Raw genomic sequence first — 141,606 nt, 5'->3', positions numbered from 1 at the left:
TTACTTACATAGATACATACATACATACTTACATACAGACATACATACTTATACATACATACTTACATACATACACACAGACATACATAGACATACATACACACATGCATAATTACATACATACATACATAAAAGTATACATACATAGACATACATACATACATACGTACTTACATACATACTTGCATACTTGCGTACTTACACACTTACCTACTTGCATACTTACATACTTACATACATACTTATATACATACATACTTACAAACACACACACATACATACATACATACACACAGACATTCATACTTATATACTTACATACATACACACATACATACATACATAGACATACTTACGTACTTGCATACTTACATACATACACATGTGCATACATATAGGCACACATACAGACTTACTTACATAGATACATAGATACATACTTACATTCATACATACATACATACATACACACAGACATACATACTTATACATACATACACACAGACATACATACTTACAAACATACACACATACATACATACATACATACACACAGACATACATAATTATACATACATACACACAGACATACATACTTATATACATACATACTTAGAAACACACACACATACTTACATACATAGACATACACACATGCATAATTACATACATACATACATAGACATACATACATACATATAGGCATACATACATACAGACATAGACATACTTACTTACATACATGACCTACATACGTATGTACTTACATACATACATATAGGCATACATACATACAGACTTACTTACATAGATACATACATAAATACTTACATTCATATATACATAGATACATACACACAGACACTTACATACATACACACAGACATACATACTTATGTACATACATACTTACATACATACATACATACATACATACTGGCATACATACATAGACATACATACATACACACGTGCATACATACATATAGGCACACATACATACAGACTTACTTACATAGATTCATACATACATTCTTACATACTTACATTCATATATACATACATACATACACACATTCTTACATACTTACATTCATATATACATACATACATACACACAGACATACATACATACTTACAAACACACACACATACATACATAGACATACTTACTTACATACATGACCTACATACGTACGTACTTACATACTTGCATACTTACATACATACACACAGACATGCATACTTATACATACATACACACAGACATACATACATACTTACAAACATACACACACACATAAATACATACATACATACACACAGACATGCATACTTATACATACATACATAGACATACTTAAATACATGACATACATACGTACGTACTTATTTACATACTTGCACACTTGCGTACTTACACACTTACCTACTTACACACTTACCTACTTGCATACTTACATACATACTTACATACATACATACTTACATACATACATACATACATAGACATACTTACGTACTTGCATACTTGCATACTTGCATACATACGTGCATACATACATATAGGCACACATACATACAGACTTACTTACATAGATTCATACATACATACTTACATACATACACACATACATACATAGACATACTTACTTACATACTTGCTCACTTGCATACTCGCGTACTTGCATACTTGCGTACTTACACACTTACCTTCATATATACATAGATACATACATACAGACATACATACATAGACATACATACATAAAAGCATACATACATAGACATACATACATACTTACATACATACATACATACCTACAAACACACACACATACTTACACACATACATGACATACATACTCTTTTTCTTATTATTTATCTAATTTTTACTCCATGCCCAATGGCTTTTTCTAAATTGTCATTTTATACTATCTTTAGTATCATCATTATTATGTGTATGTTGTATGTATGCATTGTATATGTGTGTACATACATATATTTGTACTTTCTACTCCTATTCTTCATAGTCTGTATTATGTGAAGCACTTTGAGCTGCATGCTTTGTATGAAAGGTGCTATATAAATAAAGCTTATTATTAAACATATATACATGCATACACAGACAGGCATATATACATGTAGACAGACAGACATATAACACTCTCACCACTATCTAATATTTAATAAAAGGCCCGTCAGACTAAAACCTGTACAAAAACTTCCACTCTGCTGTGGTCTGAATGTCGAGGGTGTTTGAGGTGAACTTTTCTAACAATGACCTCCTGCTGTGTGTTTCCTTGCAGCTGGTCCGGAGGATCTATAAGGGAATTCCCCTGCAGCTGCGAGGGGAGGTGTGGTGTCTGCTGCTCGATGTTCCCAAAATAAAGGAGGAGAAAAAAGACTTCTACGAGGTACAAAGCCAGGATCTCAGGATCTCACAGCCACTGCTCTCCCACATTGGCTAATAAAAATCACAGCAGCACGACAGATTTCATTAGAGCACCAGCCGAGCCGGCAAACACCTTGGTTTTATTTGATTTCGGGAAGCTCCAGAATTATTGGGGCTTAATTTTGTTTGTGTGAAGCTGCACAGCTTGTTTCTGCACGCTGTAAAAGTCCTTCTCTTTTTGTTCTGCAGCAAAAACAAAACTTTGGATCTCATTAGAAAGTTTAGCTGACAGGATCAATATATCTGCCTTCAGTTGCTGTGTGAAAGTATTCTAATTATGAGCCGAGAGTCGGTACAGTAAACAAACAAAGAGGAGAACAGAAACTGTGGGAAAGAAATTATCCAGTGAGAAAGAAGCTGTGTCCATAATAAACCATTTTATCTTCAGTGAGTGTGAAATGCTACTTAATCTGGTTGGAAACGATTAATGTGCGTGTCTTTATATCACATCAGGGTTTCCACATATCCTTAAATAATCTAAAATTTTGGGCCTTAAAGTGATGAAAAATGTCAATTTGGCAGCTTTTAAAAATTGTCTGGATTATGCAGTTAGCATCACTTTTATTAAGTTGCATTGACTTCAGTCTCACTTTTTTATGCACTTTTGGGAGAGATTTGTATTGATCAGGCTGTAAATGACTACAAAACAAAAACAAAACTTTGTGGCCTGGTCAGAATTTATCGGAGCACAGTCGATAGTTAGTGCATGTTTTCAGTTTCACTTCTTAAGAGAATTTCTTTGTTACATTTCTGTCTACTGATTGCACCCAACACTATATAGGACAGTATAAAAAGTTCAGTTGTTTTTTTCTTCGACTCTCCTCTCACTGACATCTGTTCTTATTTTTTTGTTTTTTGCGGTTCGTCTACAGAAACTAAAGGCCAGAGCCAGAGGACTCTCCCCCGACATCCGGCAGATTGATTTGGATGTGAATCGCACCTACAGGGACCACATCATGTTCATGCATCGCTACGATGTCAAGTGAGTATCTCCAGAAAACATTAACAGCCATCCTTTACTGTAGAACTAACACTCAGTAATGAGAATGTTCAACAGAAGCTGCTTCTCGTTGTTCAAGCTCTTTGGCCCTAGCATTTGAAAACCATTACTGCTGATAATTCAAAACTGTGCAGCCAGTGGGAGCTATTTAAAAGCCTGACAGATCCAGAATGTGTGCTGTGTACGCTCTGAATGTCCGTGTGCTCCTCCTGAGATTGTTTTTCAGCAGCTCATTGTGAGGTACATTAATGGCTTCCCTGAAACAAAACATTCAGGGGCTCTCCTGTGTAAAAAAAAAAAAAAAAAAAAAGCTCTCCCAACCTTTTCCAAGTCACGAACAAGAAGAGAAAGTAAAAGTAGCAGAAGACGCTTGATTGATCCTGAGGGAAATTTATTTATCCAGAAGCTTATTCAACCTAGAAAAAAAAACAGCAAAATACACAGGATGTAAAGAATTAGAAACTGAAACACAGAAGTCAGGTTGTGCAGATATAAAGACAAGTAAATATACAAAAGTACAAAATCAATACAACAAATTGTGCATGATGCTAACATCATCGGTAACTGACAGTCCAGACCAGCATTACTGGGAGGAGATGTATAGTATATGGTCTGGTGGACAAAAGACTTCCTGTCAGTAGAACAGGACTGAGACAGCAGTAAGTTAATATTTAAAATAAGACAAAATACAGAACATCTCTTATGACTCCTCCCTCAGTTAAATTTTACAGGATATTTATATACTACAGCCCACCTCATCTTCACACTGGCTTTTAGTATTGTATTTATCCTGTTTTACATCTGTAAGACTCGCAAAACCTGATCAGAATAGAAGAAAAAACAACAATTTTTAGGTTTTAACATCTCCAGATTCTGGAGAACTTGGACGAGATGATGTTGCTGGGCAGGTTTAATCACATGGCAACAATTCAGTTCTTGTTCTGTTTATTCTAGAAAAAATATACGCTTTACTCCAAGGAATATTACTTTACAGTAATTTGTGAAGTACAGCAGAAACAACACAGCAGCTGGCAGCAAAAATAGAAGCAAAGTCCTGTAGAAAACTGCTTTAAATGTACCTTCACAGTTAATAAAATAGGTATAATGTCAGACTGGAGCAAGATGTAATATTAACATTGTTCTCTGTGCATCTTCCAAAAAAAATGGGGATTATGTTTTAATTAATTACTTAAAGAAATCTGGTGGTGAACTCTAAACCTGCCTGGTCCGTCTAACTGATTCCTAACATCTGAAGCCCCAAAGAGTTCCCATTATGGAAGTGAGAGGACTCATGTCCCGTTTTTCTGTGTTTTGACTTCTGCTTCGTTACGTAAATTTGACAAAAGTCTCAGATTAATTTTCTCATTTGCTCGATACAGGAACAACGCCTGTTTTAACACCATCGTAACATGCTTTTTCACACTACTGGTCTGAAAACGTAATCGGCCTTTTAGTCTGTAATTTTCATGCTGATGTGCAGTTTCTGATCCGTACATGTGGATTTAAACTGGAAGTTAAAGATGTCCAGACTGTTTGAATACAGAACCAAAACCATGAATGATGGTCCTGGCTCCAAACTCTGGGTTATTTGCAGGGTTTTGTGGTAATTGTGGTTTCGTGTTTGTGTTTATTTCTCAGGCAGCAGGCTCTCTTCCACGTCCTCACAGCGTACTCCATGTACAACACGGTGAGTCATTTGCACTCTCTGTCTGCAGAAAACTGCCAAGGTTACTTTGCTTTTACTATCTTTGTGGGTTGCAGCATCTGTCAAGAGTGCCTTTTCTTGTAGATCTTGAGTAAGTCTGTTTTTAAAGTCTTGGATTTACAAGCTCTTACTTTAGGTTGTAGATGCATTCTCACAAGTGACAGACTGATCAACAACAACACAAATAATCTGAACAAATTTTAATGTTTCCCACTGAAAGCAGAGTTCAGAGGTGTTCGTATTACAAACATAAATGGTGCATTAAAGCTGCCACCTTTTCCAAAAATTAAATTCAGATGACTAAGAAGTAATGTGTTTTAATTAATCTGAATGCAATCAATGAATGCTAATTATCGAAGCCCACTTATGCTGCTGTGATGGAAACAAAAAAGATCCTTTAAGACATTATGAGAAACTTTCTCAAAATAATGTCTAAATTATTAAGATACTGACTCACTCTTCTGAGATATTACATCACCATTCTTGAGAAAATCATTTTTTTTCCTTATTAAAATGACTTACAGATCTTCATTTTACCTGACATAAGAAGACAACAGGGCTCAGGGATGCTAGTAAGAAACCAAATCATCCTTACTATGCTGACTGTGTGTGTGTGTTTGCAGGAGGTGGGCTACTGCCAGGGCATGAGTCAGATCACAGCTCTGCTGCTGATCTACATGAACGAAGAGGACGCCTTCTGGGCTCTGGTCAAACTACTGTCCGGGCAGAAGCACGCCATGCACGGTAACACATTAACACCCACTTTCATGGGGCATATTTTACTTTGACAGCCAATGTTCACTGGCTGCAGATCATCTGCTGCCATTCTAACCGATTTGTCAACACAACACTTGTTGCTCTTTGCTCTGCTCAGATATCTTAACACATTAGGTCTATTTTTGCTGCAGCAGCTCTCGTCCGTACTTAAATATCCATATCTTCTGACGACTGATTAAAACTGCTCTACCTGTGATTTGTTTTTGTCAAACTCAGATGAACAGTTCTGTCTTGACCTTGGAAACAGCAGCTGATAAAACAATCTCACCACAAGCTCTGTTTCTACACCCAGGCTTCCTCAGCAGATGGTGTTTGTCAGGCTGAAATAAGAAAGCAGACATTTAAATTTCTATGAAGATAATATGAATATCTACAATACAGAAATTCAATCAAAAACTCCAGCACAGCTAGCAGTGGGAAGATTGTTTTGACAGCTAAATTTTCTTGGTTACAAAGTAAGAAAGAAGAAGAGGGAGATCGCTATCTAGGAAATATAAATAGAAGACATTGTGGGCAGATATTAAACTATAACTACATTTAAAACAGTCTGAAAAGCTTTAGTTACTGAGCTTTAAAAATTCTAAACAAACCAGAAAAACAACTGAAAACAGTACTGAAAATGTGGCTGTTAAAGTGCTTCTGAAATGACGCACTGCAACCGAAACAGAACATCAGTGGTGTGGCGGTCAAAAACATTATAGTAGAGTGGTAGGCACAAATCTTCTGACGATTATTATCAAGTCTTTAATTTGACGTTTATTCAAAACAAGACCCTGACTTAAGGTATTAGACTGATGCCTGTTTTTTATAGAAACCTTGTAAGACTTATCCATGATAAAATTATCAATAAAAAGACATCAGGAATAAGTAACTCAGGACGAATTAGCCAGCAGGCATGCTGCAGCAAGCAATAAATATCAAGCAACTTGACACTAAAACCTCCGTAAGATCAAGATCACTACGCTCAGGAATAGACTATAAACAAACAGACATGAACATGTTTGAAGAGATTATCACCAGTTGGCCCTGACTGCCAGGAATATGTCCAGCTAAAAAGAAGAAAACATGGACTTACAGTTCAACTGTAGAGCTTTTACAGCTGCTGCCATCGTGAAGCTGAAATGGAGAACATGAACATTATCTCCAAAACAAACGCCCAATGCTTGAACTTGGGTTTTAACTTATCTGGCTTAACTATCACACTTATTTTAACCCAAATCCTTATATTTTCTAAATCTAGCCAAGGAGTTTTGGTGCCAATACCTTTTTTTAATTATTATTGTTGTCATGGTGACAACAAAGATAACCTGATGTTTGCACATCAAAATACACTGAGATATTATAGGATGATTTCAGCATTTTTTAATATTTCCCATGTTTTTGTGGCCAAGTGACTAATGGGGACAACAACATTGAAATTGGTCCAGTGTAGAGTGAGACATCAGATCAGACTGTTATTCTAAGTGTCTGACAACATTATGGAAAGGATCCCTACAGAGAGAGATGTTTTTAAGATATGTTTTGTTTAACCAGAAACACCTGTGTTGTTGCTCTTGCCAAACTAAATTTAAAATTTAATGTCATCTTCATTCAAACTTGACAAAAACAAAATAAAACTCACCACAAATGTCTCGGTTTGTCTTCCCACCGCTCCAACAGTCACCAACTCCGGTTTGGATGAAATAAACCCTTAATTCACAGAGTTAGATGTTAAAATATTGTGAGAGGAGCAGGAGGTAGGGTGGACATTAGAAAAACAGTAAGTGGAAAGAATGTGTAAGCCAGAATATTTTCACATCTAACTCTATGATTTATGGGCTCATTTTGACCAAACCAGAGTTGTTGACTATTGGAGCAGAAGAAAGACAAACCACCATGTTTTTGCCGAATTCAGTGAGTGACTTTCTGTTGAGTTTGAATGAAGATCAGTTTTGCAAAACGAGTCCGGTTAGTTTGGTCAGGTTTCTGCTTAAGTTATATATCTCACTCTTTTAAAAAAAGGTCTGTCTCTGTAGTGATTCTTTCTATAATGTTTTCAATGTGAGTCAGTCAGTGGCAAAAACAAGAACTTTTAGAGGACGAACGCTGACAGTGCACAGATTACAATGCAGCTTAGTTTTGCTTCAGACAGCTGCAGCGCTCTCCTTGACAAATTTCAAAAATAGTTGCTGTGATTTAGAACAAAAGAAACACTTCATACATCTATTAGATAAGACAGGTGCGTTGGAGAGGGGTGAGTAGGCCAAAAAGTTGCAAAAGGACTCCCACACACTGTCTAACTTGCAATATATCATTTATTTGCAAGTTTTTTGTTCATGAGATGTTTAAGATGGCTTCTCATGAACAAAAAATTGTTTGCCTGATGAAGGAACATTGCAAATAAATGATGAAGAGTCCTTGTGCAAAAGTTGTTGCCCCCATAAGTCACTTAAATACAAAAATATTGGAGAATTTATCCTTTAAGGACAATCAATTCCAAGGAGAGTGTGTATTTTGGGAACAACAGGCTTTCGCAGGTCTGGGTGTGTTTTCAGGATAACAGGCTGCTCTCAGTACAATGGGACATTTTTCAGATTATTAGGGTGTTCAGAATAATGGCTCATTAGAACAATGGACAGCCCCTGAATACTAATTGGAGGACAAGAGAATAATAGACATCTGAAAACATTGTGACATACTGCACATTAACACCTACCTCAGTTAACACGACCGTCCTTCCTGTCTTCACCTTCAGGGTTTTTTGTCCCCGGCTTCCCGAAGCTGATGCGTTTCCAGGAGCACCACGACCGCATCCTCAAAAAGATGATGCCGAAACTGAAACAACACCTGGTGAGACACGCAACACTGCTGGAGCAAATTAATAATGCAACAAGTGATGAATAATGCAACCAACTGCTCATAATACCAGAAATAAAACATCTGTCCACCTCACTCAGGGATTAAATAAGACAATTGTTGGATAGTGTTATGGTATTACAACTGTATTTGCAGTGGCAAATATATTAGATTTTGGCAAGTAATGAATTATCTAAATGACACAACATTATCACCATCACTAAAGCTGATGCTGCTTTTGTCACTGTCACAGTTAATTGTTGCACTAAATAAATTTTCTGCTGGTTTTGTTTGTGCTGCTGCAGGACAGCCAAGAGGTGTTTACCAGTCTCTACACCATGAAGTGGTTCTTCCAGTGTTTCCTGGACAGAGTGAGTACATTAACAGCAAGTTCAGCCCACAAAACCGCTGCTGTAGAGTTTTTTTAAAGCCAATGGGAAGATTGGTTTGGATTAGTTTCCTCATGGCCAGACATATTTAGTGTTTAGTGTTGGGTCATTCTTCCCATCATACTGGACTGACGTACTCTGGTGAGTTATTTGGCATGAAAATAAAAGCATATTGTCCAGCAGCGATCAGGAAGAGAACAAGTTCAAATCTGCACCAAGTAATGATAACATCAGATTTTTAAGAGATAAGTTTGGTGATATTTAGGCCTGGCACAATTACATAATCACCTGCTTACCAGTATTTGAGCTGCTGTTTTTTATTTAATTGTTTTGCATAATCCTTGCAATCATTTACCTGCATAAAACAGCTGGATAAAACATCATTTGAGGTTTAACTGGTGTACTTTTAATTATCTCATTTGAACTCCTTCTTCTGCTGTGGTTTAATGCCACTCAAATGTCATAAAATGAAGAGGACAAAGAGTTAATCTTCAATTAAAATTTCATGATTGTTACAGCTCTAGTGATATTCTATATTCTTAACTGTCATGAAATCCCATGAAAACACAAAAAAAAAACTCAACAATGACTTGATCCTGCTAACAAGTCCGCAACAAATTCACTATTTCCTCTTGTTTATTTGCTTTAGAGATTTATGTCTTCTGTGGAAATAATTGGCTTCAGTCTGAGAGCCACAGATGTTACTGACAGACGGACTAACTCATGTTTACTTTGGTCTTTTCATGGGCTTTGTTGACAATAACACAAATATAGATGTATATCCAGCCTTTATCCTTCATGGACAATGTGAGCCAAATCTTTATAATCAATCTACAAGAAGCGTCCAGAGGAAACAAGATGATCCTCTGACCTTCTGTTCTATTTGTGTCCAGACTCCCTTCACCCTCACCCTCAGGATCTGGGACATCTACATCTTGGAGGGTGAAAGATTGCTGCCCTCCATGTCCTACACCATCCTCAAACTGCACAAAAGTAAGACTGTCTGCACCACACGGACGTACCAGCTGCTGTCCAGCTCTGAAAACACTGAAAATGTCTTACCTGTGTGTGTGTGTGATTTACAGAGCACCTCATGAAGTTGAACATGGAGGATCTGGTGGAGTTTCTGCAGGCGACCTTGTCCAAAGAGTTCTTCTTCGAGGACGACTTTGTGATCGAGCAGCTACAGGCGTCCATGACGGAGCTCAGGAGGGCAAAGCTGGAACTGCCTGCACCAGGTACTGCAGCTACAGCGTGAAGCACACAAAATATAACCAGCGTTAATACATGGGGGACATTTTCGTGGCTGCAATGGAACAACAGACTTACAACTATAAAAACAAGATACTGCTCTGTTCCTACTCACACGTACCACAAATCTAATTCTAAAGTACAAACTTCTATTTTAAGTAGAATTGTACTACAGGCTAACTCTAATACACCCTGCTGTAAAGGTTTGCTTAAATTTCCTCAGTCACCATTATCATCATTTCTCGTTAAATTTATAATATATAGAGTAATGTACCAGTCACAATCCACAGCATGTTGTAGTCATTATTACCAGGTTTTCAGTAGCACTTATTAATTCATCATCTTGCAAAAAGCATGAATTTGCCGTTTTTTCTGTCATTGTAAACTATATCTCTAGATTTTTTCTTTTTTTACAGTTGGTCAGACAAAAGTTGTCATCGCCTTCTGCTTTATAAACTTGTGAAAGGCATTTTTCACAACTTCCTGAGATTTTATAAACTAAATGATTAGTCTCTTAATAGAAAAAATAAGTAATAAGTTTAAAATCATTGACATTGTTTTGTCTGGCAGAATCATGCGTTGGATAAGAAAACCTGAAATTCAACTTACAATGAGTGGGAAAAATGAAAAATGTGTTTTGTATCTTATAATTTATAAATGACTGTTAGTGTTTTTAAGTACTGGTTAAGGAAAACGGAATGCAAATGTAAAGATATTTGCATAATAGCTCCAAAAACCAGTGATGAAAAGTTGCAGTCAAACACTATCCAGAGACACCCTGAGTTGAAACAAATGGCCCTTCAGGTATTTTGGCTCTCACCTGGTGTTTCTGTGGCTTCCTGTCGTCGTTTAGCTCATAGTTGTATTAGCAGTTGTAGTTTGTGTTTTCTAATCTTGCTCTGTCTCCTCATTAATCTGCCTTCTCTCCCTCTTCTTTCAAACGATGTTAGCCAACAACAACAAAAGTGTGGCCGTGAGTGGGGGCCACATTCCCTCCTACAACAGTAACCGGTGGGCTATCCTGACTGGTCTTCCCTCTCCATGTCTCTCTGTCCATCTGTCCCTCAGTCAGTCCGTCTGTCCGTCTGTCCTGTCTGTCTCCTGTCTCTCCTTTCCTTCACAAACCAGTCTTCCAGCTGTTTCTACTTCCTACATAATAATTTTTAACTATGTTCAGATGCATTGCTTCAGTGCTCAGTGGAGCTACAGTGGCTGGCTCTCGTCTTTCTTTCTTCTTCAGTTTTTTTTTTTTTTATTTTTACTCTCATGTTTTGATTCCAGAGTGGCTGCAATGGTAGAATTTCACCTCTGTCCATTCAGGTCTTTCAGGTGACATAATGCGCCCTCTGGTGGGCTTATAAAGGCACTGCATTATGCTGTTTTTAACTGGGAACTTAAGTAGTTTTTCTTGTCAAAGTTAGTTTGCAAACAAAACACTAGCTATCAAACCATCACAGCTTTAACTTTTGTTACTGTTTGCTCGTTTCACTCTAACCAAAGTTAAAATTAATGCCGAATGAATAAGTGTCTGTTTTTGAGTTGTAAGAAATTATTAACAATCTTTTAGAAAGAGTGGATGTTTATAACGATTAAATTGAGCAATATGTTCATGAAGTTTGGCAGATGCTGTATTTTCAGACCTGTGGACTTTTGTTTTCAGGATTAAAGGCTTAACTTCACACTGACAGTTATGAACAGCTGATCAACTTACAGTGAAGGCTCATGCTTGCAATGTTGAACTCGTCTTGCACTCCTGCGGTGTTCCTGCAGCCTGCCTGAGCTTCCTCGGGTCTCTGGAAGAGTCAGCAAGGGGAAACAACTCACGTCAACCATAGGTCATATAAGTGTATTTCAGTCGCATTTAATAACTGCAGAAATTAAATTCTCAAAATAAAAATCTCCTCCTGCTTCTTCTTAATTGAATAACATACTACTCATTGTAAATTTATCTGTGAAAATGTAAACAGGCTTTTATCTGATTTCAAGGAGAATTTGACCCAGTGTCAGACATTAACTACACAGAAATAACCGATCTTCTTGCGGATGGTCTTGTTAATTTGTATCAGACATTTAGAGGCATCAGTAATAAACAGAGTGTTTCATAACCAGTTAAGTCCTTGTAGTAGTCTCAACTAAAAGAAAAACATAAACAAGTCATGAGGGAAAAAAACACTAACTGAAACAACACTTGTGTACTACTTCTGAAATCTTGCCGCAGATAGAAAACTAAACTAAAGAAACAAAAACTCATACTGAAACTAATAAAAAACTAAACATTTTCAAACACTAAACAAGCAAAAACAAGCAAACCCAATCTGGAAACTAATTGAAACAAAACTGAATTGAAACTGAATTACTCTAACAGAAATATACTTATAAATTTACTGAATGTTCTCAACAGTCCTTCTCAGGTTCTTAAATGCCGTCTTTCTCCTGTGTTTCGTCAACAACAGCAGCCACTTCTTTGGTCAGAGTTTTGACTTAAATACTGTAACTGAAGAAGGAACCAGAACTTTCCCTTTCCTTTCTTCCAGAGCCCACACAACTCTAACAGTAGCTGTCTGTTCGTCTCCCTGCCCGCTGACAAGATAATGAGCCACTTTTCCAACACTGGAGGCTTTTGTTTAACTTCTGTTTTAACAACCATCTGCTACTACCACATTTACTGGCATGCAGAGGGGATTGTTGTTTTTTTAAAATCTGCATTTTTGTAGTCGGAGTTGGCTGAACTATGAGAAATGACAGTGGTTTTATGGTTCTGTACTTTTGAACTTCACTGAGAAGAGTTTGAGTTAAGAGATGCTCTCCTCTTTTTCGCACCACCATCACTGCGGCAGTATAATTTACTCTGTGCAAACACCAGCTGGATGAATTTTTAATCGAGACCGGCTTGCTCTCCTACAATATGTCTTTACTTAAGCAAATAAGGAGTCAGCATCTGGATTCAGTTCTTTTCTGTCATTAACCTGCAAAAACTTGAGCTTAAACCAATTGCTTTAAGGGCTACCAACAGCTGATCATTTGTCCTGATATTTAGGATCAATGAATGTAATCATTTTGACTCTTGAGGACACAAGTTAATAAGAAAAGATGCTGCCTACTGTCCAAAACTTTAAACTACAACGTTGTAAAAAGAAACCAACAACTGTTTGGAAGGAAAAGTCTTGTCAAACCAACTTTTTATCTTTCATATTGATGGCTTGTTCAAGACACCTTCCCTTGAGACTTTCATAAAAAAGGAAGAATGACATCCCTTAAAATCCAAAAACTGTCACGATTTAATTTTCCTCAGACATTTGTAAGCGAGAGTCTACAGCAGCACTTATACTGCCAGGGTATAAATGCAGCTCCTTAAGGCAAGGTTACGCAGGTTTCTTTGTTTTAGAGACTGCACCCGTGATGCTGTAAAACTCCCTCGCTACGCTGAAATCACTTCCTCTTTCCAGCTGTGTGAAATAAAAACATTACTGATATTTGCCAGCGGCTACCAATATGGTGGCCTTCAATGGCTTCGTCGTGAAATAAGATGGAGGACAAAATAAAATCTGTCAGGCTGAAACAAAGCTCATAAACTTTAGAGGATATTCACCTAAATCAGCCAGAATGCACGCTGACATACCTGGATTAGTATTTCAATAAACTGAAAGAATTTGCACACAGCTCGAGTTTAATCATAATTATTCCTTTTTAGCCATTAAAATATGAAGAAAAACATGTCAGTAACATCTCAGAATTTTAATTTGGTGAATGTATCACATTACAAAGGTCTTTAAAGTTTTTAAATAATTTAATTGTTTTTAATCATTTAAGCTACAAACTAAATTTGAAATTACATTTTCTGTTACACAGTACAGCGCAGTTATTTGTGCATGTATTGTTGATCTAAATATCATGCTGCATATATTCAGTTTGTAGTACACTTTTTAAATATTAATTCAGACTAAAATTTGTTGTTCATCTGTCATTTCAGGCGAAGAAAATTACATCCAGTAAAATCTTTGTAGACTTGCTTGTGATGTTCACTCATGAATGGTTTTCAGAATTACATTTGCAAGATTCAGAACAGGAGTAAACTCTCACTCTGCCCAGAATCCATCTGAAAATATATTCAGGAAATGAGACTTGGTGTACTTACCTTTGTTGTGGATGGGATGGTCTTCGGTGAATAGGAATTCCTGAAAGAAGACACAAAAGTGTATTAATTTGATGCAAGAAAGACCACTTTGCAACACAGCACTTTCAATAAAAAAAGAAATAGACTTTTTATGTACCGAACTGAAGAACTTTTTTTTCTTTTTTTTTTTTTTTCTTTGCATAAATTGATCCAGTTCAGATCAACACTGATATGGGAGAACTTGGTTAGGAAGATGAGGCAGCTTAGGTTAGTATCCCTTGTTGATTTAGCCCATTTGTACGAGAGGGACAAAAAAAAAGGCGAAGGTCTTTAGTTTGTGGATTCAGTGCCAGTAAGTTCACTTCCTGGATCAGTTTCACAGCACTTCGTCCTCCTCCAGCTGCTGTCTCCTGCTTCTGGTGATCAAACTTTCCCTTACAGTCCCCAACAACACCCAGCATCACCATCACTGTGTCTGCACACTGTTCACGTTCCTGTCAACTGTATTTTTGTTTTTTGTCTTTTGATGTAAAGCAGTAAGTTAAAGTATTCATGCCATAACTTGTAACATGTACTGGTTGTAGAATAGTAACTTTGGTGCAAGTACAGGTGAAGAAATATTTACATAGCTTTAAGGGAATAGTTCAGATTATTTGATGTAGGGTTGTGCAAGGTACAAGCACAGATGTTGTACTGTACTGCTGTGGGCGGGATCAAAATGTATTTTAACCACATAAAAACATCAGTATCAGTTTAGTTTTATAAGTGTTTTATAAGTGTACACTATATTCCTGATATTTTCACTGCTTTATCTTGAGACAGCCTTTTCTGACAGGAAACCATCGTTATACGAGCAAAATATCGCTCTCTCCAAACGAACCAAACTCCATAGGGAAAAACCACTAATTTTACTTCCCAGAACAGGAGAGTTGCTGGTCAAACACCACCTCGCTCTGTTGGTTTGTTTGCTATTATTGTGAGACTTCTGTGTTTTAAAAGTTTAGTTCAGATTCATCAAGGTCTCCCAATAACAACAAAATTAACAGATCAAGGCAGCAGCAAACTGGCAACTCCCATGTTCTGCAAGGTAAAATTAGTGATTTCCCCTATGGAGTTTGGCTGGTTTGGAGAGAGTGACATTTGGCATTTTAAATGGCAGTTTCCTGTCAGAAAAGGCCATCTGATGGCAAAGGAAAGTGGTGAAAATGTTTTAAATATAGTGTACACTTAAACAGATTTTTCTTAAATGGCTAAAACACCTGTGGTTGCTGACTCTGTCCACAGCAGTACACCGCTTGACTACCGTGCTGGTACCTCTCTCTGCTCCTCCAAACAGAGGGAGGTACTGTAGGGTAATACACTGCCTATCAATAATTACCTCATACAAACCCACTTCAAATAATCCAAACTATCCCTTTAATACTTCTACTTACAAGTCTCTGAGTACATTTAAGAAGGTTCATTAATCAAGAACTATTTCTGTGTGACCTTTTCAAGTCTGGGGCTACTTCTGCAACGAAGTACAGTTTAATGAAATGGAGTGAAACTCATAATTTCAGAGACCACTCAATTGAGTGTCACTTCCTAATTGAGCCCCTCCAGCAAACTGGGAATTGATATCAAACTCTAGTTCTGATGTTTTTTTTTCTGTCCTTTGCTCTTTGCCTGTGGAGATGTGATTATGTGTTGTCATGAATGTAATTCTCCTTTATTTTTTACCTCTCTATGGCAGTGGTGTTGCATGTACCCATGTCCCTGTTGTGACTCCTCATCTGATGTGAATCAGCGCCACACCGTGTGTCAAACCATCACCGTTCAGTTTGGCTTTCTGATGGTGTTCTAATGTGCTTCCACTGTTTTCATCTTGCAGGTAAAGAGGAAGAGTTTCCCAAGAAGCCTCTGGGGCAGCTTCCTCCTGAGCTGGCAGCAGCAGCGGTGAACCATGTGGCTAATGGGCAAAGCCATGCCGAGCCAGCCGAGCCTCCCAGGGACCCGAGTCCTGTCCCAGACCGCCAGCGGGACAGTCGGCCCCCCAGCCGGACACGCCGGGACTCGCTGGAGAAACCGATCCGCCACCACAGGGCTGAGAGGAGGGACACCCGCTCCAGGGGATCAGGGGAGATCCCCAACGACCAGAGGCAGTCCACGTCCACTACGCCTGAAAGGCGAGCAATGCCACCCTCAGCCGCCACCCCTACACCACCACACCTCAGCTCAGCGGAAAGGAGGAAGCCTCAAAGCCATGCCACCGCCAACCACAACTCCAACGCAGCCTCCAGCTCTCACAGCACCATCACTCCCCGCTGGGTCAAACCCTCTGAGACGAAGCTGGAAGCAGCCAAAGCAGCAGCAGCACGGGAGGTCCAGCTGAGCAGGGGGCCCTCGCCGGCCCCTTCCAGCCCAGAGGATGGCGCTCTGCAGCAACCCCGCCGGCCACGCTCCAGGGGCTTCGTCCCTGGCTCCAACCGAGGCTCCAACGCCTCCCAATACGACAATGTTCCAGGGCTGCCGGAGCAGACCTTTGAGATCCTGGAGCTTGAGAGACCTCCGTCCAGAATGAGGACCCCTCGCAGTGAGACACCCTTCAGTGTGTCGTCCCTCCATCAGGGCAGCCCGAGCCGCGGACCCAGCCTGGCTGGGAGTGTCGTCTCCATCGCATCAGGGCCTAGAATGGCCAAACACCCCCTTCCTCCTCCGTTTTCCCACAACAGTCCAGCCGGAGTCCAGGCTAGATACCCTGGCAGCCAGAGCCAGTACCACACCCCTCCCCAGCAGCACTCCCCAGGCAGAACTATGACCGAGGTCCCCATTTTCCATCCCACCTACAGCGTAAGCCTGGACCACAGAGGAGAGGACAGACTCTATGCTCCGCCTTCAAGATTTACCCCACCCTCCAACGTGGCGTACGGGGAACGAGCATACGCCACCACCCAGCGGCAGCCCAATAGCCTCTCCCCAGAGAAGGCGCTCATGAACAACTCCTACACCACCTACCGCAGGCAGCCGCCACCTAGCTCCACCCACAACCCCCGGAACATCAGGCCTCCCCCGGAGCACTCCCTGCAGCTGGAAACCCAGGGCAGCTCCACCCCCATCTACCTGCAACAGCTCACCTCCACCGCACAGGTCTACGCTCCGGTGGACTACATGTTCGAGGGGCATCGGAGAGGCGAGGTGAACCCGCACTACATGCCAGAGGGCGGGCCTCGGCGGCCTGTAGACGGGCTCCCGTGGTCGCCGGAGGACGAGCTGCCCCCTCATTCCCCAGGTGGGATGCCCCGCTCGCCCAGCTTCCAGCGAGCCCAAATGTCTCCGGTTCAGGAGTTCACTTTCCCACCCAACCCAGACAGCCTGCATCACTACAGGACACAGTTCCAGGAGCAGCAGCCTGTCTTAAGGCAACAGCTCCCCCAGCTGTTTGGAGGACCACACTACAGGCACGCACAGGAGGCGTTTGCCATGCAGGAGTCCATGCTGCTGTGATTGGAAGATAAAGAAATGGCGAGACACTGTAAAAAAAAAAATAAATAAAAAACTGAGGTGTAGTCACTGACACTGTGGTAAAGAAGAGCAGTAGTCTTAGCTTTGTTAGGAAACTGGGGCCTCATTACAGAAGCTTTATATCGTAAGTCTGAAGTTAAGAATGGAAGAGTCTAAGATAGGATATTTCCCAATTTGGCATTACAGAAGAAAATCCTAACACACTTAAGATAGAAAAAGTTTATCACACAAGCATCCTAACTTCCCGAAATCTTAACAAAAAAAAAAAAAACTCTCCTAACATTAAGATAACCATTAAACTGTCCTTACTTTCACTTTCCCACCAGTGTTAGCATATTTGTTTAATAACATATGGTTGCTCGTTTATTGCTTTTACACAATGGATGCAGCTGAAACTGTTTGCTATCTTAGCCCTTTATCAGTTAACCTTTAACTTTTGTCTTTTCTTGTTCTTTTCGGTGCCTGTTGCTGTTTTTGCTCCATTTTTTTAAGTTTTGATGAACAGTGTGTCTCAGTATGTATCAATGATGAAAAACCAACAGTTGCAACGTTGTTAAGCTCGGCGAGATGAGAAAAGTAATTGCAAGTAAGGACGCAGCTATTGATTAATTTCATAATCAAGTATTCTACCAATTGTTCCATTGATTAATTTGATTAAAAAAATACTTTTGTCTCATTAAAGAGCAATAGTGTGTACAAAATAGAAATAAGTCAAGACAAGTCTCCTTTTTAGAAAAATCAACATTTTTATAATATATAGTGCATACTATAATACTTAGAATAGATGACTGATTAAACACTATGCCACTTTGTAGTCTCACTGAATTTCCCACCCACAGCACTATCTGATTGGTTACACTTCACAAGTAATAATAAATGGCTGTGTCACACACAGGCAGACACAGAGCTGCTCCAGTGAGCGAGGAGAGACGTGTTAAAGGAAAGTAGGAGATAGTAAATGTCGCAATCTCATGATCCATTTCTGTAATGACAAACGTGCTCAGTTTCCCAGTTACAGAAGTGAAAATGCCTGAAGTCAGTCTATGGGATTTCACTCAATGGAGGGAAAATCATCAGCTTTTAAATCATGCATCTGTCTTGTCTTTTTAGTCTGCAACGATTTCAGGAATTATTTTAAAAATTATGTTGGTTTGAACATTTAGGATAGGATTCCTACAGTTAGTTAGGATTTGCTTCTGTAATACCAAATTGGGATAAATCTTAAACTCTTCTCATCTTAACTTAAAGACAGGATGTTTCTGTAACGCGGCCTTGAACCTGGTTTTGTTTCTGCTCTGTTGTTCTTTATGTGTGAAGTACTGACCTTCTGACTGTCCCGCTGCATCGTAACGTTGCAGGACACACCAGCCTCTTGACGTTTTTACTGATCACTTTAAAAAGAGAAAAAAAAAAACTGACTGAAGATTTAATTTTATTTTTGGATGTAAATCATTAACGAGAGGTGACAGTATATATCTTTTAGAGTCTGATATGTACAGTGGAATTTTTTTGTTAATATGCTGAGTTGTTATCAGTAGCAGGGGAACATTCTCCTGAAAGAGCTGATTTATTTTCCATCTTTATTTTTTTATATGTTACTTCCAGATATTTACATTAGAGATCGATCTACTCTATATGCTTGTGAATGTTATTTTTCAAACAGACAAAATAATACTATGTCCAATGATAGAATTAGAGAGCAGTACTGTAAGTTTTGATTTCCATTTCAATTTTGAAGCGCCTCCACTGTAGAAAGACCAGGGTTTTGTTGTTTATTTTAATTATTTTTCAGTTTCAGCGATAATATTCCTTCCTGATTAACTGATGTGCAATTCATTTCTCTTTCACACGTGAAGTACAGTACATTGGGTATTTACACATACTTGAGGCCAGTGTAGTTATTGATTCAATTCCAACCCTGATTAGAGACTCCAAAAATAGAGCTGATTTGTGAGGGCTAATAATATATTATTTTGTTTGATGGCTTTAAACCATCTGATTTGCTATGTAACCATAGGTAACATGTTTTTTTCAATTGTTGTACTGTTGTTACCACATCTTGAGCACACGCAGCCAGAGACGGATGTGAACTAGTTTCAGTACAAGTTTGCTTTACTTCATTATGTCTTATTATTCTCAACACTGTCATATCAACTACTGTTCAGCTGCTGGCACTTCCACTGGCATACAGAGTCATCTGGCACACACACACACACACACACACACACTACATGTCACAAATGTGTGAGTCACACATTTCAACATTTAAAAATCAGTCACATTCCCTTTTATTATTGTTATTATTATTCCTCATACTCTGGTTTTGACACAGTTACTCTCAAACAGTATTAGCGTACTGTTCATTACATTCCCTAAGTTATCTTTGTTTTTTGTTAAACGACTAATTGCAGACCATTCTGATACTTTGCTTAATAAAATGAGGTTGGGTGAAAATGAATCTTTGGCTCTTTGGTCTTTGACTTGATGTAAATCAGAAGTGCATATCCTGATTTATTCCTGCAGGGTTTTTTGTTTTTGCTGCTTGCCTTTTTCAACTAATAATTAAACTTTGCCCTCTAGTGGGGCAGTGTGGCTTTTGAATAATGGTGCAGGATAAAGCCCATAAAAAGGTGGGGGTTTATTTTTTAAAAGGACATTAAAGTGTTTTTAAAGTGAGTTAAGATGTGATACATGCAGCCTACTGGATGATACATTCCTTTAAATTACATTTCAGCCCTTCATAATGAAACACTCGAGATGAAAAGTCAGTTAGTCAAGGACAAGAAAATTAATTGGCAACTATTTTGTAACCAACTGTTTCATTTTTCAAGCAAAAATGTCAAAACATTTGTTGGTTCGAGCTTCTTAAATGTGAGAATTTGCTGCTTTTCTTCATCATTTATAACAGTAAATGAAAAGTTTGTGGGTTTTGAACTGTTGGTTGGACAAAAGAAGCAACCTGAAGACGTCACTTTGGGCTCTGGGCTGAGCATTTTTCAACATTTCTTTGACATTTTATAGACAACATGATTAATCATGAAAATAATCTCTGATTTATTATTAAAGAAGATGATTGTTAGTCGCATAAATAATTATAATGAATAATTTATAATAATCCTAAAATGAAGTGTTTTTAGTTTAATAACCTTCACATCCAGATAACAAAAACAAGTTTAAAATGCCTTACTTTAGGACAGAAATAAGGAGTCAGTTGACAAAACACCATTAATTTATCAACAATTTGATATTTAAGTAATTTCTCAAGATAAAATGTCAAACATTCACTGGTTTAAGTTTTGGTTTCTGTCTGTTGGTCAGACAAAACATGCTATTTGAAATCTCTATTTTTTTTAAAGATGACTAATAAAAGATACTTTATAGTTTCAGCTTCCTGTGAGACAGTAAGTTGATCATTTTGAGGGTTTGGACTATTGTTTGGACACAAAAAGCTATTTGAAGAGTCAAAATCCCCTATTAGAAAACTGTAATGTGTATTTTTCTTCATTTTCTGACATTTTATAGACCAAATGATTCATTTGAAAAATAACTGGCAGACTTATCATTGATGTAAATAATTGATATTTGCAGCCCTGCAACAATCCCAAAAAAATCATACAGAAAAGAAATTTAAAAATAAGTGATTTATACTGAAATAAATGATTTGCTACTGATGTAATTATTATACAAGCATGCAGGAAGCCTGATAGCATCATTCAGCCAATTGCACCCATACTATTATTGCATCTTTCTGGATAAATAAATTGAAAACAGCTTCACAGGAATGTCACAAAAAGAGCTTTTGTAGGATGAACAAACTCTGGGGAACAACACAACCCTGTGTCTGATGCCTGCAAAGGACGTTTGTTGTCAGCGGCGTGGGAACGTGTGTAAACAAGATGACAAATCTGTGGTAAGAGGCGCTAAAAGAGATGCTCGTGATGCAGCGGGACGTTGCTTTCAACATAAAAATCTTAAGTTCAGTCATGTTATTTTTGTCCACAGTAGGAAACAATTTGCATACATGAGAGGATAAATATTAGAGGAAAGCTCAGAATAGCTCACTGGAATGAAGCGTTGATTGATCCAACAACACCTGAGACAGTGGGGAAGGTTTGTTAAGCAGCTGAACAGATACTATCAGATGCTAAATATATGCCGGCACTACTGCCCTACATTATGTTTTCTTAAACTGGATATTAGAGCTGAAAAGATTAAATTGACTAATCAAGTCAAACAAAATTAATTTGTTACAAATTTGATAGTCAATATAAATGTTTAAGTCATTTCTCCTGCAAAAATGCAAAACATTTACTCATTACATTTTCTCTTGCTTCAAAAAAAATTATAATTGTAAATTGAATGTTTTGTTGAATTTTGAACTAAGGTCACCTTCAGCTCTGGGAAAATGTGACATTTGGTGAAATTGTATAGTCTAAAGAGAACAAAATTATTGGTGGATTAATCAATAATTCAAACCATTACTGTAGCCCAACTGCTGGAAATTTAACTTACCTAAATACTTAAATAGTTTGAGTTATTGTTGGTAGAAAAGTAGATTATTTTTCTTAGCAATGATGCAACAATTTTAATCAAGTGATAATTCACCGCTTCCTTGTTCTGACTTTGCACATTAAATTCCTAAGGTTTTAAGACTATTTGTTGGACAAAAGGAGCAATTTTAAGACACGACCTCAGAGTCAAAACTGTCCCTTTTCACTATTTACTTGCCTTTTAATACATTAATGGAAAAAATAACCTATCAGATTGACAATAAGCATTAGTTGTAGACTGTTTACTCCAAAGAAAATGGATTTTAATTAGTTGAATATTAAGGACTGTGGGTTAATCATGAGATTCTGTTCCTGCAGCATACTCTAAAATAAATATTTTAGGATAGTACACCTTCAACAGCTTTTATACATCTGTGAGAAACTGTCTGACAGTGATCCACCGAGCTGCCCTGATCATCACTCTGCTTTTCCTCTGCAAGTCTTAAAAAATAACAACTTGTTCAGCCCATCTGCTGGGACAGCAATGAAAAGATCATATCTGTACCCAGACTATTTGTTTCTTGTGCGAGAATAAATCCATCCATATCATCTGCAGACAGTCTGTCTGTGCCCGCCAAACCAAATGTTTACACTGACACAGCATTCCATCACATTTAGGCTTTTATTTTGATAACAGAATTTGTTGTGTTCTAGTCTAGTGGTTTTCATCTCTCAGATTAACACAATCACACCATCATGTGGCCATTCAGTAAAACTACAACCTGATAAATCAGTGTTGTGCACTGAAGAATGTCAAATTCTTATTTCCTTCCCACCTCAAAGGTAAACAAGATGTCTCATCTACATTTAGGTGTCTAGAATTTTCACATTTAAAGCAGAAAATTAAAAATTAAAATAATCAAAACGATGAATCATTCACATATTTTGCACATGTATTAAAAGATGCATGCTCAAAATTAATCCCTAAACAGGTCCTGTTGAGAGGTAACACTTTCATTATTGATTCATCTGTGGAATATTTCCTTGATTAAATCACACTGCTCTATGGAACGCTGACTACAAATTGTGAAAAAATATGTCTTCATATTGATTGGTCCAACAGTCCAAAACCTAAAAATGTTAAATGTACTATGATGTGAGACAGAGAAACGCAGCTTCATACAAACTGGAGCCAACAAATGTTTGGCAATTATGTTTTTCTTGATAAGTCACAAATAATTAACAGATTGATAAAATTGTTATTTAAATTGGGACAAATTAACTAATGAACTAATGCAGATAAGTCCAAATGTTTAACAGACTCCTTCTTTGGAGATCTGTACAAAATAATAATGATATTTTAAAAAAGGAGGTTTCACTTAGGAGGAAAATTCCCCAGAACAGTTTCTTCTAACGCATTGTTTCCTATCAAGGAAAGGCCCCGCTGCCTTCCTACATCTGCAACAAACATGCCTCTATTTCCCTAAAATGCTGATGAAGCCCTTCACATCTGTGGCATAGCACAGAAAATATAGCCTAAAAAGGTCTATAGACACATTTACAAATTACTGTCATCATCAATTAAGCTGTCAAAAATGATCTTGATTAATCGTTTAAGTCTCTAAAATGTGAGAGAATACTGACAAATTCCCAAAACAATTTCCATAAGCCATAGGTGACATCTTCAAATAGCTTTTTTTGTCCATCCATCAGCCCAAAGTTAATAGAAAATAGGAAGTTATTCTATTTACAATCAAGCATCAGAGAGAGCACCAAAGTTAAACAGCTGATTAAGCTTCAAAATAAATGGCAATTTATTTTCCGTCAACTAATAAACTGACTAATCATTTCAGCTCTGGCGTTAAATATTACCATCAATAATTAACAGACCAGCTGCAGCAGCAAAAATATCCTGCTGAGAGGGAATGTGAGTAAAGCTGCTGGGCCTGATAACATCCATGGCCACAATGCTAATCAGATAGTTAATGTTATTACTGACATTTCTGATATTATCACGGTCACCATAGTGTTCCCACTTGTAGCACTTACCCCCATTTTGATGAAGTACTTTGAGAAAGTGATTCTCCGGCACATGAAGAACATTCAGAACCAACAGATCCACCATCATCACTGCCCTCCACTCACCTTGAAAAAAAAGACATCAAACTTTACATCAGAATGCTGTTTATTGGTTTCAGACGAGCATTCAAAACAATCTGCCCCATGAAACCAACTAACTTAACACAAGTATTATTCATATTCATTAACATAGATGTTGGGGTTTTTTTATAGCCTCACGGCTATATTACATTATTTAACAATTCATACCATTGCCAAAGGACAGTAAGTTAAAGTCTACAGATGCAGCCAGGAGCATTATGATGCAAACTTATTAACCAAAGACACTAATCAACCACTGGCAGGAGAATAACAGCAAGCCAACAACAGAGACCAATTAATATTTCACAAGAAAGAAAATATACTGTAAAACAGAAGCAAGACTTTAAATGCAAGTAACAGGTACTTTCAGCTTGGCTAGTTCAGCAGTGTGGCAGGTGAAAAACCGGTGAAAAGTGCGTTTCTAGAAGGGAACCCCAGACCTGTGAAAGATCTCGCGAGAGCGATGAATTAGCATAAACCATGGATTTCCCCTGGCTATCGCAAAGTGTTTTAACCCCAAACGCCCACAGTGATCTTGACCACTTTGTTAAAAAACATTACTTTGAAGAATATGCACACAGAAGAAACAAATACACACATATCTCGCGAGAATTCCACCGACTGAGGGTTACTTTCTAAGCACGACCGGCGCGGTCCATTAGCATCGACAGCGTTTGAGCTAACGGCTAATGTTTGCTAACTTTAGCACGACAAGATACGCGACTAGTTTATCAATTTTTCTGAAATATAAAGCACTGGCGGTCTTATATAAACCCAGAAACAACACTTACCGCTGTTTTGGGCGTATTTCCAGTGTCCTCGTTCACTCTAAAGTCTGTGGATTTAGTTTAAGTTGTACCGTCCGACAAGTACTTTTGAGCCGCTTTCCAAGTTATCACCAAACAAAGATGGCGACCGGATATGACATAGCTTATTTAAAAACGTTAAAAAATAAATTTTAAAACAATCGAAAATTAAATTAATCTGATAATGTACCTAATAACAAAATAATTAAAAAAAACAACTTTGCAGTCATGACAGGGTTCAACTTTTTTATCAGGTGCCCCAAGTGGAAGTGGAGTAAATTGTCAGTGTCCAGGGCTGGAAAGTCTATAAAATGTTAGAAAATTGCGAAAAATGTCCTCCCCAGTCTCTTGATGTGCAGAATGTCTTTAAATGTCTCACTGTGTCAGTTCAAAACCCAAAGATATTTTGTTTAATGTGATAACAAACAAAGACATTGAAATCTCCATATTTAAGAGGTAGAAAACAGCATTTTCTGCTAGTTTTGCATGAAAAATCAATTAGTTCAATCATTAATCTACTATCAAAATATTGTGTAATAGTGAGGTCATGGATTTACTAGCATGGCTTTTAACTTACAAGCAGGCAATCCTTATGGGTGAGCTCTGTATGATCCACCACAATTTCATGCACATTCATGGGGTGTCAGAATAATGTGACAAGTAAGTTCCCATCGTCCTGACTGAGAAAACTCACAAGAAGGCTCCCTCAAGTTGGAACAACTTGGAAAAATTCACACAGTGATTCATATTTTCAGGTGAATATACACTAATGAAAACATACTTAATCGTATATTACCTTTCTGCCATATTCTGCCAGTAAATCCCAGTTAACTTTAAAATGAAGAAAAAAGAAGCAATCAAGGGCACATATCAGGGTTGTATAACAAATTCTGGAAAAAAAAAAAAACAATGCGATAGATACAATTGTTGTAGTCAATGTCTCTTTTATACACTTTTTTATGTACATATTATATGATTGTACCTTTGATATTTTATCAAAGAACCAGATCATTTCTAACACAGTTGTTTCTCTTGTGTGCTGATGATTCATCCATGGGATTTTCACATCCATCCAAACCGTGGAACTTGTGGAAACCATGACTTAGGCTTTTACCTTCAGAACCTTGGACATTTTAAATAACTAATTAACTGATTTGTAACCCTATTTATTGCATTCAACATCATACAAAGACCGATAGCAGCATTCATTCTCCATTTACTCTGGGTGGTAATAGTGTATTTCCTTCTCTCTCGTCTCCACACTGCAGCTTTTAAAAGGCACATAATGGTTCAGCTTCTGGCTTCAGTGAAAACAAAGGAATCTTCAGGGAAGATGAAGTCTGCAATTCAAACTTCAATTATTGTGATCTTGCAAATTACACATCTACATTTTACTAGCAGCACAGTAAAATGTCCTAACATTGGCTCGGGTCTGGTGCTAATTATTCCACACCAGTGACTGAAAACCATGTGCACCAGTCAGGATAATCATTAGATAATTGCAGGGATCTCCAACAGTCCATCAGTCATGAGCTTTTTCTACTTTATGGCTCCACACCGGTTTGCGTTTCTCTATGAAGGCCCGGATCCCCTCCTGTCCGTCTCTTAGAGCCAGGTTGTCAACCATCACCTTGGAGGTGGTGGCATACGCAGCATCTCGACCTTGAGCCATTTGTCTTGGGAGGAAACAAAGGAGGAGACAACACAACACGTGAAGAGAGATATAGATGTATTAATCCTAAATCTTCCCAATCATAGAATCATTTGTTTGTTTGGACTTTAAAAAACACTACAAGGCACAGACTGTTTGCACTCTGAAAACTCTCACCTTTGGAAAGTGGCTTTGCCGAGAGCTACGACAGGTCGGCTGGCCTGACACACCCGCTGGGCGATGGCTAACGTCTCCTCCTCCAGTCGCTCTTCTGGCACCACCTTACTGACCAGACCGTGCAGCAAAGCATCATGGGCTGAGATGGGAGTTCCTGTGAACAGCATCTCCATGGCAACCTGGTAAAAAGAAAGAAGGTGTATCAATTAGGGCTGAATAAAAATTTTTTTAGGCTGTTGCCAATATCAATGTTAGGGGAAAAAACAAAAGAAAAGTATTACAAAATGTTGCCAGTGATTACACGAAGTTTGTTACTACATCAAATGTGTGTTTCTACCGAGGTCCTCCCTGCGCTCAGCCCTCACCTTCCTCGGCACAGCTCTGCCGATGGCTACCGCCGGCGTCGAGCAGAACAGACCCACGTTGACGCCTGGAGTGGCAAAGGTGGACTTCTCTGTCACCACGGCAACATCACAGCTGGCAACAAGCTGGCAACCAGCTGCTGTGGCAACACCATTCACCATGGCGATCACTGGAACGGGTATGTCTTGTATCAGAGTCATTACCTGAATGTAATAACAGTGTAGTAACATCACCTTATTAAAAATGATTATGACTTTTAAGAGGTGAAACATGTTTTTAAAGTTTGAATATTTATGCAATTTATGTATTCAGTAAAAATCAACAAATAGCTCTTGGTTCTGGCTTCTAAAATGTGAGAACTGACTTGTTGTTTTCATTTCCATATTATTTAAAACTGAATATATCTGGCTTTTTAACTGCTGGTCAAACTAAATAAACTATCTGAAAACATCACATTTGACCTTGTTGTTTTAATATGCAGTATATTTGTCATAAATCTTGAATGTATTACAGAACAATTAATAACTAAAATCTAGAATCATTATTCAAAAATCAAAATAATTATTTGCATGTGTAAATGGTGACTATTAGTGACACAAGACAGTGTGAAACTGATATAAATATGTAGTCTGAATCATATCAGAGGTGAACAACGCTGATCTTTAATGAATGGTAAATAAGAGGCTGATATTGTGATGGTGTGATCAGAAAGAGAAGGCAGAAAGAAAAAGACAGCAGGGGAGACAGAAAGGCACGAACCTCTGCACAGGTGTGAAACACCTTTGTGTGATGTTCTCTGCCCTGAGTTGACGTCAGCTCCTTCAGGTCGTGTCCAGAGGAAAACACTGGACCTTTGGCTAACACACACAAACACATACACATTAGACGGTTAAACCATATCTTTCCCTCTCTCTAATCATACACAGACATCTTAATAAATAGCTACCTGATATGATAATAACTCTGAGATCGTCACTGTCGACATCACTTAGGATGTTTTCTCTGAGAGATTCCAGCATGGACAGAGACAGAGCATTCCTCTTCTTGGGGTTGTTCAAAATTATTCTCCTGGAAGAAGAAAAGTGAGTTACATGAACATTTTACAGCGCTTTTTTGTGTATTTGAGCATATGTTTTACAATAGTTTATACATCTGCTATGCAACGCTGATTCTGTATCTTTATGAACCTGTGCACAACAAATGCAAACTGAGAGCTGAATACTACAGGCTCCAGTAAATCCTTACCAGAGGAATATTATGATCATTCCAGGTTTAATCAAAAGTTTTAACACAACTTTACAATCTAACTTGAATAACCTGTTTTACCAGGGAGATTATGTTTCACTTCCTTATATGTATCATACATTCAAACCAAACTCAATTTAAAATGAACAGAATACTTTCTTCATCTGCTTTTATTCAAGCTCTGCATTGATGAGTAATAATATTTTCATTCTGGGAGACTTTGACTTTTTACTCCCTTAAATGTAGGGCTGATAATATCTCAATATCATCTCAGTTTTGTAATATGAGACTAGATATTGTATTAAACTTTGTATATGATTATATCACGATTTTTTTTTCATGGAAAATGGAAGTACTGGACCTTTAAATCGTCTATATATTTTTCCCTAATATACGAACGCCGTAGCTTCTTAAACTGTCATTCAAAGAAAAAACGTTGATTTAACTGTACATTGACGCAGAGAACACTGAGATCCAAATTGTTGATATTTTACCACAAAACAGCAGTTATATATATATGCCGAATTTACCCTACGACCGTGGTATTTGCAATTAAGTACTGTATGTATCACTGTAACATTTTCTTGTTTTTTAAATTTATAATTTTCTCCATAAACACACTATCTTTACCTGAGAGCACCTGTCAGTACCGGTTCAAGGAAGAAGTCGGGCACATTTCTTTACTGCACCTGATTCCGTTGTTTTGTTGTGTCACAGTCAGCGGCTCCGCTTCAGTCTGAGAGTAAAACCGACTCCCTGTCAGCAGTGATGTTGACCTGCTGAGCTGAAACACACCGACAGCTCTGCACAGTAAACTACGAGCCATGTTTATCTTCCCAGCTTCACCTTCTCACTGACACTTCCGGGTGCGACGACGTCACAGCTACACGTAGAGTAACGTAAGAACAAACAAGAGCCAATCACAAATCCACAATTACTGAACATAAAAATAAAATAAAATAAAAATCCAAATGAAGTGACTTGAGCAGGAAAAAACACACGGAGTGTATCAGACAAATGTTGCACTAAATTTTACATAGATTATATCCTGTAAAGAAGATTAAAAGTGAGAGAAAAAGTCCAGAAAGCTTCGAAAAACAGGTCAAATGGTAATTCTTTATGGTAGTGACATATTAATTTATTTTGAAAATGACTATATTGTCAAAGATTTTAGCTTTGTAATCCAACTGTTTATTATTTTTTGGCAAATTCCAGATTCATAAAAAATGTCTGACATTTTTGCTCTATAGTACTATCTGTTTGATAATCTGCAGTGTGAATATTACACCTACATTATAAAATTAATAAAAATCCTTTTAATATCCATATTATGGTATATAAACATATGTACTTATATATATAATATATACATTTATTTATACAGAATTATTAACAAATAACAATTAGTAGTCGTATTTCTATATTTTATAAATTGAAAATGATCATATTTCTATTAGACGTTTTGTATCATCCACAACACAAGATGGCGTCAGTGACCATCAGGATGTTTTGGCGCAAAGCGGAAGTCGTCATAACTGTCCACCTTAAAAAAAAAGTTCAGTGCTGCTGCGGAGAGGTGCTGCCACAGGAGCTAAGATAGTAGTGTTATCAACAGAATTTGTTGTTAGTTTATAATTTTGATACATACAGTAATAATAAATTAACAAACTCAGATAGTCCTCGGCCGTTTAAAAGTGGACACGCGTGAAGAAATCTCACAGGAGGAATGTCTGCTGTCCTGTTGGCTAATGTTAGCAAGTGTAGCTAACAAGAGCACCAGCGTTGGATAGGCACGTTATTACATGAATTACTTTAAATAAATTTTCGTTTGGATATTTTATAAACTACTGACTAGTTTCTGGATTAACTTGTACTTTAAATGGATGAGCACAAGGAGAACATTCACGCCAAGGACGTCAATGTGAAGATGTCAAACACAAGAGAAGAAGAAAAGGTTGGTGTGAGCAGCGAGCTAACATTTAGCTTCATGTTATGTAGGGCTGCAACCAACGATTATTTACATGATCGAGTAATCTGTCGAATATTTTCTCGATTGATTGATTAGTTGTTTGGTCCATGAAATGTCCGAAAATAGTGAAACCGTGGATTGAAGGAGATATTGACCTGTGCACCCTTACAGATGATCAGAACAGACAGATTTCTGGACTTTACTCCGATATTATCTCTTTCTATAAACAAACCAGATCTGCAGCTTGCTGATTGCTCTGTGTGTTATGTTTCTGTGACACATAATGACTGAACTTATTTCTCTTCAGGCAAAGCCTTGCAGCAGGATTTGTCCTGCAGGAGAATCTGCTCCTCCGGTGTCTCCCTCTCAGTCAAACAGCGACTTCAGTCATCCAGTGTACAAAGAGATCGCTTTGGCTAATGGACACATCAACCGCATGTCAAAAGAGGAGCTTCGGATCAAGTTAGCAGAGCTGAAGCTTGACACAAGGTAAAGCTAACCACAACACAGTTTAAAAGGATCTGCAGCAGCATTTGGTACATGTATGAAGATAAAATGAAATTCATGCACAGAAATATGAAGCATTTCTCTTTGTGTGTAAAGAGGTGTGAAGGATGTGATGAAGAAGAGGTTGAAGAGCCACTATAAGAAGCAGAAGTTGATGCAGTCGGCTGCGGAGGGAGGGCCCACTGACACCTACTACGACTACATCTGTGTGGTGGACTTTGAAGCGACGTGTGAAGAGGACAACCCGTCAGACTACCATCATGAAATCATTGAGTTCCCCATGGTTCTTATCAACACACACACCTTACAAATTGTAAGTTGAGTTTACGATTAAGGCAAGACTGGTCACTTTTTAACCTGCAGAGTGACTTTTATGTCTATGAATGTGTTTTTTTTTTCCATTTATTTTACAGGTGGATACTTTTCAGGAATATGTAAAACCAGAGTTGAACCCAACACTTTCAGACTTTTGTGTGAAGTTAACGGGAATAACACAGGTTGGTTGAGTGTCTTCTCTGATATCAGTATCATATTAATACAATCAGGAGTTTTTATCTACGTTAAATGTTGTTGTGTTGAGCAGAAAATGGTCGATGAAGCAGATCCGTTTCCAGAAGTTCTTCAGCGGGTCGTAGCTTGGCTTCAGGAGAGGGAGCTCGGGACAAAGTATAAATACGCCATTCTAACTGATGGGTAAGTCTTACTTCAATAATGCTGCATTTAATTTGTGTCTTTTCTAATCAGCTTGAACTGATGGTTTCACTGCTGTTGATTTGCACCTTCTTCAGGGCCTGGGATATGAGCAAGTTCCTCAACATCCAGTGCCGGATTAGCCGGATCAGATATCCTCAGTTTGCAAAGAAGTGGATAAACATAAGGAAATCATATGGAAACTTCTACAAGGTTTGGAGTTTTAATTGTTAAAAAGTTTTATGATGGGAGACTGAATGTCATTCTATTGTTTTTTAAACGTTTCTTTATTCAGCAATGAGTCCTCAAGAATGTGTATGGACATAGTTACTAACAAAAAAAGTGGATAGAGACACTTGTTCCTTAATAAGAGGCAAATGTAAGTGGTCGGATGAATGTGATTGCGGTTCATGATCAGAACTAAGCGGCATTAGAAACACCAGCAAAACACCAACCAGCTGTTTTCCTCCTCCAGGTTCCCCGCACACAGACGAAGCTGAGCACCATGCTGGAGAAGCTGGGTCTGAAGTACGAAGGTCGTCCTCACTCCGGGCTCGACGACTCGCGCAACATCGCCAGGATAGCCCTGCGCATGCTGCAGGACGGCTGTCAGCTGCGCGTCAACGAACGCATGCACGCCGGGCAGCTGCTCTCCGTTCCCAGCTCCGCTCCCGTGGAAGGAGCTCCTCCACCACATAACCCCCGCAGCAGGGACTGAACCCACAAACTGAGGCTGAACCTGACATCTGTCTCAACTCTTGAGTTTCAGAAAGAAAAAAAGTTCCAAAGCACTTTTACAGTCTGGTTTTGTTGTACTGTACATTTTTTGGGGGGGTTTGGTGCTTAAAAGCTGTAGTTGGTTAAGAGTGTTTTAGTCTGACTAATAAATGGGGTTGATATGTGAGGGTTCCTCTCTGACCTCCATATATTTTTACACCTGAAATCATTCCAGTGTGTTCGGGGAAGATTTTCCTCAACAGTTTCAACGTTGTCAGTCTGTTAAACCTCCCTCGCCCTGCCTTACAGAGCTGCTAACATCCATCAAACAATTTGATTAAAATGCCTTTCAGTTGCCCCACGATGATTTGAAGTTTAGTTTTCATTTCAGATTTTGCTTCCAAGAATACAACTCTGGAAAAAAAAAAAAAAGAAAATCTTAAAGGATTAAAATTAAAAATACCGATCATCTTCACTGTCATGTCAACATCAGCGTGAGCTTTGGCCTTTAAAACCCCGTATCTGTCTAACCGGCTGGTGTTATAAACAAAAATCTACACAAATGTTGCTGCTGCTATTGCTGTGCTGTTTGAAGTGCTACATAATTAAGTATCACACTGTCTGCTGCCACTTTTCCAGAAGGTTTGGAAACAGTCCTGTGGACTGTAACTGAGAGAATAGATTGTCTTTCATCACACAGATACAGTACAGGTGTTCATTTCACAAAGGAATCGATGGAACCGTTGAATAAATTCATGTCCATCTGTTCTAAGTAAGCTACTGTATGAGTTAAGCTTGTGTTGTCTCTTGTATTGATGCTGAATTAATTTTTATTCCATGGAGGAAGCTCTATTTTAACAGGAACAAATATTCTTCTGATTGCCAAATGATAGAAATAAAATATGTTTCTGTTTTTGTAAAAAGGGTTTGTCATCTTTGTCCAAGCTTAACGTACATAAGTCCTCTCTCTATATATAATACAGTCAGATATTTTGATTTATAATAAGTTTTAAAAATGGTGCAGTTTCCTTGAGGGCTGGAGTCAGCTTAGTCAAACAACCAGGCAGACAAGTCAACAAGAAGTTTGTGACTTTATAGGAATTCCTGTGATATTATGGTCTTAAACCGAAATGTAGCAACATGGTTGATCAACTCTGACCATAATCTGACTTTTCAACACCTGTAAAAATTCAGGAGAAAAACATGCAAAAGTTTTTCTAGCTAGCCAAAGCTAGAGTCCACTTTGTTCCTGATTAGTGAAAAAAATCAGTTCTGATCATCCAACATCTTATTAGTGAGTCTGTTAAACCACAGAAATAAGGCAGAATCATAATTATATTGAGGGAAAAGTAACACCAGATAAGTTAGTCTTGTTTGAAGCTAACTAACGTAGCCTGGTGAAGTAACTTAACTGCCACAACTTCTTCTCCCTCTGACCCAAAATATTAATGTGATTTTATGTAGTTAAATCCCAAATTTGAATGCTAGTATATAATTTGAGGTTTTGTGTTGAGAGTGACCAAGTAAAAATAAGTCAAGAGGGTATAAAATGAAGGTTTTACATGTTTTATATCAGTTATACAGTTCGGCTAAAAAGCCTGAAATTCTCAGTTTCTGCAGTTAATGTGCTCTGGCTTTGTGAGGCAGTGTTTCCCGGGCTGTTAACTACTAACTAAACTGATGAAAGATGAAATGTGTAAGTATCTTGGTTGGAAAGCTGGTTTAAAGAGGCCAAAACACGTCTTAAATTAAATATTATATGCCACAGACGGCAGAAAATTAACCCTTTATTAGACCTTTATTACACTTAATTAGAGGGAAATCCAGGTACACATCAGTACAGAAGTGCACCGTAAACTAAAGTATATTATTCCCCAATGATAGATCCTTATTAGACTGTATTAGAGGGTAAATAGGAGCACATTAAAAAGGAAAAAAAGACCCTTTTGAAGCTTCAGTGTTAAATTTCCAATCAAAATTTATTTTTCTGTCAGTCACAGAACCAATCATATAGATTTTTTTGGTCCAGATAGTGTTTCATAGCTTTGGGCTTATTAAGTACATATAAAACTTTAATATTTCTATAAAAAATGTTCAGTCAGATATTTAAATACACAGATTGTAGTATCTCATACAGCTAAATAGTTGCCTATCCTCTACACATTCTTGTTTTCGAGCACTGAGGTCACATTGGCTTTTAGTGGTTTCCTTTGGAACTCGTTGCTTTAATACTTTAATGGTCTTTGGCAGCTTTAAGACGTGTTTCCATTGTTAAAATACTTTTCGGCACAGCTGTCCAGAACACTTGTGTGTTGAGTTGCTGGGCTCACACACAGTCGAGACTTCTGGCACTGACGGCGTCGAACATGTTACAGTGTTTGGTCCTAATAGCTATAAAATACTCAGGGAATCATGTGGGAGAAAACATTTGGCACCGTTAAAATCCCAGCCAGTACGCCTGAGAACAGTAAAGAGTTTAAGGCGCTGGAGCGTCCAGGTTGACCATCATCACAGACAGGTGCTGTACAGCGTCACTTTGTGGCTGATCTCCTCCAGGATTTGACGGACCGTCCGTTCCAGCTCAGCGAGCTCTGCGGCTTTGTCCTCCAGGATGCGCTGGTTTGACTCGTAGGACTTTTCCAGCTCTGAGAACACAGAAACACAGGAAGTGACACGACCGTTTGATCGAAAAGAAAGGGATTGTGTAGTATAGCTCTTATATTTTTTATATTTATCTGTATTTATTTATCTGTATTCTCATCTGATTGTATTTTTAGCACTTTTGTTTACTTTTCTTTTTCCAGTGTGACCTGACTTGTTGATTGGTTAAGATTAAATTTGAGCTGAAATGATCATAGAGTAACCTTTTAAAAATGTTGATAATTGATTAATTGCTAATGTCATTTTATTTAAATAAAATGCTTCTAAAACATGAATATTTGCAAGTTTTCTGTAGTTTGAATGCTTTATTTGGGCCTATGAACTATTTTAGGTCGTTTTCTGAAATTTCATTTTTATTTCCAGGGTGTATATGCAAATGTGTACATAAATAACTGTATTTATTGTTCTGTTTTATATTTATACTTTATCCTTTTCATTCTAAATTTAATTATCTTTATATGGTCTCTGTGTGTAACATGATCCTGTATTTTGTCATATGGGACACGGTATGTACACTTTCTTTAAACTTCTGATTTTCTTTGTTCCTTCTGTTTTCCCCCATGTACATGTGTAGAAATGTGAATTATACGTATATATTCTGCACAGGATACAGTCCATTTACCTCCGAGTCTCTGCAGCTTGCTGCTGCTCTGTGCGAGCAGCTCTTTGGCCTCCTGCTGCAGTTCGTCCGCTCTCCTCCTCGCCTTCAGGACCGTCTCTCCTTTATCCTCCACCAGGTCCTCCGCCTCCTCGAATTTATCTTTCACCTCCAGGTCAAACTCCTGCACACACGCAAACGAGCGTTACTGAGCTGACATGAGATGACGAGAGCATTTCATGTGCGTTTTTCTGATCGGGCCGATGGAAAATTGCCCCCTAAAATTCAAACGTAAGATATTTCAGAGGGTAAGAAGCGTGCGTGTTGATGTGAGATACCTGCTGGGCCTCATCTGCGTTCTGTTTGGCCTGTTCAGTGGTCCAGTCGGCCGTCTCCGCCAGCCGTTTGACCTCCATGTTGTTCTGTCTCAGCAGGCCGACCTCCCTCTCCAGCTGCACCAGACGACCCGTGGTGTTACTGAGCTTCAGCTCCGTGTTGGCCGTCTCCGCCTCCACCTGAAACACACACACACACAGAAATATATAGATTATTATTAAAGTATACGATGAAAAACTGTTGTATCATGAGTATTCTGCATCATTTTGACTGATACTTCAGTGGAGAATTTGAAAAAATCAGTAGGATAATATGGGGAGAATATGTGCACATCTGTGGCCAGATGTTACATCAAAACCAATAAAATTAAACACTGAAAGTCATTAAACTTTATTGGCTGAGCCTCCCAGTGAAGACAGGAGTTCATCAGACAGTGAAAAGACTAACAGAGACAGTTTTTCGATGATCTGCGGGTTCTTTATTTGTCAGCGGAGTTTGGTGAGCAGATGTGCCCGTCTGTTTTGGTCTGACAGTGCTGTAAAGTTGGAGGTCAGAGGTCAAACTCACGGTGAGCAGCAGGTCCAGGGTGCCCCTCGTGTTGTTCTGGGCCAGTTGGATGGCGTCCATGGCGACAGTCTGGGCACGCTCAGTCTCATCCAGGGCTGCCTTCACTACATCTGCTGTCTCCTTCATGTTGGACGCCTGCTCACTGAGGGACAGATGAACGTTTTTAACAGTCTGAATCATTAATATGTTCTGCGTTTTACAGACGAAGCGTTCATCGTGTTACCTGGCAGCTTTGGCCTGTTTCAGCAGCGCCTCGGCTGCCTGGATGTCCTCGGCGCTCTGACTGAGGATCGACTCCACGCTGGTCAGGGTGCCGACCTTCTCCCTGATCTCCCTCGTCAGCTCCTGCAGCTTCTCTGCCGAGGTCGGCATCTCCAGAGCCAACACCTCGTTGGCCACCGCCTCGATCACGGAAACATCTGCCTTGTCATCTGGATCATCAGAAACAAAACAGAGTTGATTCTTTTTCCTTTGAATTTATCAAACAAAATGTTCATCAACAGTGGATGCACTTTATTTTAGACCCTTTTACAAAGATTGAAATTCTAAAAAGCTATTAATAGGTTTAAAAACCTGGACTATAAATGTTTCTGTGCACAATTTTACCAAAATTCTGCCTGCAAAACTGAAATTAAGGGCAAACTTCACACTAAGGTGTTTTGCAATTAATCATCTGTAAGTCATAAAATTGTCTGTCATACTGTCATAAAATTTGATCCAAGCTGTCTTAATAAGTTAGTCTTCTTAAATAAAATCCAAACAGGGAGCAGCCAACTTTTTGGTTGAAAAAAACTAAAAAAAAACACATCACACATGACAGCTGGTTTATAATTCAGCGTGTGTCTGATCCACCAACCAGCTTGTATTTTTAGTAGGAAAATCTTCATTTTTTAAATGGTTCGCCCATCATTGTAATGTTGTTTTCAAGCCAACACTCACTGAAACAGTTGTGCAAAATGATTTTAGAGCTGCCATAAAGCTAAAACTGACTGAAAAGTAAGACTGTAGAACCAGTAAGACAAACGTTTTTCAGTGTGTGTTTGTATTTAACTCACTGGTGAGCAGGTCTCGTATCTCCTTGATGAGGTTGCGGAGCTGCTTGTTGCTCTGCTCCACTCTCTCTTTGCTCTGGTTGGATTTGATCAGCACCTCCATGGCGTTCATCTTCGCCTCGTTCGCGCGGTTGTTGGCCTCCCACACCTGACCACGAGCAAAATCAGTGACCGGCTCAGATCCATCTTGAATTTTTCTACATCCAAAAACTATTAATCGTGTTAATTCACCCACCATCCTGGAGAGCTTGTCCACCTCCTGCATCGCCTCCACGATCTCCTGGTCCAGGTCTTTCGCTGATTTGAGAGCACCCTGGGACATCGTGACGAAGCCTTCGCACCCTTCTCCGCCGCACCAAGGCGCTCCGTCCTCACCGACACACCCGAGACCACCACAGGGGGAGTCGGAGCAGCTGTCGCCTTCAGCTGCACCGTCACACGTCTGCAGAGAGACATGATCATCAACGGACGATGTAAAGGAATATTTCATAAAGAAAAAATTTGTCAACAATGTTCAGCATTTATCACATTAAAAAAAACACTGTTATTCTGAATTAATGAGATTTTTTTATAAGGAAAGGAAATTTCAATGCCGTTTTGGAGAATCAATGAGATAATTTGTCATGTTTTAAAAAATGTCTTTTTTTCTGAATTAATGAGATAATTTTACTTGTGAAAAGGTCAGATTCTATTTTTCTGAAATAGTAAGCTTTTTTTTAAAGAAAAAAAAAATTCAGCTGTTATTCAGAATTAATGAGATTTTTTAACATAAAAAAAGTCTCTTTTTCTGAATTAATTAAAAAATGTTTTATATGAAAAAGAAATTTCAGCTCTGTTTTTGTGAATTAATGAGATCATTTTTCATATAAAAAAGTTTTACACTGTTTCCTAACCAACTTTTAGAAAATAAAAATCTCATAAACGTGTGAATGCAATAAGCTTCTGTACAGACGAAACACTACTGAGGAAAATAAATCACTGCCCGTTTTGCCCGTGTTTTAGTTCTAATAACGATCTCTGTTCCTTCAGTGTTTCTCACCTTCTCGCTGAGTGGTGACAGGTCAAATTTGTCCAGCTCAGTGGACAGTTTGTCCAACTTCTGCGAGTTTCTCTTTTGCTTGCGTTCAAACTCCTTCTGACCGCTGCCCAGTTTGTCCTCAGTGGTTTTCCGTACTGCGGTCGACTGCTCCACCGTGTTTCTGGGGTTACTGGTGGAGGCATTGGCGCGCATCTCTGCCATCATAGACTGCGTGTGTGCAGCTGTGATGGTGTCCATGGCACCTGAAAAGACACACAACTTTTTTGTAAGATGAAAAACAACATAAAGATTTTCAGTTCATGAACAGGATGAATGTGAAGCGATATGCTGATGATCCGCTTGTTTCAGTGTCAGTTTAAGGTTTAAAAAACACGCTGTTTCTCTCCTGCGGCCCGGTTTCTCACCCTGGATGTTGGCGTTCTTGGCGTTGTAGACCTGCTGTCTCAGCTCCTGGACCCTCAGCTCCAGCTGGTTGGCCTCATCAGTCAGCGCATTCAAGTCTGCATCGGTGGCGTTGGCGTCACTGTGGAGAAGGTTCAAGCTCTCCTCCGTCGTGTTCAGCTTTCCGTTTAGGTACGACATCACGCCGCTGAAGAAAGAACGAAACCGTAATGAACTCAAGCTAAAAGGTGTTTGCTGCATCTTTGTTTAGATCTCTGTTTGTTTGTGTACATACGTGATCTGATGCATCAGCTCCTGAATCTGATCCAGCTTCACTGCTGCAGGGTGGCTCTCCACTATGTCTCTGACGGCCTTGGCGTTTCTCTCCAGGCTGCTGACGAGTTCTTTATACGGCGTCGTCACCCCGCTGGTCTGAAGCTCTGTCACCTGGGCCTCCAGGCGTCGGGTCTGATTGGTCAGCTCGCCGACCACGTTGTCCCAGATGAAGAAGCACTGGTCGCAGGGCTCGCAGTTGGGGAACTCACCCTGGTAGCCCCTGGCGCACTTGTCGCACCGCTGGCCGGACACACCCTCCACACAGGTGCACTGACCGGTCACACGATGGCACTGCTCGCTGGAGATTCCCCGAGGGTCGCAGTCACAAGCTGGGAACACAGAGAGAGAGAAAGTTCTTATTAGTAAAATAAATTTTATTTGAATAAACTTGAAACAACTTAAAACATGAGGTTGAGTTAAAGAATTTAGTTTTATGAATATAGAACTTCCCTAACTTTGATTTTGTGGCCATCAGTGCTGACAAGTACAATTGTCTTGTACATTTTCCTGATGTACTGAATTTAACTTCATGATGTAACTTGTTTTTAGTCTTAAGCTCATGTGAGGCCTAATGGAACAATAATAATCGACCATGGAACGGCTATACGAGACGTGAGGGCTCTAAAGTTATTCATTCTCCTCGGGGAAATAAACCATTTGAAAACAAAGTTTATTCAACCTCCAGCTCCTTCAGTAAATAAACTTGGACATGAACATGACCTTGAAGGTCAAACTGACCCCCCCATGCATCGAGACACTCAGAGCGGCTCTCCCTCCTCAGAGGAGGAGGAGAAGAAGAAAAGGAGGAGGAGGTCTGGTGTAAGTCAGAAAGAAGGAATGCAGAGTTTGAGATCAGTTTGCTGCATTTATTTGAGTGATTTATGGAGCAGAAGGTGAGGATTCTGTTTGAAGTTTTGTTTTTGTCAAGATGAAACACTACACCTTAGGGTTTTACGTTCCACACAACATCCAAATACTAATAACAGTCACCCAGTTCCCCTTAAATCACACCACACTTAGAAAGGTGCCGACAAAACAAACATTTTAAAGGGATAGTTCGGATTATTTGCCTGCCAGACTCCATTAACATATTGCTCAGTTTAACCGTTATAAACATCTTCTCCTTCTAAAGGTGTCTTAATGATTTCTCATAAACAGACACTAACTAATCTGGCAAACATTCTGCCTCTAATTAACGTCAAACAAGCGAACTAAAACGGTTATTTCAGGCCAGAATAGAAGGACACCACAGCTGCAGAATTGCTGTCAAAAAAGCCTTATTCTCTGATGAAATATCATGGTCATTTATGATAAATTACAATAAATATATTACAGATTTCTCCTTTAAAAAAAGTCCACCGAAAAAATCAATCATCAGTTATATTTTCACCACTGTCAGACAGTCTCTTCTGACAGGAAACCACTGTTACATGAGTCATATGTCACTCTCTCCGAACCAACCAAACTCCATAGGTGAAATTAGTAATTTTACCTTGCAGAGCACGTGTGTTACTGGTCTACCACTGCCTTCATTGGATAGTTTGTGAATGTTATCACGTGACTTTGGTGAAGCCGAACTGTCGTTTCATGACTCTAAAGTCACACAATAACACAAACAAACTATCAGAGGGAGCAAGTGGTAGCTCAGCAACTCCCAAGTTAAATGACTGATTTTGCCTATGGAGTTTGGTTGGTTTGGAAAGAGTGATATTTGGTTTGACAGCAGGCGATTTCCCACTGTCCCGCAGCAAAAACATTTTAACTACAACATACATTTAAACTCATTCTGCATTTTTTTAGGTGTCTTAAATACATTCACTGACCCCGTGCACAACAGTTCTTTGCCCAGCCTCCATGTTGGTACTACTCTCTGTTTCCCCAAACTGAAGACATGCCGACTGCCATCTACTGTATCTAATACACTGACTATTGATAAGTATGCTATTCAAATAATCCAAACTATCTCTTTAACCTCTGACACCAAAATCTGGACCACCTCTCAGCTGTGGCAACGTCTTTAAGAGACTTCAACTCCACATTACGCCCACATGTTTCTCAGTAACGTGGCCACAGTGCTCAGATTTCCCACATTAGTGTATCATCTGTGCAGATAGACAGCGAGGTCCAGCTGGTTTAAACGCTCAAGAGACCCCTGGGGAATACAACGGGAATAATTCAGGATTCCTGAGTCCTCAGGGCGTTGGTGCATGACGAAAACGGGATGCCTGGGAGTTCTGGAGAACATCTGGTTCTCATGAGCGAAGGGAATGAAAGGTCATTCCCAGATCCCCTCCTCCTTCTTCTTCTCTTCATTCTCCTTCTCCTCCTCCTTCCCTACTCCCTCTGTCTTTCTCTGAGGGAGAGCCAGCTACTGTGAGATGCACATTTCTGCAGAAGGACTCTCCAGCAGTTTGTTCAGCAGGAAATAAAACATTCTGGCATCAGAGGCCATCGCTGCTGCTGACATGTAATCACTGTCTTACAAAACCAACTCATTCCAAAGCCAAATCAAACAGTAACCGCTACTAAGTTACCTCATACATAATGAGCTGCACACAAAAACAAAAGACAAAAACAGCCAAAAAAAGAGCAGAAAACAATGGAAAAACAATATAAAGCTTAAATCCTCAAACATGATGACTCATACAGAATCAAATCCCATGAGAACTTCAAATGTTTGCAGGGAGAAAAAAGATCTAATGAGTGTGAAACAAGAGTACAGTACAGTCTGGATGTTTTTCCTCGTTTGGGCTCGACCACACTGAATTTGACACGAAACAGTGACCGTGAGATTTATTGCTGTTTCAGAGTGTTCACATCCTTATTAGGTGAACGGCGCAGGACTCACTGCCTTTTTTATCCATCGTCGCAAAACGTACAAACAAGACAACCAAGGAGGTTTTTATTGGCCTATCAGTGGCATGTCCTTGGCCGGCCAACTCTTCGAGTCAAGTCATCATAACAGAAGTTATCTCAGAGCACTTTTCAAACAGAGTGGTTTGAAATTGTACTTTGCAGCGTTTTTCTCTTTCTCTCGTTTGTCTTCTCCCTCTATCCATCCCTCTCTGAACGAGGGGGAAAATCACAGATCGTCTTTAGTAAACTTCAAACTCTTCTGCAAACTCTATGTAGAAAGACACGGCTTTCAGCAGTCGCCTCGCAGCAGAAACGCAACCTGTGTGGACATTCTACATCCATGGCGATGAAAACCTACCGTGACATTTGACCTCTGGATCCCCCCAGAAGAGCTCTCTGCACTCCCGACACGTCCTGCCACCAAAACCAGGTTTGCACGAACACTGTCCTGTGACCTACAGCATCAACAAAAACACAAAGAACATCAGGTCAACAAAATATCATCGAACAGTGAGTGTACAGGTTGGAAAACTATGGTGCATTTTGTGTATAAAACAGCTGAACTTTTGGACGGAAGCAGAACGTCTCATGTCTTTCATGTCCACTCGCAGACACAATGGACCTTTGTAGTTTGATTCATCTCACTCCTCTTACAGAAGATGTGTATTCAGTTATTCCACAGTGTATTCTGAAACTTCCTTCCTCCGATGGAGAGCAGCCAATAAACACAGAAACCCAAATGTTTGTGTGTAACTGAGTGTGCGTGTGCAGATTTGAGTGCATGAGTAAAACAGAGCTGCAGAAAAACAGAGAGAGAAGAAATTCCCAAACAGCTGGAGTCGTATATAAAAAACAAATTACACAAACAGGCCTCAGTGATTAGGTGGGTTGGTCACAGTGACTTACTGCCGCCCTGCAGCTTCACTCTCAGTGAGGATTGTTTGGAAAATGTCCCCGCATTATGAAAGGAAAAAGTCAACAGTAGTTCATTGAAAGACGAGATTTTGCGTTTCAGCGCTGGGATTTCAGAGAGTAAATCGGAGCAGCTGCTGCGATGCTGATGCAGGAAACGATGCAGAGACTCACTTCATTGCAGGAGGATCCGAAGGAGTGGATGGAGTCGCAGTCGCAGCGCTGGCAGCCCGTCCCGCTGACGATGTTCCACGTATCGGGAGCGCAGCGGTCGCAGTTCTGACCGACCACGTTGGGCTGGCAGGGACACTGACCGCTGAGCTGATCACACTGACACTCGTCAGGTGACGAACAGGCCTGAGGTACCACACCCAAAGAGTAACACATACACTCTGCAAACACGAAGGAAAGACACCAGTCAGGGTTCAACAAGTGCTGGATTTTTTACTTATACTCTTTAGGTTAAAACTGCTGAGTATTTATTATATTTAAAGGGATAGTTCACCCAAATACATGTATAATATGCTGTAAATACAAACGATATATATACAATAAGTTAATGGTGTCATATTAACAGCTGTACTCACTCCTGCAGCTCTGAGTCCCAGCGTTGCCGTAGTAACCCAGCTTGCAGTGCTGACAGGTGTAGCCCTCGGTGTGGTGCAGGCACTTGAGACAGGCGCCTGTCCGAGCGTCACAGGACCCTGGGTCGTTCATGTCGATGTTGTTGTTACACTGGCAGGGCAGGCAGCGCCCGCCGGGGATCAGGGGGTTCCCGAAATAACCTGGAGCACACTGGTCACACCTGTCACCTGGAAGAGGACAGGAAACAGGAAGTAAATTGATGTTTTTAGCGCTTTTTAAGTTCAGAGGGTGAACTGAAGTGTTTGGGTTTGTAACATGCGATGGTGATGACATGAGGTGCAAAATGTGAAGCTTTGAGCGGTTAAAAAAGATGTTTACATAAAAACAAATCTGTTCCTCTGCCTGTGTGTGTGTACCTTTGTATCCAGGGCTGCACACACACACCAGCTGGTTGGAATTAGGCAGGACATAACAGCTGTCAGAAAACTGGCGTCCACTGCGCGGACCATCGGGACACATGCAGGGACGACAGTGGCCACCTGAACCCAGCTCTGGGTTGCCATGGTAACCGTCTAGACACCTGGAGGGAAAGAAAAAGGTAAAGTAGAGAGACGCCAGGATCAGGTGACTATGATTCCTTCGATTTAGCTTTCTTGGCCACATCAAAGATTAAAATTAAAAAAACAGATTCCTGCCATCAGCAGAGACGATGAAAACAGGAAACTACGGGAATCTGTCGCTAAATATTTGAACGTCTGTGGCAAAAACTTTGTCACAGGTCAGTTAATGATGTTACTGAGTAAATGAGATGTAAGCCGAATGTTCCTGCAGATCAAAGTGAATCAGAAAAGAGTTGTAGTGATGGTGTAGCTTAAGTTTTTACTGTGAAAAAATATGACCCAACTATAAAACACCTGGTTTTAGAATGGAGTTTGGTTTGATAATGTAATGAGATCTTTGCCCTTGACATCATCAGCTTACCTCTCACAGTTGTGTCCAGTGGTGAAGTCTCTGCAGCCCTGACACTCTCCAGTCTGAGGGTGGCAGTACTCGCTGTGGCCGTTACAGTGACACGGTCTGCACTGAGGGAAGCCCCAGAAGCCCGGCAGGCAGTGGGAACACTGGCGCCCAGTAGCCCCCGTGACGCACTCACACTGGCCCGTCGCCTCGTGGCAGAAGGCGCTGACTGAGCCCCGAGGGTCACACTCGCAAGCTGAGGGCAAAATGTGAATCATTACACTCGTCGTTACTGATTTAATAAGCATCGAGGCATCAAACCAGCCAACACTCACGTCTGCAGCCAGAGGGGCTGAACAGGAACGTAGCCGGGGCACAGTGGTCACAGTTCCTGCCCACGACGCTGGGTCGACAGCGGCACTGACCGCCGCTGGGCTCACACACAGCGCTGAGTGAACCCTGAGGGTCACACTGGCATGCTGGGAGAGAAAAGTGGAGAATTATTCAGAGTCTTATAGGAAATACTACTGAAAACTTCTCATCTTCTCTTATGATTTTCCAGATTTTAGTTTACATGAGTGATTGCCTCAATGATTATGTTGAAAATTAAGCATTTTTTTATCATATTCCTAAACAGCTAAAATGAAACTTTCAAGACTTTGTGCGAAATCCTGATTATATACAAAGATGCATAAAACTACGTACCCATGGCTCCTTTGTGCAGCAGGGCGGAGACGCTGAAGATGTAGTCTTTACAGATGTCGGTCATGGGGCTTTTGACGACGCTCTGGCTGCTCTCCAGACACCGGTAGCGCTGGAACGTATCCCACGCTCCCTCACCTTCGACGCCCTGGAACATGTCCATCTCACTGACCCGGGGTATCAGCACCAGCTATATAAAGAGAGAAAGAGGAGGAGGAGGAGAATGGAAGCCATAATAAAAACACAGTTTAGAGGGAATGGAGCAGCAGAGTGAAGGGAGTTATTTCAGATCTTTTGGGCTGCCAAATTTAAAGTCCTGTTCATTTTGAAACTGAGAATTTAAGATAAGTTGGGGATGAATAAATTAATAAAACGTACAGAGTCGATGAGCGTGTACGGGCTATGGACGTGTCTGACAGACGAGTAGACCGGCAGCCTGAGGTGGACAGTGTAGTTCAGCCCCTGCTCTAAGCAGACCGGGCTCACCAGCAGCATGTGTCTGAAACACAACAGAGAGTCAGCGTGTGCGCAGTGAACGTGTTTATACACAGACAAACGGTGAACTAAACTGCAGTTTTACCTGGATCCAGGTGGCAGAGAGATGGACTGCTCGCTTCCAGTATGGATGGTGTTGCTGCAGTGACCCGTGTAGTTTGGAGGGATGAAGATGGGACGCTGCACTTCAACATTCACCCGCTCCCACTGCTCAGGCAGCTGCCAACATATACACACACATTATTTATTCTTAAAACTTTAATAAAAGTATGTCAGCATCAACTTAAAATTAGAACCACCAATATTTGTTTCGTGTAGCTCACATCTGTTCTGCTAGTGAGAGGTTTTTTTTTTATCAGCATTAGTCTTTTTAGAAAGCTAAAACATGCTCCTCTGTCCATATTTTAAGGAACTATTATACTGGACAATAAAATATTAAAAATGTAATATTTTAACCAAGATAAAGCAACAATTATTTCTTAGCATCCTGAGCTATTAGCACATTCTTACAGCCTTACAAAGGAACTGTAGCTAACAAAATTAAAATGGCGAAATGCTCAAATTTTAGGCTACTATCCAGAACTGTAGCAGAGGAAAAATAACTACAGTATTTCAGTTTTTAAGAGAAACTCTTCATTAAGGCCTCCCTAATTGGGACTCCACCATCAAAACTTTGAGAACTCCTGATCTATGATTTAAAAATTATTTAAAATACTACTAATTTTAGATTTTTTGGACAGGACTGTTATGTTAAATATTACTTTTATGTCTGTGTGTATGTGTGTTACCTGTGGCTCATAGCGAACAAGGAAGTCATAATCCATGGACTCTGGGATGTTGTTGATCTCAAACTCTAAGTAGGCTCCTTCCGGCACATTAACAAAGCCCATACCGGTCCACGTAGGACTGCGGTCCAGAGGATACGGCCTCGGTACCACTGTCACACCCTGACACAGAGACAGAGATCAACAAAGCTGCACATATCTGAGTAACACCTCCACTGAACAGGCGGGATGGTGCTGTCAACACACTCACAGGTCCGTGCTTGGCGTCCTCCGCCTCATAGGTGTAGTGATCCAGAGCGATGAAGTAGAAGCCGGACTCGACCTGATCACAGCGCCGTCCAAACATGTGCTCCCTGCACACACACTGTCCTGTGTGAGGGTCACAGCTGTGGACACACACAGATATATAGATATTAGATGTATCTCAGAAATATATTTTTCAGGCATTTATCCTTTAACTGAAGTTTTCTGTTGCTCTTTATTTGCAGGCTTCTCTCACATTTTTACCAATGAATTTTCAAAACTTTTCCATGATATTTATCCCATTTCCATGATGTAGAGGCCTATATCATGATCAAAGGGCACAATAATGGACAGGAAGCGTGCTATTTTCTGAACTATATTCAAAACTTCTCCTCCTTTGTTAATTACAAACCATTTCCTGGCCTGGAAAACAGTTTATCAGCCTTTTCTGATAGGAAACCACTGCTAAATAAGCCAAATATCACTGTCTCCAAACCAACCAAACTCCATAGAGAAAATCAGTAATTTTACCTCACAGAACATGGGGGTTGATGGTCTAACGTTGCCTTGATCTGTTAGTTTGTTTGTGTTATTGTGTGACTTTGGTGAATCCAAATGAACCGTTTACAACTTTGAAGTCACACAATAACACAAACAAACTGAGCAATCAAGGCAGAGTAACTCTCGTCTTCTGCAATGTAAAATGTCTGATTTCGCCTATGGAGTTTGGTTGGTTTTAGAGAGTGATATTTAGCTTCTGTAAAAGCAAACTGATGTAAAAACACATTGCATTCTGTGATCTTTAAACTTAAAGTGGTGTTTAAACATACTTATTGTTGACAGCCCCGCCCTGGTCACATTCACATGGTCTGCAGCCGTCCATGTCATTGGACAGACCCCAGTGTTGCGGCTGCAGAGAGAGCAGACATCTGTTTGAACACACTGCATGACACACACATTGAGGCAAAACATTCAAACTGAGGCTGACAGTGAAGGCTGGATCCTCACCAGACACTGATCGCAGTTGTGTCCGTCAACGAGACGCTTGCAGAAGCAGCTTCCTGTGCGTGAATCACAGTTGTTTCCTCCAGGCAGAGTTCCCAGCGGGTTACAGGTACAAGCTGCCAAAATACACAACGACACAATGAAGAACAGATCTGACTGCAGCAGTCAGACTGTCTGTCTGACTGACTGTCGTATATCTTCACTGTATATGACACTATTTCTGATTTTACAGGCAACAAAAATCTGTGTTTTCAATTTTCCTTGAAGTCACTTTGAGACCAAATCCCACAAGTTCTTCCATCCTTAAAATTCCAATAATTTACCTGTTACTAATGATAAAAAATATGTCACTCTTACTGGGATTTTAAGGGAATAACTAATGAATTGTAATATATATGGATTATAATACATATGGGGTATTTCCGATGTATTCTAAGCACAGTTAAAGGAGTTTTAAGGGGTAAAAACCCAACATGGAGACCAAAGGGACTGTCTTGTACCCCTTAAATTGTTGATGAATGGCTTTTCTAATTAATGCACTGTAATACATTTGGATTTGTAACACATACGTGGTATTCTTAATGGATTATATGCATGATTTAATGTGTTTTAAGGAGTAAAAACCACCAACCAAACCAAACCAAAAAAACAAATTAGATTACAACATATGGTATCTTTAATGGATAATACTTTGGTTTTCGTCATAAAAAAAGAAGACAAAAATATAAAAGATATTTAACAGAGGGTACAATTTAGAAACTTTGAGAATAATATGGTCCCCAACAGTTGTATAACTACTCACACAGGCAGCCGTCAGGTCCCTGTCCCAGTCCGAAGTGTCCATGTCTGCAGGTGTCACAGCGCTCGCCCTCCACGTTAGCTTTGCACCGACACTGGCCTGAGATCAGCCCGAGGGCCACGTCGGTCCGTGCGTCACAAAGTCCACCCTGCAGAGACCCGGACGGGTCGCAGTTGCACGCTGCAGACACAAGAAAAATGACCTGCACATGAACGCTAATCATGATCGCGCGAAAACATACATTAAATGGCAGTTCATGTCCTGAGATCAGAGAAGGACAAAAACATGATCTTTGATGACAGGACAAAGTACGAACAAACGAATGTGTATCTCTGCAAAGTTTACTGATTGTCTGGAAAAGGCAAGAGCAAAGAATTTTAATATTTGAAATATTTATGATGAAAAATGACAATTTTCCTGATGATATAAGCAACGACCTTCCTCCAAAAAATGGGAGAAACTGTCACTGCCAGAATGCCAGAATATCTGATCTGATTTTGGACAAATCCGAGGGCAATATGGACATTAAAAAAAAAGTAGAGTGAAAAGTAAAGAATACCCCAGATGGTTGGTTTTCACTTTTTGTAAAGCACCTCTAATTATTTCCAAATGAAAAAATACTTTGAACCTCAGTGAGGGAACAATGACAAATCAGGTTCACAGCCTTGAAATTATGAGTTTCTTCAACATTTTTACAGTGTAACAACAAATTTCAGTGTTATCTGGTCAGTAACAGTCTGTGACAAAGTGATTAATGAGGGGGTCAGAAAGAAAACAAAATCCTGGTCATTTTTCTTTTTGAGTTCATAAAAATTTATTCATCTGTCTTCAAAAGTTCCATCTACTCTGTAGATAGGATTTCCTCACACGATGTTAAAAATTAAAGCTTATCTTGTAATAAAATTACGGGTCCAGTGAGATATTTATGTGTGAGAATGAGACAAGATAACAAAAAGCTAAGACCTGGAAAAGCAGCGTGTAATTTAAAAGAAGAGGAAAAAAGAGGGGGAGGTTGTGTTTCATTTTACTGCACTATTTCCACTTGTACCCAGCAGTTAGTGGGTAATTACAATCATGAAGTAACAACAGCTACTTTCTGCTTCTCACTTCAAAGCCTTCATCACAGTCGGTGAGTTCAGCTCCAGGTGGTGCCTGTCAGAGGAGGAAAATGTCCCGGAGGAGGACGCCGACCTGCATTTTAACCCGTAATGAGCAGAGCGGCCCGTGAGCAGGGACGGCGGGGAAACGGTCGGTCAGTCAGGGGGTCAGAGGTGACGTGGAGGTGACTTACGCTCACAGACGTTGGGGTCCCTCAGGTCTCGGTTGGGGTGCTGGTAGTAGAAGGGCGCGCACTGCTCGCACTGTCGGCCCACCGTGTTGTGTTGACAGTCGTCGCACACGCCTCCGCTCATGTTGCCGGTCGTTATGTACACGGCCATGTCGAAGTGGCACGAGGTGGAGTGATGGTTACACTCACACTCTGAGGAAGAAGAGCACAAAGAGAGATTTATTGGTGGTTTATCCTTTGAAAATCTTTTCACTGAACTCTCAGCAAAAAAGCAAATAAACATATTTCTCAAAATGTGAAAAGGCGCAGAGCAAAAGACACAAAAACAGAGAGAAAAGATGAACTGGTCGTGCATTTTATGTTTGTGTTCTTACTCTTGCAGGCGTTGGTGTTTCGTCCCTCTGCAGGCCTCCAAGGCAAATCGTGATAAAAGTCTTGACAGCGCTCACAGTTTAGTCCCTCAGTGTTGTGATTACAAACACAGCGGCCATGGACCTACACACGCCAAAAAATAAATTAACATACTGTCTAGTTTTTCTCCATATTTCTTTTTTTTTTTTTTTAATAATTTGACTGTGAGTGTGTGTTTGATGTACCATGCCCTCAACTCCAGTCGGTGCTCCATCGATCGGGGCGCACTCGGAGGCGTGGCCGTAGCAGAAGCAGTTGCCGCGGACGACCATGTCGTAGAGGGAGTAGTAGTACTTCTCCGTCACCTCGTCGCGGGAGTCGAGCAGGTTGTCACCCAACGTGTGGAGCTTGATGAACTTCACCCGGAGATTTGTGATCTTCAGCATGTCTGCACACACACACACACACACACACACACACACACACACACACAGGAGATTAGAGCATCGTCACACACATCTTTTTACAACTTTATTCAAACAGGAAAAGCTGTGAGTTCGCTGCCTTGCTAAGCTTTTCCAAGTTTCTCGTCAAATTTCACCCGCCCACAGCGTTCACCAAATATCTGGGCCTCTGCATGTGTGTGTGAGTGTGTCTCAGTCTGGATGTCGGTGAGTGTACAGAGACCGAGTCACTTCCACATGTGAAATTCCATGTGGCGGTCTTGTCCTGTCTGACCTTTGACCCCTGCAGCTCCGCTCCAGGCAGCTCTGACCTACTCGACTACAGACGAGCAAAAGTTACTGGATATCATCTCAATACTTGTGTAAGAGTGTCATAAAAAATAATAAATATGTAAAAGTATTTTTAAAAAATGGAAATATTAAATAAAATATAAAATAATAATTATAGGCATTTTAATTAATTTTCACATTTATTTGCTGATTTATTTCTGTATAAATTCATATATTTAAAATAAACAGAATTAGCTTTTGTATAAAAAATACTTATTTCTATATGTTTAAAAAAATATGTATTTATTTTATATAATGACATTTAGTTATTTTTTTTTTTTTTATTATTATTCCATATTACTTTTTGCTTTTCCCCTTTACCTAAAGAAAAAGGAAAAATAATGGGATAAAAATAAATAAATTCAATATATACAAATTTTTTTTCAATTCAATTCAAATTGTTTTCTTTTTTCTCATGAATTATTGGATTTGACCTCCTCAGAATTCAACTAAATTATCAAATTATTCATATAAATTTATCTGAGAAGGAAAGTTTACTCTTCTGCCATCTGTTCATAACTCATACATTATATACAACCTGTGATGATGAGAGACCACCTACAAATGTTGCTTCATTTTAAGAGATTCATGAGCCAAAAATGTTGGGAGTCTGTTTTTAAAGCTGCTGAAGAAAAGCTTATTTTTGGCAGCTCACTCTGTATTCTCAGGCTGTAGGGGTCCTCGATCTCGAAGGCAGGGTCCAGCACCCGAAATATCACCTGGAAGAGAAAGAAAACAGAGAAAATCAGGGGAAAGTTTGCATTGGAGGAGACTATTTTTAGATTTATGAATTTATATCCAAACACACAACCTTTAAAAAAAATGGAAATTAAAAAATAATACATAAGAACTGAAGACAGACTCACCTCTCCCTCTGTGGACGGTTCGATGTCTGAGTAATGAGAGTCGCAGAGGATTTCGTCCACTCTGACCATCGGCCTGGCCGACACGCCGGGGAAGGACGACTCGCAGTCGTAGGCGAAGTACCGATAAACCTGCCACGTCTTCCCAAAGTCCATCGATCGCTCGATCACCATGGCAGCCGGTCGAAATGTCTGTCAACAGAGAAGGACAGAAAAATCATTAGCCTTGTGTACAGTACAGTTTTTGATGCTAATCAGCAAATGTTAGCATCATGCTAACATGCTTAATTAATAGTGCCTTGAAGTGGGGTCCTGCTTACCCTGTTTATGAGATCAGTCTATCTGGCCCCCCTATTATTAGCATCACTGTGAACCTGTTAGCATGCTCATGTTAGCATTGAATAAATTCACATACAGCTGCTAGCATAGCTGTGGGAATATTAAGCTAACCTAACCAACATTGTTTAGTCATGAAAGTCATTAAGTTTTGTCATTTGAGGTTTATATCAGGCCAGATATTCTGACCTATCATAAAAATTCATCTCTATGTACATTGTATATATATTTTTTGTGTTTTTGTAAAACAAAAAATGATAGTGTTCTCACTTTAAATAATTATTAAACAGCATTTTGATCAAGTGCAAGATATGTCAGCCATATCCAAGCTAACGTGTCAGTTAGCTAGTTCAGTTAGCTGTCTTCTTTTCATGTACTCTTGAATGAAATTATGTAAAGTTATGAGAAGTATACGCTGGATAAAGTACATTTTCCTGCAACTTTTCATCTCGATGTCGACATTATTTTTCATCTATACAGTTTGGAACCAAACTTGAATATAGAGTAATGATATTTTGAAAAGGGTGGAGGTGTTGATCTTTCCTGCCATCTCATCCTAAAACAGGATGTGACAGGAAACACATGGAAAATGTGACTGTAGTGTGTACAGTTACAGTATCTGTGAGAGGCTAAATGCAGCTGGCCGCCGTCATAGCCGGTCATGTGACAGAGAGATTTTTACTGCACAGTTCGTCTCCCTCTTTCTTCTGTTCCCACCGTTCTCCAGAGACCACAATGATTTTCCACATTCCTCCACCACAGCTGTCCGATGCTGTTTATCTCTGTGCCGTGAGTACGGGAGTGTGTGTATGTGATATATGTGTCGGTCTGTCTCTGTGTGTGTGAGAGAGAGAGAGAGAGAGAACAGGCACCTTGAAGGTCATGATAAGATGTGTGAAATGGAACTCGGCCTCCAGGTCCAGCTGGATGGTCACGTTCTCCACACCTGCAAGTAGAAAAGAAATGCACAGGAAATTAACAATCAATTCTCTTTTCTTTTACTGATTTACACTTTCACTATTAAACCTGCCAACACATCACAGACACTCTGTCTCATAAACTTTCTGTTGAATATTTACAGGCTCTTTCTGCACATGTTTATGCAGCTGATGGAGCTCGTTTCTACTGATGCCCACATATGAATTTAATCAGTTCTGGATAGTTTCTTTAATTCTTCACTACCTTTATGTGCAAAATACTGCAGTATCAAATATCCTACCTAATGTGTTAACTGGTTGCCAGAAAACATTTGGGTGATAACTTTATATTAGTCTTTTTAAATGTTAATAACAGCATAATAAACATGGTTATTGCTTGATTATAAGACATTTATAAGCACTTATAAGAAACTTTCTCACAGTTTAGAAGAATGTTAATTAAAAAGTATAATTCTATAGTATTTTTGTTTATAATAGTATCGCAAACTCATTTTTTGAGTTTACTTACCTAATATAAGCTTTTGTAGTTGATTAAGTGTAGCAATGTCATTCTGTTGGTCAGGTCACCATTTTGGTTCAGACACAAATAGCTCAGCAACTTCTGGATGACTGCCATGAAAATTTGGTAGAGACATGCACGCAACCCTCAGGATGAATTGAAGGTCATCATCTGATCATCTGATCACTGAGAGGGAAACTTTATTACTTTATTATTTATTTACTTCATCACTTTATTTAAACAAGAAGCTTCCTCTCTGTTTCTGTCTCAGACTGCGGCCACATGATTTGTGTGCATCCCATGATTTATGCATTATTTGATTTACGCTATTATACATCATTTCTGACATTTAATTTCCAGTCTAATACGCTGATAATTTAATTATCTCTTTGCAGAGCCTAAAACACACATTAATAACACATAAGAATCGCATCGACCAATAAATGTAAGCAAATAAGTGCTTTGCATTGCAATCTTGGAGTCTGAAAGTCATCTACAGGACAGTTTTTGGTGTCAATCAACAAATGTTAGCATGCTAACATACTAAACTAATAGTGCATTCAAATGGGGTCGTGTTTACCCCGTTTACCAGATGAGTTTATTTGAATGTCTGGACAACAACTCTTTAAACTGGTCATACATAAGCTAACATGTCAATTACTGTAGCTAGTTCAGTTAGCTGTGTTCTCTGAATGTACTCTTTAAATGGATCATACATTAACAAGCTAACATGCCAGTTAGCTAGCTGTATTGTAGGAACTGTGGGCGCTAATGTAATTTGGTCATTGAGGTTACTAGCATAAAGTTAGCTAGTTCAGCAAGTAAGTAGCACCTAGCTATAACTAGGTGCACATATTTGGTAGGCCAAACAACTGTGAGAAAGTCTGAGTGGTGCGACTTGTTTTAATTTAGTAATCCCAATTTATGAAACACTTTTAACTGGTCTGAATTTGAACTTAAATGGACAGGGAATATGTTTTATTGCTGATTCTGTCCACAACAGTACATTGTTTAGCTTCCCACATCGTTCCTCCATGTCGACCACCATCTGCTATAGCTAATACACTGACTATGGAAGCACCTCATTCAACCCCACTTTAGATAATCCAAACTATCCCTCTGACTTAACAACAGCTGGTGCAAATGGCTCAGAAAGCCAAGATGGAACAGGAGAACTACAGCGAGGGAATCAGGAAGTCCCAAGCAGAGCCATTGTGTGTCTGCTGCAGCTTCCTGCTGTTTCAAAGCCATCTGCACTGCTGGCCGCCGCTCCCTCCATGACTCACACCTCTGACAGATTCCCACCACTCGGAGGGGAAAGTGAGTGCATGTGCAGCATGAATGTGGGACCAAGTCTGTTAGTCTTGGGAACCTGCAGTAATGTGCTTGTTTTTAAGGGCTGAAATTGAAGATATTATGACGGTTATTAACTCCACATATGCTGTACATTCAAACAAGCCAAAAGTCATGTAACTGAGATGTGTGCTACTAATCAGACAGTTCAGTCAGCTGTGTTCTTTGAATGTACCCTTCAATCTGGTCATACATTAGCTAGCGTGTCAGTTTGCTAGTTCAGTTAGCAGTGTTAGCTAGTTCAGATAAACATTTCTAGCATCAGTTAGTGATTACTGCCGGACAGTCACAGATTCTGCCTTTCCTTTTGATTTGATTATTGAAAATGAAAGCTAATTTCGATCGATTTCCAAAATTGAACAAAAAATGGTTCAATCCACAAGAAGAGACACGACAATTTTTTGAGTTTATCCTTCTTTGTGAACTTGTTTGTGTATCTGTCCCTCTGTATTTTTATCAATAAACAGATGTTAAAAAAACACTCTGGCAGTTTGGCTTTCAACTTACATTTGAATTAACTTCAAAATAAACAAACATGGTATGAAAAGCGCTGATCTGCAAACAAGTGCAGGTGAATTTTTCTTGTGGATCAGAGAAATCAAAGGAAAAGGGTGAGTGTCGTGCAAACTAAGGTGGCACAAAAAGGGAAATGGCATTTATTTAACCAAACACACCTCCTTAATAAGATATGTTGCAGTGACATCCACATGGAAAGAATTCTGCAGTCTTTTATTTATTATCCAGATGCTTCAAGGTGAATTTTTCCTGTGAGAGTAAAAACCGTTTCTCTTTCTCACTGCGCGGCCCTCTGAACTCCCGCTGTCTCATTACACACACTTCCTTCTTCCCACTTTAAAGGCCTGAGTGTGTTCAAGTGGTGACACACATCTGTTTCATATCTGCACACCTGTTCTCCTCAGCACACCTGTAAGCCCCGCCCCCTGTGCCTGCTGTGATTGGCTGCAGTGAGAGGCTCTGTGATCTCCTGTCTAGTCATTACTGAGCTCAGTGGTTCTCATGAGAACGGAGACAGCAGGGGCTCACACGCTGCTCTTCAAACCAGCAGTGAGCAGGAACTCTTTCATTCGACAAGAACAAACACTTTTTTTCTTTTCCTCCACATTCTCACATCACATTCTCTGGTTCTCACCGTTCTCTGACTGCCACCAGGTCTTCAGGCGGTTGTGGGCGAAGGTGGTGACCACGTTCTCGATGGTGTGGCTGATGGGGTTGACGTCCTCGTCGTACATCTCCCTGGAGTCGCACACGAAACATTTCTTCTCTTCCTGATGGACAGAGGGGGTAAAGGGTCAGTTCACCCAAATGATAAAGAATAAACAAATCAAAAATAGTAAAGAACCCAACAATATTCAGTTTTTTATCATGGAAGACAAAGAAAAGCAGCAAAGCCTCACATTTGAGTGGTTGTAAAATGGGGATTTTGCTTTAAAAATTACTTGACAACTACTTGTTCAAATTAGGGATATCTTAAAGAGATAGTTTGGATTATTTGAAGTGGAATTTTTTGTGGTATTTATCCAGAGTCGGTGTATAACCTACAGTAGATGGCAGTCGACAGGCCGCCAGTTTGGAGACGCAGCAGGAGTAATGATTTAATCATCAAATCACTAAAATAATTTTAAAATTAATATTTTTTGTCACAGAAGTGTCGTATCGGGGTCCTGCATCATCCTGTCAGGATTTATTTCACAGTACTGACCCGCTCACTGCACATTATCCCTTTACTTAATGTGGTAAGCATGAATTTAAATGAACGATGTACTGTATATATCATGTTTCCCGCCTGTGCCGTGTCTGTTTAATAATGTGTTCACTACTTCTGTCAGCAGGGGCTTCGTCTGCACTCCAGATGCTTTGGCATGCACACAAGCTTAACTCTGGTTCACACACACACACACACACACACACACTTAAATCTCGCAGTATTGCAGCATGTGAACAAACAACACAAGTTTCTCAATTTCACCGAGCTCCTGCCAACTCTGTTCGTCTGTGTCGAAATGTGAGCGGAGTCTGGGTAAGTGGGTCCGCTCAACAGCGTTTTGGTAGAAAAATGTCAGCTACTTCAGGCTCACTTCCTCCCCCCCATCCAACCTCCTCCTCATACTTGAGGCCTGTGCTCATCCTCAGGAAGCTCAGAAAGGCCCCACAGTGTGTCTGTGATTTCATAAGGACGCCATTCACACCGCGAACTCGCCAAAGGGTGTTTGATAAAGACAGAATATCCCCGTCCTCGCCCCCGGACGTCATGCACACAGGGAAGAGATTGTGAGGAACAAAGCGCTTTTATTGTGGCGAGGAATGTCTGAACTCCCACTCGACAAGACAGCGAACAGATACTGTACATGTGCATGCTGTCTCACACACACACACACACACACACACACACACACACACGATGTTATCTGAAAAGCTGATGTGGAGCTGAACCTAACTTTCAGCCAGTTAATTAGCTGATTGAGAGACAATTAACTGGGAACTATTTTGATCAATTAATCATTTGTCACATTTTTTAAAGGAGCAAATGTAACAATTACACATCCAAAAATGTCTACTGCAGTTCAAATAGCAAGCTGGACCCATAGACTGCATAATAAAGGAGGAATCTGCAATTTTTTTACTGCAATAAATCATAAAATGATCATGATATGTCAACAGAGGTTAAAGAAAAATGCTAAGCTTCTCTGACGACAACACTACAGCCCTCAACAACAACAAAAAAATTATATTCTGGTCCATAACTTTTGTTATTGTCAGATTTCCCAAATCAATGTGATTGGATTCAATTCAATAGCAGTTTGGTTAGCAATATTTCAGATGCTATGTTAATTTTGCTTGGATATGAAAGAGATTCTCAAAGAACTAAAGCTGTAAATTTTACAAGGAACCCTCTAACCTGGTGCACCAAAGTAGTTACATTAATCAAGTACTTTTTATTAAACATGAACCGATCAACACACTAAAATTAGTGAAAACTTGCGCCATGAGATCTTGCACCAAAGGCAGGTCATGTGACACTAACGGTTAAAACTGCAGGCTGTACAACATGATTTTATGAGTCAATACCGGAGCAGCCAATGGAAAATTGATTCAAATCAAGTAATCGATTTTTTTAAACCCTGCCCTAGTTATTGTTTGTCTGTTTCATGTTATTTAGATGTCAAATTAATGCCGAACATTTGCTGAATGAGTAAGTTCTGTTTATGAGTCGTAAGAAAACATCAATAATCTTTTACAAGACGTAGATGTTTAAAACGGTTAAATTGACCAAAATGTTAATGAAGTTTGGCGGGCAGTGAGACAGGCAGCTACTGAATTCCAGAGTGTATATTTTCAGAGTAGTGGGCTTTTGTTTTCAGGAGTTCAAGCTTAAGTTTATATTAACAGACAACTGACATTTATAAACAGCTGATCAACTTACAGCACCGGACTTGTCTTCACTTGTTATTGTCAATTTACGAAGTTGTGTTTGTCTTGCACTCCTGCAGAGCTCCTGCAGCCTGCCTGAGCTTCCCCAAGTCTGGGGACGAGTGGGCGGGGGGAAACAACTCTTAGATCATAAATTAAATAAGATTTCAAACTATTTAATATACAATCTATGGCTCCAACTTGCTGAAAATAGGCTGAAATCCCATTTAATACACAGTCTATGGTTGAACCCTGTCAGACTTGAGGAAGCTCAGGCAGGCAGCGGGAACACTGCAGAAGGGCAAGACAGGTGCAACACTGCAATTTGACAATGACAAGCGACAAGTCAACATTCTTCCAGCGTTGAGTTCAGTGACTACCTATTCCACTGCCTGCCAAACTCCATTAACATTTTGCTTAATTTAACTCTAACTAAATATCTACTCCTTCTAAAATATTATTAATGATTTCTTGCGACTCATAAACAGACACGTACTCATTTGGCAAGCATTCAGCATTAATATGAACTGTAATTAAAGTGAACCAGCAAACAATAACAACTGTTACATTTGCATAATTATGGTCATATTATGATTTATTGCAGGAAATATAATACAGATTTCTCCTTTAAGATGCAACTGTTTTCTACTGACCAATTAGAATATGTGTCTGTCTTACAGTCACATGTGATATATTTCACACAGTACGCGTGAAGGACTGCATGTTGTGAATGTGTATAATGGAGTTTTTTCTCCAAATCTTTATCATTCCACTGAGGGAAATGTGATCGACATGTGATCATTTGTTCTTGTTGCTTTGTTTTAGACTTTCACTGTTTTACAGGAAAACTCTGAAATTTCATTAAAAATACCAGAGAATATCTACAAAATAACTTTTTTTTGTCATTGTCAGGCCAGATACTGCAGTGTAGGTGACATATAGTGCAATATATGTGATAAGAAAAACACTTAAAATACATTGATTACACTGATTTTGACTTCACCATCCACCTATAACTCATGTTTATAAGTTCTGAAATCTTCTGAAAATAAATAAAATGTTGACACTAAGTTGATGAGAAAGGTTAAGTTGATTCCACTAAATTCTTGCATGATTTTTACAGTGTATTTTCTGCTTGTTCCTCCAGCAGCTCTTTTCTCACCTCCAGATGTCCCACGATGCAGAAGCGCTCCGGCTGCTTCAGGCCGCAGGTGGAGGAGGCGCTGAGTTTGTGCGCTCGGCCGATCAGCAGGTCACCTGTGGCGGGGTAACAGCTGCCCTCCGTGCAAACATCTGCAAACTCCGGCTGCTGCGCCCTGATGGGACACCACAGGGCTGCAGAGAGGAGGAGGAGGAGGAGGAAGACTGCTGTCAGTGTCAGAGAGATGACGCACAGAGACCTAAATCTGATCAGCCTGAACAAGACTGTTGTTACCCTCAATAAAAACAGGTAATCTCTCACAAAACTGCTCTTTTGATTCCAATTATGAAACCTAGAAGGAGAAGCCTGTGGTCAGTTAATATAAATCTAAATCACATGTATCCTCTCTGTAGATACAGAGGTTGAGCTTGTGCGCAGCAGTAAGATCTGGTAAACTTTCCCACAGCAGTTTTCCTCACCTTTTCTCATGTTTTGAAACAGTCTAATTCCCGGGAAGACAGTGAATAACGGTTTGCATGTGGCTTTCATTACATGTGTTGTTGTTGGAGGAACATTTTGGCAGCTACAGGGGATGAAATTCCACCCAGTGAACTGTTGACAGTAGTTTTTTATTGACATATAAAACATTTAAATGTATTTAAAGAAATGAAACAGAAACTCACCCAGAGCTGTTATAACGTGGATTATGAGCGACATATCCAAGTGCTGAACATTGACAGCACGTCCTGTCGGTGATGTTGGTGTGTCCTGCAGCTGAGATAGTGCCTGTATGTAGTGACAGTCTCGGCAGAGGGAGGTTTCTTGTAGAAGGGCAAAGAATATGGAGTGTGGACAGTGCCACTCCCCCATGCTTACCAGCTGTATGAAGTGTTGACAGTGCCACGGATAACTTAACCTGCAACATAGTCGATTAATTGATGAGTTAATTTAAAGAAAATAACTGATTAATAATTCCAATGATTTTTCAAACAAAAAAATCAAACATTTGCAGGTTACAGCTTCTTGAATTTGAGGATTTGCTGCTTTTCTTTGTCGTTTTTGATAGTAAATGATTTGTGAATGATTTGGACAAAAGAAGGAATCCGAGGACATAACTTTGGGCTCTGTGAACTTGTAGTGAGGTTTTCATCGTTTTTGACATTTTATAGATGGATTAGGCAGTTTAATTGATAATAAGATATTCCTTTATTACCAACAGTGTTACAGCAACAAAGTGCATAGCAAAAATAAAAAGAAGCATCAATTAAAACAAGTACTAACATTGCATAACAGGTGTACATGGTAGTGTACAATGAAAATAATTGTAGCTGCAGCCTTACCAAAGTTGTGGTATGGTGGCACTGTCTACACTTCATATACTTGGACCTTCTCAGGCTGTCATTTGATTCACTGCATCATTCACTGTATAATTAAATAGCAAAAAGCTGAGGAAATACAGAAACTACTAACTCTTAATTTCACACTGATTAATTTGCTAATTTGCAAGTGTAAAAAATCAGAAAATTCTAAGAAAATGCTTCACCAAAGCTCAAGATGACTCCCTTAATATTGTGTCTACTTGTTTTTTTCCCCAGTCAAGCCAAAAAATAACTAAATGAAAATAATACATAAATTTATAACAGAGCCTCACTGTTACTGTTTATTTGAGGATGTAAACAGACAAAATATTTTGATAAGAATCACTTTTGTTACCTGAAAGTCTGCTGTGGGATGATGTTAGTGCCCTCTAGTGGACAAAGTGTGTAACAACAACAGAGTTTCTAAATGACCTCACACATTCTTTGGTATGTTTAATTTTGATAAAGCTTCAATTTGTTTTTAAAATATGGGTCACACTGATCTAATGATCAGGCTCTTGTGAAAAAGGCAAAAAGCAGCAAACCAGAAAACGTTTGTCGTGAAATATCACTGCAATCATAAATCAGTTAATTTCTTTAAACTGATAAAGCACTAAAACCTTTAGTTTGATAAATCAGTGTTAGCTTTTACTCCAGTGCATTTTTACTCTACTTATTAAAGCTCGTATTTCTGCACTCTTACTTTAATAATCAGTCAGGTAATAGCACAGTATGTATGAAATAAATATATAACAATAGTGCCTCTCTGTGTTGTTAATGAGGAACTGTAGCACTGGACCGCCACAACTCAAACTCTATGATGTTGCCTCAAGTTTTCTGTCCGTATTTGTTTACTTTTCTCAGTCTGTCTCAAAATTTGACTGTCATTACAAAAGGAGGTAAAGAATAACATTTTATAATGACATTTTATGTGACCTATAGGAGGTTTTTAGTAATAATAACTTTATTTCAAACATAAGTTGCAGATTTCCTCACAGTGTGAGTGTTTAGATTTGTGCCTCAAAAAGATGAATTCTTTTCAGCTGAAACCAGGGAACAAACAGCAGAGGTTTTATGTTCTGTTCATTTTCTGTTCTGTTGACGTCTCAGCGGCTCACTGAAACACTGATGGATGAAAAACCCTCAGCATGCCGCCACAATTCATTTTCGCTTCCTGATGGAAACGCTGAGAAATATCAATCATGTTCTGAAAGTCACTTTGCTTTTCATCCTGTAATTGAACGGTTGTGAGTTCTGAATGTGTGTGCGTGTGTTCATGTGTGTGTCATGTGTGTGTGTGGGCGGCATGAGTCATTTTCTGGACAAAAAGGAGCGGAGAGGAAGGACGACGGTGAAAAAAAAACATGCACTGGAGGAATGGTGGATGTAAAGGTGTTTTCTTTTCTTTTAGATGGAAACTCTAAGCCTGTTTTTATTAACCAATCACAGACAAGAATTAGCTGATGACGGGCTTCTGCAAAATTAATTTAACAGTTCCCCAAAATCCAAAAATGTTCCTCTAATTTGCTGTTTTTGAGGATTTTTGGGCATTTAAAGACTCTTCTGTTCTGTACGACACTCATGTCACAGATAAGAGTCAGAGGTACCTTAAGTTTTTTTTCCTTACATTCTAAGAAACAAGAGTTCCAAAAGTGCTGTGAGGACCCTTTATGGTTCTAGTTAGCACCTTTATTTCTAGCACTGTACTTTGTTTGCTGAGGTCTTTTGAGCAACAGTTTAAATTTAAGATAATTCTTTAGTTTAAGACCAAGAAAAGGAGAAAATCTTAAATATTTAAGGACGTTTTAAGGAAATCTTAAGGAGAAGATTTAAGGGTGTTTTGAGCAAATTATTTAATTTGAAGAAAACCTTAACTTTAACTTTAAGGAACATCTTAAATTAAAGTGTTTTGTGCAACTGGCGCCAGATTTTTCCCCTCAGGAGCTGGTGGAGACCAAAAACTGAGCTAAAAGAGACCTGATTTTAATTTAAATTCATCACTTATTTCAGGTTTAATGTTAAGCTTTAGCTCAGATCTGTCATTCTGCTTGAAAAGAGACCAAACTCATTAAAAATCACCTCACTGTTTGTGGTTTAATGTTGTTTGTCAGTTAACCAGAAACGAAGACGCTTAGTCAGCGGGAAGATGTTTCTTGGAGACCAATTACATGTGAAGTTTTGAAGCTAATCTTGACAATTTTGTTTGAAATTTTCAGTGTTTATTTTTAAATCATCATTCGAGTATAATACAGTCAGCCGGCTCAATATGAACAATTAAAAGTTGTAAGAAGTCAAACAGCCACTTCACTGGAGGCGTCAGTTTTTGTTCACGCAGCTCGATAATGATGTGTTTTAACTTTTAACTTCCCACGTCTGCTCATAAATGACTGCAGCGTCAAACCCACCAATTATGTTTGTTTTGAAGAGGAAGATAAAGGAGTGGCGATAATTTCTTCATCAGTATGTGCAGAACTTTTTCAGAAACTGCTGCTTTGCACATTTAAAGCAAAAGCACTTTTCACAGAAGTGTCTTTATTTTCTCGGTTTCTTCTCCTTTTATTTGCAAACTGCAGCATAAATGAGCTATTTGTTTATCGCTGAATATCTATTTCTGTTCTGCTGCAGTCACACGTGGGAATTTGTGTTCTCATGGGATTTGGAGAAGTTGCCTGGTGACACAACTCTTAATTATAGTTCACCTATAGCTGATGTCAGGTAACTCTGAGAGGTGGTCAACTCTGCTGATTGACACAGGCAAGTTTTCTTTCCCAGCAGATTCTGACTGCCATAAAAAATCACTTCTAAATGTCATAAAGTAAAGTATTTTCTTCATACGTGTCTTTCTATTAATCACTTTTCTTGCACTATCAATAGCCTCTACGGCAAAAATGTAAACACACACAACATAGAAACGGGGGCACCTACATCAGATTACTCACCTTCTTTTTGGAGAATCTGCAGAAAAAAACACAATATTTTAGAAAAACGTCAAACAATAAACTTTAGGTTAAAAAATTAAAGTTGTCGATGCTATGCTAGATAGCGTTTAGGTCTGTCCAGACACCAATTATAAACAAAGGCAGAACACACAAGACATGAGATAGATAAATAAATAAACAAATAAGCTAAATTAGCTAGCTAGCAAACAATGTAGCATGTTCACCTCTTAGCTGGATGTCAAACAGAATCACTTAGTTATTTTTTTTATGTTTTTGGCTTTTTGCCTTTATTTTTGATTATTTTCTGTAGTGCTTTCATGTAATGACATAATTACTGTCTTTTGTAAAGCTCAGTAACACTTAAGAGTTCTCCCTCAGGTTCACCATTTTGTAAACACTTAATACATTGTCACATGCATTACAGGAATTAAAAAAACATATTTAATGTATAACGACTATAATTAAATGTGTTTTACACAGTTAACACGGCAATGAAAGCTCATCTTAGTTTGATAAAAGAGGGAAAGTTGATTTGTTGTATTTTTCAGTTTAGCAAGAAAAATAGGTGGGAGAATATTTCCTTTCTTGACATTTTGTGAGTTCTTTTTGTTTAATGGCAGCTGATCTGCAATAAAACTTTTAAAATATTTGAGTCATTACAACTTCAATTCTGGCACCCAACAACAACAGCAAGATGACATTTTAGCTCGGTTATGTGGCGTACTGCTCTGTTTTTGCCTCCAGTTTTCCCCAAAAAGCCCCAAAAAACAAAAAACCCCTGCCATTTAAAACAGAACTCCAATTTCTTCAATTTCCAAACGTGCTCGACCAATAAAGCAGATTCTTCTTCTGAAGTTTGGTTTCTCTCTGCTCTCTTGCACCTTTTTAAAAGAACGGAATCCTTCCAAAAATGGTTCCTCTGACCCCGCTCTCCCGTAATCCCACTCAAATCCATTTCTGCTGTTTTTGGCAAAAAAAAAAAAAAAAAAAAAAAAAAGGCACCAATTAAATCGATTCTAGCTGACTTTGATCTGCTTCCTTCTAATTGTGCAGAGATTTCAAAGCATGACACTTAGAGGCTCTGCTCCCTCAACAGCGGGGGTGAACACACTTCTCCTCCCTTTCTCTCTCTCCTTCTTGCAGTTTCCTCCCTTTCTCCTCCCTCCTCTCCTCCTCCTCGTCATTTTAATCCTCTCTCCATGCTGAGAGGTACAGTAGATACAGAGAGGAAAAACGGGGGGAAACAAAGGAAACACGTTTTCTGTCTTTGTGTCATTTTTATTTCTTTATACCTGTTCTTTCTGTATTTCTTCTTCATCTGAGGTTTTTCTTTTAGAGCCAGATGAGAGATGGGATGTGGAAATTCTTCACCAACAACCACCACCAACAACAGCAGCAGCAACAGCACTGCAGGTGAGAACATGGAAATACTTTATGTACCTGAGTCATTTTGTAGCTTATAATATAAAAATTAAAATATTAAAACCGATTTCTCTCTTTATGAGTATTTAAGTTACATTAGGAACTTTTTCTATCATATAATACTTTTTTAACATACTCATTGCAGGTAAACATTCAGATGAGATGAACTATAAACTGTTTTACTCTCCTGTTATCTGCTTTTAGATGATGATCCACATAAAATAAAACATAAAGGACTATGTCTGATTTTTAGAACTTGTGATACATTTGCCAGGTTGCTTTTAAAATACAGATCATATTTTCCTATTTTTTGTACATTGTGCCTGGATTAAATTAGTACTGTGCATGTCTTTACTGGTCTTTTTGATAATTACTGCAGTGATTTAACAGGATAAGAGTATAGTAGGTCAGAAAATACATATATGACATGTCCATGTTAATGTAACCTTTCATAGCACTAGCAGGCCACTAGTGTCCCTCACTGTGGCTGGGTCACAACAAAGATTCATTTTTAAACACAATTAAATCAGTGTTTAACTTTAAATTATGTCGCACCAAACTTTTAAACTAGCTTACAAGAAAGATTAAAACTCTATTTAAACCTCAGGTTAATTTGTTATCTGTTGCACCAAAACTTTAAACATCAATTTAAAATGTGATCCAGAATTAAATTCAAATTTCTGTCGAGCCATGATGTGTAGGCTAGGCTTTTAGCTAGCTACAAAACAATTAAACATTTTGTTAACATTTTAGCCAGCTAGTAAACAACATAACATTTTGCCAACTTTTCAGCTGGCTAGACAATAATGTAACATTTTGTTAACTTTTAGCTAGCTAGCAAACAACAAAATTTTGTACATTTTTCTAGCTAGCTAGGAAACAATGTAAGATTTTGTTATCCTTTTGGCTAGCTAGCAAACAGCACAACATTTTATTAGCTTTTTTCACTAAATATGAAACTAGGCTAATTATTAATGACTAAATTAATCTTTGTTGCAGCCCAGTCTAAGTACTTTTACTGGACAAAAGTAACTTGTGTGTGTAATAGGCTACTTCTGCTTGTTGCTGCTGTTTTTACTGCAGTTAAGGTAGATGATAATAAAGAAATATTTGTAATGTTGTAAATTGTAAATGTTACAGAATATTGGATAATTTGAGACAACAGGAAAGTAATTTAACATTTAACAATGATTCACCTCACTCATCTGTCTGTTTGTGTGTCCCCAGGTCGTATTGAGTCTTCATCAAAAGTGTAAGTTAATGTCATGACTCACCTGTACACCTTTAAAACTCTGATGTTAAAACTTGTCAGTGTGGTTTGACCTTTCTCTGATGTGTTCTGTTGACGTGGAGCGACTGACTTCAATACACACAGTGTGTTTTAATGTGTGTGTGTGTTAACAGATCAGAGGGGTCTGCAGAGGACGACAAATGGCAGTGAGTCATTCAGTTTTGATTTTCAGTGCACACATTAAGTAACTGTTTAAAATAAAATACAAATAAATTCAAATTTATATAATATATGAATGACTTGTTTACTTACTTTTTTATGTAGAACATATATGTGCGTGTCAGCTGATGTGAACTTGTTTGTGTGTTTGTTTTCATATAGGAACTATGGAGGTGTGTATGTGGGTTTTCCTACAAACCTGAGCAACATTCCTCAAGTACAGATAGGATCACTCAGAGGTAACACACACACACACACACACACACACACACACAGCACTACACCTGTGGTTATAGCTAGCTTAATAGCTAATGTTAGTATTCGTTCCCATCCAGTGGCTTACAGTAATGTTTGCTAACAGTGACCAACAATAGTGTTCGCTTACAGCAGCTAATGTTAGTTTTCGCTGACAGTAGCTAACAGTCGAGTTGTCAAACAGTAGCTAACAGTATTGATCGCTAACGGTAGCTAATGGTAGAGTTCTCAAACAGTTGCCAACAGTAGTGTTCACTAACAATAGCTAATGGTAGTGCTCTCATACAGTAGCTAATGGGAGAGTTCTCAGAAAGTAGGTAACAATAGTGTTGGCTAACAGTAGCTAATGGAAGTGTACTCAAACAGTAACTAACAGTAGTGTTCTCAAGCAGTAGCTAATGGCAGTGTTTGCTAACAGTAGCATTCTCAAACAGCTGCCAACTGTAGTGTTCGCTAACAGTATCCAACTAATGATAGTGTTTTCAAACAGTGGTGAACAGTAGTGTTTGCTAACAGTAGCTAACAGTTAGCTAACTTGTTCAATCCACATGGCTGCTCTGATCTTTTCATTTAAATCTTTGCAGTAAGAAAAACAAGAGTTTTGGAGTGTTTCTTAAGTGTCTGCATTTGGTGTGAGGCGGGACGCTTACATGAGAGTACATATCCAATTCATATTAACTCAAACACTCACACACACACATTCACACACAGCATTAATTTCCTGTTGAGTCTCAGGGGTCATGAGGGCATGGGAGAAAGAAAACACTGACGATCGCTGCATGTGTTTGTGTTATTTTAATCTTTCTGACCCTAACGTGTGTGTGTGTTATTAGCTGAGAACTGTGTTGAATTATTGTATGTGTTAAAAGTACATTTAATTTAACATTCGACACGTATGTGTGTGTGTGTGTGTGTGTGTGTGTGTGTGTGTGTGTGTATCCGTGTGTGTTAATTAATGAAACTGTCCTCCACAGAGAGCGACAGAGACTCGCCATCCCTCAGGAAGCCGCTGTGGGGGAACGGACTCTAATTTTAATGAAGAGCCAGGTCTGTGCTTGTTTCTGTTTGTGTGTGTGTGTGTGTGTGTGTGTGTGTCTCATGACCACCTCCAGTTTCTCTTTTCATTAATGAGACCTATGATGTAACGTCAGCGTTTAAAGGACCAGTCCAACATCCTTTATAGTTTGAAGAACACTGATTTAGATAATCCGTTGTAGTTAACATATTTCATCATAATATATCTCACATCTCTTCTGCTTTTTTTGTGTGAAAGACTGGACCCTTTCTGCTTTTCAGGCTTCTATAATCCTTCAAATACAAGCCTATTAAAATTATTAAGTCATTATGAAATTAACACCACTTTACAATAAGACTTCCCTTATAAGTTTTACTTTGGACATGATCCAGTTGCTGGCTACAACTAATTCATCTTGATTAGTTTAATTAATTTAATGAGTAACTCACATTTATAGGTGGCTGGTATATAAGCCAAAAATCGCTTTCTCCAAACCAACCAAACTCCATTGGCGAAATCAGTAATTTTACCCTGCAGAAGACAGGAGTTGCTGCCACAGCTACTGCCGCCTTGTTAGGTTAGTTTGTGTTGTTGCGCGACTTTGGTGAATCCAAACTATTTAAAACAACACAATCACACAAGAAAACAACACAAACTAACCGATCAAAGCTGCTGTAATTGCAGCAGCTGCTCCTGTGTTCTGTGAGGTAAAATTAATGATTTCACCAATGAAGTCTGGTTGGTTTGGAGAGTGATATTTGGCTCATATATCAGCAGTTTTCCATCAGAAAAGGCTGTCTGTCACTCACAATGTGCTTTAATGTGATTCTGCTTCATTTTTAACCAGTTAAAAACAATCTAATTCCTGTAAATTAATCACACTGCTCTGTCATACCTCTCAGTGAACTGAAAGGTGCTGCAGAAGGATGATATGGCAGGAGGGAGCGGCCTATGTCGAGTGAGAAGGAGAAGAAGAAGAAGAAGAAGAAGAGGAGACCTTCCAGGTGCTCTTCTTCAGGTCTTCAGATGTGAAACAGCAGCAGTACCAGGCGGAGCCCATCTTCTCTCCCAGTGTCTCCTGTAAGGACTTGGTTGAACTGACTGTGGAGCCCGCTGCGTCTTTTATGGCTTTAATGGAAGCAGACGTCAGCCTGGACTCGGCCTGATAAAACAGAGAGGAAGGCTTTTGGATCGTTGCATGGAGAGACTGCAGGTTTTTATTCCAACCATGGAGGATTCGACTGGATAAACTTGATTTGGCCTCAAAGTTGTGTAGTTGCTTAATGAAGATCCAGCAGCAGGTCCTACAGTGAACATCTATCAGCTGATTTGCACAAAATGGCAGATAGAGACGCTGAAGCTGTGATGAAGCTCTTTGAAGGGCTGCAACCAGTGACGGAAGGACTGAAAATTTGCACTCAAGTACTGTTACACTGCTAAAATATTACTCAATTACAAGTAAAAGTACTGATGTTAGAGATATACTATATGTCACAGTCACCTCTCCAAACTGGGGTTGCAAATTTTGTGAATTTTCCTGAACCAATAGTTGAAAACCATAATAACTGATTAATCATTAATAATTTATAGGATACTGCACATGCTTTTTCCTCATTTTCAGGTTTTTCTGGGTTATTTTTGGTCTTTTTTTTTTCTCATTTTTGGTCTGTGTTTAAGTTTTTGTATTCAATAAAAAACAAAACTGTCAAATGAGGTGCAATTACTGCCATGACTACTGATTAAATATCCATGAATATATTTTTAATTGGTTGTATTCTTATCCGCAATTAATCGATTAATATCTATCCGTACTCCGTTGGTGATCAAATCACCTGATTGGCTTCTAAAATGCAGATGAAAGGTTTAGACATTAATTCAAATTGGACTCAGTATTCAACTATGATTCTAAAAGTAACTAAGTAGATTACATCTTGTAGTGCATACTTAAGTACGAGTAAAAGTACAGACTTTAAGCGCAGCAAACAAAAACAACAACAAAAGAGACTTCATTAAGCAGAATGCACCGTATGTACGTCCAAAGAAAACTGTAAGAATAATATTGGCATTTCCTTTATGTCTTGACTGGAAATGCTGCTTATATGACCTGTATTAAATTCTTAATTTCATTTTACTTAAAGTTCTTTACAGTATGAAAGTAATAACAGCAGGATTAGCGTTTCAGGACCCACATGCAGTTTGTATGTACTGAGAACCTGCAGACTCTGTCGGCCCTCCAGGACACGAAACAACAGGCGGCTCCTGCTGTGAGATGACGTCAGCGAACCGTCGCCTCCTGGGGGTTTTAACACGGTAAAGAAGTGAGAGCTGCATGTATGAAACGGAACAGAGAGTCTACTGAGGTGAAACCAACAATGATGCCACTTCTATCCCAATAAAAACAGCTATTTGTTGCTAAATTTGTTACCGTGTTATGTTGCAGACAAGCACACAGCCTCTGATATAAGTGGAGGTCAAAACTCAGCTGGTCGTCCTGCGCTGGTCTGGATTGTGCTGACTGCTGCTGGACAGGAGTTGCTTGATTTGCAAATTTAGTTTCCAGACTGAAAAGATGATAAATACAGACACAATGTTGACGGTGGCCTTATCTATGTGGACTAAAGGCCATAATTCACCACACTGAAACATCCTTTCACGTGTTGCTTGGCCGGTTTTACACAGGCTCTGATGTTTCTGAATTTTAATTTTCAAGTAGTTTTGATGCAAAACAACTGAAATGAATGATATATTGTACTAAATTGTAAAGTCTGTCCACAACAGTCCCTCCAGGAAGTCAAAAGAATGAACGGAAATTCAACCAATCCCCATGAATTCTGCATGACCTTGCAATTTTGCCTAATCACTGCAACTTTTCTGCAAATTTGGCCAATCACCAAAGCTTCCCACAAGTTCACACAGCAGTCCACAGACACGTCTTACATGTTCATATCGATGAGCCGAGAAAATCATTATTTTCAGCTTTGTTTTGTTTTTGCAATTTTCACTTGCTCCTGCAATTTCATTGCAAAAAGAGCCTTAAAAACATTACAACATGCATCACATTTCTCGTCCTGAAATCATTTCAGGCTGCAACAATCCCAAATAATCCTATGAAATCCTGGAGGGACCGTCAAATTCAGCCAACCAAGCCGTAATAACCTCTAATTAAACTCAAAAGTCTTCAATTCGTAGCAACAATCGTTTAATTCATCAATGAAAACTTCAGTGCAAATGATGAGTTGTAACACATTGAATTCAGAGATCAGAGCTCATTTAAGAACTTAATGAACACAACGGATCAGAGAGAGAAAAAATTAACGTCAGTTTTTGGGAGTAAATCAAGCGAAAACTAAAACTTTTAGAACCTGTGAAAACTGGAGGTAAATGTTGATTGGGATAACGGATATCCAGAACAAGACTTCCTTTGCTGTGAGCGGGTCAATGTTTACAGTCCGATTATCAACTGGAGACGCACGACTGGATTTGAAGGGTAATTTCTATAAACGGGTAAATGCATATGAATGCAGATAAATTTCAAAAAAGCTAAACAGTTGTCAGATGAGACTGCATTTCTTTCTTGCATGCAGCCAAAGCCCCCTGAAAGGTGACTGGTCAATATTACATAAATGTGAGAAGATATGTTGGTTTTCAACTGTGTTCAAATGTCCCCATTTTTTACATTGAGATAAAGTAAAATTAATCAATCTTAACTTTCACTGCCTGGAACATATTCTTCACTTCAATTAAATATTTTTAACCAGAAACAAAAATTCTGCCTTCATGCAAAACTTCTTAACATCAGTACATCGCAGTGAAAAAGAACAAACCACAAACTGTCAACAGAAAGGCAAAGTCAACCGATGTACACAGGTGTATGGATTCATGTAGGCCATGGGTGAACGTAAAGTGCATTGGAATGAACTGTGCGTGTGTGTGTGTGTGTGTGTGTGTTGCTTTACATCCTGAGGTTTGTGCGGTTTGGAGAGGAACAGTCTCGTCTGTAAGGCATGAGAGGTTTTATAGAAGCTCATCAGGTGACAATGAATTCACACCGTGAGCAACACGACCAGCGACTCACTTTGTCTCACTTTTTGTCTGCATCCTGTGAAAAGAACGGCAACACATCAGCTATAATGCTCACAGTGTGGATGCATTGTGACTCTCACTTTAATCTTCATCGCGAAGACATTAATTCTTACCATTTTTCAAGATCTTACTGTGGAAAAACTTTCAGTCCCTCTTTCTGATGACCACTTCCTCTCCTGCCGCCAGCTTCCTGTACAGCTGCGACAGTTCATCAGGTCGCGGCGTTTTCGACTCCGGCGTGCAGGGAATGTCAAAGTCGGACGACGCCTGAGACTCCGAGAGCTCCTCCGCCTCTGACTGGACGTCTTGGTCGTTGCTCTCCTTCTCCTGAGACACGTCTCCTTGTTGCCGCCCCTCCTGCTCTGGATGGAGAATCAGGGTGTCGGGTAAATACGAGTCCAGGTTCTGGGAGGAATGATTCGACAGGGAGGCGGACAGGGTCAGGCTGAAGTTCTCGTCGTTGTTGGGCGCTTCTTCTTCTTCTCCTGCATCGCTGAAGAGTTCGGGGGTCTGTGAACCAGTCAGTCTGGAGGGGGTGGGGCTTGGCACGGAGCAGCCAGACTGTAATTGGCTGTTGAGGCTGTTGTGGCTGTTGAGGCTGTTGAGGCTGTTGAGGCTGTTGTGGCTGTTGTGGCTGTTGTGGCTGTTGAGGCTGTTGAGGCTGTTGAGGCTGTTCTGGCTGTCGGTCAGTGTCTCTGTAGTGAAGAAGTCCTCCCATTTCGGAGGATCAGAGGAAGCAGGCCCTTCCACCTCGGTCTCCTTTTTCTCAGTTTCTTTATTCGTCTCACTTTCCTTCACTGAACTGTTCACCTCCTCCTTCATCACAGTTGTATCCCCCTTTCCCTCCTCCTCCTCCTCCTCCTCCTCTCCATCTTCGTCTTCATCATTGGATTCAGTGCAGTCCACGTAGTTGCGTGCAGCAGACTGTGTGTCTGTGACCGTCAGAGGTAAGGACTCCTCCATGGACACAGGGGGTGCTGTTTTCTGAGGACTCTGAGCTTTTACTACAATCAACAGATCAAAATAAAAATGAAAAGTTTAGTAAATAATAATACAGAGAAAACAAATTTTTAAAAAAATGTATGCACCGTTTTCTATTTCTTGGTTCAGCCCCCTCTTCTTCCTCACTGGTGCCAGGTCCAGCCCGTCAAACAGCCCGTCATCACTGTCTGAATCTGAAAGAAAAGGGGGCCAGTCAATCATGTGTCCCCCATTAATGGTGGAAAACGTATCTCTCTTATCCAAGGGTCATACATAAAGGGATCCCTGGTATATTTTCTATCTTCTAAAGGGTCCTTGGCTGAGAAAAAAATACAGAACATTTTTTGATAGAACTGGTTTTAACATATGCAAGTGCTGCATAACAGTTACACTCAGCACACACACATGCACACACCATAATTATAACCTGATCCCTAAAACTCTTTTACCCTAAAAAGAAAAAAAAGCAGCATCTCCACAGTGACACGGCTCACCTCGTGGGTTAATGTAAAGTCCCCACTGGGATATAAGAACAAGGAACACACACACACACACACACACACACACACACACACACACACACACACACACACACACAACAGGCAGAAAAATTCTCTCAAAATAATTTCATCCAGACATATGTTCAAAACAACGCTGTGTTGCAGGCAAAGTTAGTTCTAAATGAAGAGCTTCATGAACAGAAACACCAGAACAGACCAACAACGTGAACGTCAAACTTTCTGCAGCTGCGTTAACTTACGTGCAAATAGCTTATCAAACAAACAACGGCGTTTGAACGGCTGTTCACCTACTGTAGAATAAGAGGATATCCATCACCTGGGCTGGATGAAGGGGAGCAGGAGAGAGCTCTTCAGCTGTGAAGCCTCACTCATCTGTTTGGAGATCGGGAATGCTCCTAATTTTCTGCAATCTGTGTATGAGCTCTGTTCTGCCATGTGCACATGAAAAGGTTGTGGTCTGATGTGCTTTTACACGAATTAGTTAGCTTTAAGTGAGACTTCAAGAGACGCTGGATGAGTGCGCCCACTGCTGGAGCACTGCAAGTAAATACTTAAATTCATCCTTTTGTTTTGTAAATTCATCCTTCTTTCAAATATTTGAACAGTACATCCCCATTTCTCTGCGTATATGATGCAAATAATAATCCTTGGTTATTAAAAAACCAAAAGAAGAATATTGACCCGCATTTTTTCCTCTGGGAGGACGACCCTAACAGAGAATGAATGAAAATGAATAAAAAATATTTCCTACATATTTCTATATTTATTATATGAGGCCTTCAGTTTATATTTCATATTCCTCATGGTGACCTGTAAACGAGCATCACAGCTACAGAGGAAGATACAGATGTGTTTTTGTGCAGAGCACCTGTTGTGGTGATGTGTGTGAGTGTGTGTGTGTGTGTGTGTGTGTGTTCATCTCACCGTATGTGGGTCGTTCCACCACGGCGCGTTTAAGGACTCCCAGAGGTTTGTATATGAACGCGTCTCGGTCAGACTGGTTCCTGCACATCAGCTTCAACCTGTTCAAACACAGTCAGTGTGAACGAACGGATTCAATTCCTTACATTTTTTAAACATGTTATTTAACTTTTTTTTAAATTCACCATTCCTTTTATTTAATTGCAAAAGGCCTACTGGAGGGAGACATTAAATTTATGAGCAGCAGAAGCCCTGAACAATGTTCGTATAGGGATTTTATCTGGTGGGGTTTAGGGACTTCATTAGGGCTGCAGCTAAATATTATTAAACTTATTTTCTGCCGCTGAAAATGTTGATTTGCGGGTTAGAAATTCATCAAAATAAATAAAACTTCACTCACATCTGTGTGACCTCAGTCAGTGTCCGACCGATGGGGATGACACTGGGGTAGATGTTGATGGGTCGGAGGTAAGAGAGGAAATCTTTAAGCTGAAATTATAGAGGAACACAGTGTGCGTCAATATGTGTATTTAAAGTATATAAATGAGAAGAGAAGAGGAGCAGAGAACACTGACAGTAGCAGAATTGATTCTCAATAAAAGCTTCATTTGAACTTGTGTATAGAACAAACTAAATATACTGTTGATGTCTAACCACAGTCACAAAACTCTGGTTTAATAATTTTAATAAAAAACACTGAAGTACCTCTGAGTAGGAGGAGTGGAAACTGAAGCAGGCTCTGAAGGAACTGCCTCCTGTTCTGCAAAAACAACAAAAATACTCATTCAGCCTCATAAACCAAACTTAATGTTAGTATTTCCACAAACTCTGAGACATTTGAAGCTGCTCTTACTTTATTATCACGTTGGTTTTCTTCGTTCTCTCTCCGAACCACATGGTGGACGGTTTGATGCTGATGATACGGAGGGGAGTCCCGTCAGCGGCCGTGCAGCCACACGGCAGCCTGCTGCCCTGGAAAAACTCCTCATCCTACACACACACACAAACACACACACAATTCAGTGCTCAACGAATGAATCGATATGAGGCAAAGACATCATGTGTAGGTTAATACTGGTGACTGCTCTGGTCAGATACATTTAACAAAAGCACTAACAAAATAATAACATAATAAGCAATAATACTGGGAAATATCTACTGCTGATAGAAGGAGGAAGGACTGCTGTCTCAGACAGGACATCTACAAGAATTTGCCAAAATTCTTAGGAGAGGCTAGATTAGATTTTATTAGACATTAATCTTCAAACCCAGCTTTCATTCCGATCTCAACTAGACATCTGTACTGTTTCATGACAGCACATAGCACCAGCAGTGTGTGCGACATAAAGTGGGACCTTGGGATGTCGACAGGCATGAATCTGTGTCCTACGGTCCGTCGTCACGTAGCTCAGGATCTCCGGCATCTTTTTGAACATTGCCAGACTCTTGACATGGATCTGAAAGTGTAATTAAGTAACAAAATATGTATGTAAAAGACATAGATTATGCATACAGAACTGTGTGTGTGTGTGTGTGTTAGTTTCACCTGTGTGTTGAACTCCTCTCCCAGGTTGGTAAACAGGTATTCATATCCATATGCAGCTTTACAGTTGAGCCACACAACATGATACTGACTCTGACTGATCCAGTTTCCAACAAGCTCCGAGATCCCATTCAGACAGACTTCCTGCATCAACACACAGAAATAATTATCTATTCTATACCCATCCACAAAACTTCCGTATTTGAGAAGCCAGAATATATGAACACAAGGTTGTAAAGACGTAAAGTATTTGAAGCCTGTCATCATCCCTCAAACTTACCCGAGTAGGAATTTGGTAGAATCGTGGGTCATAGAAAGTTGAGTCCAGATAAATGCTCTGAATATCCTTCACTCTGTGTGTGAGAGGACAAAACAGAATCAGCTACATAAACTGTGATGACGTAAGTGGAACAAACAGACTGAGCAGAACATGAAAGCTGTTAAGAATAACTTCATTATGTTACTAAGTTGACCAACAGTGCAATAACTCACTTTGAACTGAACTGAACATTATTTGCTCACATCAAAATCTCCATTAGCCTTCGATGACCAAACATGGAGTCTTTAATTCTTGGGTTTTACTTTTGTTTACGTATGTTTAAGTAAGACTGTTTTATCCGTTACAACACGCTTGTGATGGAAACTGCACGTTAACTTTAATCTAATAATCTCTGAGTTTTCTCAAGAAATAATCAAATTCCTAAACACTGACTGTTATAAATAGTTGATGTTCATGAGGACCAACCTGCTGCCAGAGTGCAAATGTTCGATCCGTGAAGCGTCTCCGGCAGCCAACCTGAAGTCTCCTGTATACAGCACGCTTCCCTGAGAACCTTCAAACAGGAACCTACACACAGACAGGATGTTTTAACTTCTCTTTTTTTTTTTTTTTTTTTCTCAGATAATTAATTTAAACAATTTATGTTTTGACTTGCATAACAGAGCCCGGACAGTGGCCCGCAGGAAGCAGCGTGACCACAAGATCTTCTTTCTGTCAAGCAAACACCAAACAACACTTATAATTGTGCAACTGAGGAGCTAAATCTGCATGTCTGACTGTGTTAAACTCTGAAAAGTATTTACCTCTCCAGATGCTTCATCAACCAGAGAAATCTGAGTTGGGCTCTCCAGCTCTAAGGGAACCTAAAACAGATCATTCAGCAGATAAAGAACAAAATTCTGAAATCAATGGAAGAAGAGACAGCACATAGCCCTGCTGCCTTAAAATACCTAAAACCAAAGCAACAAAAAGACGTGACAAGTTTTGTGTAAAAGCCAAAAATCCCTCTTGGACAAACATGAATGAGTCAAGTTGCAAAAGTGGGTACATAAAATAAAACTCTTTCTTCCTGGGATCTACAACTTTGTAAAACATGAACTTTCACAGTGTAATAACACCCGAGCAGATATTTCTTGTCTACTCTTAACTGACTACTCCTAATTATCACCTGCTTTTAATACTCTTGTATTGTTTTTTTATATTAAAACCCACGAGCACTGAACTTAAAGAATCTCTCCTCACCTCGAGAATCACATTTGTTTTTTTTAATGTGCTCAACACTGCTCTGTACATTGGTCCAAATTATCCATTAATATCATAAAAAAGTGCAAGAACAGTGGTTGAGAGACTTTATATTGACCACAGCTTTTACTGAAAAAACACTCATATTATCTGCACCAAAATTGCAAAAAGTGAGGCAGCACCTGAACTGTGCACAAAGTATCCATAATATATAAACTTACAAGAAAAAATATAAACAATAAACAATTTCATATTGAACTCATTTGAGTCCAAAAATATATTCTCATAATTTGAACATAAAAAAAAAACTTAACCAGCTCTCTTAAGTAATATTAGACGGGACTTACAATATATTCCTCCCAGAAAGCGTACTTAGGATTGCTCAGCAGAAGTTCTTTGGTCACAAAGGAGCAGTACAGCCTGACAGTACGACTGGAACCAAAAACAGAACACAGCATCAGCCCAGCAGAAACACACACGGAAACGTTATGCTAACTTTTGAGCATTACTGCCGTTAAAGCTGGATCAGTCCAGCTGTATCTGGCAAATGTGAACTAAACAGCTGCTTCAAGCTCCACAGCAGCTAGGAGGCTCCAAATGAGCAAATTACAAATGTTAAAAGGCTGGTTTATAGCTGTGTGTTTTAGGGATTAAATGCTAGCTTTTTTGAGGCTGATGCCAGTACCAATATTAAGAAGTTTAAAAAAATCCGACAGATATATCAGACAATACTCTTTTTACAGAATATAGAGTATATTTATAGCATATACTGTCTTCACCTGAACTGCAGTTTCCTCCTCAGTTTTGGTCCCTTCAGTCCTTTCATGTGATCTGTTGAAATCGGTGAGATGAACAGCGATGAATGAAACCAGTGTCAGTGCTAAATGTTGTTAAGTTGATGATGATGCTAGCTAGCTAAACTCTGAGGCTCACCTTTGTGGCAGTGTGAGAGGAAATATGCCTGGGCGTGTAGGTTCTCCCGGTCGAACCGGTCCAGAGAGACGGTGGGGTACTCCTTCATCCGACCTGCAAATGAACTCATCTTTACGCCGAAACTTCTGGGGTATCGTCTGAAGAAAATTCAACGTATTTTCCAGCGGAGAGAACATATTATTTTGTCAACATCACCGGCGTCTATTTGTCCCGCCCACCGATTTAATTTCCTCTTCTTCTACGGGTCTTTTTACGGTGGTTCAGCTGTATTTAGTGGGCACTACCGCCATCCACTCTGTATTTTTACTTAGGCTTTTTCCTTGTAGTGTCTAACGAACCCCAGTCTTAAGCTTGTTTTACATTTTGCGTGTTCTTCAGAGGAGTTGGTCTGCTACCGGTTGTGTCTCAACAGGTGCGTTCAGCCAACAGTACCCGTCTGCAGGGAAAATGGCGGACAAGGGCGCCAGGGCGCTATAGCTCCACTCCATACCGGAAGTCACAACCGGAAGTTGGTCTTCTTTCGTGTATATTATTATTTTTTTTTTTTTTTTCTTTATTGTCTTTCGTGTATATTATTCGCCATTCGCCGTTCCATACTGCATCATTTAATAGTTAATCGACTCTAAGTCTTTTCACGACTTTATACAGTATGTAAAACCCCGATGTTAGCACATATCACACATATTCACGCTAGAACTGAAAAATAACAATCACCTTCACATTAGCATGGTTAATTGTAATTTATGTTGAGTGTAAAAAAAAGGAGGTCAGCACTGGTGGACACGACACAGTGACCTCAGTGGTAAAAATGTGATCTTTTTCTTTGTTTTTGATCAATCATAATTAAATTCGGGATAATGCACCATGAGGATATCACCTTAAAGTGGGTTTTGACACAGGGAGAGACACAACAAGACACTGAAGAGCAGATAATAAAGCAAGACCCAAGTTCAGGCCCTTATCAAGTCAGTTGCTGTCATGATTTAGTGCATATTCCCATATATCTATAAGGCTCAGGGTCAAATGATAATCCAGTTTGAACTATGGGGCAGATATTAGTGCAGACAACACCATCCAGTGGTGATTTAAAGAAGTGCACATGACACTCAAGAAATGAACACATTCAATGACTAATTCTGCCGTTATCCAATTAATCCCATCAAAAGCACAAAAATGTCGTTCATGTATATGAGGTCAAACTCTTCAGCAAAGTCCAGCATCTGCAGCGTTAAAGGGAAAATAAAGAAAATATGATGGTATGGATAGTCAACAAGCCTAATGGCAGAGAAAAGTTAGTCTCAGCTGACCTTTCAGTCCTAAAATTCATTGTGAATGCATGCACATGTTTGAGAACCCTGTATATGTGATTGTTTTGGTAATAAAAGATGTTAGCAACACATACGGGTTAAAGGGGCAGCAACCAGAATGTCCAGGCCTTTTATACAAAAGACTTGCAGTTTATTTATATTTTTGTTCTCACTTCCCTTCAGATTTAAGTTGCAGGAGATTAAAATATGCATCCCTTGAGTTAGAGTTGTGTTGTGTTGTTGAAGCTTCTGGAGAAGAAAGACCACTAGAGGGCGGTAGCTTCCTCAGATGTACCTACAAAGAGGCTTAAATCAACTTTTTTTCATATATCAGTCAGAGTCAAACCATATTCATGCCTTAACTGTGTATTAAACTAATTAACTTCTCTGTTTATTCCTGCTGAATAATTAAATCAATAAATCTTTGTGCCACTATGAGATGTTTCGGGTTGATGTAAACCTGGAAAAATGTTGAAAATGTGATGTTGTCTCCTTCATCCTCCTCCTCTGCCTCATCTTCCCCTTGGTGACCCTTTCTGACACACACACATACACACACTCACACACAGGGGCGGTGGCTGCAGCTTTGAAGGGGAGCTTTGTAAATGGGTGCAGAGATGAACGCCGAGTTGTTTTGGGCACCAAAACACACACACATACACACACCATGAGGGAGATGAAGGCAGTGTTGTTTTACAGAGCAACACACTCAGTCTTTTATGCAGCTCAGTAAAAAGACTGAGACACTATAGACACACAAACTCCACTCCAACTCATCTGGGTTTGTGGGCTGAGGCTGTTGTGATTGTTAATGCATTGAAAATTTCCCTCATTAAAACCCCCAAATTTAGGATTTTACCCACACACATAATAAACCATCCTGTTTTTTTAAAAAGAGAGAGGCGATGAAAATATATGAGCTTTAAGCTTAAAGGTTCTTTCTTGACCTTGGAAACAGCTGCTTAACAAAAATAAATAAATAAATAAATAAAAAGAATTAGAAATCTCAATGCTTAGAGGACAAATTGATGAAGTTGTAAATGAAAAAGAACCAAAATAAAGAGAATATTAATTACTGTTAGAGCCACACTCTGCTGGTATAATTGTACAGCAGGGTTGCCAGGTTTGTGGTTTGGACCTGGCAACCCTGGCAAATTGGACTACTTTTAAAGTTTGCTGCAGGTTTAATTTTTTTGTCAACTGGTTGGGTATGCAATTTACAGTTATATTACATTAATATTAAAATGCTAATAATATTCAAGTAGATTACAATTACCTCAAAATTATACTTAAATACTTGAGTAAACAGTTACTTTCCAACATGCACACCTATGTAAGAAGAGAAATGCAATAAAAAATAATTATTCTGTAATAGAACTGTACTTTAAGTATATAAACACATGAAAGATTGTATAAAGTGCTCATGAACACTTCATAAGTAGTTATAAGACTACTAGTTTTTGATGTTTTTAGTCTAATTAAAGCGGTCAGAGTTCAGAGTTATTTTACTCCCATGGTCATGGTTCTGGTCAGCTGGGTTGCACTGTACTCCTTCATCATCATCATCATCATCATCATCATCATCTTCATCATCATCATCATCATCATCATCATCATCATGAGTGTGTGTTTGTGTCCAGCTGCAAACAACAGTCGTGGGCTGAGCGGTCACACTGTCGCCTTTGTTCTGCAGAAGAAGAAAAACAGTCACATTTCCACCAGAGACAGAGAGAGAATATAGCCTCACACACACACACACACACACACACACACACACACACACTGGTTATGGTTGGTGTTGACCTTTGTGGCATTTTGCAGGCTGGTAATGAGGTTTAAAGTTCAGACTCTAAAAATGTGACCATGTTTCTTTTGCCAAATTCATGAATTTGATGTTTTTCCCATGATCAACTTCTTATCAATATGGAGGAGCTTCTGAAATAAAAAGAAAGTCATTTACTGACCTAGTATTCAACCTAAACCAATCTGCGCTCCTCCCACCATGGAATTGTGTTTTCCCCTTTTCACTGTTTTAGTTTTTGTGTATTTCATTATTTATCTATTTTGTATCATTTGAAAACTGCTGTATAAATAAGTTGTATTATTATTATTATTTGTTGTTATTGTTGTTGTTTTTTTTACCCGGTATTTATCCCATATAATTGTTGAATATTTTATTCCATTTTATTTTTTTCATTATTTGATTTTAATTTGAAGAGTCCCATATAAATAAATTATATTATTATTGGTGGTGGTGTTTTTTTCTCCTATATTATCGTTGTGTATTTTATTCCATATTTTAATTGTCTTTTAATTTGAAAAGTGCTGTATAAAAATATTATTAGAGGTGAAACATTATTACCCACATTTAATCAGATATTGGACAAATATTGATTTTATTTTATTTTTTTCTGTTTGTGTGTCTTTTAACTTTTACTTCAGTACATTACAGTTATTTTGAATTGTATGATAGCTACAACTTTTTTTAGTGTCATGGTTTCAGGGTGTAATTTATAGTTTCTGTCTTTCCTTCTTCGGCCTCTCTTTCTTTCACAAAAGCCTACAGTTTGGACATTTTTCTCAATCAAAGAACGTGTTCTTAGCTGTAAAAAAAAAAAAAAAGGATAAAAGAAGCAAAGAAAAGCAAAAAGAAAGAGAGAAATCTCTCCATTTCTGTCTCTTTTTCAGTGGGTGTTCAGCAGTTGATCGTCTCTGTTTCCTCCCTGCAGATCACACAGAGCAGCATCTGTTGAGCGCGCGCCCAGCCGACTACTGACGGAACTGCCCGAACCGAGCCGAGCAGAGCCGAGCCGAGCGGAGCCGAGCGCGACAGAAGCGAACACCTAAAAACTGACAAGCAGCGACAGATATTCAGATATCCGACAGTTTAATTACCAACTGACAGCGTTTAACGACACAGCAGGGATGACGGCTCTAAGCAGCTGGGAGTTGTGCGTCAAGTACGCCCTCTTCATCTTTAATTTCATCTTTTGGGTAAGTTACACAATTCAAAATAACTGATTTCAACGTTATTGTCACAATCTTTTAAAGCTAGAATCCCCTGAGAATGTTTGCTAGCTAGCCTAACTACCTCCTGTCCTTTTGAAAAGATAATGATGACAGCCATATTTGTTCCAGAAAGTTGATACTTTTAATAAAATTAGCAAAATTTTTATCTATTCAGTCTCTTTGGAGGGCCACAACTGCCAAAAATAAATAACTAAATGACTCAGTAAATAAATCAATATAGCTTTAAATGAACCAAAATAATATTAAAAAGAAATGTAGGCATTAAATCATTTATAATTTGTGACATAAATTGACATTTATGATTTTATTTGCTTCTGTAGTGTATTTATTTACCTTTGTACTGACTTCCCTATTTATTTAGTTTCCTATTTAATTTCCATTTTAATATTTTTGTCAGTATGTTTACGTGTGATACACTTGTCTTGCCTTAATTGGAGTTGGAAGTTAATGTATGTTGTGATAAACAACAGATAAAAAAAAGTCAAACCTCTTTTCTATCACAAATACTAGCACACAACTCATATAAAATCCAGTTATAAAGTTCAGCTGTTTTTATTTCACCCGATTTTAGGGGATGCTGCAGCCCACATAATTTATCTTGAGGCTTTCTGCAGATAAACTCAGAAGTTCAGTTTAACTTAAGCTAATCATATTGACACGTCATGCATTATATCAAAGTGTTATTTGAAAATAAAAGTTTATTGGTTCATAATTGTGTTTGATCATGAGATACAGTCCATATCACCACAATTGTTTTGTGATAATGTTGTTACTTCATACGCCATGGCCTCAGTTAGTGGACCTTTATCTTAATTAAGTCATTTTTGGTGTATTTTCCATCTGCAGTATAATTGGACCTCAGCTATTCTCACGCTTTTTCGCAGATGACAGGGGTGGTCTTCTCTGGTAATCTGCGCAGTCATCTGTTGTTGATTTGCACTTAGAGGAAGGAAACACCGAGCTGGGATCCATGAGCCAATGTGACAAACAACATGCAATTTTGATTAATTGTTAAATGACCCCAGCCCTCTGTTTTGGTCCTTATTTATTAGCTTGTTTATGTCACTAGTCATACACTACTCTCACTTAGTCATACTAATGCTGATACTGACCTTACTGAGTGGTCCGATGGTACTGTGGGAATGCAAAGAGATAAAACAAAAAAAACAAGGAAAACAGCTTCATCACTTTGACCACATAGGCCAGCTTTTAGAAAACTGAGAAACACGGATAGACTGGAAATGCATCACAGCAACATAAATGCTGCAACTCTAACATGACAAAATTTCCAGGGGATATTACAAACTTTTTTTTTTTCAGTAACTTCATTATGTTGTAATTTACTCTAAGTACATTGTTGTCATCACTTTGCAGTGCTTCTTTGCTTGTATTTGCATGTATTTGTTGTCAAAATGGTGCATATGTTGTTGCATTTTGCTTGTGTTTGGGCCATAGGCCTGACAGTAGTACGGTATAGTGCAAGCCAATTTGAACTAATGATGATTAAGGATGTTCCTGCTGACTAATTTTCCTGTCGATTAAACAAATTTTAATTTAGATGTAGAGGGTGACTAGTCTAAAAGTGAGAAAACACTCAGAAAACAGTCAAAATTGATCATAGCAGTTGTGGGTAAACAACATTGCTTTTCTGTAATGCACAGGGCTCCATAGCTCAGGGGTTAGAGCACTGGTCTTGTAAACCAGGGGTCGTGAGTTCAAATCTTGCTGGGGCCTTGTGAAGTTTTGAGGACAGCAAGTGCTCACTCCAGAGGGCACTGACTGGAGGGATGTAGGCCCCAGTTGTTCAGAGCACCTGATTTAAGCCAGTCCAATCATTTCATGTGTGTAAAACTTTCCCCTGAGGAGATACACCTTCCTCTCTGCACAGTGTGAGTAAAGTTAGCAGTGTGGTGCCATCAGCCCGCTCTGCTGCACACCTCTTAATGTGGTCACACGTTGCTCCTGATGAGTGATTGCATGCAAGGTTATTCTGAGTAAGCCCACATAAACCTAAGTTTCATTTTCTAGATCAAAATACTGACCAATTGCGCTAGTTTCTCATTTTTGGTCACAGCTAGGGTATGGAGTGAAGGGACTCCCTAAAAATATGGTATTTCATCAAAGTGGGTGTGGTTTTGCAGGACACAGCAGAGCACACTTCGGCGATTTCAGCCCATTGCTCTGAGAACACGATAAATAGTTGGACTGAGTGACAAAATATAGTCTAGTTTTATTCCTAAAGCTTGGAAAAGTGGTTAAACATGACTGAATAGTCCAAACATACACTATGAGATAAGTTTATTTGATGTTCTTCAGCCTATTTGGGTTGCCTCTATGTCGACTAGTCTAAATTAAAATTTGCATGTGATCAGCAGGGACATTAGTCACCAGGAACATCCCTACTATTTAGTTCAGGGGTGTATTGGGGGTGTAAAACCAAATAAACTCAGTTTATCCACCTCTTAGAAATTAGGGTGAATGTTTACTCGCCTGTTTTAACTCAACTGCATCTATTAATGTAGGAAAACAAGTACTGTATTACTGTTTTTACCATCACACCTCTGATTTAGGAATATTTTCCAGCATAATGTCATGATGGTCAATTTAAGAATTCATCTTCAGTCAGAAAAAAGTAATCCAAAAGTCTGCAGAGAAGTCTAATGTTGGTCACGGTTGCAGCTGCACAAGGAGCCAAAAAATAAGTGCATTGAAATTGATGATCACATAAATAGAAAAAAAAACCATCGCTCTTTGACGTTACAATCAGGTGAGAGATCTCCTGTGAGTTTAAACGTGGGGTTTTAAGGCGAAGATTAGGTTGATAAACTTTTTGCTAGTTTATCCGGAAAATGATGAGATGACTCAATGCAAGAATGTGCATCAGGCACACAACACTGATTATGCACCGACCTCGGCTGAAATTTTTAGGGACTACCAGGAGTGAAGTTTGTGCCATATGTGGCTAAATGAAAAAAACATGATTGGGCCTCTGAACCCTTTTTGGGTTTACAGCAGCTCAGAAAAATGCAGGTAAATTCCAGTAGAGGGCGGACTTGAGGCCAGTCTGTCATGAAAGGACCGATAAGTTGTGAAATCAATGCTTTTGAACTCTGTCTTTTGTGTGTGTTTCTAGTTCACCCGTGTCCTCTTATGTCTTGAGCTCCTCCTCGTCTTGTTTTACTCCTTTTGTGTCTTCATTTTCTAACAACCTCTTCTCAGTTTTCCCTTTATCTCCTGATTTTTAAAGGATTTCCAACACAAAGATCCAGTCTGAAGATGCACACAAATCTTACATACTTGTCAAACACATTAGTTTGTCACTCGTGGCAGAGAGAGAGAGAGAGAGAGGGAGAGAGGGAGAGGGAGAGAGAATGAAGGGAGGAAGCAAAGAAAGAGAGTGAGAGATCGGGGAGGCTTCAGCAGCCTGGAAACAAAGCTAGTGTTGTTGGTTTCACTGGGTCTACTGGGAGGGGAGAGCAGCTCGTGTTACCTCAGTGAACAACACTGAGCCCCAGTCCCAGGAGGTCTGTGTGTGTGAATACACCTGTAAAGCCTTCATTTCTCTTCATCCACCTCATTTCTCGCTTCTTCTTCAATCTTAAATGATTCAAAACGAGACAGATTGTTTTTCCTGAAGCAAGGTGTCTAGAGTCTAATCTGTTTGTCTTCTCTATTCTTGTCCCTCTCTGTTTTTGCTGTTTGTCAGTATTGCCAGTCTCAGTATGTTTTTCTCAGACTTCCCAGACACTTAGTCATCATCATCAATTTAGATAACCGAGTAGTTCTTAATGTCATTTATCATTTCAAATCAGTCACTGTTTCCTGCCTCAAATATGAACATTTGCTGCTCTTCTCAGTTTTATATCATCGTATGATTGTCGTAAAGATTAATCGATTATTATTCAATTATCAAATTAATCGCCAAGTCAAAATTCTCTGATTCTGCTTCATAAATGTGAATATTTTCTGATTTCTTTATTTCTCTGACAGTAAACTGAATATCTTTGGGTTACGGACTTCATTTTGGACTTTGGGAAACACTGATCAACATTTTTTTTTTTTTACCATTTTCTGAGATTTTACATACCAAACAACGAATTAACTAACTAATACAACAAATTTCCACATTATAATCCTGCTCGACCTGCTTGTTAACTGCTTTCACCTGTTCTGATTTACACCTGATGATCCTCTGCTTGAAATCCACTGGAACAGATAGTCCTCCCTTCACTCCCACACCTCCACCTGCTTCCTCCCCTGCCCTGTCCCGTCCCTCCCCCTTGCCTTCCTAAGTATACCCAGGTGAGGCATTCAAGGGTGTGGCTCACAGAAAACTCCTCCAGCTTCATCTCTCTTCTTTTCTCTCTTGTTCCCACACTGACAAAGGAGACAGTTAGACTCTTGCATCAAGACTCGCGTTTGGATTTTCTTCTTAAAATCATCTAAAGCTTGAAGTTGTCATCATGGGAGGATTGCAGTGCATCAAGTACCTGGTGTTTGTGTTCAACTTTCTCTTCTGGGTATGTAGTGCCACATGAACCATGCTAGTTGTGGTTGATACCTGAGAGTCTGGGTTAGACAGAGCTGGTGTTTGAGGGATTTGGTTGGTTCCTTTGGAGGTTTAAACAGGTTTCAGTGATTCCCTGAGAAAAATAAGCTTTAAATGCTTCAGGTTTAGTTTGTGGAGTTTAACTCAAACAGGGACCCAAGGCAACTTCAGTCAAGCTCGAAACTACTTTAAGAAAGTTTTTAGCCTTAGTTTGAGGGTTTCAAAATAGTTTTGTTTAACTGAATCAATTACATGTTCCTGGTATAGGATTCCCTCAAAAAACGTGATTGGATAAGTGAATTCACCTGTTGTCTGTTAGTGTTTGAAGTCACATTGTGCCTTCGGGAAACTGTGTCACTGCTCTGACAAAACGATGTCTGTCATGAAATTAAGTTTGTCCGGAGTTAAAACACGTTATCCTAGGGACATGCTAACACCAAAAACTCGATTTAAGAAGTCCATGATACATTGTTTATCATGAAATTAGAAAACAAAGAAAGATTATGACTAAAAATCTCCTCTATTAAATAATAAATTTCACACGTACAGCATTTTTTGTTTTAAAATTTGTTTTTCCTTCAACTCAAAGTGCTTCTGCTTTCCTTCTTCAATAAAATTAGCATAATTGTGTCCACAACCTGACACCTTTTTGCTAACATTGTATTAAATTTTAGGAATATAAATGATCATCTAATGTTGCCAGCCAATATAACGTTGTTAAAGCAAAGTCTAACTTTTTACCTTTCTAGCAGTGTGACGTTTTAACAATTTACTTTAGTCTTGTTTTTACTAGAGTCAGTAAAAGGGTGCCATCACAGGTGTTTTAGCTGTGTGCTAACTCTATCCACACGTTTCCTCACTGTAAACACTGAGAGCAACTGGTTTTAAGGCAGAAGTGTCCGGCTATGGGCGATAGAAGCAAATGGCATCTGGATAAGGATATAATTCCGGTTAACAAAAGTAGCCATGACGTTTGGCAATGAGTGATTGAATTATGTCAGTAACCTCTGACATTTGGAGAGGCCTATGTGGCTTGTTGTATATTTCGAAGACACACCTTGCTGGCCTAAATATCCAATCACACAGGAATAACTGGTGCCACTTTGCCGTTTTATCAAGGTTTACATTCCAGTTGACTGTTGGCTTTTGTCATCCGTGTGTGAACATCTCTTGAAAGTCTGAGTGTAAAAAAAATAAACAAAGGTTTCATGTCCACTGTAGTAAAAAAAAAAAATGTTGTTTGACAACTTTAAGGGTGTGTTTGCTCCTATATGAATGATAGGGTATGTCTGTGTAAACTGACTGAAAGTTAGTCAGCTGTTAGCGAATTTCACACAGATTTAGTCCTATATATCCACACTGCCTGCTGTGTTATTACTGTGAGTACCTGTTTACAGTGTTAAAGGAACACAGTGACTGTTAGTCCAAGTTTAATGACTGTTTTTACGGTTCCAGTCTGCAGTTTCAGTGTGTTATGATGGCACAGGAGCATACAAATGAGATAACAGCATTACAACTGAAGGATCAATCTGATGTAGAGAGAAACCCCACCTCCAAAAACAAACATCAGATTAGATGGGTTTATCACTGTAAACAAATTGACAACGTTTGTAGAAACTAAGGCTACATTTCCCACTTTTTCCACATTCACGGTGTCCTGTTTTAGAGGATATTTCCTCCAAAAACTGTAACAGGATGAAATTAGGAGGTCCTGTTGTCCTTGGGACAATAAAAATGACACATGGGACACAAAGGCTGGTTTCGACTTTGACTACGGCTTAGATATAACGGACGGTCGGACTTCAGATAGACGTATAGATTCATCTGTTGCACAAAACAGTTAAATTTTTGAGTATCTGAAGTAGGACTACAACACAAAGAATTCTGGGCAAATTAAGTCCTTTTTATAGAAAATTACAAAAATAGCTGACCGAGTGACCACCCCAGCAGAAACTATTTAGTCTTTTGGAGGAACTCAACAGCTATAAAGATATTTTACTGGTAAAGTTTAGCAAAGAGTATAATAATATTAAAAAAAACAAAAAACAAAAACCTGATATGGAAAAACATGTCAGTGACAGTAAACAGTGTTAATCTCATTATTGAGAGGAGCATCAAAGATGTTCAAAAAAATATTTAGAAATATGATACAAGACGCATTGTTCTCTCCAGAACAATGTTAGCAAACCACAAATTATGAGCCATGTTGTCCTTTTTTGTTGTTGTTTTGTGCAACTTATCAGTTGGTGGCACTGATTGTTACCATGGTAACATGAGTCTGAGGCCTGGGTAAGATGTTTTAACTTGTTTGGCTTACAGTTAGTCTTTATTTTTGTGAAATGGTCTAACTTGCACTAATCCATGAGCAAAATTAAGACTAGTTTAAAATATCTTTGTGACACCGGCACCTGGTGTCTGCGACAGTAGGAGTCTATCATTACGAAAACGTTTCCAAATAGGGGTTAGATAATCTGACCACATACTGAGTATCTAAATGGTTACTTTCATCTGGAAAAAAAACATGAAAACACAAAGTGACATATTAGTAGTGCTACAGTGAATTTAAATGACTGTCCCACATGTTATTGTGTATAGAGCTGCAACGTGTTGGTATAGCGGTCAGCTATTCAACTAATTGATAACTGTTTCAGCTTCTTAAATATGAACATTTTCTGGTTTCTTTAGTCCTTTACGACATAAAGCTTAATGACTTTGGTTTTGTGGGCAAACAAGACATTTGAGGACGTCACGTCGGCAGTTTTGGAATCAGTCGGCAACATTTTCACCGTTTTCTGTTATTTCATGAACCAAACAACTAATTGATAAATCAAGCAAATAATTGACAAATTAATAGTTAATTGCAGCTCTAATTGTGTACGACCTATTGTACTTCAAGGAAAGTTTAGGAGGAAAAAAACAAACTTAAATTTTGGGAGATGTTTGGGACAGTTTAATGTAAAATTTAGTTAATTTTGAGCCCTGGCTTTAAGATGCCCTGCCAAATCTTAGTCATCTCGCACAGTGTGTAAACAGTGTTGAGGCATGTAAAAAGCTGCCAGGCCTCTCCACAATAATTCATGTCTTTGTTGTAGGTGCCTCTGCAGTGCTAATGGTACACAGAGTGCCTTGTGGTTAATGAGAGGTAATGTGAAGCTCAAGGGAAAGGGGCCGTTTCTTCCAGGATACTTAAGACGGCTCATCGCTGCAACCGATACACAAACACTACAACTCCCCTGAGTACGTTTATTGTACATACAACACTAACATCCATTTATCACTGAGGACACTCAGTTTCCTGTTTTTGTCTCTCCTGTTTTATAACTTTAATGTAGCATAATGAAGAATAACAAAATATCTACTGCTAAATGAAATTAGTCTCCACTGCTTCATAGTCATCGCTGCAAAATACTGCCCTATGCAACACCTATCAGAAAGATCATTATGCTAAGCTAGGCTAAAAACCTCATGGACCTGCTTTTGTAGTGCACGCAGAGATAGTAGCATATTTCCCTAAACGTAGCACTAATGTATACATTAGGAGTTCTGCAGGCTGTTGCACCAGTTATGTAACTTCAAACATGGCAGTTACTTTATTCCTTGAGCAAGTCGCTTCTTATTAACTGTTGTCATGGTGGAAGAGTTGGAAAGTTTAATGTTTGAAGAGCCAGAGGAAATATTTGTTCAATATTTATTTTCATGATGACGCTGACAAGACTGCTCAGTATTATGGTGCACAGATCAGTGCTTTCCTTAGATTTTTTTTTTCAGGCCTGGTTATATGCAGATACAGACATCCTCACTATGTGATCTTATGCAGTACTTTTACCTTCTCCATGAAACTTTTTATTTAGCATAGAGTCTTACCGTTGTTAGTCAGTAGTTGCTTTCTCTCCCATTTTACCCAAATGCGGCACAAGGTGAAATGTAATTTTCCATCTTGTTGACCTGGTTAAGTGATGGTGTACAAATGGTGCCACTGAACGCAGTGGAAAGTGTGAAACTACCCAGTGATTAAAATGATTAGTTGATTAATCTTGAACTCACCTGGTGGATCAACCTGCTGGAATGCCCAAATACTTTTCATCTTAGTGTGTCAAGTGACTTGCCTGCATGTATTTTATGTGGGTATGTTTCAAACTCTCTTGAATATACACTGTACAATACAACGGCATGCTGTCTGTTCAGTGTTCAGCGAACACGTAAAGCTAACAGTTACTCAAACTTTAACAAATGTAATCCTGAGTTCAGCCACAGTTTAGGCTTGAGGCTATGTTTGACACTAACATCAGTCCTTAGTTTAGTCATAGTTTGTGCCATAAGCTGTGGTGCCGACTGATTGATGGGTGTGGTGGTGAATAACTTTTCTTTCAAGTATTATGTTGGACAGAAAAGATGTTGTTGAATCTACTTGCACATGACTCTCGCAGTGTTCTTTATAATTACCTGTAGTAATTACCAGAGGCTGTACTTTGTGTGTCTGGATATCTCATCACGTTACTCAGGTATATTAGTTGCAGAGTGGGTGTGGGTTTTTCCCCTATTCTTTATTCCCATTTTAAATTTATATGTCTCTGGATTGCCCCAGCCGTGGTCGGAGGCATTATGTTTTCTTGAATGCAATATCTCAAGAACGCCTTGAGGGGAATTTTTCCAACTTGGCACAAGTATCAAGGGTGACCTGATAAAAACTTTGGTGGTCAAATGTCACTGACCTCACAAAACCACATGAGCCTTGGCTGTTGCTGCTTTTGGAGAAGAAGCCATTCAGACGGATGAATCGGAGTCATCAGTAGTGAATTTAAGATGCTCCGTTGTTGCATTTGGGAGCAAAACACGACACCATAGTAGCTGAATTTCTCTAATCTGAACATAAATGAATTTACTTCAGTAATGTAACCATGAGCTCTGTGATTGGACGACCTTTGGGGCCTCTGTGAATAACATTTTCGATACCTAAACTTTTTTTTTTTTACCATATAATCAATATAGCAACTGATAAGGCTCAATTGGTTGGTTCAGTTTAGTTGTGGTAATATTTGAAGGTACAAGTAAATTGTCCTATGCCTCACAATGTGTTCATGTTTTGATGTTGAAGTTACATGTTTGAACTTTGAAAGTGCCTGTAGACATGTGAGTTGAATGCATGCATGTTTTCCAGTCTCCTAATGCATTTGTCCTTTTAAATTGTGAGTCTGGCATTATTCTCAGTTGACCAACTCAACCAGGGCCTCATTGCTTGACTAGCAGAAAAGAGAAATTTTTAAGAAACTACTGCTGTTAAATTTAACAAATGTTTGCTTAGCTCAGTGTTTCCAACATTTATATATGGTGATTACTACAGGACACTCAAAGAATCAGAATCAAGAATCTGTAAGGACTGAAATCGACAAAAAGAATTGGAATGAGAATCATTAAAATCGAACCCAAACTTTGTATGCACTGAAATAACGAACAGTCAGTTTTAGCCCTAATGTCTGACTGAACTCGCTCCTCTTCTCTGGAGTGGTGCAGACATCAGGATTGGGATGTAATGCAACAACTCTTAAGCAACAAAAATTCAGTTGCTGGTTTGTCACAGACCAGAATCCCAAATATTTCCCCAACTAGGCTGGGGTGGGAGCACATTCTTGTGTTTGTGTCCACTGACTCACGGTCAGCAGACTATAGCGGGACATGTTGGGGCATAATGCTGCCAGTCAGTGCAAGATGCTTTACATGTCACTCTTATCTCCTGTTGCTCAACAACACAGATGTCAACATTACGCTGTGGGACATTATGGAAGCTGTTTGGGTGGCAGCAAAGAGTTGAAGTAAATGTGTTGTGTGGTTGCTGAGGAGATACTGAGTCATTGTAGTGGGTTATTACTGTGGTGAACACCATGGGAGACGCACATACACAAGATGACTATCCTGCGTCTGCCCTCATGCTGTGTAAAGATCCATGAAGAGTGTGAATGAACCCCTGTGACTCATGCAAAGGCATAAAAACGTGAAAACCTAAAATCCAATATTTTGTGGCACTGATGAACGTTTTGTAGCACAGGCCACAAAATTTGTAACAAGTATAAAACGTGTTACATCTCTAAAAACCACCACAAGTAGTTAGCTTTCACTTTCAAAGGAGTGTTACTCATGAAAGACATTAATGTTGCATGCAGGAAACACAAATCTGACATGTTTTTATTTGCCTATAATGGTAAATTGCGGGGAAATGACAAATATTTTTCTATATTTTGTCAAGCTTCAGGTTTCAAGATCTCAGTTCAGTGCAGTCTTCATTGTTCTGCCTGAAATTTGGCTTGGAGCAAAAGCAGAAAGTGTTCAGTGACTTTTTCTGTACCAGCGCTGTATTTAGTGTTTAAAAAATTAGAAAAAGAAATATCCTATTTTGTGTGCCAAGGACTTTTTGTTTCTCTTTGCTGTGGCATCAGAAGAGACCTCGGGTATTGTGTTTTTAAATTCCTGCATTGAGTCAGAGTTGTGACCATTGTCATTGTGACCAGCTAGCTTTAGCAATTTGCTCAATCGCTGTGCCTAAGTACAGCCCACAGTTATAATGTGGGCATTAATACTGGAGAAAATATATAAATTCAACTTTATTATCAGCTCAGGCCACTTAATAATCTGAAAGAGTAGGAAATGTCCTCTTTCAGACCATGTTAATAGTACTGGATATGATTTAAAGGTGACAGTAAAGAGTTTAATTATGCTTGTTTTTATTTGGAGTCTGATCCATATTCATACATGTTTTTTTGTTTCCTCCTCATTTAGCTGGCAGGTACTGCAGTTCTTGCTGTGGGTCTCTGGCTGCGTTTTGACACCAGGACAGCAGGACTGTTTGAGGGAGAGGAGTCGCCGACAGTCTTCTTCACTGGTAAGAATCGAATCACTCGTCACCTTCACTTTACCGCACATTAAATAGGAGTTGAACCAATGACAGTATAATCTGTACATTTAGGAAATAATTTTCTCATATCCCTTAACTTAATTCTTGACCTCAGGTACTTAATGGAGCAATAAGCATCAGCATTATTAGATGAGTAGTGCAGCCTTAAGATGAGGGGTTTTTTTTGGTCTTTTAAAGGACATAAAACACAAACAGGAAGTTCACCTGAGAGATCATTAAAGTTTCATGTAATTCTAAGGCTCAGGAGTGTTATGGGCACAGTTTAGTGTTAAGTGCATGTCATGCCATTAGATGTTTTGTGATGCATTTGTTGTGTGTGGGAAGGCTGCTCTTTAATTGATGTGTGTTCACTTGGAGGGCTGTGGCTGTATTCACACACATCTTATTTTTACCATGATGAGTCCTCTTAAATGGATCCCAAACTGAAAGAACCGAGAGAACATATCCATCATTGTAATATATATGGTGATATGTCAACACTGCCGCCATATTGGACAGGGCAACACTGGCTTCTAAACAGATTTGAAATTGCATTCTTTGCTGTTTGTTATATTATTGGCAAATTTGGAAAATAATTTTAAATTTTGTATCTGCAAAACAAAGCATTGGTGTCTTATTTTTCTGAAAATGTTGCATGAGATAACTCATGTAGGCTTATTATAAGATAATCCTGCAACGTTTCATCATTAATTGGCCATTAAATAAAGGTGTGTTCGCTCCTTCACTTTGATCTGAAGAGGATTATCTGTGGTTCAAACATTATATCAGTATAATGCAGTCTGTCTACAGTAGTTTGATAAGTCTGTAATATAATTTTTCTGTCTCTCTTCGTTCATCTATCACTGTGACGAAATGCAGGCAGCCTGGACACTGTTAGCTTAAATATTTACAGCAGGACTATTATGAGATTTAAAGCATGATACACAGTGTGTATATGTTATTAAACTCAGCATTACTACAACAGACACACTTGCTGCTCTCTGTCATCTCAGTGTCGGCACAGTTCTCTGATGTACTGACTTCTGCTCGCTGCACTGTGTACTGTTCATTAGTCTGCAAATATTAGCAACTATTTGCAATTATCCACAAACATGCTAATGTCAAATGTTTATTTAAAAGTAGGTGTGTTTCTCCCTCCGATCACAAATTTATGGTCGTCTTTTGTCCATGCATTTCCATCCCAGTCCTGTAAACTGTTGGCTTACAACACAGAGTGCTGTAAAACCCCCAACTGAGACACATTCTGAATTTGCTGTTTACATGTCCAAAGAATGCTCCTAAAACCAGAGTAATACCAGTGTATCCCACATGTCTTGCTTCATTCAGAATGTGCAACCAGAATATGCTGTTTACCAACTCCATGTTGAATATAACAGTCATTGAAATCACTTGATAAATACAGCCCTAAATGTCATAGTCCTTTTTACCCACAAAAAACGTCAGCTCTCTCCTGTATTAAGAACATTTTCATCTTCAGACACCTTTTTCGGACAGAAAACTCTTGTTACATCGCTCTCTCTAAAGCCACCATAACTTTACCTCGCAGAACATGGGAGTTAGTTAGTTTGGGTTATTGTGTGACTCACTTTACAATAAGCGTCATCATGCATTTGTCAGATGTGACCTGATGTTGCTTCATGGTGGTGCTACATTAGGAACAAGCGGCTGCGGGGCGCACAGAGGGCAGCTGAGGCCAAAGTTAGTCCACAGCGAGGCAGCTCCTCCAGCCCGGCAGTTCCCTCCACACATTGCTTTCATTCTTCGCCGGCTGACAGGGGCGTCTTTGTCTCTACACTTTTGTGTTCTCGGAGGAACTCGCAGAAAAAGACGGACCTCGCTCCCTCCCGTCTCTCTTTGTGTTTCGCGTCCATCAAACTGATAAGTGAAGTGGGCAGTCAGGCGGCAGAGGATTGTTTTGAAATGACAAACATCTTAATAACAGCTTGGGAGAAAGACGCGCTGGAGGAGGAATATTTGTGTGGCTACTGTACCCGTGACATCAGCGCTGCGGTTATTGTTATCCTACAGTCATGTGTTTTCTGTGATTCATCACAATGAAAAACCACATGAAAGGAGCAAAAGATGCTGCGTGTTGATAGCTCTGAATCACTCTTCTGATGTTTTTACAGTTGTTTGGAAATTCACATTGTGTTTCCCACAATGTGATTTATGACATGTTGATGAGATGTTTCACTGAGTCTGATTCAGAACCGCATCCAGAGGGATTTATAAAACCACAACATCTGGACTCTTGTGTTGTATCTGCCTGGATTGTCACAGAGTGACATCAGCATTGACGCTACATGCAAATTTCTGATGCAAATTAACATGTACAAGAAGCAGATGAGGACGAACTGTAGGCAAATCACACAGTGGTGTATTGTTGCTCACGATAGTACGGGTAGAGCTGCATGGATTAATCAATTAGTTGTCACTATTAAACGAATTGATTATCAAAATAGCTGGTGATTAATTTGGTTTGAGTAATTTTTTGTGCATATTTTCTACATTATTTACTCCTTTTATGACAGTAAACTGAATATCTTTGGGTTGATTGGTGTTTCACACCATGTTCTGACATTTTATGCACCAAACAACTAATTGCTTAAAGGGATAGTTCACCCAAAAATTAAAATTCAGTCATCATCTACTCACCTCCATGCCGATTGGGTTTAATTGAAGGTCGGTTTTAACTTTTTTAGTCCAGAATCTCCCAAACAAGTTTTCAAACATAAACGTTGAAGGCCGTATCACCTGTCCCTAATATATGTCTTGTTGCTCCATAGGCGTGTACATCCTGATTGCGGCGGGGGCTCTGATGATGGTGGTGGGCTTCCTGGGATGCTGCGGAGCCATTAAAGAGTCGCCGTGCATGCTGGGATTGGTGAGTCACTGTTGGATCACCTGTCTGCCTGTCACAGAAGGTCTGAAGACATTTACATGCAGCTTTGTGGGAGATGAGTTCCAGCTTCAGTCTGGAAAAATAAAAAAATGTAAAAACCAAGACCTAACAGAGAGCGTTCACAAGTCGACCTCTACAACCACCGACCGACGTGACATGAGCGCTGTGTGTCTACTGTTTATCTCACCATCGTAGCAACAAAAGATAAACTGTCACCATAACTTTCCAGAGCTGTACAGTCCTGCCTCGGAGTTTTATAAACAGTATTATAAACATCTGAGTGTTTATAATTCTACCGTCCAGCTTCCAGTGAAACATGATATTTGATCCAGCTTCCCTGGATTAAATGTCATGTTTCAGTGGAACCTGAAACAATACCAACCAAACATAAAAAAAGATATTTACTTAACACTACAGATTATAACCTCAAAAATAACCATCCATTTGAATCAAAACCTCAAATGATCAAAAATTATGAGCTGCATCAGTTGTTGTTTTATAGCAGGGCTTTTAGCTCATGTATGTGGATTACAAGTAATTCCAGAAAACCTGCCGAGGGACCTGACACTTGTTTTCTTGTGTAGTTCTTCCTCTTCCTGCTCCTCATCTTCGCTGTGGAAGTGGCTGCTGGGATCTGGGGCCTCTCCAACAAGGACCGGGTACACAGCACATGCAGACACACCTCACACACTTTCAGAGTCTGTATTCAATCAGTAATTTGACTGGAGGCTTGTGTGTGTTTGTTGTGCGTGTGCTCAGGTGGTGGAGGACGTCACAGAGTTCTACAAGCAGACCTACAACAACTACAAAGACACCAGACAGGAAGCACTGAAGGAGAGCCTGCGTCTCATCCACTTTGGAGTGAGAACATAAACACACAGATGCACGCATGTAATCCATTACTACACAAGCCTAGTTAGGTCAACAACAATAGAAGCCAAAAGTAAAACTGTCATACGATAAAACTTGTTTTGCATGTAAATTAATGTCAAAATAAGTGTCCAGTGTTATCAGGTGCTGTAAGATAACTTGAATAATGGCATCTGTTGCCTCATGCATTCTCTATATAGATGCAAGGATGTTGCACTGATGAAGTTTCGTCTCATCACTTTGTCACTGTCAGCCATATTTTTTTTTCTTTTGACTTTGTGCATCTGCAACACTTGCAAGCTGGGAAATTCTGACCTCCGGCTTCGACTGAAACACAGCATAAAGCTAAACTAAGACGGTGAACGTTAGACATGCTAAACATCAGCATGTTGAGCATCAATGTTAGCATGTTAGCATTTATCTCAAAGTGCTGCTGTGCTGAAGTCCAGCCTTACAGAAATCTTTAGCTTGACTGTAGACTCTCAAAGTCTTGTTTTCTTCTACTTGCTCATGTTAGCTTTAAGTTTTAAACTTGTAGAGTTTTGCTATGATGTGTATTTATTCTGAAAAGTACTCTGAAACTGTTTTATATGTCAAGACATCTGTGTTGCTTTTCAGTATTTTAATTTCTGGTTGAGCACATTTGTTTTTTTTTTCACATGCTAAAACAAACTTTTCATGCATTTTTTTTTTTTGAGATTTTATACCTGTTAAATATATTTTGTTGTAGGGATGTTGAACACAGCTATATGAAAACATCTGATAACTGATAAGTAACGAATTGATTGAATGATTTGACTGACTGGAGGAACTTGTGGTATTCTTGTTTCCTCCTTACAGCTGAACTGCTGCGGCCCTACAGGGACGGTGATTGATGCTGCCAAAGATATCTGCCCCAAGAAGGAGGGACTGGAGGCCCTCATCACCACGGTAACAACATACAGACAGGGTTTCTGACTGACTTACATGAACAGGACTTGAATCCTTTATAATGTATAAATTCTTTTGTTAATCTGATTCTCACCTGTTTTTTTTCTATTCCAAAATAAATGTTGACACCTTCCCGTTTAGAAATCATGATTGCAGTGAGCTGTTAATATTTTGTACTGAATACGACATAGTTGTAAAGTCATGTCTTTCCTCTTTGTTCTGGCAGAGCTGTCCAGCTGCCATCGACGAGATGTTCAACAACAAGCTGCACATCATCGGCGGGGTCGGCATCGGTATCGGTATCATCATGGTGAGACCAGAGCTCAAACACTGATGCAGTCAACATGAGTCTGTGCACAAATACAAACTTACAGAACCTTTTAAACAGATTTTATCTTGCATGACTTCCTTAATCCATTTTAAATGAGATGATTAAACTGACTGCTTTGGCCATGGACATCCATGTGGTGAGATAATTTAATAAAATTTAAAGGATGTTTCAGAAGTAAGACGGTCTAAAGCCCCTTACCTCTGCAGAGACTTCAGTTTTACGCCCTATGAAACCACAAACCTACATGGCCAGATATGGCACTCTTCAGCTCAACAGTCTTGCAGTGCTCTGCTCCTTTATTGGAAATTTGTTTCCTGTTTTTCATCAGTACTCACCAGTGTGGTTTTACTAAGTTGTTGCTAAAAAAAAAAAAACAACACAACCCTGCCATGGCCTCTGCTCATGACATTTCTGTCTAAGCTGCACTCGCTCAGAATTAAGATGGTTGTCAGGTTCAGTCTCTGGTCCGAGTTTGGACACAGAATGAATATTTTCTCAGAGCCAGATTTAAAATCGGATTCAAATCAATTAAATTTACTGAATAGTGAACATGGACAACAAGGCCTGAACCTCCAGAACCTCCAATGTCACACACACTTATTTATCCATGAAAATCCGCTCAAGTCCAGGTCTTGCTGAGGATGAAATCCAACAGGAATTGGAAATTGTTATCATCATAGTATTTGCATGCAAAAAAGACGTGTTAAACAGCCTTTGCCTTTTCATATGTCAGTGAACTACTTTGCCTAATCATGTGTGGTGGAACCACGGGCAACAACAGACTGAAAGAACCTTTTAGTTCCTTGAAAAGTAATTTCTGGGACAGAAAGTTCTGGGTGCTGAAATGAGTTGATAAGTTGGAGATTCTTTAAAGTGACAAACACTGATGAACACTTTCTCTCCACAGATCTTCGGGATGATCTTCAGCATGATGCTCTGCTGTGCCATCAAGAGGTCCAGAGACTTTGTCTGAACAAAACACACAAAAAAAACTCCCTCCATCTTTAATTTATGTGTCCTCATGTTCACAACCTCCCTGAGAGTTTCTATCAGTTTAATAATCGTAACAGCCATCTGTTAGTCTGGATCCATACAGGATGGCCTCGTCGACCTGTGAGAGTATGGACCCTTTGCTATGACCCTTAATTTTCTGTTTTTTTTGTCTCTCTGGGTTCAAATATAAGTGTAAGTAAATTGAACAAAGGGGTGTGTTTAGTCTCAGTTTAAGGAATCTACATCAACACACAGAACAGGTCGATCATCTGCAGGAAAAAGAGACCTTAAAGACTCTGCTGCCCCCTGGAGGATGTTGAAGATCACTCCTGTTAACTCTGTTTTTCTTTTGTCAGCTCTTCCCTGTTGGATAATATCAGTTCAGTTCATGTAAAAATGTGTTTAAACGTTTGCCTGTGGTGAGTTGTAATCTAACAGGCTTTTTGCAGCTAACTGAATTTTATTGTGTGACTTTTTTTTTTTTAATTTTGCTCGTTCCTGAAGTTGCACGTTAGATGCTTTTGATTTTTATATAAAAAACCAGAACTTTGGAGTTTTATGCAAATATTTTGATGAATGCAGTTCAAATATATCTTTAAAATGCCAAATAAATAAACTAATGAACACTGATTTATGGTTAAACTGAGCCTTTGTAAAGATGTTTGTCAGACATTAATGAATGTTGTTGGTGTTTCAAAGACGACCGTGGAGACTTTTCAGTACAAGTACACTGTAGCTCAGTTGAAAGTTGGTGGTTGTTAATTGTAGGCAGTGACAAAGTCAAATTAAATGTATTGTCCAGAATCACTGGTTGTGTCCGTTGCTAACAACAGAGCCTTTGACAGAGCGTCTGTCTCGGCAAATCACACATTTAAACACAAATGTGCAAAATAATGTAATTTATTCAGTGGAATTCCATTTTTTAATTTGATACTGATCCGTTTTTCTGGCGTGACATACCATACAAAGCAAATGTTTATGAGTAACTTTAAAGTTTAAGTGCAAATTGGATCATTTGAATGATCGTAAGGTTTTTACAAAAAACTAAAGTTGCTGGTTTTAATTGTCATGACTCAAATTCCACATCATGCTAAAGAGTCTGAATCAAACTAAAGTCTTTGTTTCTTCCTCTGGTTCCATCTCACATCTAAATGTCACACAGTGAAACAAAGCACAGAGGCAGTCAGGGTACACAATTATTTATTCCATGAAATAAATGAAATAAATAAAAAAAAAAAAAAAAGAAAGAAAAGAAACACATGGCTTTGACAATCCTAAAGTCGGGGCGAGGTCGACTCCTTGTTTTCCCCTCCTCAGTTTCTTTAGCACTAAGCTGTTTGTCACTGTGTCAGTTTAATGTCACAAAGCTTCACTGCAGTCAGACCACCTGTAAACAAGCTACAGCTGCAAAACGACGACACAAATGCTACCGGAGGAAAATTAAGCTACGTGATGCAACTTTAGACGTCTTTTTTTGACAGAAAATGAGAAACTGTTGAGAGACAAACTAAAACATTGTTAGTTTTTGGTGTTTTCATGGGATTTGTTAACAGTGAGACAAGTATAGAAAAGTGGCAGCCTCGTCCTTTAAGTTTTCTTTGATTTTCCACATCCTGTGATCAAACCTGACACCACAATTTGATTTTGGCAGAAGATGTGAACCTACAGGGTCTTAGTCTGTCTTTCTGTGATTCATTCTTGGTCACAGAGCTGAGATGAATAGTCGATTAGTCAGCTGACTGAATCTATAGATGGTTAAGCCCTCTTTTAAAAGAACCAGTGTGTAGGATTTAGTGGCATCTAGTGGTGAGATTTCAGATTGAAATAAAATCACCTTACCCTCCCCTTTCAGGTATGCAGGAGAACGTGAAACTCGCAAAAAGCAAAATGCCATATCTAGAGCCAGTGTTTGGTCTGTCTGTTCTAGGCTACTGTAGAAACACGACAGTACAACATGAAGGAAGTTAGCCATCAGGACTTTCTGCCAGAAAGCTTTCTGAAAAGCTTATATTAAGGCTTTAAGTTATACATAAATACATTCATTAAGGGTGTGCCTGTTTTGAACAACAGGTACCATCACAGATGACTAGCTGTTAAGTAGCTGGTTCATTCGACCCATGCTCAGCCTCTAAGACCATTTTTGGAGTAGTGTTGGGCAAGTTCCTGGATTTGGTAATTAGTTAGTTACTTTTCTCACAAAGTAATTAAATAATTTTTCCAATTGCTGCAATATGAAGGTAATTAGTTAAATGTCAGCTTTAACTCTGTCAGAAAGCGTTGAAGGCTAGCTTCTCCCATGTAAAACCCTCACCCTCTGTAGATATAAACAGCTCACTTTAAGGTAAAAAAAAAAAACCCACACTGATTGTTATTTTCAGGTGATTATACACTAATGAAAACATACTTTTGACAATAAAATACTCCTAAATGTTACACACTGGATCTTTAAACCACATTTTAAGCAAGAATGCTGAAAATCCTCTAGTTTCTTTGTCTTCTCTATTAGTAAAAAGAATTTCTTTGGGTTTGGGACCTGTGGTAGGACAAAACATACCATTTAAAAACAATTAATAAAGAAAATAATCATCATATTGATAATTGCTGAATTCCATTCAAGTCACTTTGTCCAATGGACCCACCCAACTATGGTGCATTTAGAAACAGCTTTTCTTTACTTTACATCAGTGTTGAGTGTCTCTAAAGCAGGTACACGGACATCTGTCTGTAAACCACAGTTTTTTCTAACATTTAGACCAAAGTGAATGTACTGAGCCAAGTGGACCAAAAATACCAAACATTTTTATGATTATAATTCTCGTTCTTGATGTAGAAACAAACTTAAAGCTACTCTGTGCTACAGACACTGGAAAAAGTCCAGCTCTGATATGTAAATGGCAGAATTATTAGTGCAAAATTTAGATGGCAGACACATCAATGTGATATAGAAACGTACAGATCAATGTAAAGATCTCTTGTGCAGCTTCAGTGTAAAGTTCGGAAGCCCTGAGAGGAAAATGAGGAAAAAAATCTGGTGATTCAATTTCCAGGTTTGGTCTAAATTGTTTTCTCTCCTGTGTTTACGACTTAAGAACAGGTGAAAAAAATGTTTTGACAGGATCATCCAAAGTTAAAAGTTTGACTAGAATGTACTTTAATTGGCACCGAAAATTGGCAGCCAAAAGAAACACGTGATCATAATGTTACATAATAAGTGCATGGAGAAATTAAAACTCACCTGGAAGAGAACATGAACGCTTTTAGTCCTGTTTAAAACATGGAGAAGTGGAGTACTTCAGCCTCTTGTGGTCAAACTGAGTGTTACAACAACAAAAAAACCCCATGCCAAAATTTTTACTATAGAAGAGTATTAGTGCCAGACATAAAAAATAACCAGTGTTTTGTTTTTTAATTTTGCATTCTAATAATGTAGTCAAAATGTTGAGAATTAAATCAAGATGTCAGGAATAAAATTGTGAAGTAAGTCGAAATATCGAGAATAAATGCTGAATATAAAGTTTAAATGTCAAAAACAAAATTGAGAATAAAGTCAAAATGTTTAGAATAAAGTTGAAATATCAATTAAGCCAAATTATTGAACATGAAGTCAAAACGTCAAGAATTAAGTCAAAATGTCGACAGTAAAGTCGAAATTTCAGTGTTTCAACTTATTCCAAACATTGCGACATTTCAGTTTTATTCCCATAATGCAAAATAAAAAAACACTCTTCTCTCCTCTGATTTAGTTTTTTCTTAAACCTGACACTAAAACTTCAAGTTCTACTTTATTCTTGAGAACCAAAGTTAAATAAAATCTTTTTTCTCTTTCTAGTGTCCCACATACTCCATCAAATTTTTCCAATTTGTTTCACAGATGGAAAAAAAGAATTAAACTGAAAAATTATCTTGGCAAAACACTTTTTCCACCTGTTCTTAAATCATCAACACAGGAGAGAAAACAATTTAGACCAGATTAGAAAAGGCTCTCAGGGCTTCCACAGTAAAGCCATGTGGATTGTTCCCATTCATGTTCGTTGGTGCTACAGCTGGCCTGAGAGAGAGAGTGTGTGTGTGTGTGTGTGTGCGTGTGTGTGTGTGTGTGTGTGTGTGTGTGTGTGTGTGTGCATTCATGGCTTCGACAAAAGTGTAAGTCGACCAATACTTAGAGCAAGAATTGGCAGTCTGTCAGTGTCGTTCAGCATTTAAACAAGTTTCTAATAAAAAAAGAGAATCCTCTTAGTCAGACTTGATTTGGAAAAATTCATTAAATCCAACCATGATAATCAGATAAACTGCGAGAGCAGAAAAGAAGCAAAGAAAACGTACAAACTGTTGCATATATTTGCCACAGAACCCTGAAGCTGCTTGTGCTATTGCTGTGTTAGCTAGTTTGTAATACAGTCTACAGTACTGAAGGGAAAAGGAGGCTCCATCACCCTCCTGCTGCTTCACCCAGTGTGTTTACAGGCTCATAATCTACATCCTGGTTAAAGGAAAAATCCACCCTGTTAAAATATGAACAGATAAAAAAACAACAACAACAACAACCGGCTCCGGAGAAAAATTAATTTCATGTGAGTCGAGAGCAGAAAAGCGTTTTCAGAAAATCTAAAAAGGTTGTCAGTTATCAAGTGAGTCGGTTAGAGAAGTAACACTTAATTTTAAGGGTTGAGCATAAGAGTGTTATGACACCGTCATAACCATGTCATGACACTTGCCATGAACACAAGGGAGTCTTTATGAATTTTTTGGCTGTTGAGTGTCATCACCTCCTCCTCCTCCTCCAATCAGATGGTGTAAAGAGGAGTCACCATAGCAACATTGTGATTTCACACATCCAACCACGCAGAGAGCAAATCTAGAGGTGCATTCAGGAGCTCCAGAAGCTCCACTTTAAATACTGAAATAGGGATATTTTCCAAGCAAACTTTTCACCTGATTTTTTTGGTCAGAATTAGTGCAGCGGCGGCTTCACTGGTCCAGTTTCTGGTGAGATTTTGTGCCCCTGAATGCACCATGAAACAGACAGGCAGCAGATTTGGGGTTGGAGGAATATCTGGAATGATTGTGAAGTCTGCGTCACAGATTTGGTCTTGGAAAAACAAACTCTGAAGGAGAAGCTGCTTGAACTGAGACACAGCTTGTGTCTTGATTATATTGCATGATTACATAATATAATAATATGCTGGCCTCCTTTTTTCTGACAGTTTAAAGATATAAATAAAGGTGGTCGGCAACTTAAGGGTAAAGAAAAACATGTAAAAAAAAAAAAAAAGGGCAGATTTTTCCTTTAACTATCCCACTCATATTCATTAAATACTCATTATAATCTGTCATAAGTGCTTGTTGTTGTTGTGAAGAGTAAATATTGATGTTTATGTGCATGTAAACACGCCTGTTTCAACTCAAAGTTCATCCTCCAGCTGTGTGTCTCCAGGCAGATTTTTGGCTTCTAACAGTACGTCATGATTTCTACTCTGTGACGTCGTGTGTGTGTGTGTGTGTGTGTGTGTGTGTGTGTGTGTGTGTGTGTGTGTGTGTGTGTGTGTGTGTTTGCAGTGTATCATGGTTCAGCACCAACAGGTCTGACAGTTTTTCATCCCACTGGAACCATTAAAGTCTCACTGGTTTTTGGTCCTTCAGTTTGCTGCAGCTCAGCTGGGAAATTCATTCAAGTTAGTGTGTGATGAGTTCTTTTTTTTTTTTTTCGTATGTGTTGGTCTGTCTGTCTCTCCATGTAGTCCTTCCACGTGTGTTTCTGTCTGTCAAGGCCATGTCTTCCCTTCTTCTTCTTCCTCCTCCTCTTCCTCGCCCCTGTCTTTACCTGACATCGTGGAAGTAGAGGTTGGCACATAGACACAGCAGCACGATGGACACCAGCATGTAGTAGATCAGATTCCTGAATTTAGGCTCCAGGTCACCCTGCCGGTACCAGAATATCTGAGGGGGGAAAGAAACAGGAATAATAAGGAACTGTTTTGGATTTTTATACAAAATTCACAAGAAAAAAAAAGTAATTTATAAAGGAGTAGTTTGGCTTAAACTGATTTCACAGAAAATCTGACAATATAAAATGTTCTATTCCACCGTTCATTATCGTTTTACAGGAAACAGAGTCATCTGGTGGTGAGTGAGGACAGCTCAGAAAAAGCGCCCACTAACAAAATAAATAGAGGAAAAATAATATTCAAATTACACAATTGAAACCAATTAATCTGACAACTACTTATATGTTTTATTGAATAATCATGTAGTCTAAAAAAAAGTCTGGAAAATATCCATTAAAATGTCTTCTGATTACTGATTTCTGCAATTAATCACTTAAAATTCAGTCTAAAAATGTGAAAACAGTGAAAGAAACATCTTCAAATTGCTTATTTCTGTGATAATCAAGTAATAATTCAGTTTAAAATGTGAAAATCGGTGAAGAAAATCTTTATAGAAAGTCTGATGAGGCAGAAATATCAGCGTGTGAAATGAGGTCTCATTCTAAAACACTCCTGCTCTCTAAGTTACCATAACTGCTATGATGGAAAAAGATGATGATGAAAAAAAATGTGTAACATTGATTCATTGTGCAACAAACATGTCAATCTACTTACCAGCACTATAGTGGATCCACAGGCGAGCAGGATGCACACAGCAAAGAAGACATTAAGCGGTCGTGGAGGCAACGAGGGGAACACGAACGAACTGATAACAGTCACCTGGAAGACAAGAACGAGACAAGACAAACGTTAATGTTAAATTCATTCAATTTCCAGAAGGTTCTAAAAAGTCTTGAAATTTTGGGATCGAGTTGGTGAGTTTTGCTTTCGAAAGCAACAGGTCATCTGTGACATTTCTGGCTTCATCTATCTGTTATGTCCTGTATGAAGATAAAAGTATTAAAGTGCTCTTGGAAGGCAGTACAAGACACATAAATACTAAATCTGTCTGTTTATTATACTATGTCCTCAGCAGTGTTGTGCTAGTTACTGAAAACCAGTAACTAGTTACCGTTACTAGTTACTTTATTTCAAAAGTAACTCAGTTATTTTACTGATTACTTACACCAAAAGGTAACGCAGTACTGTGAAAAGTAACTTTTTAGTTACTATGAAAAAAAAAGGTCTCCCATTAAGTTTTGAGTTAAGTTTTCTTTAGCTTGGTTTCCATTTTTGCGTATTCGCTCTCCAGGTACTTAGAAAAAAGTGTATTGTCCCATTTGCCGTGTGACGCCCGGGATCATGCCAACTAGCTTCCTGAAAGCGGGCGACTCCACAATAGAAATTGGCTGCATGTCTTCTACAACATACCTTGCAATGGCTTTATCAACTTTTTCCTGGTTAGCAGGAGCAGTCAGTCCCTCGGTTAAAATCCAGCTGCTGTTGCTGAGGTGGTGGAGGTGAAGTGGCATCAAAGTCTGTGTCTGTACTCTTAGCTACTAGCTTCGTCGCAGCATGTTGTTTCTGTAGGTGTTTCAACAGGTTTGAATTGCTATTTTGGGCAGCAGATAAGATCTTTGATCCAAGACACAACTTACATTTAACTAAAACGTTCTTGTCTTTGTGCTCGACAAAGGTCAAGTAGTGAGAATGTAAAGAAACTTGACTTGGGCTCCGCCGCCGACGCCATGATGATACCAGTCTTGTAAACAGACACGCCCACACGGCGTGTCTTCTCCTATCTCCCCGCTGACACACACACACACACACAGGAAGATTCAGGACTACACGGCGGAGTAACGCATCATGTAGTAACGTTAACTGAGTTACTGAATTTAAAAAATAATGCGTTACTAGTTACTGCAAAAAATAACGGCGTTACAGTAACACGTTACTTTGTAATGCGTTAGTCCCAACACTGGTCCTCAGTTTTTGTCCTTCTTTTCTTTTTTAGCCTTACCCATTTTCTTTTTCAGAATTTGATGAGAATAGTTTCTTGCAGGATTGTTTCAGGTCACTGACAGGATCAGAGGGTTATTCTAAGTGTCTGACAACACAACGGAAAACATCCCTACAGAGAGAGACTGTTTTGATACGACATGTTTTGTTTAACAACAAACTCGCTGGGACAAAATGTGATTTGGGATTTCACTTTAGACAGGTGGACATGAAAACATCAGGTTAAATTATTCACACCTCTGCAGATTTAACAGCACATCAATCCTGCAGATATTAAAGAAAAGATGAAAGCCTGGTTTTTACTGGAGCGCACAACATGAAAAAAAAAAACATTTAAAAGGAAACAGGAGCAACATTTTTAAGAGCAACAAAATTGTTCTGCATGATATTCTACCATCTGCAGGAGCTTTGCAAAATATCATTAAACGCTGTGGAGGATTCCTTCAAAAGACAAAGTGTCTTGAATGTTCCATCAGATGGACTTTGAAGCTGAGTTCAGGGAAAGAAGACGTTTTGATTCCTGATTCCAAAATTGAGCGCTGGGTCAAAATAAACTGGAACTGGTTATTGAAATATCAAAAGATATCAGTTCACTTTATCCTTTCCTTGTCTCGAAACACAGGGGATGATACATAACAAAAGGTTAAGTCCAAATTTAACTTGTCAGAATTTATTCATTCTGCAGCATCATTTCAGTACCGTGGACAGCTCCAGTCAGCCAGAAGTGCTAATTAATATCATATGTCACTGTTTAATTCAGCTCTGTGCAAAGCATGCAGGAAATTTCAGCACTGAATAAAAAATTATGACGAGTAAATTCACTCAGATTTATTTTAAATATGTTTTTTTTTTATTTTAGATCTTTTATATGACTTTATATTTAGTAGATTTCGTACTGGACATTTTGGCAGTTTAAGTTTTCATCTGCCATATGTGGGAGTTTTTTTAGGGAATATTTGAATATTCTGACAGCCCTAATAAAAACATACAAGGAGTGTGTTATTATGGAGCAAACATGATAGTTCATTTTGTTCATAAGCTACTGATACATTTAATAACAGGATAGAGAGCGAGATGCTCGCGTTCTGCTGCAACTGGAACTGACATCAGTCGATCTGGACTTGAACCAAAATGTTGTGTATGGCCGACTTTAATCAGATCACTGTCACGATGTTTACGTAAAAGTACATAAAGGACCAGCATGTACAAATGCAACCACATTTGTACAACACGCCTCACTGTCTGAAAGGAGCTCCTTCTGATAACAGCAGACAGAGCTGCAGGGGCGGCTGTGTGTGCGCAGTGATTTACTACAGAAAGTCAGGAAACAGACAAAAACCATGAGTGTAGAAACACTGTAAACTTTGAAGAAGGAGAAGTGAAAACAGTTGACTCATTGTTTTTACTTCACACTCCCTCCTTTTCCTTTTAGGTTTGTCTTCTGTCCAACACACTGGACCTTTAAGAAACTCTTCAGCGTCATTAAAAACCTCGTCCCAACTTCTAACAGTTTTTCTGACTTCTATCTTTACCAGGATCTAGTCATAACTGTGAAGGGAAATTCTTAGAAAACATTATAATTCTCAGAATTTTCTTAGATCTTTATGACCAAGAGCAGCTCTTTGAACTGGGACGTTTCATGAACACGGCTCTAGATTTTATTTTACAGAGTAGGAAAGTGATGAAAAAGGCCTGAGATGAGATTCTGTTCACATTATGATAAGTGTAGATTTCATGCAGCCACATTTGAACCTTTAATGCCGACTAATCAATGTTCTGAAACTCTAAACGAGCCGAATGAGAAAATAAAACATCAGAAAATTAATTATTAAAGGGCCCTTGATGTGCCAAAGCAAATATGCTACACATGGTAGTACTAACACACTGCATACGCCCAGGCGACGGCGTGCAACACGCTGAAATAAGATGCATAATATCAGCATGTTAAGACTTTAATCGCTCTGAAAGCAGATCAATGACAACCATTATAGACTTAAAAGGAACCCATAGTGCCCTGTCTAATGGTAAAGGTGGAAAAAATCCTAAACACATTCCAAGTAGAAGCATAGAAATGGTTTAATTGGCTGCATTTTCAAAGTTAAAGTGGCGTCCAGAACGACTTGTCCTTCAACTCTTTGTACTTGACTGCTGTGTGATTGTATACTGAGAAAAGTGCCTTTTCATTAAAATAAAATTTAAAATATGAATGAAACAGAATACAAATTTGCACTGAATAGATGAGTTAAGACAAAATCTGCGATCCCAAACAGACAAAACTCACTTCAGTGACGAAGAACAGATAAAACAGAAGAAACTGCCAGAAAAAGACGACAACAACTTTGAAACGCTTTTCAAACTGACAAACATATTTCTTCCAGATTTCACAAAATGTTTCATAAAACATTATGGTGTTTACCTCAGCATTTACTTTACACTATATGTGCTTACAGTAGTAAAACTGCTGTAATAATGTCAAAACTAAATATGTTTTATATTTTAGAGTCTTAACAACCAAAAAGACTCTTGCACACTGTCTTCTGCACAATCAAAGATTTAATAACATTGTTGTTATTAAAACCTGTCGAAATACAAGCGTGCAAAAGTGTTTTGCTCTTTGATATTTTAGATTTTTCTTCAGCGTAACCACCTTTTTGCTTTGATGACAGCTTTGCACACTGTTGGTCAAATCTGAACCATTTCTTCAACCACTGAATGAGAAGCTCTGTACTTACTAAAACAACCACAGACGTAAATCCCCCAACTGCCAGGTTGATGATTCGATCCTGCCAGAAAAAAAAACAATTTAACACATCAGGTTGTATAAATTAACATCTGTCAAATCACACACTGAATGTGTCCGACTAACACATGTGGCTGTGATGTATGATAAATCTTATTTCTCTGTGTCATGGAGATCTAATGTTTAAAAACTGACACTGAGAGCCACAAACAGGTCAGAGAAGTCAGGAAGTGCTGAGCAACAGATAATCACAGTAACTACATTTACATCCACTCTCATTTGCCACCATTATTTTACAAATATGCCAATACTCTGAATTCAATACAGGTCATGTAAACAGTAAGTCTTATTCCAAATGTATAATTTTCTGATTAAGACACGTTGGATATGCTGGTATTATTCTGTTCAGCAACAAGCCGACAGTTTATCGGGCCGCGGTGAAGATGCACACACAGAAGAAAAGCCCACATTAATGGTTGGAAGGAGAAACACATCTACTTTTAAACTTAATGAAAGACTTGGACTACTTAAATATTATATATCCTCCATTGGGCGTAGCTGTAGGACGTATGTCCTTACATTAATCGAAGAACGCACAGCTGCATGTTAACTGGCAACCATTAGTCAATTAATCGATTATTTGATAAATAAAAAAAAAAATTGCCAACTACATTGATAATTGATTAATTGCTTCAATCAATTTTCAAGCAAAAATGTCAAACATCTACTGGTTCCAGCTTCTCAAATGCAAGGATTTGCTGCTTTTCTTTATCATTTAAAACACTAAATAAATCGTTTTGGGGTTTTGGACTGACAAAAGAAGCAATTTGAAGACACTGTGATGAGCTTTTATCACAATTTTCAGACAGCAATTCATCAATTAATCTTAAATGTAATCGGTAGAATTGTCAGTAATGAAAATAATAATTAGTGGCAGCCCAATCAGAAATAATGTCTTTTTCAGAATAAGAGCAAAAGCCAGGAAATTCTGGGTGTGTACACATCATAATCATTGTTCGTTTTGGCCTTTTTGTGAGGTTTGTTGTCATAAACAAAAATACAAGACAATGCCAGAGTTATCCTTTCAAAATAAAATAAGATAGTTAATAAATCTGGGTCAAAACACTGTAAAAATAAGGCACCATGAGGAATTATGTGCCGACATGCATTAGTGTATTTTTATAAGGGTGAATTATTAATGTCTTTTAACAGTTTTTTTTATACTTGAACACTTTTTTTTTAAAACTCCTATTCATGGATGTCAGCACATTCTTCTTCCTTCCAAGACACCGGTTACCATTATTTGTCTTCATATTAAACAAATATTTTCTTGTTTAATATTTCACGTTGATTTTTATCGGCTCTTATTTTTTTTTTTTTTCAGTTTGCCACTGTGTAACTCCTATGTAACTTTGTTTTTAAAGGTGCTATATAAATAAAATTTCTATTATTATTATTATTATTATTATCTTTCATCATATTTCTTGTGTAAAAGGGTAACATCTATACTGAATAAACAAAAAAAACATATGACTAGTACTAAATGTTCCCTATAGATTCTCATAGTACTGCAGACTTCCTGCAGGCTCCCTACCCGTGCCGAGGTCTCTCCAAACAGAGGTCTGTTGTCCAGGCCGCTGGTCCCGTACGTCCTGGTGGTGAAGTCATCCATGGCCGGATCGGCAGACACACGCTCAGCACCGACCACTCGCCTCTCAGCAGCACCGCCTCCTGGAAACACCGGGCCAGTGCTGCATGCTAGCTAGCTAGCTACTGTAGCTAGCCTCCAGCTGCCTCCCTCAGTGAAGCTGTCAGTGTCAACACACTGACGGGGACGTCATGATGAGTGACTATCAGCCAGGTAGATTAATCACTTTACCTGTCACGCAAAAAAAAAAAACAGGTTGTCACACAGGAAGTGTTTACAAAGGCTGAATGTCACAACAAAAGTCCTCATAGCAACATCAGGGTTTCCTGCAACATCCTGCCTTGATTGTAAGACCATGAAAAAAATCCTGTTTCATTATTGCTCCATTTAATTTGACTGTTTTAACGCCATAAAGAGAACTGTCCAATCACAACATCACATGCTGCTGAAAAGGAACCTTTGCACAGCTAAAGAGAGGAGAAGTTTACAAGAATCTCATAAAGTTTGTCTTTATATTTAGCTTCCACTTTTATTCCATAATACAGAAACGTTTTCTGTTTTAGTTACTGCTGTTTGGAACCATTCTGTATTGTTAGTTTCTTTTTGCTGATGTTTATTTATGTATTTTTTAATTTTCATTGCAAGTTTTCATTGTTTCTTACATATTTAAAACGATTCAACTTATTTAGAGCTGCAACGATTAGTCGACTAGTCACTAGTCCACTAGTGAAAGGCTTATTTGCCAACTATTTTGATAATCATTTAATCATTTCATTCATTTTTCAAGCAAACTGGCTGGCTCCAGCTTCTTAAATGTGAGGATCTGCTGCTTTTCTTTGTCATTTATGACAATAAATTAAGAGTCTTTGGGTTTTGGACTGTTGGTTGGACTAAAGAAGCAATTTGAAGCAGGCATTTCAGGCTCTGGGAAATTGTGATGAGCACTTTTCATATTTATTTAATTTTTGACATTATTTTTAGACTAAAGGATTGCAATTGCTTTTTTTTGTGGACCCCTGGAAGACCAGCATTCACTTTGTGAATGCAAATAACACATGAAGAACAAAGAATTTTTAGTTCTCGTTCTTCTACATCGGGCTAAAATTCCTGTCAGTGAAATAACAAAAGAATAAAGATGTGTCATTAAGAAGAAGAAGAAACAGTTTCTCTAATTGGGGAAGATGGTGGTTTTCATTCTGTGGAAGTCAAACACTTCTAATCAGACACAACAGATTCATATTGTAGCTCATTCTGCTGCACTTCCTCTATTTTCAGGTGTGATAACAACCACAAGTCAGTTCAAAAGAAGAGCAATGATGATGATAGTCGTTTGAAAGAGGAAGCTGAAATCAAGTCTGAAGTCATAAGAATTCAGCAGCAATGTAAAGGTCTATTTTTTCTGTTCAACAGTCTGGTTAACCAAAGGTTTGAATCTGTAATTTCCAAACCTAAAACCACAACAAAAACAGTGCTGTTCAAGGCCAGCTGAGCCTCTAAACCTCTGAACTTATCAGTCACACAACAAGTAAGTGACCGGCACAAATCAATAATCAGTCAGCCAAGTCAATTAAGCTGGAGCATCTTCAACCCAAGAGAGGAAAAAGCATCGTAATTCATGAAAATTAAATTATAAAAACAAGAAATTAGAAATGCTATGGAAATCTCTGTGTTGCTAATGTAGAAATCACATTAAAGTCATCACGCCACATGTTATGGAACAGCTACGTAGGATGATGTGGTGAGGTGATTTCCACAACTGCTGTTTCCAACATCAAGAATGAACTTTGAAGCCCTTCTTAAAAATAACATTTAGTCTTCTTGATTTGATGGCTCTTAAACTAAATAGTAGGGTTGGTGGTATCATGCACAGTATCATGACATTTTGCATGTGTTGATAAATGGACGCCAAGTTTTGATATTTTATTATGGAAACTATTAAAATTGCAAATGTGAAAATAATAAAAATTTGTTGTAAAAAAAAAAAAAATTGCAAATGCAAATTAATACAAATTTATTTTTTTTATTCTGAGGTCACAGTCAGAGAGGCTGGAAGGTTTTTATGACGGTGTTGGTCAGTCTGTCTGTCTGGCAATCCTGTTCTACCGCAATAAAATTAACTGAAATGAAAACTCTATGTTATATGATGGACAATGTTGTATTTAAAAAGAGAACTGTCCGTTGCATGCTGTGTACAACCACAACAAAAACCACTAATAAGCATGACTGTATGACAGGCTAAACCCAGGGCAAGAAATCATCCTCAAATCACTTTCTGTAGCGCTTCACATTGTATATAATACTCAAGATTTTATTTATTTAAAAAGAAAAATGGTTTTTTTTTCCTACCGAGAGGCCAAGAGGCCAATCTAGGACATGTTCCTACACTTCCATGGAGAAATTTAGAAATTTCTTTGTGTGATTACAACTCTCATAAATGTGATATTCCAGAAATGACACAACCAGCATTATTAGCCGTAAGCAATGAAAGGTTTGGGGAAAGTTTAGGCTCAGCCTGTTGATACAAACTGACTCACATTTCAGTTTGCACAGCTGGGGGGCATCAACTCATGTTCAGGCACTTTGAGCAAAAGACTCCTAATCTCATTCTTCTCAGGGGGGGATTATGAAGTGCATGACTGTGAAGGCAACTTTACAGGAGATGAGGATGACACAACGCCCCTAAAAAGATTAAAAATGTTCTCCTCTAACGTTACAGCATTACAGTTTCACACCACATCTTCACGCAAGGTTAAACAACCATTTTAACAAAGACGGCAGCTGTGGTTTCTGCTTCCTTTCTGGGTCAGAAGGCAGCAGGAAAGGAAATCAAACCCTCACAGAGCTTTCTCAGCAGAAAAAACACACAGTGGAAAACAAGAGCTTCATTATAAACTGGCATAAAACAGGCCTAAAGCTACATTCCTGCAGAGCCTTGTGATTCACTAGGCTCCTTAAAAAGAGACCCCACGACTTAACTGAGCTAAGAAGCAAGATATTTGGTTCATGCATGAGTCGTGTGAGTTGTAATAATAACTATATAAAACCTGTTTTATATGACTTATTTTCTGGATTAAACTATTAATCATGTAGTCTATGAAACGTGAACACAACCATTTCAGCTGCCAGAGCTACAACAACAAACTATTTTGATAATTGATTAATTAATAATGAAGTAATCAGAAGTTGAAAAAACTGATATCCAAACATCTCTATACTCACTAATATTAGACTAATTTTCTGTCTATTGACTATTTGATTAATCAACTAATCATTTAAGCTCCACCACAAATAAACAAATAAACAAATAAACAAAATCAAATGAATTGTTTATGTTGAAAATGGATTAACATTTAAGATAATTTAGTGGTTTTTGTTACTTGACATTTGTTGAGATTTATTTTTAGAGATTGAGAGATGACACCCTGGTTTAAAGGGAAAGTTCACCCAAAAATAAAAAATACAATTTTTTTCCTCTGGCCTGTAGTGTTATCTATCCATCTAGATTGTTTTTTGTGTGAGTTGCCGAGATGTCTGCCTTCTCTCTAAAATAAGAATGATCAAAGTGCAAAGATAGTAATAACATCTATGAAAATAACTGATTGCTAAGTATCTACAAATCTCTGCAATTCACACCAAAACAATCTAGATGGATAGATAACACTACAGGCCAGAGGGAAATTTTGTATTTTTTATTTTGAGTTGAAATGTCCCCTTATAGTATATTTGTCATGTCATCCAATCTTATTCAGTATATGTCAACATACAGAATTGCTTCAAGCCCACCACCTAGGTGCAGTGACAGTCAGTCCCAGGCTCTATGAATCAGGGGCAAGAAAAGCCCCTCTAGTTAAATGTTATGAGCAAATAACACTGAGTAAATTAACACTGAACATCAGACATCCCTTACTCTACAATAAGGTATATTGCTTCTCCAGTCAAAACCTTATCAGCATGTTTTGATGAGGAAGTGAAGAGCTATGATCTGCAATAAAGACACCTGAACGTCAACGACCAATGTTACAAACCTCTCTACAACCTAACCAATTAACTAGTTATCTTGATTAGTAAATAGCTTACCTTGTTAGCAAATAGCCAAGCAGATACCTTTTAGTTTACACATACAGCTTGTTAGCCGTGTAAGTTGTTGCCAGAGCTAAAAGCTAATTACCTGACCAACCATATGCTACCTGTAAGTGGAGAAATAAGCCGGAAACATGCATCATATATTGTTATTAATACTTCTAATCACGGCTATAAACGATAACACTAGTGCTACCTTCACTACTGTTAGCTAACCTGATCTTTACCCGTAACAAGGCCAACTCTAAAGCAGGTTGACGTGCTAACGAGGCTAAGCTAACCATCCAGACATCTCCTAAACTGTCAGAAGAATCAATACATTTGCAAGACCGAGTAAAGAAGCTGATACTAGTCGATATTTCTACTGTCTCAACCTCACAGTTTATTAGCACACTTGCCTTAGAGCCTCTGTCTTGACTCCACCAGAGACATAACTTCAGAAAAGCCGAGCAGCTGGGTCGAGTATGAATTAAAGGGAATAAGCCCGGTAGCTTCAGTTCAAGCTGTTAAAGGGTCGTGACCAGAAGGGAACCCAAGTCCCACGAAAGATCTCGCGAGAGTTAATATATAAACCCAATTCATGATCGTTTCCTGACCATAACCAAATGTTTTCTGTCCCCAAATCTACCAAGATATTGACCAGCGTTGTCACATCACAAAACATGATTAGTTTGGTCAAGATGCACAATAAAGAAACAAAGCAATAAAATCTCGCGAGGGTTTTTACAAATCAACGGTTCCCTTGTAGACATAACCCTGTTAAAGGCGGGTTCTATTACTTTTGAGCCGACCAAAGTGCTTGTCAAGCTCGCCAAACTTCACTCAAAAATCAAGCCCTTTAACAGTGGAGTCTAATAGGCAGAAGCACTAAATAATAAAACGAATAATGTTACGATCACCGGGCAAAATTGTTTTAAAAAATCAACTATTACAGCTAGTTAGTTTGTTTAGTTTAGTCACACAATTGAACCGAAATGTACTACAGTCTTTAATATTCTTTTTAATATATTTGAATAAGAAGCTTAGTGGTTCATGTAAATCTATACCCAATCAAGGAGCCGCTGAATTCAAACAGTTCGTACAGTTATTGTTGCCCGTTTTAGTGCAGTATCCTTCTTAAAAAAACGTTCAGGAGCGCATTGAATCGTCAAAATTTTGAACGAATTTTGGCCTAAAGATGTCTAAACTGTTTTTAAGACCTGACCCCACTCTGGAGCTACCTGTTTCAGTCACTAACCCCTGTTTTCTACAGATGAAAAATAGACATAACACACATTAAAACAGAAAAAGGTCACAGCCGAGTCAGTTTTAGTGCCCTGTTTTTTTCTGCGACAAACCAATAGCTTTTAAAAACTTGTCATTTCAATGCACTTATTAAATCGTCAACATTTTGAATGAAGTTTGGCGTAAGGGCATCTAGCTGTTAAAGCGTCATACCTTGCCCTACACTGAAACTAACAAATAACGTTCAACTGTTTAGTCAGCTTTTTTGTAGGAATAAAACACAGACATGACTCACAATAAAACATAAAAACATAACGGCCGAGTCAGTTCTGGTGTATTTCTTCTGCGGTGGCAGCAGCTGCCAAGTACGTTAAATCGTCAAAATTCTGAATGGAGTTTGGTGCGAGTATCTCTGGCTGTACATCCTCTGAGAACTGCACACAGTGGACATTATATTTAGTGATTTCAATACCAGCAACAATTTTCTAAGAATGCTGACATGCATTAAAAGAGAAAGAGTCTAGTTATAATTACTGCTTTATGAATATAAAGTAATGTAGCACAAGTATAATTGTGTAATTTTGCATTACTCACCTGCCTTGCTGCCACACTTCTGCCTATGGTGCAGTAGAGTGCAGTCACCCCAGGGTCAATATATTTCTAATTACAAGTTAATAAATCATAAATACCTCATTCCCCAGGCAGCTAAATAAAGCCATATGTGCTTGATCCTGGGGAAAACCCTCAGATCTGAGAGCCAGTGGGGTAAATACATAATCTCACCCCTCATGTTACCATCACATGAGGAGAGTGTGACAGGCCCAGCGAGTAATCCCAGCAAAAGAAAACTTCAGTCACATTTTACACAGGTCATGAATGTTAGAGTGAGTAGGCATGAAATCTCTCCTCATTAAAGCCTGTAGCTTAAAAAAAAAAAAAAAAAAAAAAGATTCTCCATAGCAATGATGTAATCAGACTTTTAGGCCTAATTCATGGAATATGTCTCATTGAAGTTTGTTCAGTGCTGCTGGAACACAACTTAACCTTAAATGAACATTATTTATTTGTTTTAACTTGTTCGATAAAATCTCCTTTTTTCATATATTTAATTGTACAATGAAAATTCAACCTTTATCTGTCATCTTAGTCGGACCTTGAACCATAGAATAAGCTCCTATTGTTCCTTATTTTTTCACAGCTTCAAAAATAAAAGAAACAGCATAAATGGCTATACAGCACCTTAAAACAACAGTTATTCTTCAGCAAGTTCAACCAGATTTGTAATGTGCTTGATGAAGACAGTTCTGTGCATTACTTTTTTTTGGTTCAGATAAAATTTCTTTTTCTTTTTAACTTAAAGTGCTTCTGCTTTTCTTCTTTAATAAAATGAAATAAAAGTGGCCAGCCATGACCTAAGCATGAACTAAAAATTGGCATGAAATGTCTTTAGCGATTATGTATGTACAATTTCAAAAGAAAGACAATATTGGAGTCGTATCGTCACAGTCTGGTACATTATTGTACATTATTTTGTTGCGATATTCAATATATTGTTATGCCCCTTTTTACACAGAAATGGAGAGTGAAATACTCCTTTAGCAAAACCATGCAGAGGAATAATCACATTCACTCTGTGGAAAACAAAATTCACTGATTGAAGAGCAACACAATCATACATCAAGTCTGTTCAGTTTTAAAAAATCTTTTATTAAAAACAAAGAGATAATATTCTTAATCAGAGGACGGAGTTCAGGGGTCCAGAGCACCTAAATATAGACTTTGACTTTGAGGACTTCGTGGTTCTGACATTCCCTGTTCCTCCTGTAGCAATAAAAGGTTCCGTCTTGACGCTGCAGCTTCTTCACAAAGCCGGTCTCTGGCCATCTGTCAATCTGAGACACAGACAGGGAGGACATGACATGATAATGAATTGGCAGCTGTGTGTACACTGTGCATGGTAGATTTTCATTCAAAAACAAATGTAATCCCTCTAACATTCCCCATTTTTTCAAAATGTATCTATAATCTGCTTGCATATAATTTATCTGTAACTGTATCTGTATCTGTAACTTTCTTCAATGACAATAAATATTAATAAAAAAGAAAAGCTCACATTTCCCCATTAATTTATGAAAAGAATGGCAACACGTTACTTACACGTTACACGTTAAAAGACAATTTGCTTTCCGTCAGTTAGAAAGCGATGATAGCTTCTCTTTGGTTGCCTGGATACCAAAAACCTGAGAGGATCCTTGTTGCGGACCGTCGAGCCACACCCACATCCGACCCCGCCCATTTCTGTGGACTTTTGAATACAAAATAAATTGTAAATTTGTATTATTATTATTATTATTATTATTATTATTATTATTATATTTTGTTTATTAAAGGGTGGAGTCAGCACCGTATAAAATATAAATTGTGTTGGTCGGCGCTAGTTGTTGAACGAGGACCGGAAGTGCGCCAAGAGATGTAACGCATGTGTTTGACCACTGGGTAGCGCCAAAGTATCGTGTATTGTCCGTTCCGTTTTTGTGACCTTTATTCAACATCTTCAAATAACAAATGTATCACTTCAAACACATCTGACAATAAATCTTAGCAGCGTAAGCCAAAATACTAAAACAAAATAAACAAACCTATATAGAAATAATAATAATAATAATAATAATAATAATAAGTAAATAACATAAATTAACAAGGGGAATTTAAATTAAATATAATTTGAGTAAATAATAGAGGGCTCTCAAGGCACTTCTATTCTTCAGGGCTTTTAAAACTTGTTTGAATTTATCTAAATAAACTTCCAAAAATAATGACAATAAATGTTTCAAGCACATCTTCCAATAACATTATTCCTGCTCTCACCCAGTTTTCCCACATGATAGATTTTTATTCATTTTCAATGACTAACTATTAATACTGATTTTTTTTCCCAAAACCAGTGTTTTTATTTGGAATTGAGTAATATTTTAGTAATGTTACAGTAGTTGTACTTGAGTACCGTTTTTCAGTGCTCTTTCCACCTCTGTTAATTACACTGTAACAAGAACGTAAAAATTTACAGTAACTTCCTGGCAGCGATTAGCTGGTAAGTTGCTGCAAATACATTTCACAGTATGATTACTGTAAATCTAATCACAGTACCACAGTACTGTAATTGTTCTTACAGTAATATTCAGAATGCTGCATTTTTTTTGGCACAAAAAGGTAATTTCTATTTTGATTTTAATACTACAGAATAATTACATTCTGTAAAAAGCAGACACTTTTAAATCACAAAAATCTTATTTATTTCATCAGTTCTTTGAAGCAGGCAGCTTGCACCAACGTCCAGCAGATGGTGCTGTTTATTTATTAAACACACACCCAGGGGCCATGACAGCAAGCTGCTGTACATTCAGGTGGTGCTGTCTGCACTGGAAAATGAAACCGACAAAAGTATTTGGTTTCAAAAGTGAGTGGAGTCAAGTCCAGCCAAGTTATACCATTCAGTGGACACGAGGTGATGAAATGATGCTGCAGCTTGTTTTTAAACTGGCAGTCACCCTCTCTTCTCTCTGCTGAGTCAGGAGGCCTCTGGAGTAACCAAGCCCGATAAAAGGCCCTTTCAACCAACAATTTCTCAAGATTACTGCCAAGTGAAGCACTTGGCAAGCTTTAATAGCTACATCAACAACAGAGGCTCTGAACTGGCCCCTTTGGGACTCTGTGTCCCTTGGTTTTCTTTTCAGTGTAAGAGAAGCTTTCCAGAGGTTTGGGCTGAAAGACTTCTGGACTCAAGTCTCCACCAGATGTTCCAGGGTCACCCTCAATATGGTTCTGTACTGTATGTTTTCCCAACCATCTAATCACACAAAATTCTAGTATTAGCCATACTTTAGCACATTTAGCTAAACTTTCAAAACATGGAGCCACACATCCAGGGCTAGATGACCAACCAGTCAAAGGGGGTGACTTTCCCAGGGCCCCAAACCATCAGGGACCCCGAAATCCCAAGATTCAAAGTGTGGCAAAGACTTTGTGGTCATCTGAGTAAATGCAACTGTCTGTGGAAATGTACACCTGCTTCTTCACTTGGTACATTTCTTGTTCCAGTTAATATGATGCATACATGGTTTAATCTTATATTCATTTAGAGATCTTTTCCCTGAGGACTTTTTTTTTATTATTTGGCATCTACATCATCATAGAAGTAGGATATGACTCATTTTTGTTGTCTAAATATTGTGGAGGCTACATATTTTTACAGTTAAAGAATGCAAGAAACAATTTACACTGTAAAAAATAGTTTAGGCCGGGTCATTATTGCGAAATAAATCTCAACAGGTTGATGCAGGTCTTGAATCATCTGAGGGGGTTTATTTCACAATCATGACCTGCTCACTGAACATGATCCTGCTTGTTACATGGTTATTAATACTTGTTTACATGGTTATTTGCAAAAAAAAGCAACAATGTGACACAAAATGTACATTTTAAAATGATTTTTCATGATTTAATAATAGTTTTATTGCTCCTCTAGAGTCTATGCTCAGGACTGTGTCCACAGAAATAACAGACCTTAGAATGCTGTAATCACAGTCTAGTATTTAACAAAGCCATGAAATAAAGTGAAATTAACACTTTCAGGATGATTCAAGACCCCTAAATTATCCCTTACATATCACTACAAACTACTTAACAATTTGTGAAGTAGTTATAATCAGCTTATTTTCAACTTATTAAAAAATGCTGCTTAATAATGTAACACTAAAAGGGCCCATCCTGCACAATGATTTTAACTTTTAACGGTGAGAGTGCACTTTTCTAAACAAAAGTGCAGCAGCTGTAAGTAGGAAGTCATCTTTTATGCCGTGGTTTTGTAATTCATAATTACACTGACAGCTCTGGAAACTTCCCCAGCGGTTTACTGGCATCGACGACCTCCGCAGGAGTTTCACAGGAATGGGGCGTTTTGGCAAAAAACACAAAGGCAGCAGGCGAAGATTAAAAGGAGGGAGGAAGCGCTGGATGATCATAACGGCTGGTTTTATTTTGCCTGGTCCAGCCCACAGGGCGCCGATTTGGGGAAGAGGTTACTGTATACAGTATATCTGTTTATTGGTGACGCCTGAGATCATTTTTGTTCCCACCAGCACCATGTGACTGTCGGTTACAGACCTCAACAGACTCAACCCTGGTTCCTGGAGGAGCATTTAAACGTGGATTTCATTAAAGTTGCGCGTTATTTTGTTTTTTCTGCGCTCTACGTTTGACTGACAGCACTTTTTCTCTCTCTGAGTTCCGCGTAACAAGATCTCTCCAAGATGCTTTGGTTCAAGCAAGGACTCTGCTTTCTGCCTGCGTTTTTAGTCATCTGGTCCTCCAGCACTTTCATCATTTCCTACATTATTGCGATTTTCAGAGATGATGTCGATATAATCTTTCCATACATAAGGTAAGTTTCAGTTACGCATATGGTTTACAGAAGAGCGGATAAACTTTGAGCTTTAAAAAGTAAAATCTGAAGCAAAAAAGACGCATGTAGATATTTTCTTTTCTGTTATTTGAGTGGAAACCAGACAGACAAACTTTAGTTTCGTTTTCATCCGCCTGAACGTGTCTGGTACCAAAGTATGGAGGACAACTAGTGTCACGGAAATAGCAATAAAACTTTTTATTATTAACCCATTGGATAAAATCAAGTATCAGGGCTACTTTAAGGATTTTTTTGTTATCATTATCATTATTTTGCAAATCGAGAATTAAGTGGAAATGTTGAGAATTAAAGTTCAGCTTGCAGTACTAATGAGAGGAGAATCAGAATCAGAAATACTTTATTGATCCCTGGGAGGAAATTGTTGACCTTGCAGGTGCACCAGTTCAAGAATAGAATGGGGGGGGGGGGGGGGGGGGTATAAACGAGATATAAATATGATAATGGATGTAAGAATTATGTATAAAAATGTGCATTGCATCAAACTATAATCATATATAACAGTGTAATAACAGTTTTGTGTATATGCACGGTGAGTTATTGCACAAGTTATTGTAGATTTAAGTCAGTATTGCACATGTGACTGTCAGAGTTATTGTATGACAGTCAAATAGTGCACAGTTTAACCATAAATAGGGAGTAAATAATGAGGTTATTAGTTAAATAAAGTTGAAACGCTGAGAATAACATAAGATATTCTTTTGTTAGTCCCACGATGTGGAAATTTTCACCAAAAAAAGAATATCCAAGCCATATAAATAAGAGCACTGAAGTTTAATACTGCTGTGGACAGGGTCAGCAACAAAAAGGTATTTTAGACACTTAAAAATAGGTCCAAACCCCCAAAAAATCAATATCAGTTTAAGTGTGCACTATATTTAGAATATTTTCACTGCTTTACTTTGACGTCAGACAGCCTTTTCTGACAGGAAACTTTTGTTATTTAAGCATATAAATCACTCTCTCTAAACCAACCAAACTCCATAGCTGAAATCACAAATTTTACCTCACAGAACACGGGAGCTGCTGGTCTGTTAGTTTATTTGTGTTATTGTGTGACTTTGGTGTTTTAAAACAATAGTTTGGATTCACAGAAATCATACAATAAAACAAACAAACTAACTAACACTGTGGTGGCAGTAGACCAGCAACTCCCATGTTGTGCAAAGTAAAATTATTGTTTTTCCTTATGAAGTTTGGTTGATTTAGAGAGGGTGATATTTGGTTCATATAACAGCATTTTCCCTTTGGAAAAGGCAGTCTAACGGCAAGGTAAAGGGGTGAAAATATTCTAAATATTCCCTACATTTAAACAGATACAGATTTTTTTCCATTATATGTTTTGTTGCTGACCTTGTCCACAGCAGTGCATCACTTAGCTTTCGTGCTCCTCTCTGCTTCTCCAGAGGGCGTGCCGACTGCCATACTGGTGGTAATACACAGACTATGGATAAGTACCTCATGCAACCCCACTTCAAATAATCCAAACTATTACTATTTGATTTTAATCTAATAGCAATTTGATTAGCTTCTTATTTTAGCCTCACCTTGGGCTAATATATCAAACTCACGTGACATGTCATATGCAGACATATGACTTGGATGTGGGAAGCAGAATGTGGTAGAGGAAGAATTGCACATTGCAAAAAAATGGAAAAAACGCTGTTTAAAAAAAGCGTAATGGAAAGTCTGAATGCAGGGGGCTAAACGATTTAATTCCTATTTTTAGCGTACAGTTTGTTATTGATTAATGAAATGCTTTATTACTATTTATGTGACACTTGTGGTCCTCCAAATGCACATCTGTTCTCTCATGCAGCTTTATATCTCTTCTTTCCACTTCTCCCTTTAAAATTAGACAATTGTTTTAAGAGGATGTGACTAAACTTTAAAATTGAATAGAGTAAAAAAGCTACAAATAGCCCCAAATAATGGGAAGTTATGATTTACTATGAACACGTCTGTAACGTGAGAGTCATTTCTCTTTTTACTTTCCAGTGACACAGGTGCAGAACCCCCTGAGAGCTGCCTTTTTGGCTTGATGACATTCATTTCTGCATGTGCAGGTATTTTCTCCCACTATGAACATCTGCACTGTCGTAAACTGTCTCTATTATGCAACCCTGTGCTTTCCCTAGGGAGGAACCAAGCTTTCCAAACATGTTAGTCACATTTCCCTTTTTAAGAAAATGAAAGCAGAATATGTGTGTTGGGATGCAGTAGGGTGTGTGATAAAAAAAAAATGCACAATCTGACTTTTGCACAGGAATAGCCACCATGTATGCCAGGTACAAGTTTGTGGAGAAGCTGAGTGAGGAAAGAATAGTGGTGAGGCCATGTCTCAATCGAGCTGGACTTGCGTTTGGGGTGAGCTCCTGTTTGGGCATGTGCATTGTTGCAACTTTCCAGGTATGTTTTCACATGTGGTGCACATTTTACTCACGTGAAGATAATTTAATGCAGTGTTTAATGGAATATTTTTCTTTGTGGATTGCAGGAAACAACAGTGACGACAGTTCATGATTTTGGAGCTCTGCTGTTCTTTCTCTCTGGCGTTCTTTACTTAATCCTCCAGTCAGTCATATCGTGTCATTCCTGTCCATTTGGGTCCTCTGTGTTTGTGTGTCGATTACGTTGGATTGTCACCATCATTGCTGTATTGGCCATTTTCCCCAGTATCCTTTCACCAAAGTCTAATATGTTAATATACAAAAAAGTCCATATCCTCTGGTTTCCTGACATTCATTTTGTCATGCACTTCACCAGAAACTTAATGACTGAATTGTTCTCTTGTTGATATTATCATCTTATTATCATCAACTGTGTCATTACCAGTAAGTGTACATATTGTTATATTCCTGTGTCATTTCCTTAACGGATGATTCAGCCGTCATCTGTGCATTCTTTGTGAAAGAAACCGCTGTACTGCACAGAGACAAAGCCGACGAGGTAGGCTGTAATTTGTCACTATGTGCATCAGTTTAAAGCTAAAGCAATTAGTCAACTAATCTTAAGACAGATAAATAATCAGCATCTGTTTTGCTAATATATTCCTGTCTCTCAATTGTGAGAATTAGCTGCTTTCCTTTGTCTGTCTGAATTGACAGTGAAGTTGTATTTGAAGCCCTTCATCATTTCACACGTCCCTCTTTCAGGACTATCCCTTCCACTTGGCCAGCGCTGCGTGCGAGTGGATTGTTGCCTTCAGCTTCATCTGCTTCTTCCTCACATACATCAACGATTTCAAAGTGAGTATCACGCCATCAAACTCTTAATTAATTTATTGCTGGAAAGGATTCTTATTTCTCTCCATTTTTTTTATTTCCCGCAGCTGTTTACCTTACACGTGAAAACCGAGTACGAGGAGTAATCTCAGTCAGTCTCCAACTGGCAGCAACATTTTTGTATGAAGATCAGTATTTGTGTTTGAAAATATGCTGCATTTATTTTTGTAAAACAAATATGTTTTTGTACACAGCTTTTAGACTTTTTTGAGATTTTTATATCACTTGACTGAATTTGTTGGTAGGTACTTTTTACATTATTTATAACAGTTGTCTGGTGTGACATGATGGAGGAAAAAGCTGACCACAGTTTGTATCTTTATACCGTTTATTGTACAACCTTAAATCATTTGATAAGTGCACTTATTGCTACTGGTGTTGAGACGTCACTTTGCACTTTGCTCTAAACTGTTGCCACATCCGTGTGACACGTCCTGAAAGACCTGTGACAGCTAATAAGAGAAGTTCATCACACAGTGAACACATGATGGCTGCGATGTGGTTAAAGGAGAATACCACTCAAACTACTGACAAGATTGTCGGTTTCTTTTAGTCAGTAGAGAGTTATTTCTCACTGATACTGTATGTAGGTGCTCATTTTATACTGAAAAATGGGATTATTATTCAAATGCTGCCACTTCCTTAATTGAGGTTGTATTTTATTTTATTTTATTATTTTTTTTACCATTTTCCAGTTGTATTATCTTTGGATCAATGGACAAATTTGGTAGAAAAGACTCTTTTTGGTTTTGGTAGGTATTGTATACTGTGTTAAAGGGTTTCAGCTCATACTGCTATGTGGTTCGACGGTGCAGCTATGTAAGTGATTCTGCATGCATCTGCAGCCTGTAGACAGTCCATGCAATGGGAATTAGTCTCCTAAGTTAATTAGTCCGCCCAGAACAACTGCCTGATTTAATTTAAGGCAGATTTATTCTTTACCTTAGAGCAGTGGCTCCCAACCTGGAGGTTCATGGAAGGTCACAAGGCCTTATTGATTTAAGAAAGCTTCATATAAAATTATACAGCAGCCATATATCTCAGCATTTCATCATTTATGTGAAGAAAACTAATATTTTTGACATTTAAATTATTTAAGATATAAACTTTCACATAAATGTCACAGGATGAGGAACACAAGCTGTATTCATAGAGCCATCACCCTCTGCTTAACAGCCTCGCCCCGCATTAGAAAAGAGCACACTTTAAACTGAAGAGCTAAGAGAAAGAGAAAAAAATTAAATAATCTGCAAACTGACCGCTAGATGCCACTAAATCCTACACACTAGCCCTTTAATTTATTTCTTATCTCTACAACTTCTAACTGTTCATATTTTTTAAGGATTAACAAGGTTGGGAATCACTGCTTTAATTTTGAAATGGTACAAGTGAACTTAACAAGGAGAAAATAACTGGACACATGGGAGAGTAAATAAATATTGTGTTATACTGTCAGGCTGCTTAGAGGAGAAATATGTTAGATATTTACTGTAATGAATGATAAAATTACCATATGTCATAAAAGATTAAGGAAGCATGCCAAGTTGACATATTGGCTTCTCTGACAGCTACGCTGATGACGTATTATTACTACGTTCATTTGAGTTCAGAATAATGCTGAATGTTCACAAAATGAGTAAGTTGTTTTTTTTATGAGTCATAAGAAATAATTACTTATGTTTTAGAAGGAGTAGATGTTTATAACTGTTAAATTTAGCAAAATGTTAATGGAGTCTGGCAGGCAGAAGAGACTCCAGAGCGATTTATCTTTGGAGCAGCTGACTTTTGTTTTCAGGGTAATAAAATATTCCTCTAACATGCTGAGAAAAGTGGTCAGATTTTTGTCGAAGAATTAACGATCACTGTGACATTTGAGCATCAGCTGATATATTTTTGCCAGCCAGTACTTTAGAGGCATTCCTGTTTAGATCTTGTCTTTATCTTCTGATTAACAGACAAATTCCAAAGAGAAAATTCTGTGCTGTAATGAATGTCACATGAACACAAATCATTAACCTGTTCACTACAGATTCTATATTTACAAGGGAAAGTATTTTATTTTAATTCAAGTACTTTGTATCCGTCCTGTTTTGCTATATGACACAATGTACTGTACAGATTATGAGCTGAAAAATAAAGATACTTTTTTAAAGCAAACTGAGTGTTTATTTCAGATCCAAAACCTCTTGCTTTTGTAAACAAAGTGCTTTCCAGACGTCTCCGCACTCGATGTTTCACAGTCATGAATACAACAATACCGTCTGTGCTAAATAAACACAATTCTCTTAAGCATCCTGTGAAAGGTCAAGAAGTCAAAACTGGATTAAATGGCATAGCTGCAAACATTTCACTGAAATACTCAAGAATGACAACTGATTTTTAAAGTTATAATCTCATTTTAATTTCAATAAATGTATGTTTAGTCACTGTCTATCACCAAATAAGGTAACGCAGGGTTGATTGAGCCTCTGTCCCACTGATGAAAGCATGGCAATATTTATATATTTGTAGTATTCTGAACTGGGTGTCTGTAGCGACATTCCTGAGGGGGGAAAAAAATGCTGTGTTAAATTGCACAAGAGCTGCACAATTAATTGCAAAATTATTGAAATTGCACAATGGCCATGTGCCGTAATCAGAAGAACCAGAACTTAATCGCAATTTTTTGAAAAAGGAAAATATGTGTGCAAAAACGGCATCATAATGTTTGTTTGATACAGATCAAAGCAAATGTCACATTATTACCATTTTAATAGTTTTTTTTTTTTTTTTTCGGTAAATGTGGTTGTTTTAATACAAAAATGATCATTCCCACTTATCTTATTGCTTTTTGCAATTCCAGTCAGAATAGTTGCAGTTATGATTTTTTTTTTTTTTTACCAAACTGTGCAGCCCTAATAAAGTTACTGCTAACATTTCCCACTGCAGCTTCACATTAACAGCATTCGACTGCCGAAACAAGTCTACAAAACAAGACAAAGGTCATTTTCTGCCGGTTTTTTTTTACAGTGGACCAGTTTGAAATACTGCAGGAAGTAGCTGTTAGATGAAGAGCTGCACACCTCCAACCTCTCAGCCAAGATAACCGACTCATTTCACTGTTCAAAAAACCTGATCATGCTCACAGAATGATTTAAAAACACCAGTTACTGACTTCTTTATTAAAACCACAAGTTGTTGTGATAAACCGTCTATTGACACTGAAAGATTGTTGTGATATTTTCTTTCCTGTCCTCAACACACAGAATTACAATTTGTTAAACATTCAAAGTATCCAACAAACATTTGTTAATATCTTATCTAGACGCTGTAACAAAGAGGCGAAACTTTGGACTGATGAAGTGTATCTCTTAAAGGGATAGTTCAGATTTTTTTCAAGTGGAGTTGTATGAGGTACTTAGTCAGTGTGTTACCTACAGTAGATGACGCTCAACACGCCCCCAGTTTGGAAAGCAGAGAGAAGTACCAGCACAGAAAAAAACAATGTACAGCAGTAAAACATATTGCAGCAACTTAAAAATTCATATTGGTTTTAGTGTCTGCTACGTTTTTTTCTGATGGGAAACTGATGTTATATAAGACAACCAAACTCCATAGGAAAAATATAGTGTACACTTTGATTTTTTTTTGTTCTATTATTTTTTAAGAGGCAGCACAATTAAGCACAATTAACAGCACTTCATAGCTTAGCTTACATGCTAATACTCCTGTGCCGACTGTCATTTAATGTAGCTAATACACTGACTACTGATAAGTGCCTCATACAACCCCACTTCAAATAATCTGAACTACCCCTTTAAAGGCATTAGACTGTGATAGTAGTGTGACAACCAAAGAAAATTAATAACTTCTACAGTTTATAATAACTTTTTTTTTACAAAGATGATTTGCTACTGCCATGTTCTGAGGACTACTGCGAACATAATCGACATGGAAAAATGCTGAATTTATCAAAATTAAGGAGGTCAGTGACCGACCGTAAGCAAAAACGATTTCAGCTCTTTTTCCACTGAAATTACAATCACTCAGGTTGGATTCTCCTGTTTCAGGCACTTAACATTCGCACCGCCTTGCTACAGGCGCACTACAGCCCACTTCTCTTTCTGCGCACAGGCCTACAGAAGCTCAGAATAGCGATGGACGGCCTTTACAGGAAGCTTTGTGGCGAAGGTGACAAGGACAGGGGACAGATGTCAGTCGCTGAAGGACGATTCGCTGTCGGAGCTGGTGGCGGCGACGTCTTGATCCTCTGTGCCCGTCGTCCCTCCGTCGGGCACGGGGGCGTCCGGCGTGCTGTTGCAAGCGGTGAGAGAAAAGTTACTGGTCAGTTTCATCAAAACTGAACAACAAATCATGACTGCACAGAGATTTATACATGACTCACTCAAGCAAGTTAGGATCCAAACCCTCCAGGACCATTTTATTCCTTATCGCCATGACTGGAACTCCCTGTGACCGATAAGACATGAAATGAGATACAGAACACACAGATTTATTTATGTTTTATCCCTGCAGTCAATGAAGAAGTGATAGTGATGACCTACCACTTGAACCATTTTCAGGTATCGGGCGTATCGCGGGTCTTTGGCCACTGTCATGACGTTCTCTGCAGCTGCTTCTGCTTTTTGTGCCGCTGCAGGCTCTGCTGCAGGCTGAGCCGCCTGCAACATGACACATGCAAATTAATAAGAGCGTGAACTAAGAAGATAACAAAGATGGTTCCTTATTTTGCATTTCTGAGAGGTGGTACTCTTTTGTAGAGTTTGAGAGAGAATCTGATGTTGGAGGATATAAAACTGATCATCAATTTGTTTGTATTTCTATGTTTTTTAAAATATTAATGTATGTAATGCTTTTGTATATAACACATATAGACTTAAAGGAATAGTTTGACAGTTTGGGGAACTGGTTTATTCACTTTCTTACAGACAGTTTTGTGACAAGATAAACAACATACTATTTTGGGGGCTTTTGGGGGAGTTTTTCGTCAGTGAGGATATCCTAACCTGCTCTGTGCATCAACAAACAGGCTGACAATGTCTCGCTTGTTTGAAATTCTGCTTGCCCTGATCCTAATTTTGCAACATTTTGCACACTTGCATGCCTCCAAACTTTTCTTTGGTAAAAAAAATCAACGCTAACAGTTGCAATTTAAGGTAATATATAGGCTCCAGATTATCCCAGTGAATACCCCGATCCTCAAAAATCAATAAATATACTACTTTCTGTTTCACATTTAGTCAACAGGGAGGAAGAGAGACTAATTTGTGAGGTTGAGAGGCGGCACATCTTATGTGATCCACAGCAGCCTTTTTCATAAGAATATCCTCAAAAATGGACAAAGTTTGCGAGCAAAACTGTGAGCTGATAAGAGTTACAAGTAAATAAACTGTACTATACAGAAACAATGCTGGCTTACGGAAATTATGTTATTTATGAATAAATAACTTAGACACTTAAGTTATTCATCTGAAGAGGGAGAATATATACGTGGTGCTGCTGCAATATTGCTTGTATTATATCTAGATCATTTTTTGCCCCGCCTCCACTCAAGTTTGTTCATTCGCTGTATGTTAGGAGGTGGTGTTACCCAAGAATAAAATCCCCAGAAAGTTAATTGGTAAGTAAGCCTGTTTTTTTACGCGCAGGTTTTGGGACTAATTAAATGCCTTTATTGCTCTTTATCAGTATTTTCAGGTCAGACCTGTAGCTTAGTTTAGCATAAAGAATGGGAACAGATAGCCTGGGTCACTCCAGAGCTCATAAATCTGCCTACCGGAGGCTAAAAAACTCACAAATCAGCACTTTGTATCTAACTTGTTTCATCTGTAGGTCAACAGAACTGTAAAGCTGTGGTTTTACTGGTCATGTGCTGGGATTACTTCTCTCTGGGCACAGTGACTTCCTTGAGAATCATCACCACGGTGACCTGAGGTCGTCAAGTTAAGAATTATTTAAGGAAACCAGATAGAACATGTTCATGACATCACTTCAGAGGTTCAGACAGGTAGATATTTTCACATTTGGACAAGGCTAGACTTGTCATTTCACCTTGTTTCCAGTCTTTATGCTAAGATAAGACATTTCCTGCCAGAGGCGGGATCATGACATTGTTTTGCAAGTGACAAGTCTTTGCACTCAACTCATTTTAACTCGTCGGCCAGGCATTTTTTTTACCAGCATATTTACCAAAAATATACGCATATTGAGTGTGACTTAAAAAAAACAAGCTGCAGTTAAGCAACTTGAAAATGATCACAGAGGTCCAGTACTTAAGGACACGCTGTACAAAAATATGGTTGAATTTACTGATAACAACTTTCATGGCCATAAGAGTATGGCTTTCTGAGTTTATGAGGTGCACTTGAATGCACCATGAAGTCCCAGTTTCTGTGTGTGTGTGTGTGTGTGTGTGTGTGTGTGTGTGTTATATTTTGACACAGGCAGCAGAAGACAGAAGTTGAGCATCTATAAATGACACTGAAATATGGTAAAAACTCTCAGCACAGTTTTTATTAGCTTGTGTGGCAGACAGCCTTCTGAGATTTACTCGCCAAACGGAAAATCTACCCACGCTTCGTGGGAGTTAATTTCCTCATTAGTTGGTTCAGGAAATAAAGGGACATTAACTGACTTCTGGCACACGTTTGTCTTTGGTCATGAGTGTTTGGTGTTAAAGTCCAACTGTAATTTTTTTGTCAGGTCAAGTCTAATGTCATCATACTTGCGACTTGAGTCTGACAGGAGTCCAGGTCATGTGACTGGACTCCACACCTGTTTCCTGCTTTTAACCCTAACATAAATGCGCAGACACCAGTGTGGTATCGATCTTCTCATGTTTGACTTGCAAAGAAAGAAAATAAGCACAAAATCGGTGCGGCTGAAAAACACTATATGCTTGTTTGAGTGCATGTCATGTGTTTACCTCTGGGGGAGGCAGCGGCTCTGCTGGTGCGCCATCTGTTTGGCTCTGATTGGCTGTAGTGGGTCCGTTGGCCTGAGCAGGTTGCCGCTGACTGAGTCCATCTATTGTGACGTCCTCCAGCCCAGGAATGGAGGACAGCTGCTCAGAGAATTATAATATTTGATACATGATCAGTGAATGGACATGACATGTGTATAGAGAGTCAGACAGAGTTTTCCTGATTGGCTCATGAACTCACCTTGGCTTCTAAAATGCACAGCGTTGTTTCAATCTGCTGTATGCGGAGAGATATGTTTGCAAGTTTCTGTGGGAAAGAAGTTTGACAGTTCAGGATATGATCTACGTTTCACAGAAGTGTTTGCGTGAAATAATCAGGACAGAAGAAACAAACGAGTGAAAATAAAAGAGTACAAGAAGATACAAACCTCTTCACACACTGTGGAAAAACGGTTCAGGAAGCGGACTGTGTGCACAACAAACTGGTTGAGATAGGCAACAACTCTTCTCTGTTGAATAGCAGGAACCTGAAGGAGACACAAATAATGAAGACGTTTTAAGAAAGAACCCAGGGTGTCACGTACTGAGGAAATGAAGTAAGTCACACTACCACAATAAAGCACTGAAATCATTGTTTATTTACCACAAGATTAAAATATAGTCAGTCACTCTGTGTAGCTATGGAGTATAGATTAATGTCACAGCTGAGCCACCTTATATAATATTTTGCAATGATTAAACACTAAATACTTTGATATTATTGGATATTTATCCACTTACAATGGTTAGAATTGTTCAGCCTATTTAATCTTTTTATTTCTACTGGCAGTATTTTATATATATATTTGATCCTTTTTTCTTAATATCTATTGTTCATTTGTGGGGTTTTTGTACGTATAGTTATCATATAATATAATTTTCAATTATTATTATATTAACTTAAGTAACGTCCGTATATTTCTGAAATGTACTGTCATTTTACAGTGACAGTATGCAGACCCAGTGACAATAGAATATAAGTATATATACTCTTTTATTAAGTATCCTCCATTTACATACCACTGACCACTACTTTCTGCTTCCATAGCAAACAAATCTGTGAACTTATCTCTATTGATTTTGATGAATTTTGATACTTTTTGTGCTTTGACAGTTTTGATTTGATTTTAATAGTTGCAACTTTGATCAGGTCACGAAATTTGGTGCAACACCTGATCTGAAACACCGCAGGATGTTGTGAAAGCGTTTCTGCTGCTTTAGTGCAATAAATAAGACAGCTTCACTTCAACTATTATGTCCTCGAAAGACACCGTATTTGACAGTAATGTTTGATTACAGCTAAATAGTTTTGTTTATCTAACATTATTATTACTACCTGACAGAATGACAACTGTCTGGCAGCACTATCTGGGGCCGTTTCTTCTCATTTCCTTAAAATGTTAGCTACCGTTAGCTAAGCTAGATACCAACCTTGGTAAGATCAACACCAGAGCCCACAATCGGCAGCCCGTCTTCGTCCATGTTGGATTTTTAAACTTGCTGCAGATTATAGTACACCTTCAGTTATAATACCAAGAAGTTTCACCGCAAAAAGAGAAAAATCGCTACATAAAAATATTTGCTTTGAAACGTTTCATGTGACTCTGGACTGTGTGATCACGTCGTAACGTCACAAACGTCAGGAGGATACTTCCGGTAGGATCAGCCAATGGGAGGTGTAGTATGAGCTTTTATTTTGAAGTCTGTGGAAAATAACAACATCCGGTTGTTTCTAGTCGCTGGGCATTTGTCAAGAAGCTACACACCTCTTTATATTGTATGTTAATAAAATGTGACGTTAAAGTAATAATGAAATAGTATTTAAGTCAGCAAGGATTGTTGTAATATTTGTGTCAGATTTGCTTCAGTCGTATGGAATATTAAGTTATCCATCTTCCCTCACCACATCCGAGGTGTGCATAAATTACAGGTTATATGCATTTCTTCCATCTGATGAAGAAAATTTGTAAAAATAAATAAATAAATAAATAAAATAAAATAAATAAATAAATAAATAAATAAATAAATAAATAAATAAATAAATAATAATAGTTGTCAATCAGAGAGGAAGCTGATTTTTTTAAGCTTTTATTTTGAAAAGAGGAGACACAGGAAGAGACGAGTTGAGGAAACGGGTGCTTGCGTGCTAACAGCGCATGTTAGCCCCTCAAAACCAAACAACATTATTTTATATGTATTTCTTAAAGTTACAGGAGACATATCGCACTAATGGAGGTTGTTGGTTCAACGGAGAAAATAAACGGTACGTATATTAATAATCTGCTTCCGCTGTCATTCAAAACAGGCTATGTTTATGTTAGTCAGACTGTTAGCGGGACCCGTCTATTTACTCGAGTAATGTTTGTTAAAGCCTGTCAGACTGGTGCTGTTGCATTGGAAATTAACTTGTTATACGCACATTTTAAATAGTAATATCAAGTATTACAGTTAGTTGTTTAGAAATATAAAGCACAGCCGCAGATCATTTAGTGCAAGTTTGAAACTCCTATTAAATTGTTTCGTCCAGCAATTATACAGGTTCATTGGCTTATGGCAAGTTCTTTCATGGGAGTTTACACTTCTGAAATTAAATGCACTAATTTATCAGTAATACTGTTTTTGCTTTGATTTGGCATTTTTTCCCCTTTCATTATTATTATTTTTATATACAAATAACTTGCATGTACAAAACATGTACAAAAGTCAGCTCTAGAAAGAAAAATAAATTGATATAAGAAAAAATTAAAAGAAAAGCAAAAAACATTTTAAGGCTACGGGGGGCTACATAATTAAAAGCTAAAATAGAAAACAAAAATCTATCACTTTTTTAACATATTACAAGCTGTTACAGTTCCAATTGCTTTTTGTCTCAGTGAGTGTTTAATACATTTATTGCTTGTGGAATTGCAACGATTAATCATTTATGAAATGACTGTGAAATTAATTGCCAACTATTTTAATAAGAGGTAAGAAGCCTGTTAATTGACATTTAAGAATGTAAAATTTGGGCATTATAGTAATAACATTAATCATGTGTCCATTGTAAGTGTTCCTCTGTGCACCATCTTCTAGGAGACCAGACAATACACTCCTCCAAAACACCATAAAACCCTCATCAATATTTTAAGCAATAAAAGCACACAGATTTTGCTGTCACTGGCCAGTGACAAAACAAATGCACAACAGATTGTGGACATTCATAACAGAAACTACAATTCAGTATTTATGAATTAGTTTAAATTTCCTGAACTTTGTTGTTTGTTTGTTTTTTTTAGCAAATTATTATCTGTTACACTTCCATTGTGAAAAAACAATTTTTTTGAGTTAAATTAGTGTTTTAGAGTGTTTGCAAGGTCACTTAACAGCTCACTGATGCCCTCAACAGGCCCGTCTCTCACATTACACTTGTATGTTTCAGAGCCCAGCCTGCCTCTGTCATCCCTTCGCCTCCTGGTGCCTCCACTGCAGCTCCTGTCTGCTACCATGTGGCAGCTGGCGAAACAGAAAGATGTGATGAATTATGAGAAGCTGCAGGAGTTTGTGTTCATGGTGACCGAGGCCATGCCAGGACTGATCAACCACAGACAGAGAGCCCAGCTCATCCTGGGTCTAAAAGCAAGGGTGAGCAGAGCGGAAAGTTGTGTATTTGTATCAATTTCATAAATGTGTGCTTTAAAGGTTCAGCGCTACAGATAAGAGGAAAAATACATATTTTTGATTTGGGGTGAACTGTCTCTTCAGTAATTTTTTGCAGTAACAGACAGTTTGTTGATGTTTCAGTTGATTCTGGAGCTTTGCAAAGGTTCGGTGCGTGGCTCTGTTGACTCTCAAATGATCCAGAGCCACTTGGATAAACTCCCAATAACCTCTGCAAACACAGATGTAAGTACAGAGAATGAATACCCTCTTTAAAAACAAATTAAAAAAATAATTTGATTCTTAAATGACATGAAGTCTGTGTGTGGCAGTTCAGGGATGCAGAGGTGAAGACAACAGAGTCCACGTTCATTGCACTCGTTCAGAGCCTGCTGAAAGATCCAGTGGAGAGAGCGTATTTCTTCCAGGTCAGACATATTTTAACCATTTCTCAGCTTGAGAATACTCTTTAAAAAAGTCTTATATTAAATAAAAATGTAATTATCTCTTACAGGAGGTGTTCCCAGTGGAATATGGGCCACAATATGACGCCGCTCTGCATGTGTTGTTATGGGAGCTGCTGTCAAAACTGGAAAAGCTGCTTCCAGTACCAGACTTAAAACAGGTATTCGGTCCGTCCATCAAGATGTCTCGAGTTGTTTTACTTCTGGTCACCTTGAACTTTAATAACAGCTGCACGTTGATTACAGACTGCAGCCTGGCTCGGCTCTGCTCCTCCTGTGCTGGAGAAATGTGTCCAGTCCTCGCCTGAAGAGCTGAGCTTCATCTTTGAGCACTACAAAAGTTCAGGACTGCTGAAAATGCCGTGTGAGTAGAGCTGAAATGAAACACAACAATTCTGATAATAAATGAATCTTGTGTTTGTGGGGGGGGGTATTCATTTATACAGTATTGGTTACTGGGCAACAGTAAAAATACATATCACCATGAGCAAAACAAAAAAAAACCTGGACAACAATGCTTGGGGAAAAGCTGTTACAAAACAACAAACAGTATCTTGAGTTGCTGGCTCTGACTACATGTAATTTACTTATGGTGTTTCCTGGAAGTACTCTAAAAGTGTAGTTTTCCAGCCAGTGACTCCTTGTTTTCTTTTTTACAGATGGCCCTTCGTCCACCGTTGGTAGCTGCATCATGTCTGCTCTGTCCATCCCTCCCTCGCAGAAGACAAACATCTCCGTCGGACTGGAGTCAATCCACAACTACGCTAACGTCCTAAACCCCGTCACTTTCGTCGGAACGGACCAGTACAGCGTCGTGGCCGTCTACACTGAAATGGAAGTCGGAGCGTCTGAAGTACATGAAGAAATGATTGAGTCAGCAGAGGTGCAAGTTCAGACAGATTTCTATGAAGAGGAGATAGTGGCTGTGAGCACAGATAACACAGGCGGTGAGGAGGAGGAGGAGGAGGAGGCTACCAGCATGAGGGCAGAAGAAACTACTGAAACTGCGGATGTTGCTAAAGCTCTGGAGACTCTGACGAAAACTTTTGCACTAAGGAAGGAGAGCCTGGGTCAAGATGTAGTGACAGGAAAGAGTAATGATGAGCTCGGGTCAGGAAACGCACCACGAGAAGGACATGAAACAAGAGACCAAACTAATGAGACAAGAAGAGAAAACATTGTTGAAGAGGCGGAAGAGGATGATATCAAACATGGAGACGTAATAGAGAGCAACATAGACTCTTGTTCAGACTTTAAGGACTGCCATGGATCCTTTTCTGTCCAAGAAGAAAGGACAGATGTCTCCAGTGAAGATCCAGAAACGGAACACGTGCGCCGATCTGGTCGTCTCCAAACACAGACCTCACCGACTTTGCTGGAGACGTGTAAAATCAAGCAGTCATCCAGAGAAATTACTGAAGAAACAAAAATGTACAAAAGCTATTCATACTGTAATATTATAACAGCTTCCTTTTTTGAGATTATGTTAATTTTCCCAGTTGTGCTTCTTGTGGTCCCAAGATATGTCAGATTTCTTAAAATGAATGAGATAACATAACATGCACTCATTTGCTTTTTGCTGAGAATTAGATGAGAATATTTATACAATTCTCATGTCTGCACACTAAACAGTCAACATACTACAAGGAGCTTTTAACTGGTTATGAAACAGTCTCAACTCAATGCTGTTCCTCTATGATCTACATAAGCAAACGAGCCCAGAACAGAAAGAGCTAGTTTTATATAGTTGTTCTCAATGGCTGCCACCAGGTTGGATTCTGCTTAATTTCAGATGAAACAAGCCGTATTTCTCCTGCTAAAGTTACAGTTAATTGCATGTTAGCCCTTTAAAAATAAGCAGGAGATTTTTCTTTTGATAGTTTTATTTTTTAACTTATATTTTGTGGTTATGGCGGAGGAAACACTACCACTTTGGTCCATAGTGGCCTCCAAAATCAACAAAATATGAAAAGTTCCTTGTAGTAGCTTTAAGACACAGCCAGATGGTTAGCTAAGCTTAGCATAACAACTGAAAGCATGTAAAAAATGTCAAAATAACGTGAGTGGTCTACATTTAAAGGTTCAACGTCTGTGTTTTTGTCACCAGGAGCAGGCCTGGTGTGTCACTCGCTCCCTCAGTTATAGCCATCAAAGGAACTGACAAAGGTAATGTTTAAACATGAAGAAGAGAAGCCTTCTTCTTCTACATTTTAAAGTCTGCATATTTTATTCTCACTTGTGTTTTTCTCTGTCTGCAGGTGATTTGGATGAGATGACATCGATCATCTTCACCTGCTCACAGTGTCCCTTCCACACCTCGGATGAAAACAGCCCTCCTCACTTCCACATGCAGAGCGTTCCCACTGAAGTGTACCGGACTCTCTCCGGGGCCAAATTCACGCCGTCTCCTTCCAGCACAGATGAAATTTTTACATCCATTAAACTTTTCCCCAAAGGAAACGCAGAGCAGAGCAAAGCAGAACAGCCTGACAATCAAAGCAAATTGAATGTGTCCCAAAGCAGACATAAGGCTCTCACATGTGAGACATGCGGAAAGACGTTCACAAGGACGTCAGACGTTAGGAGACACCAGCTCACCCACACCGGAGAGAGACCGTTTCATTGCTCGCAGTGTGACCGAACCTTCCAGCACTCCTGGGATCTGGCCAAACATGAGAGTAAACATCACGGTGTGGCGATTTCGTTCTCCTGCCAGCTGTGCAGGAGTTCCTTCGCTAACCTCCGCGCACTCACCGTCCACCACAAGAAGTCTCACTCGCAGGAGAGCCAGCTCCCTCAGATCTGCTCCATCTGCAGCCAGAGCTTTGCCACGTCCTCTGACCTGCTTGAACACAGGAAGTCTCATATCTCCGGAAAGCGCTACATCTGCCACCAGTGCGGCGAAGGCTTCGACTCCCTGCTGGCACGCTCCCAACACCGGCAGGTGCATCAAACGAAGCATCAATTTAAGTGTCCACATTGTGAGAAGACGTACACTCGGAGATCAGATGTGAAGAGGCATCTGTCCACTCACACTGGGGAGAGACCGTACCAGTGCGACCAGTGCAGCAAACGTTTCTCGCTCCGATTTATGCTCATGAAACACCTCCGTGTTCACACTGGCGAGCGGCCATTCCAGTGCTCCCACTGCCCCAAGAGGTTCACACTAGTGAACGTGCTCGCCAGACATGAGAGGATGCACACCGGGGAGAAACCGTTCCTTTGCTCTCAGTGCGGGAAGGGCTTTCTGTCACAGGGTGAGCTCTCAAAACATCACAGGTCGCACGTGGACGACCGACCCTACTCCTGCCCACAGTGTGACAAACGCTTCAAGAGCAAGAA

At 38.8% G+C, this 141,606-nt stretch overlaps 11 protein-coding genes, 2 long non-coding RNA genes and 1 other non-coding gene across 19 annotated transcripts in view; 7 read left to right on the top strand and 7 right to left on the bottom strand.

The window, feature by feature from the left end:
- usp6nl (USP6 N-terminal like) overlaps positions 1-18,441 on the top strand; it is a 133,590-nt gene extending 115,149 nt beyond the window's left edge. For all 4 annotated transcript variants that reach the window (XM_084710794.1, XM_084710795.1, XM_084710792.1 and 1 more), the window contains 9 exons: positions 2,310-2,417; positions 3,328-3,437; positions 5,094-5,142; positions 5,784-5,904; positions 8,672-8,766; positions 9,078-9,143; positions 10,055-10,154; positions 10,247-10,399; positions 16,397-18,441. In XM_084710794.1, coding sequence (XP_084566920.1) covers positions 2,310-2,417; positions 3,328-3,437; positions 5,094-5,142; positions 5,784-5,904; positions 8,672-8,766; positions 9,078-9,143; positions 10,055-10,154; positions 10,247-10,399; positions 16,397-18,009 — 2,415 coding nt within the window. In that variant the 3' untranslated portion in view covers positions 18,010-18,441. The remainder of the gene's footprint in view (positions 1-2,309; positions 2,418-3,327; positions 3,438-5,093; positions 5,143-5,783; positions 5,905-8,671; positions 8,767-9,077; positions 9,144-10,054; positions 10,155-10,246; positions 10,400-16,396) is intronic.
- Positions 5,911-8,766, bottom strand: LOC146307018 (uncharacterized). Its single transcript, XR_014768968.1, has 4 exons — positions 8,633-8,766; positions 7,559-7,626; positions 7,013-7,053; positions 5,911-6,257 (listed from the first exon to the last, which is right to left on the bottom strand). It is a non-coding gene; the product is annotated as an uncharacterized LOC146307018 (long non-coding RNA).
- Positions 18,442-26,633: 8,192 nt separating the features above from the next.
- echdc3 (enoyl CoA hydratase domain containing 3) lies at positions 26,634-29,794 on the bottom strand. The gene is made up of 6 exons (XM_084710901.1): positions 29,609-29,794; positions 28,621-28,742; positions 28,434-28,531; positions 27,677-27,877; positions 27,312-27,490; positions 26,634-27,159 (listed from the first exon to the last, which is right to left on the bottom strand). The coding sequence occupies exons 1-6, from the start codon at positions 29,743-29,745 to the stop codon at positions 27,006-27,008; spliced, it is 891 nt and encodes a 296-aa protein (XP_084567027.1). The 5' UTR covers positions 29,746-29,794; the 3' UTR covers positions 26,634-27,005.
- A 655-nt stretch (positions 29,795-30,449) lies between these two features.
- Positions 30,450-33,163, top strand: eri1 (exoribonuclease 1). Its single transcript, XM_084711320.1, has 7 exons — positions 30,450-30,873; positions 31,196-31,377; positions 31,492-31,708; positions 31,809-31,892; positions 31,979-32,088; positions 32,184-32,298; positions 32,561-33,163. Exons 1-7 carry the CDS (start codon positions 30,799-30,801, stop codon positions 32,801-32,803), a joined length of 1,026 nt encoding a protein of 341 aa, XP_084567446.1. The 5' UTR covers positions 30,450-30,798; the 3' UTR covers positions 32,804-33,163.
- A 1,599-nt stretch (positions 33,164-34,762) lies between these two features.
- Positions 34,763-60,889, bottom strand: LOC146307014 (laminin subunit beta-1-like). The gene is made up of 33 exons (XM_084710603.1): positions 60,787-60,889; positions 60,125-60,297; positions 56,684-56,819; positions 53,616-53,689; positions 52,411-52,599; positions 52,200-52,263; positions 50,996-51,198; positions 50,774-50,894; positions 50,403-50,591; positions 49,115-49,291; positions 48,316-48,428; positions 48,138-48,217; positions 47,315-47,450; positions 47,068-47,226; positions 46,365-46,498; positions 46,163-46,283; positions 45,788-45,974; positions 45,418-45,561; positions 45,107-45,338; positions 44,542-44,705; positions 44,128-44,352; positions 43,715-43,932; positions 42,987-43,083; positions 39,732-40,101; positions 39,460-39,644; positions 39,056-39,297; positions 38,252-38,458; positions 38,020-38,164; positions 37,188-37,395; positions 36,965-37,106; positions 36,400-36,576; positions 36,086-36,245; positions 34,763-35,447 (listed from the first exon to the last, which is right to left on the bottom strand). Exons 1-33 carry the CDS (start codon positions 60,818-60,820, stop codon positions 35,311-35,313), a joined length of 5,343 nt encoding a protein of 1,780 aa, XP_084566729.1. The 5' UTR covers positions 60,821-60,889; the 3' UTR covers positions 34,763-35,310.
- A 4,295-nt stretch (positions 60,890-65,184) lies between these two features.
- Positions 65,185-69,580, bottom strand: LOC146307013 (uncharacterized). Its single transcript, XR_014768993.1, has 4 exons — positions 69,438-69,580; positions 67,097-67,237; positions 65,693-65,807; positions 65,185-65,360 (listed from the first exon to the last, which is right to left on the bottom strand). It is a non-coding gene; the product is annotated as an uncharacterized LOC146307013 (long non-coding RNA).
- LOC146307012 (overexpressed in colon carcinoma 1 protein homolog) lies at positions 65,702-69,581 on the top strand. The gene is made up of 6 exons (XM_084711122.1): positions 65,702-65,813; positions 67,050-67,074; positions 67,227-67,259; positions 67,435-67,511; positions 68,502-68,574; positions 69,445-69,581. Exons 1-5 carry the CDS (start codon positions 65,750-65,752, stop codon positions 68,555-68,557), a joined length of 255 nt encoding a protein of 84 aa, XP_084567248.1. The 5' UTR covers positions 65,702-65,749; the 3' UTR covers positions 68,558-68,574; positions 69,445-69,581.
- Positions 69,582-72,324: 2,743 nt separating this feature from the next.
- Positions 72,325-79,445, bottom strand: dclre1c (DNA cross-link repair 1C, PSO2 homolog (S. cerevisiae)). The gene is made up of 15 exons (XM_084711123.1): positions 79,047-79,445; positions 78,893-78,944; positions 78,461-78,545; positions 77,675-77,734; positions 77,527-77,582; positions 77,337-77,438; positions 76,872-76,944; positions 76,595-76,735; positions 76,404-76,505; positions 75,902-76,038; positions 75,754-75,808; positions 75,449-75,537; positions 75,052-75,149; positions 73,714-73,800; positions 72,325-73,629 (listed from the first exon to the last, which is right to left on the bottom strand). Exons 1-15 carry the CDS (start codon positions 79,153-79,155, stop codon positions 72,770-72,772), a joined length of 2,106 nt encoding a protein of 701 aa, XP_084567249.1. The 5' UTR covers positions 79,156-79,445; the 3' UTR covers positions 72,325-72,769.
- A 1,958-nt stretch (positions 79,446-81,403) lies between these two features.
- Positions 81,404-119,673, bottom strand: tmem243b (transmembrane protein 243, mitochondrial b). 2 transcript variants are annotated; one of them, XM_084711004.1, is made up of 5 exons: positions 119,035-119,610; positions 113,083-113,367; positions 111,481-111,531; positions 107,465-107,569; positions 106,548-106,802 (listed from the first exon to the last, which is right to left on the bottom strand). In XM_084711004.1, exons 2-5 carry the CDS (start codon positions 113,158-113,160, stop codon positions 106,683-106,685), a joined length of 354 nt encoding a protein of 117 aa, XP_084567130.1. In that variant the 5' UTR covers positions 113,161-113,367; positions 119,035-119,610; the 3' UTR covers positions 106,548-106,682. The 2 variants fall into 2 exon arrangements, with proteins under 2 accessions (XP_084567131.1, XP_084567130.1); XM_084711005.1 differs by lacking the exons at positions 106,548-106,802; positions 107,465-107,569 and adding an exon at positions 81,404-82,040 and having other exon boundaries at positions 119,035-119,673.
- On the top strand, positions 83,189-101,495 carry LOC146307009 (CD9 antigen-like). Of its 2 annotated transcripts, none has more exons than XM_084710995.1 (8): positions 83,189-83,347; positions 94,704-94,806; positions 97,626-97,723; positions 98,326-98,400; positions 98,501-98,602; positions 99,452-99,541; positions 99,768-99,851; positions 100,780-101,495. In XM_084710995.1, exons 1-8 carry the CDS (start codon positions 83,279-83,281, stop codon positions 100,843-100,845), a joined length of 687 nt encoding a protein of 228 aa, XP_084567121.1. In that variant the 5' UTR covers positions 83,189-83,278; the 3' UTR covers positions 100,846-101,495. The 2 variants fall into 2 exon arrangements, with proteins under 2 accessions (XP_084567121.1, XP_084567122.1); XM_084710996.1 differs by lacking the exon at positions 83,189-83,347 and adding an exon at positions 87,703-87,903.
- On the top strand, positions 85,045-85,117 carry trnat-ugu (transfer RNA threonine (anticodon UGU)). Its single transcript has one exon. It is a non-coding gene; the product is annotated as a tRNA-Thr (tRNA).
- A 3,685-nt stretch (positions 119,674-123,358) lies between the features above and the next one.
- On the top strand, positions 123,359-127,871 carry dram1 (DNA-damage regulated autophagy modulator 1). The gene is made up of 7 exons (XM_084710878.1): positions 123,359-123,880; positions 125,918-125,985; positions 126,186-126,328; positions 126,417-126,594; positions 126,807-126,868; positions 127,075-127,167; positions 127,251-127,871. Exons 1-7 carry the CDS (start codon positions 123,750-123,752, stop codon positions 127,287-127,289), a joined length of 714 nt encoding a protein of 237 aa, XP_084567004.1. The 5' UTR covers positions 123,359-123,749; the 3' UTR covers positions 127,290-127,871.
- Positions 127,872-131,108: 3,237 nt separating this feature from the next.
- washc3 (WASH complex subunit 3) lies at positions 131,109-135,805 on the bottom strand. The gene is made up of 7 exons (XM_084711341.1): positions 135,596-135,805; positions 134,554-134,652; positions 134,367-134,432; positions 134,129-134,266; positions 131,748-131,864; positions 131,588-131,652; positions 131,109-131,496 (listed from the first exon to the last, which is right to left on the bottom strand). Exons 1-7 carry the CDS (start codon positions 135,644-135,646, stop codon positions 131,397-131,399), a joined length of 636 nt encoding a protein of 211 aa, XP_084567467.1. The 5' UTR covers positions 135,647-135,805; the 3' UTR covers positions 131,109-131,396.
- A 473-nt stretch (positions 135,806-136,278) lies between these two features.
- LOC146307005 (uncharacterized) overlaps positions 136,279-141,606 on the top strand; it is a 6,164-nt gene continuing 836 nt past the window's right edge. Inside the window, exons 1-9 of the mRNA XM_084711329.1 lie at positions 136,279-136,427; positions 137,583-137,785; positions 137,945-138,046; positions 138,133-138,228; positions 138,315-138,425; positions 138,511-138,628; positions 138,924-139,695; positions 140,372-140,430; positions 140,523-141,606. The exon at positions 140,523-141,606 is cut by the window's right edge and continues 836 nt beyond it. Coding sequence (XP_084567455.1) covers positions 136,394-136,427; positions 137,583-137,785; positions 137,945-138,046; positions 138,133-138,228; positions 138,315-138,425; positions 138,511-138,628; positions 138,924-139,695; positions 140,372-140,430; positions 140,523-141,606 — 2,579 coding nt within the window. The 5' untranslated portion in view covers positions 136,279-136,393. The remainder of the gene's footprint in view (positions 136,428-137,582; positions 137,786-137,944; positions 138,047-138,132; positions 138,229-138,314; positions 138,426-138,510; positions 138,629-138,923; positions 139,696-140,371; positions 140,431-140,522) is intronic.

This window comes from Lutjanus erythropterus, chromosome 22 (assembly GCF_056507025.1).
Source record: "Lutjanus erythropterus isolate fLutEry1 chromosome 22, fLutEry1.hap2, whole genome shotgun sequence".
In the NCBI taxonomy this organism is placed as follows: domain Eukaryota; kingdom Metazoa; phylum Chordata; class Actinopteri; order Lutjaniformes; family Lutjanidae; genus Lutjanus; species Lutjanus erythropterus.
Note: the sequence above shows the minus strand (reverse complement) of the source record. Positions and strands in the feature narration are given on the sequence as shown.

Bases quoted from the DNA above. Each gene is read 5' to 3' on its own strand.
- LOC146307014 (XM_084710603.1), bottom strand. From the start codon at position 60,820: ATGTCGCTCATAATCCACGTTATAACAGCTCTGG. The intron at 49,292-50,402 runs GTAAGTCACCTC...TTGTGTCTGCAG, and splicing joins GGACCCCAACGTCTGTGAGC to CGTGCAACTGCGACCCGTCC. The intron at 36,577-36,964 runs GTGAGTTTGACC...TGTGTGTTTCAG, and splicing joins CCCTGGACCTGCTGCTCACC to GTGGAGGCGGAGACGGCCAA.
- dclre1c (XM_084711123.1), bottom strand. From the start codon at position 79,155: ATGAGTTCATTTGCAGGTCGGATGAAGGAGTACCCCACCGTCTCTCTG. The intron at 77,583-77,674 runs GTAAATACTTTT...TTTGCTTGACAG, and splicing joins TTGATGAAGCATCTGGAGAG to AAAGAAGATCTTGTGGTCAC. The intron at 73,630-73,713 runs GTGCATACATTT...TGTTGATTGTAG, and splicing joins GAACCAAGAAATAGAAAACG to TAAAAGCTCAGAGTCCTCAG.
- tmem243b (XM_084711004.1), bottom strand. From the start codon at position 113,160: ATGGATGACTTCACCACCAGGACGTACGGGACCAGCGGCCTGGACAAC. The intron at 107,570-111,480 runs GTAAGTACAGAG...CTTGTCTTCCAG, and splicing joins TTACGTCTGTGGTTGTTTTA to GTGACTGTTATCAGTTCGTT. The intron at 106,803-107,464 runs GTAAGTAGATTG...TTCCCCCCTCAG, and splicing joins GTGGATCCACTATAGTGCTG to ATATTCTGGTACCGGCAGGG.
- LOC146307012 (XM_084711122.1), top strand. From the start codon at position 65,750: ATGGGATGTGGAAATTCTTCACCAACAACCACCACCAACAACAGCAGC. The intron at 67,075-67,226 runs GTAAGTTAATGT...GTGTGTTAACAG, and splicing joins ATTGAGTCTTCATCAAAAGT to ATCAGAGGGGTCTGCAGAGG. The intron at 67,260-67,434 runs GTGAGTCATTCA...GTTTTCATATAG, and splicing joins GCAGAGGACGACAAATGGCA to GAACTATGGAGGTGTGTATG.
- echdc3 (XM_084710901.1), bottom strand. From the start codon at position 29,745: ATGGCTCGTAGTTTACTGTGCAGAGCTGTCGGTGTGTTTCAGCTCAGC. The intron at 27,491-27,676 runs GTGAGGGCTGAG...TCTTTTTACCAG, and splicing joins GCAGAGCTGTGCCGAGGAAG to GTTGCCATGGAGATGCTGTT. The intron at 27,160-27,311 runs GTGAGAGTTTTC...TTTCCTCCCAAG, and splicing joins GGCAAAGCCACTTTCCAAAG to ACAAATGGCTCAAGGTCGAG.
- dram1 (XM_084710878.1), top strand. From the start codon at position 123,750: ATGCTTTGGTTCAAGCAAGGACTCTGCTTTCTGCCTGCGTTTTTAGTC. The intron at 123,881-125,917 runs GTAAGTTTCAGT...TTTACTTTCCAG, and splicing joins ATAATCTTTCCATACATAAG to TGACACAGGTGCAGAACCCC. The intron at 126,595-126,806 runs GTATCCTTTCAC...CGGATGATTCAG, and splicing joins TGTATTGGCCATTTTCCCCA to CCGTCATCTGTGCATTCTTT.
- eri1 (XM_084711320.1), top strand. From the start codon at position 30,799: ATGGATGAGCACAAGGAGAACATTCACGCCAAGGACGTCAATGTGAAG. The intron at 31,378-31,491 runs GTAAAGCTAACC...TTGTGTGTAAAG, and splicing joins GAGCTGAAGCTTGACACAAG to AGGTGTGAAGGATGTGATGA. The intron at 32,089-32,183 runs GTAAGTCTTACT...CACCTTCTTCAG, and splicing joins TACGCCATTCTAACTGATGG to GGCCTGGGATATGAGCAAGT.
- washc3 (XM_084711341.1), bottom strand. From the start codon at position 135,646: ATGGACGAAGACGGGCTGCCGATTGTGGGCTCTGGTGTTGATCTTACC. The intron at 134,433-134,553 runs GTTTGTATCTTC...TCTTTCCCACAG, and splicing joins TTTCCACAGTGTGTGAAGAG to AAACTTGCAAACATATCTCT. The intron at 131,865-134,128 runs GTAAACACATGA...GTCATGTTGCAG, and splicing joins AGCCGCTGCCTCCCCCAGAG to GCGGCTCAGCCTGCAGCAGA.
- LOC146307009 (XM_084710995.1), top strand. From the start codon at position 83,279: ATGACGGCTCTAAGCAGCTGGGAGTTGTGCGTCAAGTACGCCCTCTTC. The intron at 94,807-97,625 runs GTAAGAATCGAA...GTTGCTCCATAG, and splicing joins GCCGACAGTCTTCTTCACTG to GCGTGTACATCCTGATTGCG. The intron at 97,724-98,325 runs GTGAGTCACTGT...TTTCTTGTGTAG, and splicing joins CGCCGTGCATGCTGGGATTG to TTCTTCCTCTTCCTGCTCCT.